At 41.8% G+C, this 120745-nt stretch overlaps 12 protein-coding genes, 1 long non-coding RNA gene, 3 other non-coding genes and 5 pseudogenes across 22 annotated transcripts; 16 read left to right on the forward strand and 5 right to left on the reverse strand.

Moving 5' to 3' along the window:
- Nucleotides 1–10442: 10442 nt before the first annotated feature.
- Nucleotides 10443–14582, forward strand: LOC115666103 (calmodulin-binding transcription activator 3-like; annotated as a pseudogene).
- A 593-nt stretch (nt 14583–15175) lies between these two features.
- On the reverse strand, nt 15176–16551 carry LOC115663801 (putative F-box protein At1g65770). Its single transcript, XM_030585773.2, has one exon. It carries the CDS (start codon nt 16455–16457, stop codon nt 15303–15305), a length of 1155 nt encoding a protein of 384 aa, XP_030441633.2. The 5' UTR covers nt 16458–16551; the 3' UTR covers nt 15176–15302.
- Nucleotides 16552–20090: 3539 nt separating this feature from the next.
- On the reverse strand, nt 20091–21553 carry LOC115663804 (uncharacterized). The gene is made up of 3 exons (XM_030585775.2): nt 21312–21553; nt 20758–21022; nt 20091–20578 (listed from the first exon to the last, which is right to left on the reverse strand). Exons 1-3 carry the CDS (start codon nt 21433–21435, stop codon nt 20359–20361), a joined length of 609 nt encoding a protein of 202 aa, XP_030441635.1. The 5' UTR covers nt 21436–21553; the 3' UTR covers nt 20091–20358.
- Nucleotides 21554–28619: 7066 nt separating this feature from the next.
- Nucleotides 28620–29777, forward strand: LOC115663803 (putative F-box protein At1g65770). Its single transcript, XM_030585774.2, has one exon. The coding sequence runs from the start codon at nt 28620–28622 to the stop codon at nt 29775–29777; it is 1158 nt and encodes a 385-aa protein (XP_030441634.2).
- Nucleotides 29778–30758: 981 nt separating this feature from the next.
- Nucleotides 30759–30911, forward strand: LOC115663806 (U4 spliceosomal RNA). The gene has a single exon (XR_004003494.2). It is a non-coding gene; the product is annotated as a U4 spliceosomal RNA (small nuclear RNA).
- A 1709-nt stretch (nt 30912–32620) lies between these two features.
- Nucleotides 32621–32772, forward strand: LOC115669172 (U4 spliceosomal RNA). The gene has a single exon (XR_004004309.2). It is a non-coding gene; the product is annotated as a U4 spliceosomal RNA (small nuclear RNA).
- A 303-nt stretch (nt 32773–33075) lies between these two features.
- LOC115668067 (thiol-disulfide oxidoreductase LTO1-like) lies at nt 33076–36233 on the reverse strand. Of its 3 annotated transcripts, none has more exons than XM_056320705.1 (7): nt 35946–36150; nt 35554–35845; nt 34737–34993; nt 34527–34639; nt 34118–34265; nt 33627–33764; nt 33076–33411 (listed from the first exon to the last, which is right to left on the reverse strand). In XM_056320705.1, exons 1-7 carry the CDS (start codon nt 36051–36053, stop codon nt 33331–33333), a joined length of 1137 nt encoding a protein of 378 aa, XP_056176680.1. In that variant the 5' UTR covers nt 36054–36150; the 3' UTR covers nt 33076–33330. The 3 variants fall into 3 exon arrangements, with proteins under 3 accessions (XP_056176680.1, XP_056176679.1, XP_056176681.1); XM_056320704.1 differs by having other exon boundaries at nt 34118–34268; nt 35946–36148; XM_056320706.1 differs by lacking the exon at nt 33076–33411 and having other exon boundaries at nt 33699–33800; nt 34118–34268; nt 35946–36233.
- Nucleotides 36234–39086: 2853 nt separating this feature from the next.
- On the forward strand, nt 39087–39277 carry LOC130140688 (U2 spliceosomal RNA). Its single transcript, XR_008818667.1, has one exon. It is a non-coding gene; the product is annotated as a U2 spliceosomal RNA (small nuclear RNA).
- A 1184-nt stretch (nt 39278–40461) lies between these two features.
- On the reverse strand, nt 40462–43308 carry LOC115683706 (serine/arginine-rich splicing factor SR45a). Its single transcript, XM_056320648.1, has 8 exons — nt 43162–43308; nt 43033–43052; nt 42284–42400; nt 42142–42165; nt 41935–42031; nt 41692–41841; nt 41027–41096; nt 40462–40936 (listed from the first exon to the last, which is right to left on the reverse strand). Exons 1-8 carry the CDS (start codon nt 43162–43164, stop codon nt 40683–40685), a joined length of 735 nt encoding a protein of 244 aa, XP_056176623.1. The 5' UTR covers nt 43165–43308; the 3' UTR covers nt 40462–40682.
- Nucleotides 43309–45396: 2088 nt separating this feature from the next.
- On the forward strand, nt 45397–47410 carry LOC115683742 (pentatricopeptide repeat-containing protein CRR2, chloroplastic-like). Its single transcript, XM_030608344.2, has one exon. It carries the CDS (start codon nt 45675–45677, stop codon nt 47250–47252), a length of 1578 nt encoding a protein of 525 aa, XP_030464204.1. The 5' UTR covers nt 45397–45674; the 3' UTR covers nt 47253–47410.
- A 258-nt stretch (nt 47411–47668) lies between these two features.
- Nucleotides 47669–52663, forward strand: LOC130140588 (uncharacterized). Of its 2 annotated transcripts, none has more exons than XM_056320267.1 (3): nt 47669–49852; nt 50004–50208; nt 52195–52663. In XM_056320267.1, the coding sequence occupies exons 1-3, from the start codon at nt 49618–49620 to the stop codon at nt 52445–52447; spliced, it is 693 nt and encodes a 230-aa protein (XP_056176242.1). In that variant the 5' UTR covers nt 47669–49617; the 3' UTR covers nt 52448–52663. The 2 variants fall into 2 exon arrangements, with proteins under 2 accessions (XP_056176242.1, XP_056176243.1); XM_056320268.1 differs by having other exon boundaries at nt 47670–49852; nt 52149–52663.
- Nucleotides 52664–58689: 6026 nt separating this feature from the next.
- LOC130140671 (uncharacterized) lies at nt 58690–59996 on the forward strand. Its single transcript, XR_008818644.1, has 2 exons — nt 58690–59378; nt 59501–59996. It is a non-coding gene; the product is annotated as an uncharacterized LOC130140671 (long non-coding RNA).
- Nucleotides 59997–60911: 915 nt separating this feature from the next.
- Nucleotides 60912–61600, forward strand: LOC115683606 (uncharacterized). Its single transcript, XM_030608153.2, has one exon. It carries the CDS (start codon nt 61019–61021, stop codon nt 61397–61399), a length of 381 nt encoding a protein of 126 aa, XP_030464013.1. The 5' UTR covers nt 60912–61018; the 3' UTR covers nt 61400–61600.
- A 2675-nt stretch (nt 61601–64275) lies between these two features.
- Nucleotides 64276–68273, forward strand: LOC115683715 (probable prolyl 4-hydroxylase 10). Its single transcript, XM_030608305.2, has 8 exons — nt 64276–64762; nt 64863–64947; nt 65555–65652; nt 65772–65869; nt 66625–66754; nt 66860–67047; nt 67262–67350; nt 67987–68273. The coding sequence occupies exons 1-7, from the start codon at nt 64545–64547 to the stop codon at nt 67333–67335; spliced, it is 891 nt and encodes a 296-aa protein (XP_030464165.1). The 5' UTR covers nt 64276–64544; the 3' UTR covers nt 67336–67350; nt 67987–68273.
- Nucleotides 68274–68398: 125 nt separating this feature from the next.
- LOC115683716 (aconitate hydratase, cytoplasmic-like) lies at nt 68399–75732 on the reverse strand (annotated as a pseudogene).
- Nucleotides 75733–81110: 5378 nt separating this feature from the next.
- Nucleotides 81111–83359, forward strand: LOC115683740 (NEP1-interacting protein-like 1). Of its 2 annotated transcripts, none has more exons than XM_056320694.1 (6): nt 81111–81438; nt 81559–81751; nt 82237–82415; nt 82531–82614; nt 82712–82885; nt 83010–83359. In XM_056320694.1, exons 1-6 carry the CDS (start codon nt 81433–81435, stop codon nt 83130–83132), a joined length of 759 nt encoding a protein of 252 aa, XP_056176669.1. In that variant the 5' UTR covers nt 81111–81432; the 3' UTR covers nt 83133–83359. The 2 variants fall into 2 exon arrangements, with proteins under 2 accessions (XP_056176669.1, XP_030464201.1); XM_030608341.2 differs by having other exon boundaries at nt 81114–81438; nt 81540–81751.
- Nucleotides 83360–86661: 3302 nt separating this feature from the next.
- Nucleotides 86662–88583, forward strand: LOC115683651 (aspartyl protease family protein 1-like; annotated as a pseudogene).
- Nucleotides 88584–91988: 3405 nt separating this feature from the next.
- Nucleotides 91989–96675, forward strand: LOC115683680 (aspartyl protease family protein 1-like). Of its 2 annotated transcripts, XM_030608248.2 has the most exons (10): nt 91990–92552; nt 93093–93228; nt 93935–94170; nt 94509–94733; nt 94876–95011; nt 95099–95172; nt 95248–95347; nt 95453–95510; nt 96119–96190; nt 96267–96675. In XM_030608248.2, exons 1-10 carry the CDS (start codon nt 92212–92214, stop codon nt 96479–96481), a joined length of 1593 nt encoding a protein of 530 aa, XP_030464108.1. In that variant the 5' UTR covers nt 91990–92211; the 3' UTR covers nt 96482–96675. The 2 variants fall into 2 exon arrangements, with proteins under 2 accessions (XP_056176404.1, XP_030464108.1); XM_056320429.1 differs by having other exon boundaries at nt 91989–92552; nt 94876–95172.
- Nucleotides 96676–97653: 978 nt separating this feature from the next.
- On the forward strand, nt 97654–108085 carry LOC115683681 (peroxidase 64-like). Of its 2 annotated transcripts, none has more exons than XM_030608250.2 (4): nt 97654–97920; nt 98024–98212; nt 98730–98892; nt 107455–108085. In XM_030608250.2, the coding sequence occupies exons 1-4, from the start codon at nt 97717–97719 to the stop codon at nt 107853–107855; spliced, it is 957 nt and encodes a 318-aa protein (XP_030464110.1). In that variant the 5' UTR covers nt 97654–97716; the 3' UTR covers nt 107856–108085. The 2 variants fall into 2 exon arrangements, with proteins under 2 accessions (XP_030464110.1, XP_030464111.1); XM_030608251.2 differs by lacking the exon at nt 107455–108085 and adding an exon at nt 99023–99655 and having other exon boundaries at nt 97662–97920.
- Nucleotides 108086–111293: 3208 nt separating this feature from the next.
- LOC115683652 (la-related protein 1C-like) lies at nt 111294–114970 on the forward strand (annotated as a pseudogene).
- A 2289-nt stretch (nt 114971–117259) lies between these two features.
- Nucleotides 117260–118488, forward strand: LOC115683654 (GDP-mannose 4,6 dehydratase 2-like; annotated as a pseudogene).
- Nucleotides 118489–120745: the final 2257 nt, after the last annotated feature.

The raw sequence follows: 120745 nt of genomic DNA on the forward strand, positions 1-120745 counted from the left end.
CATGCAAATATAGTTAAATTTCATGGATTGATGCTGAAGCAGAACCACATGTATCTTGCTGTAGAGCCTTGCGTGTGCAGCCTCCATGATTTAATTCAGGCTTATTTTGATCCAAGTGGATTCCCTCATGATCCATCATTGAGTGATGAATACAAAGTAAAGTTGGAATATCTCCAGAAGAATGTCATCCCCTTGCCTGATTTGTGGACTAATGATGGTTATCCCACGAGTGATTTCAAGAATTTGATGAGGTAATTTTTTATATACTGATTCTTGATCTACTAATTAATCTCCCCTAATCTTCCATCTTTTACCTCCCACCCAAACAGCTCAGCCTCCTTTCTCCTTCGGGGGATCTTAAGCCATGTCTGAAGATTTCAAGCAAAGGAGGCGTCCGAAAAGAAGCCGAACTGACGAGTTTGGTACATTTTTCCATAGTGTGGGAAACATATTTCGGTATCCCGAGAATCCCGCGGATATAGAGACTACATTTCAAGATATGGGAAGTGCAATTAATCATATTGGGAAGGCAATTATTGCTATGGGGTGTGGTCCTACGGGCATTGTAGGGTCTGGTGGTTGAATTTCAAGGTCTCTCCCGATCGAATTCTGAGTATATGATAGCGTGATAATTGCTAAAGGAAGTAATGGGAACTTGTTTTTGGTTGGCATGCATGATGGTAAAGATGTGGTGGTGAAAAGATTGGCAAGAAGTCATGCTGATATTGACCAAGACATTGTGACTTCAATAAAAGCTTTGGGACAAGCAAATATAGTTAAATTTCATGTATTGATGCTGAAACAGAACTACATGTATCTTGCTGTAGAGCTTTGCGTGTGCAGTTTTCATGATTTAATTCAGGCTTATTTAGATCCAAGTGCATTCCCTCATGATCCACCATTTAGTGATGAATATAAAGTAAAGTTGGAATATCTCGAGAAGAATGTCATCCCCTTGCTCGATTTGTGGAATAATGATGGTTATCCCACGAGTGATTTCAAGAATTTGATGAGGTAATTTTTTATACACTGATTCTTGATCTACTAATTAATCTTCCCTAATCTTCCACCTTTTACCTCCCACCCGAATAGCTCTGCCTCCTCTCTCCCTCGGGCGATCTTAAGCCATATCTGAAGATTTCAAGGAGGGGATGCGTCCGAAAAAAAGCCGAACTGACGAGTTAGGTACGTTTTTCCATAGTGTGGGAAACATATTTTGGTATCCCGAGAATCCCGCGGAAATAGAGACTACATTTCAAGATATAGGAAGTGCAATTAATCATATTGGGAAGGCAATTATTGCTATTTGGTGTAATCCTCCCGATATTGTAGGGTCTAGTGGTGGAATTTCAAGGTCTCTCCCAATCGAATTCCGAGCATATGATAGTGTGATAATTGCTCAAGGAAGTAATGGTAACTTGTTTTTGGGTGGCATGCATGATGGTAAAGATGTGGTGGTGAAAAAATTGGCAAGAAGTCATGCTGATATTATCCAAGACATTCCGACTTCAATAAAAGCTTTGGGACATGCAAATAAAATTAAATTTCATGGATTGATGCTGAAGCAGAACTACATGTATCTTGCTGTAGAGCCTTGCGTGTGCAGCCTCCATGATTTAATTCAGGCTTATTTAGATCCAAGTGGATTCCCTCATTATCCACCATTGAGTGATGAATACAAAGTAAAGTTGGAATATCTCCAGAAGAATGTCATCCCCTTGCTCGATTTGTGGACTAATGATGGTTATCCCACGAGTGATTTGAAGAATTTGATGAGGTAATTTTTTATACACTGATTCTTGATCTACTAATTAATCTTCCCTAATCTTCCACCTTTTACCTCTCACCCGAACAGCTCCGCCTCCTCTCTCCCTCGGGCGATCTTAAGCCATGTCTGAAGATTTCAAGCAAGGGAGGCGTCCGAAAAGAAGCCGAACTGACGAGTTTGGTACATTTTTCCATAGTGTGGGAAACATATTTCGGTATCCCGAGAATCCCGCGGATAGAGAGACTACATTTCTAGATATGAAAAGTGCAATTAATCATATTGGGAAGGCAATTATTGCTATGGGGTGTGGTCCTCCGGGCATTGTAGGGTCTAGTTGTGCAATTTTAAGGTCTCTCCCGATCGAATTCCGAGTATATGATAGCGTGATAATTGCTCAAGGAAGTAATGGGAACTTGTTTTTGGGTGGCATGCATGATGGTAAAGATGTGGTGGTGATAAGATTGGCAAGAAGTCATGCTGATATTAGCCAAGACATTCCGACTTCAATAAAAGCTTTGGAACATGCAAATATAGTTAAATTTCATGGATTGATGCTGAAGCAGAACTACATGTATCTTGCTGTAGAGCCTTGCGTGTGCAGCCTCCATGATTTAATTCAGGCTTATTTTGATCCAAGTGGATTCCCTCATGATCCACCATTGAGTGATGAATACAAAGTAAAGTTGGAATATCTCTAGAAGAATGTCATCCCCTTGCCTGATTTGTGGACTAATGATGGTTATCCCACGAGTGATTTCAAGAATTTGATGAGGTAATTTTTTATATATTGATTCTTGATCTACTAATTAATCTCCCCTAATCTTCCATCTTTTACCTCCCACCCAAACAGCTCAGCCTCCTTTCTCCTTCGGGGGATCTTAAGCCATGTCTGAAGATTTCAAGCAAAGGAGGCGTCCGAAAAGAAGCCGAACTGACGAGTTTGGTACATTTTTCCATAGTGTGGGAAACATATTTCGGTATCCCGAGAATCCCGCGGATATAGAGACTACATTTCAAGATATGGGAAGTGCAATTAATCATATTGGGAAGGCAATTATTGCTATGGGGTGTGGTCCTACGGGCATTGTAGGGTCTGGTGGTTGAATTTCAAGGTCTCTCCCGATCGAATTCTGAGTATATGATAGCGTGATAATTGCTAAAGGAAGTAATGGGAACTTGTTTTTGGTTGGCATCCATGATGGTAAAGATGTGGTGGTGAAAAGATTGGCAAGAAGTCATGCTGATATTGACCAAGACATTGTGACTTCAATAAAAGCTTTGGGACAAGCAAATATAGTTAAATTTCATGTATTGATGCTGAAGCAGAACTACATGTATCTTGCTATAGAGCCTTGCGTGTGCAGCCTCCATGATTTAATTCATGCTTATTTAGATCCAAGTGCATTCCCTCATGATCCACCGTTGAGTGATGAATACGAAGTAAAGTTGGAATATCTCGAGAAGAATGTCATCCCCTTGCTCGATTTGTGGACTAATGATGGTTATCCCACGAGTGATTTGAAGAATTTGATGAGGTAATTTTTTATACACTGATCTTTATCTACTAATTAATCTTTCCTAATCTTCCACCTTTTACCTCCCACCCGAACAGCTCCGCCTCCTCTCTCCCTCGGGCGATCTTAAGCCATGTCTGAAGATTTCAAGCAAGGGAGAAGTCCGAAAAGAAGCCGAACTGACGAGTTTGGTACATTTTTCCATAGTGTGGGAAACATATTTCGGTATCCCGAGAATCCCGCGGATATAGAGACTACATTTCAAGATATGGGAAGTGCAATTAATCATATTAGGAAGGCAATTATTGCTATGAGGTGTGGTCCTCCGAGCATTGTAGGGTCTGGTAGTGGAATTTTAAGGTCTCTCCCGATCGAATTCTGAATATATAATAGCGTGATAATTGCTAAAGGAAGTAATGGGAACTTGTTTTTGGGTGGCATGCATGATGGTAAAGATGTGGTGGTGAAAAGATTGGCGAGAAGTCATGCTGATATTGGCCAAGACATTCCGACTTCAATAAAAGCTTTGGGACATGCAAATATTGTTAAATTTCATGGATTGATGCTGAAGCAGAACTACATGTATCTTGCTGTAGAGCCTTGCGTGTGCAGCCTCCATGATTTAATTCAGGCTTATTTAGATCCAAGTGCATTCCCTCATGATCCACCATTGAGTGATGAATACAAAGTAAAGTTAGAATATCTCCAGAAGAATGTTATCCCTTTGCTCGATTTGTGGACTAATGATGGTTATCCCACGAGTGATTTGAAGAATTTGATGGATAATTTTTTATATACTGATTCTTGATCTACTAATTAATCTTCCCTAATCTTCCACCTTTTACCTCCCACCCGAATAGCTCCGCCTCCTCTCTCCTTCGAGCGATCTTAAGCCTTGTCCGAAGATTTCAAGCAAGGGAGGCATCCGAAAAGAAGCCGAACAGACGAGTTAGGTACGTTTTTCCATAATGTGGGAAACATATTTCGGTATCCCGAGAATCCCGCGAATATAGAGACTACATTTCAAGATATGGGAAGTGCAATTAATTATATTGGGAAGGCAATTATTGCTATGGGGTGTGGTCTTCCGGGCATTGTAGGGTCTGGTGTTGGAATTTCAAGGTCTCTCCCGATCGAATTCCGAGTATATGATAACGTGATAATTGCTAAAGGAAGTAATGGGAACTTGTTTTTGGTTGGCATGCATGATGGTAAAGATGTGGTGGTGAAAAGATTGGCAAGAAGTCATGCTGATATTGACCATGACATTCCGACTTCAATAAAAGCTTTGGGACATGCAAATATAGTTAAATTTCATGGATTGATGCTGAAGCAGAACTACGTGTATCTTGTTGTAGAGCCTTGCATGTGCAGCCTCCATGATTTAATTCAGGCTTATTTAGATCCAAGTGCATTCTCTCATGATCCACAATTGAGTGATGAATACAAAGTAAAGTTGGAATATCTCTAGCAGAATGTCATCCCCTTGCTCGATTTGTGGACTAGTGATGGTTATCCCACGAGTGATTTGAAGAATTTGATGAGGTAATTTTTTATATATTGATTCTTGATCTACTAATTAATCTTCCCTAATCTTCCACATTTTACCTCCCACCCGAACAGCTCTGCCTCCTCTCTCCCTCGGGCGATCTTAAGCCATTTATGAAGATTTCAAGCAAGGGAGGCGTCCGAAAAGAAGCCGAACTGACGAGTTAGGTGCGTTTTTTCATAGTGTGGGAAACATATTTCGGTATCCAGAGAATCCCGCGGATATAGAGACTACATTTCAAGATATGGGAAGTGTAATTAATCATATTGGGAAGGCAATTATTGCTGTGAGGTGTGGTCCTCCGAGCATTGTAGGGTCTGGTGGTGAAATTTCAAGGTCTCTCCCGATCGAATTTCGTGTATATGATAGCGTGATAATTGCTAAAGGAAATAATGGGAACTTGTTTTTGGGCGGCATGCATGATGGTAAAGCTTTGGTGGTGAAAAGATTGGCAAGAAGTCATGCCGATATTGACCAAGACATTCCTACTTTACTAAAAGCTTTGGGACATGCAAATATAGTTAAATTTCATGGATTGATGCTGAAGTAGAACTACATGTATCTTGTTGTAGAGCCTTGCATGTGCAGCCTCCATGATTTAATTCAGGCTTATTTAGATCCAAGTGCATTCCCTCATGATCCACCATTGTGTGATGAATACAAAGTAAAGTTGGAATATCTCCATAAGAATGTCATCCCTTGCGCGATTTGTGGACTAATGATGGTTATCCCACGAGTGATTTGAAGAATTTGATGAGGTAATTTTTTATACACTGATTCTTGATCTACTAATTAATCTTCCCTAATCTTCCACCTTTTACCTCCCACCCGAACAGCTTCGCCTCCTCTCTCCCTCGGGCGATCTTAAGCCATGTCTGAAGAATTCAAGCAAGGGAGGCGTCCGAAAAGAAGCCGAACTGACGAGTTAGGTACGTTTTTCCTTAGCGTGGGAAACATATTTTGGTATCCCGAGAATCCCGCGGATATAGAGACTACATTTCAAGATATGGGAAGTGCAATTAATCATATTGGGAAGGCAATTATTGCTATGGGGTGTGGTCCTCCGGGCATTGTAGGGTCTAGTTGTGGAATTTCAAGGTCTCTCCCGATCGAATTCCGAGTATATGATAGCGTGATAATTGCTCAAGGAAGTAATGGGAACTTGTTTTTGGGTGGCATGCATGATGGTAAAGATGTGGTGGTGATAAGATTGGCAAGAAGTCATGCTGATATTAGCCAAGACATTCCGACTTCAATAAAAGCTTTGGAACATGCAAATATAGTTAAATTTCATGGATTGATGCTGAAGCAGAACTACATGTATCTTGCTGTAGAGTCTTGCGTGTGCAGCCTCCATGATTTAATTCAGGCTTATTTAGATCCAAGTGGATTCCCTCATGATCCACTATTGAGTGATGAATACAAAGTAAAGTTGGAATATCTCGAGAAGAATGTTATCTCCTGGCTCGATTTGTGGACTAATGGTGGTTATCCCACGAGTAATTTGAAGAATTTGATGAGATAATTTTTTATACACTGATTCTTGATCTACTAATTAATCTTACCTAATCTTCCACCTTTTACCTCCCACCCGAATAGCTCCGCCTCCTCTCTCCTTCGGGCGATCTTAAGCCTTGTCTGAAGATTTCCAGCAAGGGAGGCATCCGAAAAGAAGCCGAACTAACGAGTTAGGTACGTTTTTCCATAGTGTGGGAAACATATTTCGGTATCCCGAGAATCCCGCGGATATAGAGACTACATTTCAAGATATGAGAAGTGCAATTAATCATATTGGGAAGGCAATTATTGCTATGGGGTGTGAACCTCCGGGCATTGTAGGGTCTGGTGTTGGAATTTCAAGGTCTCTCCCGATCGAATTCCGAGTATATGATAGCGTGATAATTGCTAAAGGAAGTAATGGGAATTTGTTTTTGGGTGGTACGCATGATGGTAAAGATGTGGTGGTGAAAAGATTGGCAAGAAGTCATGCTGATATTGACCAAGACATTCCGACTTCAATAAAAGCTTTGGGACATGCAAATATAGTTAAATTTCATGGATTGATGCTAAAGCAGAACTACGTGTATCTTGCTGTAGAACCTTGCGTGTGCATCCTCTATGATTTAATTCAGGCTTATTTAGATCCAAGTGCATTCCCTCATGATCCACAATTGAGTGATGAATACAAAGTAAAGTTGGAATATCTCCAGCAGAATGTCATCCCCTTGCTCGATTTGCGGATTAATGATGGTTATCCCACGAGTGATTTGAAGAATTTGATGAGGCAATTTTTTATATATTGATTCTTGATCTACTAATTAATCTTCCCTAATCTTCCACATTTTACCTCCCACCCAAACTGATCTGCCTCATCTCTCCCTCGGGCGATCTTAAGCCATTTATGAAGATTTCAAGCAAGGGAGGCGTCCGAAAAGAAGCCGAACTGACGAGTTAGGTGCGTTTTTCCATAGTGTGGGAAATATATTTCGGTATCCAGAGAACCCCGCAGATTTAGAGACTACATTTCAAGATATGGGAAGTGTAATTAATCATATTGGGAAGGCAATTGTTGCTATGAGGTGTAGTCCTCTGAGCATTGTAGGGTCTGGTGGTGAAATTTCAAGGTCTCTCCCGATGGAATTTCGTGTATATGATAGCGTGATAATTGTTAAAGGAAATAATGGGAACTTGTTTTTGGGTGGCATGCATGATGGTAAAGATTTGGTGGTGAAAAGATTGGCAAGAAGTCATGCCGATATTGACCAAGACATTCCGACTTCAATAAAAGCTTTGGGACATGCAAATATAGTTAAATTTCATGGATTGATGCTGAAGTAGAACTACATATATCTTGTTGTAGAGCCTTGCATGTGCAGCCTCCATGATTTAATTCAGGCTTATTTAGATCCATGTGCATTCCCTCATGATCCACCATTGAGTGATGAATACAAAGTAAAGTTGGAATATCTCCAGAAGAATGTCATCCCCTTGGTCGATTTGTGGACTAATGATGGTTATCCCACGAGTGATTTGAAGAATTTGATGAGGTAATTTTTTGTACACTGATTCTTGATCTACTAATTAATCTTCCCTAATCTTCCACCTTTTACCTCCCACCTGAACAGCTCCGCCTCCTCTCTCCCTCGGGCGATCTTAAGCCATGTCTGAAGATTTCAAGCAAGGGAGGCGTCCGAAAAGAAGCCGAACTGACGAGTTAGGTACGTTTTTCCATAGCGTGGGAAACATATTATGGTATCCTGAGAATCCCGTGGATATAGAGACTACATTTCAAGATATGGGAAGTGCAATTAATCATATTGGGAAGGCAATTATTGCTATGGGGTGTGGTCCTCCGGGCATTGTAGGGTCTAGTGGTGGAATTTCAAGGTCTCTCCCGATCGAATTCCGAGTATATGATAACGTGATAATTGCTAAAGGAAGTAATGGGAACTTGTTTTTGGGTGGCATGCATGATGATAAAGATGTGGTGGTGAAAAGATTGGCAAGAAGTCATGCTGATATTGACCAAGACATTCCGACTTCAATAAAAGCTTTGGGACATGCAAATATAGTTAAATTTCATGAATTAATGCTGAAGCAGAACTACATGTATCTTGCTGTAGAGCCTTGCGTGTGCAGCCTCCATGATTTAATTAAGGCTTGTTTAGATCCAAGTGCATTCCCTGATGATCCACCATTGAGTGATGAATACAAAGTAAAGTTGGAATATCTCCAAAAGAATGTCATCTCCTTGCTTGATTTGTGGACTAATGATGGTTATCCCACATTTGATTTGAAGAATTTGATGAGGTAATATTTATGTTTTTGTCAAAATGGCACTCAAATAGTCAACTAGTTTTCCCATGAAGTCGTGGCTCCTCTACTATGTGCAGGGATGTGGTGTCGGGACTTGACGAATTGCATAGGAGGGATTTTACTCACGCAGACTTGAAACCACAAAATGTGATGCTTAATTTTAAGGAGTAACAAGCTAAGCTGTCAGACGTGGGCATTAAGAAATACCCTCGTGGTGATAGATCTTCAAATCTCGACACCGGTAAGTGCTTATGATAGCTTTATCTACACTTGATCTTCTTTTCCTCAAAGTGCATATAATCATCTTCAGATTTCTAATATTTTTACTGCTAGACCAATCACTTTTTTGTTGATCCATGTCTTTCTCTTTGGTTGTGGAACTCAGGATGGCAACCGCATGAACAGATTGGTCAAGTTGGGCCCCACGCAAAGCAGGTGGACTTATTCAGCTTAGGCTGTCTATTGTGTTATTGCATCCGCCGAGGACACCATCCATTTGGTGGAATTTTTTAAAGAGATGTCAAAATAAGAAGAACAGAGTGGACCTGTCCTTGTTGCAGCCTGAAGCCCGTGATCTTATTTCACAATTGCTAAACCGGGATCCTCAATTGAGGTAAGAGTGTCGTACTTGTGATGCATATGAATTAATTTCTTTGAGCATGTTGAGCAATAGTTCATTTTTTTGTAATTATTTTACCAATTGATTACTGTCAGGCCAGGAGCATTGCTGGTGCTTTCCCATACATTTTTTTGGAAATCAAGAAAGAGGCTGCAATTTCTTTGTGAATTCTCCAGTTGCATACAAAGGCATATTAAAGAGAATACCAATCCAAATCTTCTGAGACAATTGGAAAGCAAGCAGCAATTGATTTTTGCTCAGGATTGGATCTCCAAATTAGATCCTATATTGAAGGCTGACATAACCTCCTCCAAATATCACTATAAGTATCATCTTGTGAGAGACTTATTGCGAGTCATTCGCAATAAGGGGATCCACAATGATGAACTTCCACAAAAGTTTCTGGTACTCTCTCTGTGGAACTTTGTATATCTTGGATTTTGAACTTGTGGCTCATCTATTTTTTGCTTTAATGGCTTTTGCAGGAGCTTCTTTCCAAACCCTTTCGTGTGGAGCCAACTTTACGTGATCGTTTCGATCATTACATCTCTAAAACATTTCCAAGATTAGTTATGGAATCCTACAGCGTAGCGTGCCAATTCTGCTCTCAGGATAGATGGTTTCGGGAACTTGACGATTGACCCTTTTAGGTTTATCAGTGTTAATCAATATGGCACAAGGTCCCTACAAAAGGTTAGTATGTAGAAACAGAAGCAGCTGTACACACTGGGCTCCTGCTATGGATTCTTCATCTCTCCTATATCTATCTGTTTGAATGCTCAGAAAAGCCCCCATCATCAGCTACCAACATACACATTGGACTTGATAGGAAATACTATTTGGTGGTGTAAACCCTAACATGCTGGTCCTGGCCAATAGATCCAATTCATACTTTCATTGAGACAATTGTATACCCTACTTGGATCTTGCCACCTTAAAACCAAGAAATTGTTTACAACTTTCCAAGAGGTTTGTCTAAAACCTTGCCACGTCAACTTTCTCTTCTTCTAGAAGAGTAATGCATGTATTTCACTCATTTTGCATAAATCTCCGCAGACCTCTATGCTTTTCAGATTTCACTGTGTAAATATAGTCCTTCGAACGCTCCCAACTAGCTTAACTCTTGTTCCTTAACTCTTGTTCCAATTAATGGTGCTTTCATTATAAAAGAAATTATTTTTATTTTGTGGTTTACTGGAACACAAAATCACCGATAGCACAATTCTCTAGGGTACTGGCTACGTCTAATTTCTATAAGTTAGTATCATAATATCCTATCTGAGCAGAATTGCCAATTTAACTGCGTTAACCCTGTACAAGCAGTGTCTCTTTCGAAAATCAATTCTCTTGTTGCCACAAGAGTCTAGACTAATTGAGCTTCTGAATCATTAGAATCAATCAACAAGTTTCTACACTGTAAATGCAATTGTATCTAATATATTTTCTCTTGCTTTATGATGCTCACACTATTATGTGCACATTTTTCTCAGGGCAACAGGATGAACATCCATCGAATCAAAGAAACTGAAGAGACAATTTCCTTGTCCCGTGAAACTGAAGCTAACCATGAGATAAATAGTCATCTGTCTTCTAATTCTCACCAAAATAACTACCAAGTTCCTTCTCAAACAACGGATAGCTCTAGTCCTCAGGCATCGGAGTATGGGGACGCTGAATCAGGTTCATTTCTGTGTTATAGGCGTCTCCCAGTTCATCTATTTAATAACTGTCCCAGATGTTATTCCTTGAGTATCATGTGGTCGGAAGTGCTTCATAGACTGATTGTTCATTTTTTAAGTTGACTATCTCTTCTTGGTTGTTTTTATACTGTGCACAGCATACAGTAACCAGGCAAATTCCGGAATTCACTCTGTTGTTGACTTTCAAGAGGCTGGAATGCAAAATATTGACAGTGGACACTCTGATCCTTATTATCCGGCTTCATATTCGAGTAATCAGTGCATTCTTTTTCTTTGTATAATTTTTTCCCCTTGATTTGGTGGGCATTCATACTCAATTGCTTATAGGCTTCTTGAGCTTCTTATCTGTTCATTTGTTATCTTCTAACTTAACGTCACCAATCTTATGGTAGTATTCTCAACTTCCTGCAGATGATTATCAAGGAAACCTGTCTCTTAAACCCGGAAGGGATTTTCTCTCTCTTTCTTCAGCTGATATCACTAGAGAGTGTAATGTCGCTGGTTCAGCATTAGAGGCTCAGAAGCATCTTGATTTTACTTCTTGGGAGCAGGCATGTGAAAGTTGTACTTCTGGTGGCCAATCCAATCTTATTCAGCTGTCAGTTTCTTCTGCACAAACCGTTACCCCTTAAATCATGCCTAAACGGGAACATGATATACTAGCGGAGCTTTTCACAGATGGTATCTGTATGAAGCAGGAGATTGTGATCCGATTACAGGACCAAGAAGAATTGCAGGTACTTGAAGATAGCTATGTGAATTTGATCCTTCTTTTGTTAGAAAAATTTTTGCTCTAAGCATAGTGTTAATATCTATGCAATTTGCGTGCTCTATTTTGTTGGTCAGATGATATCTACAGAAGAAAACGAATTTTGAAATAGTTAAACCATGGAGCAAATTGCTTTTTAAAAGCTTTAGTTGGCTTTCTATTATGACGTATATAACCTTATTCATGAGATATCGAGGAACATCCTTGTTGGATTAGTAGTACCTAAATCATCTTTATCTGCTCTTGAATGGTTGTTATATTCTTTTGACCGGTTTTTCTCTTATGTAGCAGAGCTTAGAGTTTGCTTGATATTTGCATTAATGGAGCTTTTTAACCAGATTCTGAAGTCGATTTGTACCTTGTCTAAGTGGCCTGGGGACCCGAAGTTTTATGCAGACGTAGCCTTTGATCTTGCTTATAGTTACGTGGAGAAAGTTATGCTGTTGATTCAATAGTGTATTTTGGTGCCTTGCCAGGTACGTCTAACCAATAAAATTGCAGAGAGTGTAAGCACAGAAAATGGACATCAGACAAACTCATTCTTAGATGGCAATGTTGCATTAGAAGGAAAAGCCGGCTGCCCTCCTACAGGAAAACAGCCATTTGCCAATATCCTAGCAGAAGAAGGTTTGAAGAAGATTGACAGTTTCAACCGATGGATGAGTAAACAACTAGGGGATGTGAATGAGTTACTTGGTCAGTCTAGTACCGGAGCCTACTGGAGTGTCATTGTCAGTGACAGTGGTGTTGATTCGAGCGACTCTCAGGAGCATGAAAATAACTTTGTGCTCACTCCCTCTCTTTCCCAGGAACAACTATTTAGCATCATAGATTTTTCACCAAGTTGGACATACGCTGGTTCAGAAATGAAGGTGCTCTGACTGAAATTTCCACACTGTGCACTGCTAGCATTGTCATAGCTTTAGCACCTGTCAGAAGTTCTCTGTTGAATGGAGCAATACTTGCTTAGTTTTATACTTAAGTGATGCCACTACCTCTTTGTTTTGCTATGTGGTACACGTGCTAATCACCGGGAGGTTCTTGAGAAGTCAACAAGAAGCAGAACTATGCAAATGGTCTTGCATGTTTGGTGAGGTAGAAGTTCCAGCAGAGGTTATAGCAGATGGTGTTCTGCGTTGCCATGCTCCGGTGCACAAGGCTGGGAGGGTTCCCTTTTACATCACATGGTCCGATAGGGTGGCACGTAGTGAACTTCGTGAGTTTGAATTCCGTGTGAACAACTCTCAAGATTGCAGTATAGATGAGACTCTTTACAAGCGTTTTGCAAAGTTGCTGTGTGCAAACTCCCTGCGTCTCAGGAACAGTAATATTGGGGAAAACTGACAGTTGAGAAGTAAGATCTGCTCGTTGCTTAAAGACGATGATGCTCGTTGGGATCTTGTGTTGGAAAGTACTTCAGATGAGTTTTCTACAGAGAGAGTGAGAGAGGAGTTATTCCAAAAGCTACTCAAGGAGAAGTTATGCGAATGGCTCATAGAAAAGGCAGCTGAGGGCGGAAAAGGTGCCAGCGTATTGGATGAGGGTAGCCAAGGTGTGCTACATTTTGCGTCAGCTCTCGGCTATGATTGGGCCTTGCAACCAACAAGTATTGCTGGTGTAAGTGTAAATTTTCGGGATGCAAATGGATGGACTGCACTTCACTGGGCAGCATCTTTTGGCAGGTAAGCGCTTTTGGAATTTCGTACCTGGTTTTCTGAAGTGCTGTTTTCACCTCTAGAGCTTGCGGCGGCATGTATTAGGTTGCCTTTGATCCTAGACTGTCCTATTATTACTTTTCTATTACTGGGGAAATGTTGTCTATACATTGCTTTCACTTCTTTTGTATTGTTCATTTTCTTCAGGATGTAATTCAATTTAGAATCAAAATCATGAACGCTCAAATTTACTGTGATATTTTATTTTATGTTTTGTCTGTGATTTCAGTTGGATAGAAGAGTTACTCTTTTTTGGTAGTTTTGCGTACTCAAGAAAGAATCCCAGTGAAAGCAAAGGTTGCCTGGGCAAGGTTACACCATGTGATTATCTCACTGATTTTTCTCTTTTTTGTTAGACAGAAAACTAGATGCTTCTTTGACTAAATGGGCCCTCAGATCTTCATTCTTTATTTTTGTTTACGTTGCCAATAAACAGGTCTGGACTGAGATGTGGTCCGCCCTCAGTTGTAAACATTCAATAGATTCTGATTTAATTATTAGGAATGGAATTGGTTGACTATCAGTGGTTCACCTCAATATTGATTGTTTTGAGCTGCATAGGGAGGACCTAAAGTTCTTTTCGCGAATAACTTAATCGTTTGAACGTTCCAGTGAAAAGTTTGATCCTGTTATAGGCACTTGAATGTGTCGGTATCTTGTAATGATCTTGTAGAATGTTTTACGATGATGTTCCTGTAGTTATGCCTATTTTTTTTTTTTTAAATAAATACCATTTGATCATTGTGGTGTTAATGATGTCAGAGAGCGGACGGTTGCTTCCCTCATCTCTCTTGGTGCAGCACCTGGAGCATTAACTGATCCAACTCCCGCTCATACAACGGGCAGAACACCTGCAGATTTAGCTTCTGCCAATGGACACAAAGGAATTGCTGGTTATCTTGCTGAATCTGCTTTGGGAACTCACCTTCCATCCCTTAATCTGGACACCGCTGGAGGTGATGCCTCTCATGGTTCTGGAGGAAAAGCAGTACAAACAATTTCAGAAAGAAGTCCCACTCCAATCGGAGAAGGAGACTTGCCGAGCGGCCTTTCACTCAAAGATTCGTTGGCCGCTGTTTGCGACGCCACTCAAGCTGCTGCACGTATTCACCAAGTTTTTTTGTCTCATTAAAAATCACCAACTTTCATCGTAATCCCAAATCTGGCCCCGTTAACTTTCACCATTGTTTGAGAAAGAAGGTTATGGTGGTGAGTTTGGCGAATCTCGTCCATAGCGTCTGTCGACAGGCGGTGGTCAGCTTCAGATTACGTTTGACTTGTCAGTAAAGTGAAGAAAACAAACAGTTTTACCGTTATTCTTCAAATTGTGACTTAGAGAATAAGACAATGAATATTGATTTAAATCTAGTCAGCAAGCCACGTGGATTTATTGCTAATGTGGAATAGTCAAGATAGATAATCAATGGTTCTAAATCAATGGGGGCTAGATTTGAGATTTAAGTTAAAGTTAGTGTTTTTTTACGAGACAAAAAAAAATTGGGGCCAAAATTATCTCTTGACCTAAAGTTGGTGCTTTTTTACGGGACAAAAAAAAGTTTGGGCTAAAATTGTCCTTTGACCTAAAATTGGTGTTTTTTTATGGGATAAAAAAAAGTTCGCCAGAATTGTCCCTAGACCTAAAATTTGTGCTTTTTTTTGGAATTAACCCTCAAAATGACAACCTTGGCCTTCAATCACACTCCAATCCTCATCCCCATAAGGAAATTCAGCAAGTCAACAGAATATGGATTCTCAATATCTCACGAAGCGATTACAACTTCACTTTTCATTCATACTCGAAATCGAATTACAAACCCAATTCGGCTCGAAATCGAAACCGTTCCAGATCGAACTAGAAAACTGGCCAAATAGTTTTCGGATCCAGGGGGCATGGGCTGGGGCTGATCCAAGCCGGAGGCGGCCACAGGATCCTCAAGTAATCCGGCGAGAACGCCGCCCTCTTGATGCTATGGTCCTCCATGCAAAAGACATGAACTTTAGCACCATATAAATCATTCAACTCAGTGAAGTAAATGCAGTTCCCAATGCACCCACCAAACTCTTGCACAGACACTGTGAAGCAACTGTGATCACCCAGAAACAGGGCCACATCACCGAGGCTCCTCACTTCATCCCATTTGCCCCATTCTTGATCCAACCTATACACTCTAAACCTAACCGTCTCCTTGCCGACCTCCCGGTTATTCCGGTACCTCGTCACACCGCTCCCCTCAAGGTACCGGTCCACCACGTAGAGGTCGCCACCCGACTCCACCAGGTGCTTCCTGTCGCCACCGCCACACATGGGTGGCGAGAACTGCACGACCCGAAAAGACGGGTCGATCCACGACACGGTCCCAAGCCCATCCACAGCATAGAACTGCCCTTTGTAGATCATGACATCATCAAAATGACAACCTTGGCCTTCAATCACACTCCAATCCTCATCCCCATATCTCCAATACCCCAATTTCCCTCCTTCAAGAATCCCAACTACCGTACACTCCCCTGCATCGGCCCACGCCGAATCGGGGAACAAAGCTACCTTCGCCACACGGCGCAAATTGACCCCGTCATCGACCTCGACGGCGTACTCTTTAGCAACCTCAGTGACCCTGAAGTCCAAAGTGTTCAACACGTTAGGAAAGGAACCGGGCTTGTACTTGATGGGCTGCTTCGAGAGCGGACTCAGGAGGCGGAGCGGACGGTCCGGCTCCCCGGATTCTTCGAGCTTGACCAGCCAGCCAAAGGCCGGGCCGGATTCCTCCGGCGGCTGGAGGCGGTAGAGCGTGGACTGAGTGACGAAGGCGTGCTTTTGGCTCGGCCGGAGAGGGAGCTTCAGGGAGAACAGAGGAGGGTTGTTGTGGTGGGGGAGCGGAGGGATCAGGGAGCGCCAGGAAGAGCAGACGCTGCGGAATCGGCGGACGTCGGTGGGGGTGTCGAGCCGCTTCGCGATCATCCACCAGAGCTCCTTGGGGAGATCGGACCATGGGACTGTGTTCTCCATCTTGCAGGTAGAGACAGAGGACCAGGAACAGGGGCGGTGTAGGAGATGAGCAGTCGTGACTGGTGGCTTACTTTATTTTGCTTTCCGTTATATTATTATATAATAAGGAATAAGGGACTTTGTTGCTTATATGATAAAAATGAGTTGACTTTGACCGGGCTCGATCACCTTGCCATCGCCCATCGCCGCGACCACAGGACCCATCGGCACACGCGGCCGGCGCAGCCCCACCTCCGTCCGAGCGCCACCGTGTCGTCAGGGCAACCCAGCACCTCCCCTCCGACCAAGGACGACACCCAGGAGGTCACCCCGCGCTCATGACCGCCCCAGCCCCCATCTCTCCCTTCCACCACCTCCTCGCCGCGACAGCCCCTCCGCCAGGGTCGACTGGAGCCTCTGAACTCGAAAAAGGAGAAGGAAAATCAATTTATGTTTTACGTAGCTTGTCCATTTATTCAATTGATGAGACGACGGCTAGTTGTGGGATGTTGGGTTACGTCCTGCTCGAAATGCGATGCGTTTATTTTGTGAAAAATAATTATTTTAAAAAAATAATTATTTAAATCACTTATAAAAATAAATGAACAAAAATAAAAAAAAATTAAAAATTATTTATTTTTCGTGAAATAAAGAAAATCATAGCAAAGCTTTGTCTTTAAAGAAAGGGTTAATACCACAAAAAACACCAAACTGATATACCTGTGATAAATTTGCCCCAAACTATTTTTTTAACAATCAAAAACCCTACACTGCTACACTTGTGACAATTTTACCCTGAACTAATTTTTTTACCACAAAAAATCCCAAATTAGTACACCTGTGACAAATTTACCCCGAACTAATTTTTTTGACCACTAAAAACCCCAAACTAGTACATCTGTGACAAATTTACCTTCCGTTAGTTTCCGTTAAATTTTACTGTCAAATTGCTAAGTATGATGACACGTGATAGTTGACGGGTGTACCAGTTTGGGGTTTCACCCCTCTATTTGTCACAAGTTTACCAATTTGTGATTTTTCGTAATATTAATCCAATTTAACAGACACTAAAAGAGGGTAAATTTGTTACAAATGTACTAGTTTGGGATTTTTAGTGGTCAAAAAATTAGTTTATGGTAAAATTGTCACAGGTGTACTAGTTTTGAATTTTTGTGGTCAAAAAATTAGTTCAAGGTAATCAAAAAAATAGTTCGAGGTAAATTTATCACAGGTGTACCAGTTTGAGGTTTTTTGTTATCAAAAAATTAGTTCAGGGTAAAATTATTATAAGTGTACCAGTTTGGATCTCAACTTGATCCCCGAGTCTCACGAATTTTGGTGGGAAGTTTCCTCGGACTTTTGCGTCCCAAAGCAATGAGAACTCGACGAGCCAGAACGTGTCCCACATTGGTCTTCACGGATCAATTTGCTTCTATCAGGAACTAGATGTCTGTCTGGTCCGAGAATTGGGAGGGAAATTGCACCGTCGCCCCAGAGGCCACGATCGCAAGGGAAGCATGCACAAGGCGAACGCTCGGGCAACTTTACGTTGATCCACAAAATTGGTGAATTGGCAACTGATAACGCCCTCTCCATTTTCAGCCCTTTGAGCGTCCTGCCTTCCCCCATATGAGTGTGATCAGCTCCTCGTTCGAGTTTGTGCATGCAAAACCAGTGTAGCTTAATTTTCGGAAAAGTACCAAGAAGGTGGTAAACCTATTGCAATTTAGTCCCAAACATTTTAATTATGTCGATTTAGTCTTGAACTTTTTCACATTTTACCAATTGAATTCATCCGGCTAGTTTAAGTCGGAAATCGCTAACATGGACGCTAGCTGTCCTACTTGGTTTGACGGGCACTCACATTGACATTTTTCTTATAAATGTTTAATATTTTTTTGAAAATTTTTCTTTTTTCTCTTTTGTTTCCTTTACTCTTTTTTTTTTTTTTTTGTGTTTGGATTAAGGGCCAACGAGGGCGTCGTAGCCCTCCCCCAGATTTGGCAAGGGTCGCAACGCTTGTTGTGGTGGGTGAGGGCCCAGATGCCTTCGTTGACCAAAGTGAGGGCACGCTATCCCTCGCTTAAATCTAGCAAGGGCCACAAAGCCCTTGCCCAATGCTGGCAAAGGCATCTCGCCCCTCGCTTGTGGCCAACAAGGGTCAGCTGGCGACCCTAGCCAGACCTCAGTCCAAAAAAAGGGTAAAGAAAAAGACCAAAAAAACTATTAAAAAAATATCTACGTCGACGCCGATTATGTTACATAGGACGCTCGATGTCTACTCTAGCAATTTCTAAATTAAATTGGCAGTATAGACTTAATTGACAAAATTCAAAAAATATTTAGAACTGAATTAACATAATTGAAATATTTAGAGTTGAATTGATATAAATATAATAAGTGTATGATTTTTCTGCTCAAATCCTAGAGAAGCTTAGCATCGAGGACATTTTTAGTACTTTTCTTAGTACTTTGTCTCTCGATTTCTTTCGAAGTCTTGATGAGGTGAAGAATGCGGTGATGACAAGACATCATTAAAGGGAGGTTAAGGAAGGCCATGCGGTCATGTGCATGCACATGATAATTGATGAATCTTTTCCTTCTTCTCTTTTGTCTCGACTTCTTTGGAATTTTGTAAATTACCCACACGTAAAGGAAAGAAAGGCCAATTGATAAGGTCATAAATTTGACTTTTTTATCACTCCGTCGAATAATTTAGGTTTTATCTGACTAGGACACTAGCTTTGGATGCCGACAGGCTGTCCCCACCGTGACCCATTGATTGTCTCGTCCATGCAATCGTGACTCATGTTCAACCAATTATTGATCTAACCACACCTAATCCAAGTCCCACTAAACCCTAGCACGCAAAGCTCCTCTTCTCTACCTTTCTCCTCTTGACCCCCCCTTTGCCGCCACGCGCCGGACCGACCACCACCCCTCCTCTCCCGTCATCCCCGCCGGCAATATTGGCGCAGCACCGTTCAACCGGGCCACCATCGCTTGTCAACAGACTTTTCTAGGCATTTTTTCCCTATGCCGGTCTCGATGGCGCCTCACGTGCATTGAGTCTCGCGATCATGGAGGCACCATCAGCTCCTAATTTGGATATATCCTTATAAAAAATTGAGTTAATATAACGAAAAATCTCAAACTGATACATATGTAATAAATTTTCCCCAAACTAATTTTTTAACCATCAAAAATCTCAAACTGGTACATCTGTGATAAATTTACTTCACACTAATTTTTTGACCACAAAAAACTTCAAACCGGTATACTTGCGACAAATTTACCCTCTGTTAAATTGGATTAATATCACAAAAAATCACAAATTAGTAATTTTGTGTACCAATTTAGGGTTTTTTGCGTATTAATCCCAAGAAATTTGGGTAAAAAATGTTATTATCTATTCTAGCATGAGTAGACGCTATTGAAATTAAATGTCATCTTACGTGGACGTGCGCTTGACCAACACGGCCGTAGATAATCTGTCTCGGATAAGCCCGGATCAAGGCACTCACGACCTGCGGGGCTGTGGAGAATGAGAGGGGTAGCGTCCAATGAATACGAGTCCTGATTTTAATTATTAGAGGAAATAATTTGCGTGACGGATGCATCACGTGACAATAATATAACCGTAATATAACCGAGCCACTAATTAAAATGAAATTCATGACACGCGGGGAATAGTGGTTGCTCGATTACACTCCATTATCACCGTTGTGCGATGTAACGGTCACATAGAATATAATATAATTAGGGACATTGGAGATAAGGATGAGGGGTAAATGTAGAAGACCTGGTCTCCTCCTATAACCTTAGGAAACGGGATTGGGATTGGGATCGGGATCGGCTGAACTATTGTTATTATTACTTATGGAAATCTACCATTGTTTATTACGGCACGACACGATTACGATCACGAGATGCACCGCATGGAGTACATGGACACGGTCGAATCCGTGGCGGGCGCGCCGTGGACCCGAGCGTGGTCACTCTCCAAGCCGTAGTCCATCATCGGACGGCACTGCAGATCCTCGTCGTGCTCCTGCGCGAACTCCGGGATCTCGATCTCGCCCCTCCTCACGTGCTCCCACAGCAGGTCGAGCCGGCTCACGTAGTTCAGCTTCCCGTACAACCTGCCACGGGACAAACAGTAACCAACCCGTGTTAGGAGCTGCTGTGTCCCTTGTCTTTCCGTCTTTCGCTTAGCAGTCAAATTGTTCGTGTTTCATTCGAAAACGCAATGCAGATCGGATTCGAAACCGATTCGACGTCGACCGGACACGACCGTAATGCATTCCGATTCGTTACTCACCCGCCGGTGAAGAGAAGGCGGCCGAAGGTGGCGAAGAAGAGGCGGGCCTGGAGGCCGGGGTGGACGAAGTGGACGGTCTCGAGGTTGTCCTTGATCTGGGCGGGGATCGAGTCGTAGATGGACCGGAGGGCCGAGAACCCGGGGAAGTTGTCGCTCCTCTGGACTTCGCTGTGCACGTACACCACGCTGAATCGCTTCTTGCTCAGCCTCGGATAGATCTTCTCCTCCAGGTACTCGTTCAATACCTCGGCGCTCAGGAATCGAGCTGATGATCAACACCAACCAACATTACACCAGTTAAATCTCTCGCTCGCGCCTCGCAGAAACCGATCGTAATCAGTAAGCTTCCGGTAGCCCTTAGTTCTTGCGATTGAATTAACCATGACCTTCCATCGTTGCAAAGATCCAATTTCCTATCTAGATGTGAACAGTCTAGCGACAACTGAAGATGCATGCCATGAATCAAAGTTTTCCAGCGTTATGTTCGACGAGAAACAATCACATTCTCGGACTTCGTCAAGTGCCCGAACTAGACGACGGGTGGATCTTTTTACCTGGGAAGAACTTTCCGACGATGCGGAGGATCTTGCGGCCGCGCTTGTCCCGGCCCTTGATCTTGAAGACCTGGAGCTTCTCGATCAGCTGTTCTTGCTCGGCCCGAGACAGGACCACGCACATCTTTGCTTCTTCTCTTTGCTCGAACTGTGTGCTCTCTCGTCCGTGAAGTGGAGCTCAGTGCAAAGGCGAACGGTAAGTGAAACGGGCTGGTGCATTCATACGCGAGACGACAAGTGCGAGGGACGTGATTATGGAGAGAGGGAGGGAGAGGAGATGTCGGACGAGACAGGAATATGCGAAAGCATCTTCCGTTCCTGGGGGCCAGTGCGATCCGGTCGCTGTTGGTGGGATCTGCCGTCCTGTTCCGCGGCGCGATCTTGTTGATCGTCATTGGCCGAGTCAAGGTGGGGGCGCATCCTCGTCCATACCGTGCACCCCTTCTGCACGAAAGATGCGTCCACGTGAACGAACGAACGAACGATTATATACATACATACATATTACATACATATAGATATTTATAAAATAATTGAGGGGATAATCAAGACTTGTGCAATTTTATCATTATAATGTCGTAGTTTTAGGACTGATTGAAGTTGAGAAGGAAAGCAGAGATGGGGAGAAGGGTTTGCTAGTACATCACACTGATTCAAAATTCTAACTCGAGATTTTTTTTTTGTTGCTAAAGATCGACATATTTTAATACTCGAGATATTGTTTTATATTAATCCTGACAATAATCCTTTTTTTTTCTCTTAAATTTTAGAATTGTATTTGAGACATTTGTCCATCGAGAAATTAACTAGCCTATATCATGGAACATTTTCGAGCCGTGTAATCTCTATTCCACGCACGATATTCATTGCAAGTATCATGGATCAAAATTTGTATTAGATATCTCTTCCAATTATAAACAGTTGAAAGAGTTTATAAGATGTCGAGAGCGAACGAAGTTTCCGTGAAAATAACTCTGTTTTAAGAGCTTGTCCAACTAGTGTAGGCGCGCTCTCTCTCTCTCTCTCTCTGAACATCACATAGCATGGAGGAGGCGATGATGTCACCATTGGAGGCGGAGGTGGCTTCAACTTGCTGGTCCGAGGCGAAGATTCAAGGCCAGGGAGGTTGCGACGTCTGAATCTGCTCCTTGAGCCTCCCCCTGAGGAAGGGGGGAATTTTGTCTAAATCGGGTCCATCATGAGTCAAGTGATCTTGACCATCCAATGTGCGGGCTCTAGATCAAACTATTGGGATCAATAGGTCCATAATGGACCCGGAGTTCGCCCCAGCGAGTCATCCCTAGCAAACTTATTGAAATTTCGCGTAATTGAAACGGAGCATTGAATGTTAACCACATTTTTTTCATCCAAAGCGAGCTCGTGAAATTATCTCTTTGCATCTCTAGATCTAGCCAGGAGGGCTCCCTTCTCAGAGTAAACAAATTGCCTACTGAAAAATTCCCCTCTTCTCCTCTCGTTTTAGGATCTTTGATTTACATTTGCTTCAGTAGATAGCATGTTCTTTGATAAATTTGGACGACAAATGGGGAGTACTATCTTCATTTTACTTTTTATGCAAAGAGACGCGCTCGGGAGTTCAAGGAATTCCGAGGCAATCTCTTATATTTTCACAAAACCATGTTCAAAACTTACCTAAAATCATTTACAGTTAATACTTGTTGGCGCTCATGCAGGGCATCAGCATGTCTAGCACCAGCTTGAACTTTAAGAACTCCGGGAAAGAAAACAACCTAAAAAATGCCATGATCCTCCAAAACAATCACAAAAAACCCTACCTAATGCACCCGATATCGCGCAAATAGGAGAATTGTCTGGCAAAACCTCGAATTACCGAACATCCATAGAGAAAGTAGAGATCATCTCTTTTCTTTTCTTGTCCGACTGTCTCTTTAGCTAAGAGAACTTTCTCAATTTGTCATCCAAACTATCAAACTATATCTACTGAAGCAAAGGTAAATCAAAAATTTAAAACGAGAGTAGAAGATCGAATTTTTCGCAGGGGATTGTACGGCAGGATTTCCCAAGGAAAATTTATGTGCATGAAGGCATTTACTAATTCCCATATCCAATAGCGTGGCGCATATGATATTTGATGCTTAGTGAGCAACCAATTTTGAGGTTTTTAGGACACGATGAATTATTGCCACCAATTCGATCTTATGCACAAACCCAATTGACATGTATTTCAACGAGGCATGAACTATTCATTCTTGGTTACAAACCTATCCGAGGATTTCAATACAATGTTACTATTAGATCGCTTCTGTGTTGTACTCTTTTATTTGGCTTTGGACATCTTGCTTTGATTTCTAAAAGTCTTGTGATGGTTTCCTTTGTTTGTGGTCTTTCTTTCTTTCCTTTCCTTCTTTCCTCGCCGTTGCCGGCCTCCGGCAGTAGCAATTAAAAACATACGAAAGTTCTTTCCTAATTAGTACGCTGCGGCATCTCTTACTCTGCATTCGTATGATACGTCAATCTCACCTATCATGGCCAATACAGTTTGCGAAAAATCAAAGAAATGACATGTGAAAATATTTGAAACTGAAAACCGGATTTATAAACTTTTTTCGAAACAACATTTTTTTTTTGGTCACAACAGCATTGGGAAGTTCCATGTTGCTTCTAAAATATCTTTACTGAATTTTGAAAGCAAGTATTACAGTGGGTCTTCCTTTGCAGCTTTCTGGGACGTCAAAACATAAAAATTACATCTATCAGTTTAGCAACAAATGTGAGGGATCATCATCAGCAGTCCACAACTGAACATCTCGCATCCTAATCCTTAAAGATGATTGTTTCCTCTTTTGAACTGCAACTGACGGTGCATCATCAGCGAAGTAATGAAATCTGAAGAAGCTCAAAGTGCTTCAATCATATACTCCTTAACAACAAATCCGAATTCCTTGAAATAGGTAAAAGCCATGATTATGAACCACATTTGGAAGTGGTTTTCCGATTTCCTGGCATGATGCACCATCACAAGGAAAATTATTCCCCATCTTTTTAACCTCCCCATATTTTGAACCACACAAGGAGAGAAGATCCTTATTTATATAAGAACCCCTCTGATTACAATCGTTGATCTCCAACCTAATTTAAAGGTATAAATTGATGACAAGTGTCTAGAATACAAATATATTTTCCATTTTACCTCCGATGAATACTCTAGAATGCCCTTGTGTACATTCCCTATCTTACGCTCAACAAGGTTCTGGAGCACTCGAGAAAGATTCTTGGAAGATTTCAAGGCTCAATCGGCTGTCTTGGGTAACATTTAACCTTAAAACTTTTGGACCGTTACATATGCATGGTGAGCTTGGTGGTAGTTTTTCAATCAGGTCCTTGAAGGTAACCGTGCATCGTCTATCAGTCTCCATTCCATCTGCTTAATATGTCGTACATGCGATTTTTTTGGCTAAGCTGAATGGAGCATTATTTAGTGTCAATTCACTCCATTGATTGTTGAGATACATTGTGTTTCTTGGAAGGAATTGCAATAGAAAAGCTTCGATTGTATATTTCTTCTGTAATAACCACCATCAATCTCTTTTGAATTTTAGGACAAATTATACCGAATTCGTATTGGAGGGCATGCATTTGCCTGATGCTACTTTCTCTTCTGTTCTTTATTTGAGCAGCTTTGCCGAAACGGAACTACCATTTTTCAAAACCGAGATTACAATGCCATCGAGCACTTTTGCTGTTTCTCTTGCAAAGGCATTTGCACCCTATGGGTGCAAAGATGTATGGTGGCTTTTTGGTGCTCTCACTGTTTGGAACAAAAGCAGGTAATCGGTCCTCTTCAGTGTCTATTTAATCTGTCTTATCCTATGGAACCATGGAAACTGAGTGCGCATCTTCTTCAAGTTGATCTGACATAGAATCTGTGAAGTTTAGAATATAGGTTAGAACTAATAGTCTTTGCAAATTATAGAAGAGGATAAACTTTACAGAAACACGTACTGCCTCATTATTGGTTTGACTTTTGATTGGAACATAGAGAAGTAGAAGACAGGAGCTTCTCTTTGTTTGTTAGTGAACATACCGTTGTGACCGGTAGGGGTGATCAGTTCCCGGTCCAGTCCGATTCGGTCCGATCCGATTCCAAGGTGAAACTGGGAACCGGATTGGGAAGACCGATTCCCAATTTTGGGAATCAAGGACAGGACCGGTTGGTCCTAGGACCAAGAACCGGACCGCACCACCGGTCCGGTCCGGTCTAATAGAACCAGTCATTTTTTTATTTTTTTCCCATCACAACGAGAGAGAGTGACAAATCTCAACATACTAACGGAAACGATGATGAGTGAAGATTCATTGTGGTGCGACGATAAGGGGAAAGCATTGTACGTGGATTTAGTTCATATTTTGCTAATTTTTTTGAAAAAATAAAAAATAAAAAAAAGTATATGTAATCGATTCGGTCCGGTTGGTCCAGTCCGGTCCAGTTTCCCCTTGGAACCGGAAACCGGACTGCCCGAACATCGGTTCCACTTTTAGAAATCGGGAACTAGACCGACACTCCCGGGAACCGGATCAAACCGGGTGGTCTGTTTTGCACACCCCTAGTGGCCAGCTATGAACTTAGTCATAGCCGACACAATGCTAATGAAATTGTCGGTAAAGCAAAGATTACTCATTAACAGAGATTCGTGTTAACATGTTTGGGTGTGAGGCAGCAAAGACATTGGACTATGTGGAATGCTTTCGTGATTGATACAAGAAAGGAACTAAAATAGCCAAGCAATGAGCAAAAGTACACCACAAGTGTCATAACTTGTGTACGGCGATCACTTTGGTGCCATAACTTTTTTTCGGATCACTTTAGTGCCAAGTCGGAGGAAAAGAGATCACTTTAGTGCCAATTTGGCCGGAAATCCAACGTGGCATTTTTTATTAATTTTTGACGCTGACGTGGCTCGCCGAAGGCTGAGTCAGCGTGTACAGTCAGCATTTTTTATTTTAAATAAATTTTTCCGGCGTGTACAGTCAGCATTTTTAATTTTAAATATTTTTTTTCCTTTTTTTTTCTTCTTTCCTTTTTCTTTTCTTTTCTTTTTTTTCTTTTTTCCCCTCGCCGGCCAGCCACCGGCGAAGCCTGCGAAGGGCTGGGCGAGGGCGACCCTCGCCGGCGTCGGGCGAGGGTCGCCCACGCCCGACTCAGGCGAGGGCGACCCTCGCCCGCCCAGGCAAGGGCTTCCCTCGCCAGATTCGGCGAGGGCAGCCCTCGCTTGGGCCGGCGAGGGTCGCCTCGCCCAGATTTGGCGAGGCTGCCCGCGTCGGGCGAGGGTCGTCCACGCTCGACTCAGGCGAGGGCGACCCTCGCCCGCCCAGGCGAGGGCTTCCCTCGCCAGATCCGGCGAGGGCAGCCCTCACTTGGGCCGACGAGGGCCGGCCTCGCCTGTCGTCGGCGAGGGTCGCCTCGCCCAAATCTGGCGAGGCTGCCCCTCGCCGGCCATGGGCAAGGCCGCCCTCGCCCAGCCCTTCCCGGGCTTCGCCGGTGGCCGGCCGGCGAGGGGAAAAAAGAAAAAAAAGAAAAGAAAAGAAAAAGGAAAGAAGAAAAAAAATATTTAAAATTAAAAATGCTGACTGTACACGCTGGAAAAAATTATTTAAAATAAAAAATGCTGACTGTACACGCTGACTCAGCCTCCGGCGAGCCACGTCAGCGTCAAAAATTAATAAAAAATGCCACGTCGGATTTCCGGCCAAATTGGCACTAAAGTGATCTCTTTTCCTCCGACTTGGCACCAAAATGATTCGAAAAAAAGTAACGGCACCAAAGTGATCGTCGTACATAAATTATGGTACTTGTGGTGTACTTTTGCCCCAAGCAATGTGCTGATGTTGGTATAGAAGGCTTCCCTACATGGCTGATAAATGGTGAGGTATGGGGATTTCCTCATTTCAGGTGTTTTGGCTTGTCCTAGAGAGAGAATGGCTTTGTTCTTAGTCTGCTTTAATTCAGATACTCACCAGCATTTCTGGGCATTGCTTTTGTTTCTGTTATAGTTGATGATGGCATGATCCATCAATGATAAAATGCCGAAAGGGGCCAAAATTACCTTCTTTTAATTTGTTGCAAAGCATTGGGAGTTGATGCTTCTCTTCTGGGTAAAAAAAGATTTCTCGCCGAAGCGCATTCGGCAAGTTTTGAGCGGAGAGCAAGAATTGTCGGAGCTCACCCGGGCGTCTGGATTCGAATCTAACAAGCTTAGTGGACTTAGTTGAGATGCTTCATCACAGTGATCTGCATAACTTCCATTTTCCAAAACCGTTCGAGTATCAATTGTCATTTTAGATTATTAATGTCCCTATCGTTTTCTGTACAGATTTAATGCAATGTCTCCACGAGAGAATTGCACATTGTTCGGTCCATTGATATGTTCTTAAATTACATGTTGGACAAACATGAAGACAGCAATTTGACATTTGAGTTGGTGATGTGTCCACGAAGATGCCGCTAATCGTATGTGCTTTTGCCCAAACATTTCCGATTCCAAAATATGTTCCCGAACCAGTGCTCTAACTTAGCATAGATAAACTACTATATACCACATCAATTTTACTTACACGTGCATTTTAACATCTCCTATTAAATGGGGATGTCCAATCGGGATTTAGATATGCTATAAATGATAAGGTCTGTCTTGTCCAATCGGTACTGTAGGATTTGGATATGCCATAGATGGTAACCTCTGCCTTAAGCCGAAATTGCAGATTACTTAATGTTGATTTTGCTCTTTGGACGCAGAAAGCTAGATTAGGTGTTCTCGTCATCAACTTCTCACTAATGATAAGGTTAGCTATGATCTTTTTCCATCTTTGTTCGTCGAGCATATGTGAAAGATCATTTGGTTTTCTCAATTGGATTTCTTCATTAAGGATATTCTTGTGTTATATACATATTGCGGTGGCGAAGCTATATTTTCGCTTAATTTTCCATCCTTGTATTGCGTTTCGCTCTCGGTCAAACCAAATGTATTAAAGGTTCCAAAGAGTGTGGAGTGGCATCACCACTCTGAAGTCAAATAGGTGGCTGACAGGACTCCGATTGCGAATGAAAAAAAAAGTTACGTGGTCAAATCACATGAATAACGAAATGCAGAGGAAAAAAAACAACATTGCTGTCTAGCTACTTTGTCTGAAAATTTGCGGGGAAAATGTCGTTACAATTGAAAAGCACGGACCTATTTAATTGGGGTGGCAAACGGGTTGCCGTCTTGCAATCAAAATCTCAAACTCATTTGCCCTCGCGTCTCAATGCGATCACCAAAGCGTCTGGAGATGGAGAGATCAGTCCCGTGGTCGGAACTCCCAATGGAGTTGTGGTCGATGATTGGGAAAAAGCTCGACACCCGCGTGGACATCGATCAATTTCGCAGCGTCTGCTCACCGTGGCGTTCCTCCGTACCTCCAGTCTCAGAGTCCAAGCTCAGAATTGGAGGGACCTTGATCAATCAGTGCACGGTCTATCTTCTCGAGCTGCCACCAACATCTCCGAAGGACTCGCAGTGTCCTCCGTCTCGTGAGGGTTGGTTGATCAAGATCACAGAAGATAAGGACCTAAGTGGTCGAGGCCGGGTTCAGCTCTCCAATCTGCTCTCGAGCCGACCCATCTTGTTCAAAGGTGGGACCTTTCCTGAGGTTTTGTGTACTATGGATTATAGGGTCACTGAGATTTTTGTAGAACGTTATCTCATAGGCGAGAAAGGAGCGTGTTATCCTGGGGCCGCAAGGAAGGTGATCATGCTTCCGGATTCTCCATGGGCTGCTCTAGAGGAGACTTCGGTCGTCGGGATTTTCGGGAGAGGGAGATTGAAGTGTTGGAAACATGGGGACGAGGATTGGAATGCGATGGACAATCCGAATAGCCCATACGACGATCTCATTGCTTACAAAGGGCAGTTTTATGTTGTTGATAGGTTCGGCACCGTGTCATGGATCAATCCTTCTTTTAAGATGGTGCAGTTCTCACCTCCTGTTTGCGGTAACGGCAATGGCGGGGACTGGAAGCATCTGGTGGAGTCGGGTGGAGATCTCTACGTGGTGGATCGATATTGCAATGAGTTTAGTACATTCGGTAGGATTCGGGCAGGCGCTGTGAGAGAGGCTGCTGGTTTTAAGGTTTATCGGCTGAATCAAGAATGGGGAAAATGGGATGAGATAAGGAATCTCGGTGATGTTGCTCTCTTTCTGGGCGATCACAGTTGCTTCTCGGTGTCGGTGAAAGGATTCGGAGGATGCAAGGGGAACTGCATATATTTCACTGAGATTAACGCGACTCGAGGGGGAAAAGTTCAAGTCTTCAATATGGAGGATGGCAGCATCAAGAGGGCATCATATTCGCCTGATCACTTGAGGATCCTGTGGCCGCCCCCAGCTTGGATCACCCCAAATGGGTTCGACCTAAGTCCTTCCTCGCTCGAGGAGCCGCTATTCTAGTTAATTCAGAGGAGAGCTTCGTGATTTGGATGAGGTACAATGAGAAGTGGTCTGTAATAGCTTAGTTGAAGAGAGAGAGAGAGACGAATGAGTTTTATTCTTTTCAAACTTGCACCTGCATACAACCTTGATGATCACATACTTGTGTGCTCGTGAGCGCATGAGCATGTACCATTGCGCATGGATCACTGTTGAGTGTGAATGTGTGTGTTTGCGCGCGCTCACATGTTTGTTTTGCCTTCTGATAGAATGCCGTGTTATCTTGATGAATGAGTTGATGGATAATCATGTTTAATGGCGATGCTCGTGGATAGAGCCTGTTGCAGGATATATGCTGAAATGATAGTTGTTGCCTCTGTATCTCTTGCACTTCTCTACAGGAGAGTTCTCATGCAACCATGATCCAATACCGTGTCCATTATAATCAGATGGGTTCTCTTTCTTTTGTCATTTAAGCTGAGTTTTGAAGGGACAGTGCAGTCTGCCTGAGTTTGCCCAACTACTCTCTGCTCCCGTCATGCCATGTACCGTTACCGTCTTTGTCGACCTCATCCTGGTCAGTTCCAGGCACACACGTGAAAGCAGAATCGGGCGGAGATTTTCTGGTTATGGCATAGCGGACTGTGTCGAAAATCTTCTTCATCTCGTGCATATGCTTTCGAGCATCGTGAACATTGGATTTTCTAGAGGCAGCGCCTCACGTTTGACTTTCATCTTTTCCATAGCTTCGATTGGTTTTTTGGTCCTGATGGTGCCAACACAACCGTGTGAAGATTTAGCGGTGCTGTCAAGTTAGTAGCAGGAAAATGTCTGAAGAGAGAGAGGAGTGCAGGGAGTGGGTGATGACTTTGTGGTCAGCCTCAGCAGCCAGTAAGAAGTCTGGGTAGGAAGTGGCATGTAAATTGTCCCACATCAGACACGTAGGAACAAGGAAATGTCTAATCAGTTGTACAAGAGCAAGGTTTTCGTCAACGGCAAAGTATCTTTGCGCTTGGGGCAATGACGCAGCTAGTGAGGTACTAACCGAGGCGCGTCTATTGCTGGTTGAAAACTATTTCCAAACCCCCTCTTTGGCCTGAGTTTGAGCTCAGGCCATCGAGAATTTCTGGAAGGGCTCCCTATGGGGGTAAAGCCCTACAAATTTTAGTTCAAAGCTTGATCTTGGGCTGATATTTATATGTGATATCAGAAGATTTGTAGAGGTTGTTCTTACAGATCAGAATTGCAATTCTCGGACCTTCGTTTGTTCCAAACTGTGAGAGCACCGAAAGCAGCATTCAATTTTGCATCTTTAGAGTGCAAATGCCATGCAAGAGGATGCAAGAGAGACAGCAAAAGTGTCCTAAATTACAAATTAGGTAAATGTGTCCTAAAATTGAAAAGAGATTGATGGTGGTTATTACAAAAGAAATATACAAGCGAAGCTTTTCTATTGCAATTCCTTCCAAGAAACATAATGCATCTCAACAATCAGTGGAGTGAATTGACATTAAATTAATGCTCCATTCAATTTAGCCAAAAAATCGTGCATGTGACAGGAAAAATTGTCCAAAAAGTCCTAAATCTATTGTAAGATGGCCAATTCAGTCATAAACTTTTCAATTGTGCCAATTTAATCCTAATTTGTCAATGTAGTTTTAAAGCTTTTGACGATTTTCCAATTTAGCCCTAAATCTTTTAATAATTTGCCAATGGCACATTCGAAAGGTCTAAGAATAAATTGGCTACCATACAATAGATTTAGGACTAAATTGGCATAATCGAAAGGTTGAAGACTGAATTGGCCGCCGTACAATAGATTTATGACTTTTTGGACAATTATCCCTTAGAAATACAATCCCAAGTTCAGAGCTTCTTTATCTCTGTTTCTCTCTCTAGAGAATTCTTGTATGTGTTGAGAGTAAGGTTGATTGGGAAGAAATTCCTAAGGCCAGGAACACCCTCAAACCCCAAATCCCGTTATCCCAAGAACCCGGATAGGAGGGATAATCCTCTACAGATGTATTGTTTTGGCCAGCCCTGTCGAGAAATCTTTCCTCCAATGCCTAGCACAATAAATCACATCTGGTCTTAAGCCTCAACTAAACACAGCCTCATCGTTTAGATGTGCAAATATGGCCTGTAGTGTATGGAAATCAAAGAAGGCCCTTGTCTATTTTGGGGCTACCATTGCTCCTTTGCGGACCATTAACAGTCCACTAGTTCGGACAATATCCTCGCTAATCCATGCATCACTAGGCATGTTTGTTTTGTATGAGTGGATAATCATGTTCAGAACCTATCCTTTACACTTCTCTAAGGGAGGGTTCTCATGCAACCATGATACAATACGAGTCCATAATAATTAGATCTGCTGACAGTTCTCTTTCTTTTGTCAAATGTAGTAGTTTGCCCACTTACTCCATGCTCCCGCCATGCCATGTCTTGTTATCAGCCTTTCAACCTCAACCTAGTCAATTCCGAGTACATATGTGGAAGCAGAATAGATTTTCTAGTTATGTCGCAGTGGACTGTGTCAAAAATCTTCTTCATCATGTGCATATACTTTCGAGCATCGTGGACATTCAATTTTTATAAGGTTGTGCCTCACCTTGACTTTCATCTTTTGCATAGCTGTGATTGTTTTTCAATCCTGTGCCAACACAACGATATATGAAGATTTGTCGGTGTTGTCGAGTTAGTAGGAGAGAAATGTCTGAAGAGAGGAGTATAGAGTCGTGATGACTTGGTGCGTGAGCCTTAGCGCTAACGAGAAGCTAAGAAGGAGCCTCCCACATTGACTAGTAGGAACAAGCAAAGGCTAATTGGGTATACAAAAGCAGTGACTTTCTCATTGGTTAAGCATCTTTGCGCTTGGGGCAATGACGCAGCTAGTGAGGTACTAACCGAGGCGCGTCTATTGCTGGTTGAAAACTATTTCCAAACCCCCTCTTTGGCCTGAGTTTGAGCTCAGGCCATCGAGAATTTCTGGAAGGGCTCCCCATGGGGTAAAGCCCTACAATTTCTAGTTCCAAGATTAATGGCTTTTGAGCCTGCTTTTTGTTTTAGAAAAATTGGTATGAGATAATAAATTTGTCAAATTTCAGATATATTTGCAATATGAGGTGATAATTTTGTCAATTGTAGTTTTGACATAGGATGTTCTTACATATTAGAATTGTAATTCTGGGACCTTGGTTTGTAGGATTGCTATCTTATTGTCCAAATATATAATTATTTATCCACGCGGTATGTTGCATCAAAACATATCAATGGACGAACAATATACAATTCTCTCATGAGACATCGCACCAATATGTACAGAAAAAGATAGATACATTAGTAATCTAAAGTGCCGACAGATATTTCGAGATAATCGTTACAATTTCCCCATAACCCTATCCCCAATCCGAAAAAGAAAAAGAAAAAAGAAAAGGGCTTCTCTGGTGCTCAATGATTTGTAAAGCAACGAGTAAAAGAGTAAGTCCCATTTCAGACTATGTGTAATGTGTGCCAGTGTCGTACTTGAACGGCTTGGAAAATAGAAGTTATGCAGATCACAGCGATGAAGCATCTAACTAAGTCCACTAAGCTCGTTAGATTCAAATCCAGACGCCCGGGCAAGCTCTGACAATTCTTGTTCTCCACTCAAAACCTGCAATGAATGCGCTTCGGTGAGAACTCATTTTTTTCCCCAGACGAGAAGCATCGACTCCAATTGCTTTGCAGCAAGATAAAAGAAAGCAATCTTGGCCCCTTTCAGCATTTTGTAATTGAGTTAAAGCAGACTGGAAACAGTTTTTGACTAGGAACAAAGCCATTCTCTCTCTAGGACAAGCCAGAAAACCTGAAATGACGAAATCCCCATACCTCGCCATTTATCAGCCATGTAGGGAAGCCTTCTATTCCAACATCAGCACATTGCTTGGCTATTTTAGTTCCTTTCTTGTATCCATCAGGAAAGCATTCCACATAGTCCAATATCTTTGCTGCCTCACGTCCAAACATCTGAATGCAAATTGTTAATGAGTAAAGCTTGCTTCACTGAAAATTTCATTAACATTATGTCGGCTATGACTAAATTCATAGTTGGTCAACCACATGTTCACTAACAAACAAGAAGAAGCTCCTCTCTTCTACTTCTCTATGCTCCAATCACTGACAATTAGACAGAACATATTTCTGTAAAGTAAATCCTCTTCTATAAATTGCAAAAAGTATAGTTCTTACCTAGATTCCAAACTTCACACATACTGAGTGAGATCAATTTAAAGAAGATGTGCACTCAAGTTTCTCTAATGACCACACCACGGTACCATAGGATAAGACAGATTGAATGGATACTGAAGAGGACCAATTACCTGCTTTTGTTCCAAACAGTGAGAGCACCAAAAAGCACCGTACATTTTTGCACCTATAGAGTGCAAATGCCTTGCAAGAGAAACAGCAAAAGTGCTCGATGGTGTTGTAACCTCGGTTGCAAAAAATGGTATTTCCGTCCCCGCAAGGCTGCTCAAATAGAGAAAAGAAGAAAAAGTAGCATCAGGCGCATGCATGCCTTCCAGTACCAATTTGGTAAATGCGACTTCTAATTTCAAAAAATATGTGGTGGTTATTCCAGAAGAAATTCACAAGCGAAGCTTAACTCCTTCCAAGAAGCATAATATATCTCAACAATCAATGGAGTAAATAATGCTCCATTCAATTTAGCCAAAAAAATCGTATCTACGAAGCAGATGGACTGGAGACTAATGGACGATGTGTGGTTACCTTGAAGGGATTGATTGAGAAGTGCTATATGCAGTGCTCAGCGTAATTACCACCAAGCTCGCCATGCACAGCTGTAGTACCATCGTCTTTTGTATCTCCTCAAACCCAAAATCCTGAGTAGGCGATTGACAGAATCATTTGGTCTTATTCCATGAACCATCAACTTAATCGGTGGTACATGAAAGAAAATAGGAAATACAGTGAGCACACCTTTATGGTGATGAAGACTAGACTGAATGACAAGAAAGCCGACAATAGACAGTAAGAGCACGATGCTCCAGAGAATTTTGTGCTTAAAAGGTACAAGAAGTATGCACTAGCAGTTGCCATGGATGTTGTGATCCCAAGTAAAACCAAACGGCCATTAGATTCCCCAAGTCCAAAAGGCAAATCTTTTCCGCTCAACCTCAAACCAAGAGCAGCGACAGTTCCATATGCGATCATTCCAATCAACGGAAGAGGAATGCCTGTCAAGGCGAATATATCATGATCACAATCTGCTTTCCATACAATTCCACGAGACGATTTAGATGCATTCCTGGTATGCAGATTTATTTGTCTGAATGCACGAGAACGGATGCAGTCAGATTTTATCTAATTCAATAACTAAATCATAGCGCCAGCAAACCCAGTCGGGGGCATCAATGCGAAAGTTAAATCCCGTTCCCACATGCCAAAAGCCAGCACATATCAAGTCGAAGAAGTGATAGATGTAAGAGTGCTTCAACTTCACATTGCAAAATGATCATGAAGCCTAAGCAGCAAAAGCATATGCTAAACAGCGAAGAGATTCATCTAGTGCTCCCTTCTCTCAAATTTCCCGCTAAAATCGACAAGCAAGCAAAGCAAAGCAATTGGGAAAAGGGTTTTCTCTATGGTTCACACTTTGGACACTAAAGTCACATAAGTTTCTGGAAATCTACCGCACTTCATTGCAAGAAAATTAAGGAAAAAAACATAGGCTATTGATAAATTCAGCAGTAGATCGTTACTACACAGATCAAAAAGTGGAGACTGAGCAGAATACCAAAAACCGAAGCATAATCACTGTTGAGCACGTCGCCGCAGCTGCCGCCGCCGATGGGGCAAAACGCGTCTGAGTTCGTGAGCTTCAGATACGTCAAGTACGCAGTCTCGCAGAACCCTGCGCCCCCAATCCCCGCGCACAGCTTGTAAGTCAAGCCGCTCGACGACGATGAAGCAGCACCAGCATCTGCATCCGCATCCGCATCGGCATCGGCGGTAGCAGAAGACGGCAGCGACGACGCTCCGGCCTCCGGTTGCGGCTCCCGGCTCTCTCCGGACGACGAGGACTTCACCTGAACCACGAACAGCTCTGAGCTCCAACCTAAAAAAGAGAACAGCAATTGAAACTGGCGAGAATACGTGGAGGCGAAGGTCGTCGTCCCCGCTTCTCACCTTGAATTGAAGCGACCGGCGAGCGAAGGGAGGAGGAATCAGGCGAAGGGAGGCCGCGAGGTTGGAGAGGAACGGAGAAGACGGTGGCGCGTTGAGTAGACGCGCCATTGGCTGGCGTTTGTTCCCTCCCACCCTCCCTCCCTCCCCCTTCTGCGGCTTCTGCTGTTGCTCAGTTTCGGTTTACCAGAACCTTCGGCTGTGATGATTCCGGTTCGACTCACAAACACGGCTGCCGAATCGAACCGTGGGAGTCTAATCCGGTCGGTTCGGTTCGAGTACCGGTCCGACTTTGGATCCACTGTCCAACCTGACAAATTTTTCTACAAATTTGCGGAATGGTCTTCTTTGGCCATCGTTTTATAATTCGCGATGTTTTTTTTTATTTTTTGAACATAACAGAGGCTTATTATTTCATTTAACAATTAACCCCGTAGAATAAGAGGCATCAAAACACAGAATCTTCCATAGAGGGGGTGGTGAGTAAGAAACCCAATAACATGAAAGGGCCTAAACTCTTGAAACATTGACAACCCAATCTACTAACCTATTTAAATCTCGAGGACAGTAGGCTAACTCGAGACTCTCAAAAAGGGCCATGAAGCCTAAACATTCTGTGATAAGAGGCTCAACGTCCCGCGAGCAGAGAGAGGAATCTTGTAAGAAGCTTATCAAGGTGGAGCTATCAGTTTCTAGCACAAATTTCTGTCTAGATCGGCTAGCAAAGTGTCGAAGAGCGTGGAGACAAACAAGGGTTTCAGAGTGAAGGGCGGAGGACACTCGGATTGGTTGCACAACTCCTTCAATCAATCTCTCTTCAGAATCGCGACACACAAAAGCAAAAGCACTTTCCGTAGACCTCAAGAGATGTGGTCCATCGATGTTAATCTTCAGCGTCTCTGGCTGTGATGGTCTCCACCTCGAAGGTAAATCCTCCGATGCTCTCTCTCCCGCCTTGTTACTCCCGTTCCACTTCGCATAGTTGTAGTGCATGGCAAAGGCTGAGTCTACTATGCTTCTGGGACTAGGAATTTGCAATGTTTTTTTTTTTTTTTGGTAACCCGGGAACCCCCCGCACGGCCGACAGCCGGAGAGGTAAACCCGGGGTGACGCTAGCGCAGGACCCACCACCACGACGGAATTTGCAATGTTAGTGTTCACTATTTGGTAGAATTGTGTTTCCATGCGAACCGCACGTTATTTAGGCTGGTTTTGTTCGACAAAAAATATTTTCATTTGCATATAGATGATAAAAATGTTTTTTGTCAATTCATTTTTGTAGGAAGTAATTATCTTTAAAAAATTATTTTTTAAATTATTTATTTTTCAAGAAATCAATGGACCTTTAACGTAATAAAATATTGTCACACGTTAACCATCCACGAGGTATGCACTTATTTGACCTTGTCACAGCCAACTAGTGACAATTGACATGACATTTGTAATCCATCGTTCTTGAAGCCAACTTTTGTCCTATTTACGTGTATTGGATAAGATTTATTCATAGAATATCAGACATGGCAATTAAGGTACCTCTAGATGAGAGGCGTCATCATTTGAAGTTGACTTATCGCATTCAAATCAAGTGTTTAATCACTCATAAGGGTCCATTCTTCATTTCTTATTTACGTCATCTTAGAGAATGGCATACATTGTAAATACAGTCCATTGGGTCTTTTATTTTTACTAGACAATATATGATTTGAACGGCAAAATGTTTAGCTCAAGATGCCAACGAAGCATAAATTGCCCAGTCGTGACCGACGATCCCCCTAAGGTCAAGATAAATGGGGAAATCGTCTACGAAGTGTGTTTTGGGAACTACATAACAAGAGTTTTGGCCAGCAAAACCTCAGGAAAAGCACTGCAAACCCCTTTGAGGAATCTTTGCTTCGATGCCTTGCGCAGAAGCTTTGAGTGAAAGCAACGAACCACGACCAAATCACCTATGGGTCTCAAAAAGTCTCAACTACATACAGCACTACCGCCCATCCTCAGCCATAGCTTTAGGAAAATATAGTAGAAACCCACGAAAACGCCCTGTCAAATAGCACGAGTCCCACATAGTTCTGGTGGGCGAAGATGGGATCTAGCGTACGAGGGCAAAAGGGGGTTCGAAACAGGGGAAGAGGCATACCTTTCTCGGCCTTTTGGCTAAAATCAAGGGCCTGTTTGGTTTAACTTTGAAAATGCTATTTGGGGGAATGCAAATACCTTTGAGTGAAAGTCCATTGAGGAAATATAAATGGTGTTTGGTAAAAATATTTTGTCAAGCTATTTTGGCCAAAATATAGTGTTTGGTGAATTTTTTTTGCAAATGGACTTTGAGAATTATTTTATTTATTAAAAAAAAAAAACTAACCTACCCATCGCCGGAGCCGGCCGCCGGCGATGGCCTACGGCCGCCGGCGATGGCCTACGGCCACCGGCGAGATAGATCTGGCACCGGCGGCCGTTGCCCGAGGTCGGCCGACCCCCGGCGAGCCAGATCTGCCGCCGCCGGTGGTCACCCGAGGCCAGGCGACCCTCGGCGGGGGTCGCGCGACCTAGGCGACGGCCGCTTGGGTCACGCGACCCGAGCCGCCGCCTGGGGTCACACGACCCGGGACGGCGACGGCCGCTGGGGTCGCTCGACCCAGGCCGTCGACACCTGGAGTTGCGCGACCCAGGCGGCAACGGCCTGGGTCGAGCGACCCCAGTGACGGCATCAGCGACGGCCTGGGTCGAGCGACCCCAGGCGACCGTCGCCGCCTGGGTAGTTGCCCGATCCCAGGTGACCTCGTCGGCCCTTCTCCCTCGCCGGCTGCTTGGTGAAGAAGATGAACAGCTTCAAACCAAAAAAAAAAAAAAAAAGACGTGAACAGTAGCATTCGTGGAATGCTGAAAGCCCAAGGCTGGTCCGGACCAGCCTTGGGCTTTCAGCATTTGGAATGCTAGCATGAAAGCTAAACCAAACACCCCAGCATTTTGGGGGCGGCCGGCTGCCTGGTGAAGAAGATGAACAGCTTCAAACCAAAAAAAAAAAAAAAAGACGTGAACAGTAGCATTCGTGGAATGCTAGCATTGGCCAAATGCTAGCATGAAAGCTAAACCAAACACCCCAGCATTTTGGGAATGGGCTTTGAGTCTCGAAAGCCCCTTCCCAAAGCTGAACCAAACACCCCCCAAGTGCAGTATCTGTTCTTATTAATTTAATATATGATACGTGGGCCATCGGTTCACATGATATTAAATTAATTTTTCCAGGGAGAGGAGCTCATCACGGCAGCTTGCTGCTGGGGCCTCTTGCTCGTAGCCCATGCGTCACACTGCTGCACGGGCCTGGCGAACCCCTCCATTTCAGTCTCAAGCTTAGCCGTGCCTTGCATCTCTCGCCCTGATCTACTCGTGTACTTCTGTCTTTCTTCACTTTCTGAAAAACAAGAGAATGACACAAATATTGGATGATAAGCAGGATCGTGACAATTGATGTGCTTTCTTGGCACTCCTGGTGATACATTCAGCATCTTCCCCACCACTTAAGAACCAAAGCAAGAAAATGTGATTATGCCTCCGGAATACAAGGTGAAACAAACCACCAACGTAGACTACATTTGGTAATTGGGATGAAAGTCATAATGATATAGACTATGTTTGGATAGAATAAAACCGGATATAAAAGAAATATAACAGAATAAAAATTATCCCGGGTGGAGGTGAGATAAGAGTGAATAAAATTTCTTCTATGGATACTTGGATAGTATAAAAGCTATTTTCTTACCCTACCACAAACTCCCTCCTTAATTCTCTGATTCACGCAAAAGCTTCATGAAAGCAACAAGGGAATCGAACTCCCTCCGTAACTCTCCACTTCATGTCAAAATTTCAGAGACGGCGAAAGAGTCGACGCGCTAAAATTTTCAAAATCTCATCTCGATGTTAAATGCTTATTCTCACTTACTAATTCTGGTATTCTTTCGCTGAACTATCCTATCAATTTCGCCGTGCCCCATTTACATTTCTTGTCAGTCAATTCTATAGCCCAAGAATGCTATTAATGAACTCCTCTGTTGTTTGAGGTTTAGATTAATCATAAAAGATTCTTATCATTTCCGTACGTATATTTATATTGATATCGCAGTTCCTACCAAATTAACAGGATAGATAAATATCCAACAATATTACTACAATTCATCAATCGATAGAATATATCAAAATCCTTATATTTCACATCCTATTAATCCAGACTTGTAATCTAGACAACCAATCATAACCATAGTGTTCCTGCCTCAGAGGCATAGACCACAAAAGGATCATTTAAGGACCTTTTTAGTTTCGATTGCTAAAAAGGAAGAGCCTTCCAATACTCGGGGTAGACAATCCCAAACATAGCTCATATCCAATTAATAAGCATTAGAAAACACCACAATCTTGCTATTGACACCAGGACATCATGATATGGCCCGTCTTCAACAGCTGTGGTAACTGGCATGCAAAATAGGCCCTCGTGCTTCAACAAAAAGAATTTGGAAACACCAAATTATCGCAAAACATCATGCCACACACTTCATAAAGCAAAATACAACTTCATATTACAGATCATCGATCAACAAGTTCTAAAGTACGACGCATGAGCATAACAAAGAGATATGAAGAGTAACTGTTTCGTACACCTCTAGAAGACACCCCAGTAACAAGTCACACCTAGTCCAACCAAAATATCCCTTGCCAATTGGTCACACTTTTTCCTAAGAAGAACAATCACCTAGAACCACGAGGAGAATAGATAGGTGACCTTGATCTGTCCCTCCTTGACCTTCCACCGTAAGGTGAGCGCCTGGGAGAATAATCACGACCACCTCGAAATGGTGAGCGCCTTGGGGATCTACGGTACCCATAATCATCCCGGCCACCGCGATACCTACCACGGTCACCACCCCGGTCACCGCCCCGATCACCGCCCCGATCACCGCCCCGGTCACCACCACGGTCACCACCACGGTCACCACGATAGCCTGTTTGCAATGCAAGAGTACAAATTTGTCTCAGAACCTTCAAAAGATACCTATCGCCATTGTCAGAAAAATGGGAAGCAAAATCCTCACCATGGTCCCTAGTGCTCTTCAATCCAAGATATTGCCCAGGAGTTGGAGTCCGCGGTCGCTTCCTCCGTGACTGAAATAAACAATGCATTACCAATGGAAAGTACCCAACTAAAGAAAATAAAGCCATCATTCAAAAGGTTGGCCATCCAAATCACTTCTGCTACAAGCTCCGTTGCCAATTTCAATCACCACATAAACATGAAGAAAGTATATCCTTCTAGATAGTCTATCCAAAGGACAAGAAAAAAAAAAATCTCAAATTGTGTGAAAGAAGTTAACAGGAATAAAAGGAAACAAAAACCACACACTTAAGATTAGTTTTCCAACAAATGGATGCCGGATATGAGATACCATATAATCCTGACTAGAAAGTTGTTGCTAATGTCCGTTGATTAGTTGAGAGTTGAAAGTGAATGCTGAGGTTGTATGGTTGTTGCAATATAGTTGCTATGTTTAGTTGATCAGATGCTTTTGAAAAGCTGTTAAAGCCGGCCATTGATCAAGCTGTTTCACTTAAGTTGACATGGATGAACTCATCATCTTTGGTTGCTGCCAACATAGCTGACGCAAAGTCTTCTGAATGTATCCAGAAAACCTCCAAGTTTAGAAGAAAGCTAGGTAATAAAAAATCTCACTACTTGCCAAGATCTGTAATATCACATTACCTTCTCAACAGTGATGTACCTTCCTTCTAAGACAGACTGATTCAGATACTTGACGCAACGGTTAGCATCCTCAACAGAGTCCATGGTAACAAATGCAAAACCACGGGAGATGCGTGTGCGAGGCTCCACCACAAGGAAGCAAGAAGCAACCTAAAATTCAAAGTCAACTCAGCACCTAATGCCAAACAGGAAAACAATGTTCACAAACATGTGAAATACGAACAGTCCAATGAAGCTACTGACCTTCCCCTCTTTCGAAAAGTGGTCTTCTAGCTCCCTCTCGGTGACCCTAGTGGACAAACCGGTCACATAAAGTGCATTTCCAGGATTGTTATCGTCCCTGAATATAAATTTCACAAAAGTGGATAAGTGAAAGCGGCAGCAAAAGACAGACTAAAGCAAGCAAGATCATTGTCGAAAGAATATACGGAATGAAGTGCTAACACTAACCTGCCATGACTTCTGGATCTTGATCTGGATCAGAATATACCGGCATACCACACAAACAGAAAACCAGATTTCAGTCTATGAAAGTACCAGTGAGCAGAAACTCATAACACCATAAACTAATAAATTCAAACCCTTCAAATACCTGCCACGGCTCCTGGACTGTGACCTCGGCCGGTGCTTGGACCAGGACGGGGACCTAGACCTGGATCTGGACCTAGACCTTGACTGCTCTCTCCAAGGTGAGGGGGATCTTGAATACCTAATTAACATGCGAATATGGAGTCAACAATTCAAAGCAAGCAAATATGTATTGCTCCCATGTTGTGGATCAAATCATTATTTGCCCAAACCACGACAAATGCACATTGCCCTAGTAGCAAAAAAGATATTACCACTATAAGGTCCTACTCCTCATTATTAATATATGATGGAAGCAAGACTAAATAGAGCAAACACACGCATTTTTTCCAGACCAGTTGGTGTTTAAATCGCTAGAGATATAACCTGCTTTTGATGAGATGGGCTTGCCTTAATACATTTCAAGTCATCTAGGGACTGAAGCATTAACAGGAAGACCAGACACCTGAATTTTATCATTCAAACAATGAACTCTAGCAACTTAAACACCATGTAAACACGAAAAGGCCAATAAAGCCACACATGCTAATTTCTCGACGCGGACATCGACACGAAGTCGCATCCCACAGTCGCCCTCGCCCGAGCATCAGTTCACAAACGAAATACATAATCTACCCATTCCCTCGCTCGCGCAATTCCTGACCTAGATCATGCTAATTGGACGCCGCTTTTGCGAGCACGGCGCCATCAAGGCATTAAATTCGTCGGCAAAACAAAGAACGAAAACAAAAATCGGAAGGATCGAAGGCTTACTTCTTGCGAGGAGAATCCGCCTGCAAAGAATCAAAGGAAAGAAAAGCAAAAGCCACTCAGTCACTCGCAGATCCCACATACAAGATCGACAAAACACACAGAGAGAAAGAGAGGGAGAGAGAGAGTTGCCATTATCGAGCAAGGAAGCCGGAGCAAGCGAGGCCGAAGCGCGAGATGAGGTCTGCAAGAGCGAAAACTTCCTCCGGAAGATGCAAAATCTAGGGTTTGCAGAGTGGGAAGGAAGGAGGGAGACGACTCGACCGAGACGGAGCAGTATTTATATGCGCGTGACTTTTTTTGGGTCGGGTCGAGTGCTCCGCGATTTGACAGGATCCGGCTCGGTTGGTCCGACCGGTTTCGGTCCCCCTCCGCCCCAAAAACCGGGGAAACGTGGGCAAAGTATTTTTCAGCTCGAGCCTACCCTTAATTCATAAAGTTTTAACTTAAATTTTTACACTTTTCTTATAAAAAACGAATGACACCAAAGCGCTTTTACTTGCAAAGCAAAAATGACCGTATTGATAGTCTAGCAAGTAGCAACTTCCTCTTTTTTTTTTCGATAACTGCAGCACAACCTTAAAGACCTGAATATTGAAAGTTTCATGAAACACCTCTCAATTCTCGTGGACTGGTCAAATACAAGCCTATAACATATATATATAGATAATTTCGCTCCAAAATAATTTACGTACAATATGTAAGATTTAAATTAGTGACCTTCGATCCTTAAATTGAAAATTTTGTCCCAAGCGCCCAACAAGTTATGCCAACTCGGAAAGGTTACAATCGAGCAACTTCCAAATGTAAAAAAGCCAGAAAAACTAGTAATTGAATGATAAATGCTACATTAATTGAGAGTCAAGAATGTACAAGGCTTGTAAATCGGGTCTCATGCCATTTCCTTAGGGATAATGACACAAACAGTCCTTAAATTTTGACTCAATATGTAATTTGATCCCTAAACTTTTAATTTGTTCAATGAAGGATTACATTGAATATTATCATATAGTTCGTGGATTAAATTGAACATGTACCAAAAGTCCAGAGACGACATTGAATAAATTAAAAGTTCAGGAACTATATTGAACAAATTAAAAGTTCAGAGCCAAATTGCACATTGAGCCAAAGTTGAGGGACTGTTTGTGTCATTTTTTCCTTCCCTTATAAGGGCACGCTTCAAATCATAAATATTTTTATGGCAAAAAAAAATCATAGATATTTGAGGCCAAAGGACAATATCGCGTGAAAAGACCCATATAAAACCTGACCTTAATAGCTAGTTGTGACTCATGAGCTGGGTCTCATCCCCTATCTCTTCCGAAAGCTCTTTTTCTTGGACAAAACTTGAGGCTGATGGGTCAAATCGAACAATTTCTCATTGAAACACACATTGTTTGGTAACCAAGGGTGCGGGTTAGCAAGTCGGTTACCAGACACTGTGCGAAGCATAAACCAACCAGCAGGAGCCAAAGCTCCTCACTCGTCACTCAAGGTGTAGGTAGCTACTATACTACCTCCCCGACGGTAACCAGCCAAAGCTAACGTGGAGTCTACCTTCCCTACATGAAGGCTCCCTAAATTTTCTCTCAATATTTTTCTTATTGGGAGAAAAGGAATACGGAGAGAACTTATGGAGAAATCCCTCCGTCATATCGAGGAATTCCTTCTCCTGTCTCCACTTGAGCCTTTTTAGATCTTGCTCACGATCAACACGGACATAACTAAACTAGATAAAAAATACTAAATAGTATGTGGGGTACGTTCACTGTAAATTTCCGCCAAAATAGAAGCAATCTATGTAAGAAAGATAAATGCATCAAACACTCTTTATTTCGGCGACAATACAAAGGCACAACAATGATACAAATCTAAATGCATTCGGTTGCTAACTCGTTGACTTTAAGCTCCTTCACTCTTCACATGCATTGCTCGGGAAAAGTATCGGAAAAATGCAAAATCTATTGCATTGGTGTCAATTTAGTCATAATTATTTTTTTGTGCAAATTTAGTCATAAACCTTTTGATCTAATGTCAATTCAGTCATTCCGGTTGATTTTAGCAGAATATTGCTGACGTAGATATCGGCCGGCCTACATGCCAGCCTACATGCCATTGTAGGCGCCGACGTGGACAACTTTTAATATTTTTTGAATTTTCTTTTCTTTTCTTTTCTTTTATTCTCCCTCCCGCTGATCACCGGACCTTAGCGACCAGCTAGAGGCTAGTGCCGGCTCGCCGGCCATTCATTTTCGTGAATGGAGCCGTATTTACTTTCTCCTCGTTATAATATTATTTACGAAATAAGAAACATTTAATTAAAATAAATTACGTACGCTATTATTCACATACTTGGCGGAGGAATGGGTGTAACAACAGTGAATCCTCATTTTCCGTTCAACCAAGGCTCACGCAGAGTCTTCCAAATCCCGACCCCTCGCCCATGCGAGTGGGACTTTCATCGTTCGTGATCTCTTCGGTCACCTTTCAGACGCGAGATTGGCGGGTGCTTTCGGCCTCGGCGTTCGCGAATGGAGCCACAGCACCAGAGAGAGTTGCACACATTGTGTGAAAGCCTTCTCATTCATCAAGAAGAACGCGCGGAATGCTGAAAGAGAGTGGCCTGTGATGTTCCATCGAGACCCATGCATCTGCTGGGCCCACGAGGAAGGCTAAAGCACCCGTTCGTCTCCGCTGCAACGTGGAAAGCGATCAGATTCTACTTCAAAGGGAGTGCATTCAAAGGCATCCAGAACAGAGACTCGTATGATTATACATACCTGTTGGAACGTTGCAGAAGCAGCTCCTGCCTCAAAAGGATACACGCCCAGATCGTAATCGGGGGATTTGAGCAGAACCCATTTCTCGCAGCGAAGCTGGTCGGGGCCTATGGCGACCGCGGTGTGCCGAACATGGGCGACGCGCGTAAGGTGTTCGATAAATTATCGGACAGAGATGTTTTCTTGTGGAATGTGATGATCCGGGGTTATGCGAACTCGGGTCCTTTCGAGGAAGCATTGAACGTGTACTACCGCATGCGGTTAAGCTGCGTCTCTGCTAACAGATACACGTTTCCATTTGTGCTGAAGGCTTGCGGTGCCATGAAATGTACGAAGAGAGGTAAAGTCATTCATGCCCACGTCGTGAAGTTGGCGTTTAACTTGGATTTATATGTTGGGAATGCTCTTTTGGCGTTTTATGCCAAGTGCGGGGCGATTGAAATGTCTAGAGTAGTGTTTGGTGAAATCCCTAGGAAGGACATTGTCAGCTGGAATTCCATGGTTTCTGGTTATACTTCAAATGGATATGCTGGTGAAGCAATAAAGCTTTTTCGTGCAATGGTGCAAGAGCACAATTTAGTGCCTGATGACGCAACTCTTGTTGGAATTCTACCTGCATGTGCTCAAGCAGCGGCAATACACTTAGGTTTTTGGATTCATGCTTACATCATGAAGTCAGGTATGGAAGTAAATGCTTTTCTCGCTAGTGGGCTCATTTCAATCTATGGAAATTGCGGGCATGTTAAAATTGCAAGAGATGTTTTTGATCGAGTGTGCGACAAGAATATTGTTGTATGGAATGCGATGATCAGATGCTATGGAATGCATGGTTACTCAGATGAGGCACTCGACACGTTTTCAAAAGTCATAGAGCTCGGCCTGTGCCCTGATGGATTGATGTTCTTGTGTGTATTATCTACTTGTAGTCATGCAGGACTCGTCTCAAAAGGGTGGGAAATTTTTCACAGTATGAAAGCATATGGAATTCAAAAAACCGAGGAGCACTATGCTTGCTTGGTTGATCTTTTGGGCCGGGCCAGCTTACTTGACGAAGCGGCCAGACTCATAGAAACTATGCCCATTCCTGCAGGGAAACATGTGTATGGTGCCCTGCTTGGTGCTTCTAGGGTGCATAATAATATAGAACTTGCAGAAAAAGCGGCGGAGAAATTGTTTGTGCTGGACCCTGATAATGCTGGCCGGTACATACTACTAGCAAAGATGTATGAAGATGCAGGGCGTTGGCAGGACGTTGCCAGAGCAAGGAAGCTGCTGAAAGAGAAGGAGATTAGGAAGCCAATTGGTTGTAGTTCTGTCGAGATCGAGAGCATTCACCACACTTTTGGAGTGCAGGATGAGTCCCACCCATATGCGCAGGAGATATTTGAAACTCTCAAGAGTTTGGAGGGAATGGAAGACAAAGAATTAGTTATGATCACTTGAATGTAATTAGACGGAAAAATGAGGCTTACCGATGTTCTAAGATCAAGAGACAATCACTTTGAACCACTTTTCATGTTCAATAATTCAATGAGCAAAGACAAAGTAGATGTCTTGTTTCAATCATACATGGTTAAAAGGATTGGTTTGTCACTTTCACCGTCGTTGCTATGCATATGCGTGATACAGTCGAGACCCATTTTAACAAATGACTTGGTTCCTTGATTAGAGGTTTAGTTCGATATCTTCTTCTTTAGCTTTTAGTTTTGTCATCTTTAGTTGGAAAACATTTAATCCTTCTTGCTGTCTGATGGTTAATATGGGTCAAGATCAAGCCATTGCACAATAATTGACTGTGCTCTTGAGGATTACAAAACTTCAACTTCCTTTTGTAATTTCTCACCAAACTAGGCAAAATAGTAAAAGATGGGCAAAAGTGTCTGCTGGTTTTACATATTGGTCAAGATCAAGCTATTCCACATTAATGGACTCTACTGTTGAGGATTACAGAACTTCAACTTCCTCTTGGAAATTTCATGCCAAAAACTAAGCAAAATAGTAAAGGATGGGCAGTAGAATCTCATTTCAGACCTTTGCATGTCCTCTGTGCACCTGTATCACAATCCAAACTTTGGAATTTTAGATATGACCGACAAAAAATAGACACGAGCACCATCATGTCCAATTCCGTGTTGACCTCATCAGCACATACCCTTGGATTTTGCTCAAATACTACTTGTGTTGATTCCTCTGCTTTATGTTATCGTATGTTTATGAGGTCTTTTGACTTTTGATCCAGTCTTTCTTCTTGGTCTTAATTTTTTGGATCCAGTCTTTCTTCTAGACCTTTGGTCCACAAAATTTCCCAACTGATTTGCTTTACTTCACCCACCTCGTTTTGGACACACTGCGATTGATCTCATCAACCTTACCGTATTATTTAATATCAGTAAATTTGATCCATTATTTGCCCCACTGAAGTTGAGGACTTCAGTTGGGCTGAGGGTGACTCGTGAACTGTTTATAACTGTCCTTCCAATCGCATGCTTTTGACAAAGAATTTTGAAGTCCTCAACGGTTCATGAGTCACCTCAGCAGATTATGTTTTGACAGGTTCTTGCATCCTGTATCAGTTATGACGCATTAAAGAAATTATCAGAGCTTTGTCAGTTTTCTAAGCTCTGGTCTGTCCCTCATGTTTCTATTTTTATTGTTTTATAGGAAAAGAAATGATAGGCAGAAATTTGCAAAGCATCCACTGAAGATAGTGCATTCCTCCTGGGTACTTCGGAGAAATGTATTTCCGCAACAGTTATTTTTGTTCATCACTCCTTTCTTGGCTGGAAGCCCTGCCAAAAATATTTCTTTGAGACAGTTTCAAGTTCTGACATATTCCTAACTCCCTCATTGAACGTATTGCATCGCACCAAATCTCTTATTTATTTGTCGTTTAAATGGTCATGGGACTTCCAATTTTTATACTGAATATAAGAACCTCACATGGCGAAATCTAAGTGGAATATAATATTCATAGTTAACTCATTCAAAGCTTCTTTTATATTGCCGGATCAATGTTTGTTAGAGTGTCTAACTCACATGTCATGACTTCCTCTGGATATTTTACTTCTGATTTCAATTATATACTTTGTGAGCTTGAATTTTTGCTTGACTATAGAAGCTTGATCACTTGTTCACCGGCGAACCAAGCTGTGATCAAATCCTAGTTAGCTCTGAGGACAATTAAAGAGGAGAGCTTTTCTAATTTCTGCAACGGTTGGATTATGTGCATGGACTAATTTTTTTACACTTTAGTTCGCAATGGGATTGAGACCCTAAGAGATGCGTCAAGATGCTGGTTGCAGCTGATATTGAGTTTTACGCCATTTCACTCTGTAAAAAGCATGGCCAAAATAAACTTTTTATTCCATTTCACTCTGTGAAAAGCTTGGCTGAAATAAAAATTTTATGCTGCTAATTTTCGGGTGCATTGTTTTGGTGGTAACTTTTAAGCTACACTTTTCAGCAAAAAAGAAAAATGCTAAGCTATATAATTACGAACGCGTCATGCTATTCTAGTTAAAAAAAAAATGTTTGGACAGTGCTAATATGTATAACTAAATAAAAAGCATGTTATGTGCACCTCTTGAGATGATCATACTGGACACTTAATTGCGCTTTCTTGCAAATTCTTGTAAAAATATAATGTTAACCAGTGTACATATGGTGATGAAGTCCTGATTCACTGAATCATCTAACAGATTTACAGCCGAAGTGGTGGTGGAGGAGCTGTGGTTCTTCTCTTCCACAAGTTTATCTCTTTTTTGGGCTCTAGTACCATTTCATTTCTGCCAAGCACAATGGGTGCAGAATGCGGTATGATCTTCTTCTTCACCCCTTCTATTTCTTCGTCATCCGAACAATCTGGAACCACTGCTGCACCGTGATCCCTCCAGTCGAAGTTGGTCAGTGCACCGCGTCCACTTGCAAATTTCTTCACATTGGCCAGGGAGGGCATTTTCTCCAGACCCAAAGGCTTACTATTGTCAGCAACATCAGATTTTTGCCCCCGTTTTGCCACCTTGAAGAGCTGAAATTTTGTAGATGTGTGACTATTTTTCTTTACCTCTTTGGGACGTTTTTCTTCCCACCTGGTTTCTCCCGTCGGAGGCAAGTCCTGCCTGCTGAGCCTGCTTAACCTCGTCTTTTTCTTCTTGTTCTTCACTTGACCTATGCACGAAACTATTGGGGAGCCAGGTTCCCGGGCGTCAAAGCTTCCATTCTTCAGTCTTCTTCTTGCATCCTTCGGGATTATGGACGCAGCAGGAACCGAGAGCGCTTTCCCGGGAGTGGCCTTTCTGGGACTGATCGGCGGGCTCTGGAAGGTAACTGCTGGCGCCGTTTTTGGCAGAAACTTGAGCAGCATGCCTTTCAGTTTCGATGGCTTCCCCTTCTCCATTATGTTTGCACTATTGGTCAGGCAATTTTACGGTTCTGGAATCCTTAATTTTTGTTCTAGACAGAGTACATATACATATATATAGAACGCGGTAGGAGGTGTAACGACAACAAGAGAGCTAAGGCTTTAGGAAGTGGCAGAATGAGTCAGTTGACCTTTTCATTAAGTAGGCATAACAGAGGAAATAGAAAATCGGAGTGGTTGACAGAATAATGATTCCTTCAGGCAAATGAACATTTCTTTGGCCGGCCAGAATTGAGTAACGGGTCTTCACCAATCATTGTGGGTGGGGGTACATGAGAATTGACCTGGCCTTCTTTATGATGATTGTGTCTGCATTAGATAAGAAATCAGCAGACCGTGCTCGTTCAGGTCCCGGTTAAAACCGAGTCGTGAAGCGAGAAAGCATGCTTTGTTGGAGACCAATCACTCAGTTACCCATGCTTAGCTTGGAGGTAGAATCGAACCAGAAAAAATCTCGCCGCACCACGCTCCACTCATTCGAATCTAGAGCGAATGATGGTCATTTGAATCTAGAGCGAATGATGATTTGGGATGATCACTTTCTACACACTTGTTGCCACGGCCATGGGCTCTCAAAGTGTCATTTCCGCGTGCATTAGTTGCGTCCAGCTTAGTATGTCATTTCAACCCCATCATCGTATAGCCGGATTGTCATAGTCTCTTGGAGAATTCGATGCTGCACTAGCATCGGATGTTTTCTATTGTTTCACGATCTAAGAGCAATCCCAAATGTGAAACCAGGAGAGATTCTGTTTCCTTATTCTTTGACATCATTCATTCGTATCCGATACTACAGGCCAAGAATCTCTCATTGGACGTTTAGACAAGCCAGCCGTCTGTGTTTTGTAATATTCTGTATATGCAAAGCTTCAGTTTGCGGAATCCGTCATATTGGAGGCCGTCCCTCAAGTAAAAGCCTTTTTGCTTACTTTTTCATTTGAATTTTGCTCTGTCAATGTCGTTTCGTCCATTCCTTTCCCACCAAAAGCATAGTCCCAAACTGGGTCCTTGCTTGGCGGCCGGGGTTTGATGTCCAAGCTTGCCGGGTAGGGCCGGCCGGGCCGGGATTCGACCCCAAATTACAAATTGCAAACGAATCCATCATGTTTGACTCACTCACATGGGTGTTTGTTCATGACTTACCTGATCCGTGGTGCGAGTGAAATATTTCGTGAGGTCGAGGTATAATTATATATCCTGCCATAACAAAATGATTAATCTTTATACCATCGGAATAACATACACATGATATCAAGAACCCGCTAATTGTATCATCTCTAACTAAGATTTGGCGCCAGCTCTCATTCCAAGATTTAAGTTCGGGATGATTCAGTTCGTATTATGAATTAGGGCGATTGAATATTTTAATAGTTGAAGTATCTGACAAGCTTATATTTTAGGGAAAATGACACAAATAATCCATGAACTTTGGTCCAATGTAGTTATATTGAACATTTTCATATTGTTCAGGGACTAAATTGAACATGTACCAAAAGTTCAGGGACCACATTGAACAAATTAAAAGTTCGGGGAGCACATTGAACATTAGGCTAAACTTTAGGGACTACATTGAACAAATTAAAAGTTTAAGGATCAAATTGCATATTGGGCCAAAGTTCAGGGGCTTTTTGTGTCATTATCCCCACATTTTATTAAAAATATAAAAACCGGTTCATAAAATCAGTTTAAATTAAAAGCAAATGGGTGTTTTCATGGGAAAAATTACATTTGACCGGTTAAATAAGTATATCACATCCCTCTGCCAATTAATTTTTTCGCATTTCGACATTATTCCAATTTCTAGATGGTCGCGACAGCGTCGTAAATGACTTTACGTGTGCCGAAGACGAAAGGCAATTCGATCTCCCCCGAAGTCAACGCATACGCATTCTTCATTTCTTCTTCTTCTTTGTGATCAGTTCTTCATCATCGTCGTCTTCAATGCCGTCGATCTACACATGCAAGGAATGTGGGCCCAACCTCCACCTCAGCACCCTCCACCTCTACCCGCCGGACTTCTGCTTCGAGGCCGAGAACAAGGACTCCCTCTCCTTCTCCTCCGTCGACGCCTCCAAGTTCCGGTTCGAGAAGGAGGACAAGATCAGGCCCTTCTTCGAGACACTCAACCACTGAGGCATCCAGTGGAGGCGGACCACAATCATTTGCAACCCCTGCGGCCGCATCATCGGTAACGTCTACAACGATGGGCTTCCAATGACAGACAGTCCGGGGCAATTCCACATGGGGCCGAGTCTGGTGATCCCTAGGGCTCCGAGATATAGGTTTAAGAACAAAGCTCTTTTGAAATAGTTTGTTATCATAAGAGAGGTAACTCTTGGTTAAGAAAAGATGCGACTCTTGGTTATGAAAATAGGCGACTCTTGTTATGAAAAAAGGTTACTAGTGGTTATGAAAGGAAGTTATAAGGGTAATGATGGTTGGGGATAAGGTATTATTTCCGAGAGATGTATTAACTAGTTATCTGTGAATAGATACCAAATCACACATAACCAGAACTGTTCATATCAACAACTTCTTCTTCGAAACTTTATTTTCTTCTCTTTTCATACACATAACTTTGACAACGCATTCAAGATAAAATTTCAAGAGAGAAATTGAATAATTGTTGAACTCTTTTCTCTACAGTTTTGGTGTATATCCTAGAGGCATATTTGTTTCAAACCTAATAGCAACAATAGTGGGAGCAAATAATACTTTAAGAACAGTGTTCATCATTACGCATCAAAGCATCAAATATCCATCACTACAGCTCTATCTTCCATATACATAGGGACTCATCGCCCACCATCCTACATATATGGATCACGACGACAAAGTGATGCATCGAACCGATTCAATAGAGGATGTATAATTTTAGATATCCGGGAAGTAAATTCTCTAATACTAATAATTACGAATATGATTATCGACTGCAATTTTTTCCTAAACCACAACACCGGTTATAACAAGGTAAGAGCATAAGCCCGATGTAGTCCTGTGATTTTTGTGTTCGAATTTCCTGGACAGACACCGAGAGGTCGAGCATAAGCCGCAAAACTCGTACGTCATTTAGGGGTCAATTTGGACCTTTGTCGTGTGTACATTGCGTAGCAAAATGTAAGAGTCATGACACTTGTGGTCCATCTATTCAAGGAATGCATAGCAAAACGGCTAATTTAGTATAGTCAAAAAATAAATAAGATAAAATAAAATGATTGTAGAGCCTCCAAATGGGGACGTTCGGGAGCTAACTCAATTTAATTAATGTTATTCCAAAGCAGCTAAATCGAAGTTTAGGATGAAGATATGGAACATGACGACGTCTTATACAATGAGAAATTAGGACAACTGAGCCAATTCTCGTGGGATATAGGATTTGGCAAATTGGTCCCTCTCTCTTTATTTATATATTTAACTATTTAATTTTTTTGTGACTTTTAACATTGCTTAACTTCAAGAAAATGGAAAAGAAAAAAACTAAAGGTTAATATCACAAAAAATCTTCAAGTGGTACATTCGTTGTCACATTTATCTCAAACTAATTTATGTGTCACAAAAAACCTCAAATTAGTTTTTTGTGTCTCAAAACATCTCAAACTAGTACATCCGTATCACATTTACCCTAAACTGATTTTCATGTCACAAAAGATCTCAAAGTTTGGAGTAAACGTGGCACGGGTGTACCGGTTTGAAGTAAATGCGGCATGGATGTACCTATTTAAGATTTTCTGTGAAACGAAATTTAGTTTGAAATAAATGTGGCACATGTATATCCTTTTTGAGTTTTTTATGACCCGAAAATCAGTTCGGAGTAAACGTTGCACGAGCGTATCGTTTTCATATTTTTTTATGGTATTAACGCAAAAATTAATAGACTAAGGTTCATGTATTCTCAAATAGGCATAATTATGTTGCCAAAATAGGAGGGCCCTAATGTTTGGGCCTTAGTCATTGGGGAAGGCGTGACATCTTTCGTTTAATGCGTTGTTGGACCCGCGTGAAATTACTATATGTGGGCTTTGCACTAACTATAAGGTCCATAGATATTAATCTAAGTAGTTTTTCAACTTCTAATTCCCCGTAACTTAAATATTACATTAGTGCCAACACGCGCTATAATGCTCACTAGCTAAGTGATAAGTTCCGCGCATGCATCAATCCAATAAGCATTTTGTATAAATTTTTTTTGAAATAAAAAATAACGAGGAAAGAATAGAAAAAATACTCACAATTTTAATTATATAAATGTTGACATGTTAATCCACATGAAACTTTTTTACCTTTTGAAATATAAATAATGTTCTAGATTTTGAGGAGAAAATAGAAAAGATTACACTAAATCTTAAAAGCAAACAAAAGATATAATATAACTACTGCAAACGGGCTCTAAATGTCCGAATTTCCGAATATGTTTTATGGACATTTACGTAGTGTTTTTGCTCCACAAAACAGCCCAAAAAAGAGAAAAACAAAAAACGAGAGATACTTACCATGGAGTGTGTGTACGTGATTTGCATGCAGGAACAGTTTGTGTTGGCCGGCCCGTATGGCTCGGCCGAGCGCCTTAGGATCACCATAGCGAGATATTAACGGTACGGTAAAAGGATGGATAGAATTTGTGCACCTGTTTTGGATTCCATCGGCCTGGATGCGGAAATGACGATGAACCGGTGCCGTAGGTCTTCTCCCCTGTCACCCCCGAAGCCCCGGCGCTATGAGACCGCCTCAGCCAACCTCAGCCAACTCACGGGAGCTTTAGGTGAGTTTGAGAGCGTTTGAGAGAGATTGGAGAGAGTTAGGTGCAGAGGAGGGACCTGCAGCTCTATTTATAGAGTTTCCAGCCAGGCCCTCTCATAACGGGCCGGGCCGAACTCGGCCCACACAAGCCGGGCCTATATCTGACCAATTAAGAAACCTTATATCCAAACTTATTAGACCAGACCCGTAAGCGGGTAATAACAATCTCAATTAATGTAACCCACATTAGGAAAACGTTACAGTTTGAACTACAGATGTTGGAAATACGTGATTGCGGAGGAGATGCCAAAGAGCGGGACTACTTTCTGTTAACTGTGATTTTGCCTTGATCAGCTTCGTGTCTCGCTCAGGAAAATCCTCGCGTAAGAGCTCTCAACAAGTCACTCTCGGCTTTCACTGCGCCTGCCATGGACATCCCGACAAGAGCTGACCGCTTCATCTGAAACACGACGTTGAACACACCCAGCTTCAACCCCTCTCCCTCTCTCTCGCAGACCCAGTTGGCGTGTCGAATTCGATCGTGGGTGATCTTTCAGAAATGTGATCCAACATGCGTTTCAACTGTTTTCTGTCGAGTTCTTGAGACAAATTAAGCACGTCCCGTCGTGTGATTAACGAGTTCTTTCTTTAATTTGCTTTTTGCTAAGCCCAGTTCCTAATTGCTATCATCTCTCGTTGAGTTAACACATTGCAACAATGCTATACTTCTTGTTCGTGTATATGGTGGGCTACAATTTGATTTTTGTAATTATTTACCAAGATTCAATAGTTAATTATTCTTGATTGCTGACGGTAAGGATAGATGATCCAAATAACGAATTTACTAAGGAATTGTATGGCAAGAAGCCATTAATCTTATTGGGAGATGGGACAAACACATAGAGCTTAATCTAAAGTGTAAATGTGAAGTCTAAGGACTTATTGCGAATGTTGAGAAACAAGTGGACTCACAAGCATCAACAGCCATGTGATGCTTGTGTGAACTTTGTATTTGTATTTGTATTAAGATATTCCCAAGTCAATATTAGGTCAATATTGTAAGGCAGTCGCTGTCCAATCCAGCTCCGAGGGTTTAGCGGCACTTCCAAATCTCTTGATGGAGTGACACAAAATAACTTAGCAGGGATCTTTGATGTGGGTGATCATTAGTTCGTGTGATCGAATTCATTGTATAGATGACTTATACAAATGATCAATTGGTTTGAAAAGGCACAAAGTCGGGAGCATTTACAGTGAAAAGTGGTTACAATAAATTGTGTGAAACAGAGTCAAAGGCACCAGCGTCTTCAAGCCTCCTCTTCTTTCCACCCTCCTCGTAAATTGTGGAAGCAGATATGGGATATGCAGACCAGTTCAAAAATTAAAATATTCCTATGGAGTCTATGTCAGAATGCGATTTATGGAAAAGGAAGAGTATACCTGAACCAATTTGCTCGCTCTGCAAACAAGAAGTGGTAACGTCGGAACATACTCTGTCCCTGGACAAGACAAATCTGCTTAGACCCATCGCTGAACCTGCAAATCACAAGGGTGGGTTTAACTAGTATAGACACATGGTTACTAAAACTCACGGAGACAGTAGCAACATCACCGTCGCTTGAGCACGTAGCAACCAGTCTTATGGTTTCATCTTTAGACGACAATCTCCAGACCCGAGAAGCACTCTAGAGGAAGTAAAGGTCGAGCGAACCAATTTCAGTAAGTGAAACACAAACAGCAAACCCACGGAGCAGAGTAGCTGAAACCAACCTCAGATCTGGGACTCCACCGAGAACGGGAGCTCCGAGGGTTAACATAAGATGGGTCGTTCGAGGAAGGAGCTCCGGATGGAGCGATCGCTTCCATATGCCGCGACTGCACGGGAAGCATTGTTGACGGTTTTGCGAAAACGGTGAAGGCTGCCTCTGCGTTTCACGCCGAAACCCTAGCCCTAAACGAAGCTCTGAAGTATCTGCCGGAGAGGAAACACGGACTGTGCTGAAGAACAATGAAGAAAGTGGTTTGGATAGAACAAGATCAAGTCCGGCGGGAAGGGAGGCCGCTTATCAGCGATTGTCGTGATCTGACTTATAGGCTCTGCTTTGTAATGAGGCCCACTTATGGGCCCCTTTGATTTTCAGTAGTTTGCGAATAAAAGCTCTTTCCGACAAAAAAAGAAAATCTCACGAACTGGTTAAATACAAACATGTAACATACATATAAGATAATTTCGACCCAAAACAATCTACATATGATTTGTGAGATTTGAACCAGCAACCTTCCATACTTAAGTTGAAAAAAATTTGCCGACGCACCCGACATATCATGCCAACGCTGAAACGTTGCAACCTTGCAAACCGGGGGGCCAACGGTTGCCAGAGCAAGGAAGCTGCTCAAAGAGAAGGAGATAAGGAAGCCAATTGGTAGTAGTTCGGTTGAGATCGAGAGCATTATTCACCACACTTTTTGGAGTTCAGGACGAGTGCCGCCCATATGCGCAGGAGATCTTTGAAACTCTCAAGAGTTTGGAGGGAATGGAAGATGAAGAATTAGTTATGACTTGAATGTAATTAGACGGAAAGATGAGGCTTACCGATGTTCTAAGATCAAGAGACAATCACTTCAACCCATTTTTCATGTTCGAGTTCAATGAGCAAAGACAGAGCAGAGTACATGGTGTCTTTGTTTCAATCATACATGGTTAAAAGGATTGGCTTGTCACTTTCACCGTCGCTGCTATGCATAGGCGTGATACAGTGGAGACCCATTTTAACAAATGACTTGGTTCCTTGATTAGAGGTTTAGTTCGATATCTTCTTCTTTGGCTTTTATTTTGTCATCTTTAGTTGGCAAACATTTAATCCTTCTTGCTGTCTGATGGTTTTACACATGGGTCAAGATCAAGCCATTGCACAATAATTGACTGTGCTCTTGAGGATTACAGAACTTCAACTTCCTTTGGTAATTTCTTACCAAACTAGGCAAAATAGTAAAAGATGGGCAAAAGTGTCTGCTGGTTTTACATATTGGTCAAGATCAAGCTATTCCACATTAATGGACTTTGCTGTTGAGGATTACAGAACTTACAACTTCCTATCTGTAATTTCATGTCAAAAACTAAGCAAAATAGTAAAGGATGGGCAAAAGAATCTCATTTCAGACATTTGCATTTCCTCTGCGCACCTGTATCACGATCCAAACTTCGGAATTTTAGATTTGACCAACAAAAAATAGACACAAGCACCGTCATGTCCAACTCCCTGTTGTCCTCATCAGCATATACCCTTGGATTTTGCTCAACTATTACTTGTGTTGGTTCCTCTGTTTTACGTTATCGTTTATTTATGAGGTCTTTTGACTTTTGATCCAGTCTTTCCTCTTGGTCTTCATCCTTTGGTCAACAAAATTTCTGCCGAACTATTTTGCTTTACTTCACCCACTACGTTTTGGACTCACTGTGATTAATCTCATCAACCTTACCCTTATTATTTAATATCATTAGATTTGATCCGTTATTTGCCTAACTGAAGTTGAGGACATCAAAATTCTTCGTCAAAAGCATGTGTTTGGACAGGGCTAATGCGTATAACTAAATAAAAAGCATGTTATGTGCACCTGTTAAGGTGATCATACTAGACACTTAATTGAACTTTCTTGCAAATTCTTGTACAAATATAATGATTAATCAGTATACATATGGTGATATAGTCCAGATTCACTGAATCATCTAACAGATTTACAGCCGAAGTGGTGGTGGAGGAGCCATGGTTCTTCGCTTCCACAGGTTTCTCTTTGTGGGGCTCTAGTACCATTTCATTTCTGCCAAGCACAATGGGTGCAGAATGGGGTATAATCTTCTTCTTCACCCCTTCTATCTCTTCGTCAACCAAACAATCTGGAACCACTGCTGCACCGCGATCCCTCCAGTTGAAGTTGGTCAGTGCACTGCGTCCACTTGCAAATTTCTTCACATTTGCCAGGGAGGGCACTTTCTCCAGACCCAAAGGCGTTATTTGCCCGTGTTTTGCCTTCTTGAAGAGCTGAAATTTTGGAGATGAATGACTATTTTTCTTTACGTCTTTGGGACGTTTTTCTTCCAGTCTGGTTTCTTCTGTCGGAGGCAAGTCCTGCCTGTTGCGCCTGCTTAGCCTTGTTCTTTTCCTCTTCTTCTCCACTTGTCCTATGCACGAAACTATTGGGGAGCCAGGTTCCCGGGTGTCAAAGCTTCCATTCTTCAGTCTTCTTTTAGCATCCTTCAGGATTATCGACACAGCAGGAACCGAGAGCACTTTCCCGGGAGTGCCCTTTTTGGGACTGATCGGCGGGCTCTGGAAGGTAACTGCAGGCGCCGTTTTAGGCAGAAACTAGAGCAACATGCCTTTCAGTTTCCCTGGCTTCCCCTTCTCCATCAGGTTTGCACTATTGGTCAGGCAATTTTATGGTTCTGGAATCCTTAATTCTTGTTCTTTGCATTAAGTAGGCATAGCAGAAAAGGAGAAAATTGGAGTGGTTGACAGAATAATGATTCCTTCAGGTAAATGAACTTTCTTTTAGCCGGCCAGAATTGAGTAACGGGTCTTCACCAATCATTGTGGGTGGGGTACATGAGGATTCAGCTGGCTTTCTTTATGATGATTGTGTCTGAAATTAGATAAGAAATAAGCAGACCGTGCTCGTTCAGGTCCCGGTTAAAACCTAGTCATGAAGCGAGAAGGCATGCTTCCTTGGAGACCGAATCACTCAGTTACCCATGCTTAGCTTGGAGGTAGAAGCGAAACAGAACAAATCTCACTGGACCACGCTTCACTCATTCGAATCTAGAGCAAATGATGGTCGTTCGAATCTAGAGCAGACATCGATTGGGGATGATTACTTTCTCCATACTTGTTGCCACGGCCATTCTTTAGGAACTCTCGTGGTGTCGGGTCGCGTTTCAACCCCATTGTCATATTAGTCGGACTGTCGTAGTCTCTTGGAGAATTCGATGCTGCACTAGCATGAATGTTTTTTCTATCGTTTCGCGATCTAAAGACTCGAAGCAACCACAAATGTGAAACCAGGAGAGATTCTGTCTCCTTGTTCTTTGACATCATTCGTATCCAATTCTACAGGCCAACAATCTCACGTTGGACGTATAGACAAGCCAGCCGTCTGTTTTTGTAATACTTCGTATATGCAATCTGGAGTTTGGGGAATCCGTCATATCATAAGCCGTCCCTCAAGTGAAGGTCGTTTTGCTCACTTTTCTCATTCGAAGTTTGCTCTCTCGATGTCCGTTCTTCCTTTCCTTTCCCACCAAAAGCAGAGTCCCCAAGCTTTTATCATTCGAATTTGGGGAACCTGGGTTTGTTGTCCAAGCTTGTCGGGCCGGTCCATGTAAGGACCTCATCTCCAAATTTCAGAACGCAAACGAATTACATGTTCGACTCACCTTTGCCCATGACTTACCTGATCTGTGGTACACTCACCTAAGTCGAGCTCATTATCACCCGAAAAGATATATTTTCTACTGTAACAAAGTGAATATTTTATATACCATCGGAATTAACACACGCATGATATTGAGAGCCCGCTAATCGTACTGCCTCTAATTTGAGATCTCACGTCGGCTCTCATTTCAAAATTCGAGTTCGGGATAGTTCAACTCGCATTATAAATCGGGACAATCAAATATTTTAGCAGCGATCGGAACGTCCAACAAGCTTACATTTTATTATAAATATAAAGATGAGCTTGCGAAATCGGTTTTCAATTAAAAAGCGAATGGGTATTTTCACGAGAAAATTAATTAATTATTTTTTTTCGCAGTGCGACAATATTCGAATTTCTAGATGGTCGCGACGGCGTCGTTTAATGGATGGACGATTTCGATAAGAATCGTCTGTTATAAACAGGTCGGCCCCAAACGACTTTACGCGCCGAAGACAATAAGGCAATTCGATCTCCTTCTTCCCCGAAGTCAAACGCATACGCGTTTCTTCATTTCTTCTTCTTCTTCTTCTTCTTCTTCGTGATCAGTTCTTCATCTTCATCTTCATCTTCATCGTCTTCAATGGCGTCGATCTACACCTGCAAGGAGTGCGGGGCCAACCTCAACCTTAGCAGCGGCCACCTCTACCCGCCGGACTTCTACTTCGAGGCCGGGAACAAGGACTCCCTCTCCTTCTCCTCCGTCGACGCCTCCAAGTTCCGGTTCGAGAAGGAGGACAAGATCAGGCCCTTCTTCGAGACCCTCAACTACTGGGGCATCCAGCGGACGCGGACCAAGATCATCTGCAACCCCTGCGGCCGCGTCGTCGGCCACGTCTACGACGACGGGCCCCCGATGACGGACAGCCCGGGGCAGCTCCACATGGGGCCGAGCCAGGTCATCCCTAGGGCTCCGAGGTATCGGTTTAAGAACAAGGCTCTGCATGTGACTTCCCAGACTTGAAGAGAGTTCCCGAGTGTTCTTCTTTGGGGTGAAGGGTTAGGGCTTCGATGTTTTTGTTGTTCTGGTATACGTTTGATAGCGTGGATTGGCTGATTGTGTTATATGTGGATTATGATAGTCTCAGAGAAGTGGAATGTGTTGAACGGAGTACCCTGCGTTGCTGTTGTTCTAGACTTGCTCAATGAAATCATGAATTAAGTTTATGATTCAGTGCAGTTTCGCTATCTGATTTCCGCTTTTGCTTTACCCGGGATCGGTTTAGATTCTTATCTTATGGTTAGGAGGCTTGGTGGGTGAAATGTATGCTTTTTAATTCGGTGGAGTTTCGCTATCTGATTTCCACTTTTGCTTTACCTGGGATCGGTTTAGATTCTTATCTTGCTGTGGGGAAGCATGGTGGGTGAAATGTATGCTTTCTAATATTTCATATGTTCTACTTGTGATAGAAATCCATTCTAAAGTGAGCTACCTGGGGCACTGTTGTACCATTATAACCAGTGAATTGCCAAAAATAGTTTGGAGCCTGGGCTAATGTTTGTCCCTCATTTCTCTATACAAGATTGTATATTGTTTGATTTCTGCGGGAGGTCTTTGGACCATCTCATAGATTGGCTATGAGAAATAAGATCGCATAGAACTGAAGAAAAACAAGCCCTGTATTCTGTTGCATCTCGTGCTTGACTTGTTCTAGGATGTACGGTTGATTTGTGGAGAAGGGACTGTTGCGAAGTAATGGGATATTGGGAACTGATTCTATATAAGTTAGCGGGAGTGTTGAATGTGGTTCTGAGTACCTGTCGAGGGCTTAGGTGCTTGACGACATGTTAATTGGAATCTTCAAATCATGCTTTCTATTTTTCTTATTCCTTTCACCTGTTTTTTTCTGTTGATGCGTAACATGTAAAGAGGATCCTTGTCCCTGAGCCTACTTATTGGCTAAGGCCAGCTGCTGTTGTTGTTACATTTTCCAATCCCATATAATATATTGAATGATCATGTATTTTCCTGCATTGCTATCCATGCTTAACCTCAATATTGTTCCATTATTGATGTTGACTTTCAAGTTACTGTCAAATACTACCCAATGCCGATGCATCATCTTACTTCACTGTACCTATTCCTTGCTTTGGCAAAGATCTATTAAGGCCAATGAAGTCACCCAACGTAGCTTGTCTTGGCCAAAATAAAAAAACAATGTAGAGCAGTTAATACAGTTTATCTCAGAGTGCTGAAGCAGATATGATGAATTTAATTCAAGTAATTACAATGTTCAGCTCTGCTTTTCATCTTAGCTTCTTGTGTGCTTAATCAATTGAAACCATGGTTTGATTCACAAGACTTCTTGTGTACTTGTTACTAATTGATCTGAGCAAATGACAGTGCTGTGAAATGGTAATTTACTGTTCATTCTTCAAATCCTGTCAAATTCCTCATGCTTTCTGCGGCATATCTATCTGAATGGCCTTTGCACAGCGGTAAGCAGTCTTTTTGTCTTGGTCCGTTTCATCTCCTCACTATCTCTCATTGGCCCCTTTTAGACTGTAACAAAGTCTGAAAATGTACAATCGTTACTTTTCTCTAACTTGAGACACATGGATGTCATTACGAGCCTTTCGGTCCCAGGAGATGAGGTGGTGATGTTGGGAAAAAGAGAAGTGCTTTTGACTGCTACAACAAATTGAATGATAGTCGAGAGCTGATCGGGGCAAAATGATCGGTATATGTAAACCCATTTTCTGCGTTGTGGTCTTTTTTTAAGTTCTGATGGCTGATGTAAAGCAACCAGCTCTATCAGTTTTCCGAGATCCGTCTGCAACTGCAAGTCTCTTTGCTCTCCGGGCTGTGGTTGCATCACCAATGTCTTCTGATTTCCTTATTAACTTGTGGCATGTTAACAAAAGGTTTAGCAATGAGCACCGAGCAGATGTCCTATTATTAATGACTTTCCGGAGAAAAAAGATTTAATTGTTGGCTTTGAGAACTCTGCTAGGCCGTAGACTTTACTGGGGGGAAACTGAAAGATCCGGGGCTTGTTAAAAGTTCTACAGAAATGAAACGTGTACTGTGCGCGCTTGGCGTTTGGTTGGGCACTTCAAGACTTAAGTACGGTTCCTATCCTCAAAGAAGTCGGCGTAGTTATCCTCCATTCTCAGATGAGCAACAAGCAGGGGACTATGTTTCATGTTTTTGAGCTTTCGGTTGTTCATATCATCATAGCGAATAAACATTCCTCTCTGTAACTGTTCTGCTTGATGAGACTTGTGATTGCATGAAGCTCACTGGGGAAGAGTACCAGGATGGATAAGAATTCCAGCAGTTAGATGGGAGAGGAAATCCAATGCTAGATCATGTGAACTTTCTTTGGTTTGAATTTTTGCATGAATGGTAAATAATCAAATCTCTCTTGAACATTCCTGGGGGAAGCGTCTTCCTCTGTTATAAGTACGACACACAGTTCAATTATTATTGTTGACTTTTTCTTACCTTGTCCTTTTTCCGTTTTTGAGTTAGGCAGGCGTAGAAGTAGATTGGGGATGATGTGCTAGCAATCAAGTACCCAAACCCTCTTTGCTACGAGCTTATCAGGAAAAGGCCCCTCCCTATGAATGGGACCATCATTGGATCCAATTTGGAGGAATGGGATCTCTATACATGAGATTCGACGGTTTACGCTTGCAAAGGAAAAGCCGTTCTACGCAAATCTAGAAAATCACGAATTTCACATAACACGATAATGTTATGCGAATCGATCATAACTTTAATTCGGGATAAAAAGACAAAATAACTCCAGTTATTCACGGGATTACCAAACATGTTATACCTATCCAAATGTTATCAATCACATCTTGATGATTCTTCTAAATATAAAATGGAGTCCAGCACGACCATCTCTTCCATGAACAGTAGTTACCGACATGGAAACATTAAAAAACGAACCTTTGTCCGCGTAGAAGCTTCAAAACATCAACGAGTCGCTGCCTTTGCCATGCCCGGTGCCACCACCTCTCTGCACATCGCTGCAATAAAAAATTTCGGATAAAAAGCCGCGCATTCAAGTCTTCGATTCCCAGATCTCGCTCCATCTCTCTCTCTCTCTCTCTCCCCCTACCGGAATCGAGCTTGGCATTCTCGCGAATTGACTGCAATGGCGAAACAGAGGACCTCGCGATTCCCGGCTCGCAAGTCGTCGGCGTCGGCGTCGTCCTCGACCCTGATCCTCACGCTGCTCGTCATGTTCTCCTTCGTCGTGCTGATCCTCCTCGCCCTCGGGATCCTCTCGATGCCCGGCTCCTCCTCCTCCTCCCTCGGCGGCAGGCCGAAAGCGAACGATCTGGCCTCGATCGTGAGGAACACCGTCGACAGGTGGGATTGTTGTTTAGATTTTCGATTGCGTTGTGGTGTGGTGTGGTGTGCGGCGGAATGTGAATTGAGTGGAGTCGGATTGGTTTCCGTGGCGTTGCAGGAGTAAGGAGGACGAAGGGCGAGGGGAGCAGTGGGTGGAGGTCATATCGTGGGAGCCTCGAGCTTTTGTATATCACAACTTTTTGGTGAGTCTTTGTTTATCTAGTCGCTGCTGGAAATGTCTCTTTTTTCTTCTTCTTGAGGGGTCTGGATTGCGATTTGGTTGCATCAGCATGAGAGTTTCGATGGCTTAATGAAGTCTAGATGTATAGTAACTCTGGTAGAATTAATTTTTCGGCTGAAAGTTTCTTTTTTTTGTAGCATGCCGTTTAGGTGAAATGTGCATTGGCATAATCGTTTATTTGGTTTCTTGAATCTCTTGATCGCTGTGAGCAATCGCGGATGCATCGTGACGGAATGCTATGCGATTCTTAAAAATTTCTCTTTCACTAGTTCAGTGGAATACTAAAAGGACGCTACTTTCCCAGGGAAAAAGACACTAAGGACAAATATTTTAGACAGAACTTAAGAGTTCTTGATCATGGGTCATTCGACCCATGATTCAGTGCTTTCCCCATTTTGTGCTCCGGGTTTTGGTGTGCTTGATGATCAATTAAAATACCTTAAGCTACTTTTTCCACCGCAAACTGCCTTCATGTGTTTTAATTGGCAGTAAATTTTCATTTTTATTGAGGTCTATGACTGTGAAGTCCATTCGCACATCATGACTCTACACCCTTTGCCTGTTTGCAGTCTAAGGAAGAATGTGAATACCTCATTGAACTTGCAACGCCTCATATGGAGAAGTCAACTGTGGTAGATAGTGAAACTGGCAAGAGTAGAGATAGCAGGTATGCACCCGAAATTTTCCATTTTCAATGGCGAATGAACGAAATTTGAATCTCCAAGTGCCGCGAGTTTGAATTATTAGCTATACTTAATCATAAGAAGCTTGTACTTCCTCATATAGGGTACGTACGAGTTCCGGAACATTTCTGGCGAGAGGACGCGATAAAATAATTAGAGACATCGAGAAAAGAATTGCAGATTACACCTTCATACCTGTAGGTAAGAGGCTGAGCTGAATTAAGGTTTTGCACTGGTGGATATCCATTTTCAATATTTTTCTCGGCTGCCCTTACCAAGTTTCAGAGTGTTATTTTTTACGTGTTCTGTTGCCGCTTCTTCCTTGCTCCTTGTTCTAGCTTTATAAAGATATGCTTTTGTGGAATAGCAGGAGTAATTTAGTACAGTAAGCTCCTGAATTTAGGTACAGGCCAAAAATAAAGCCCCTTGGCAACTTTCCCAAGAATTACAGATGTGGGGGGGGGGAATATGTCTATCTAATTGAAGGATCATACTAGCTCCTGACGATTACCAACATTGGGTGTTTCTTACAAAACAAAAAAAAGAAAAAGAAAAAAAAATGAAGAAGAATTAAGGTAGCACTTGTATGTTTGTGTATATAGAACTCTTGTAGAACATGTGAGTTTTGCACGAGAGTTTAGATTAAATTTAGAGTTATTTCTCAGCCTTGTTAGAGCATTGTTTTAGAGTTTTAGAGGAGTTTGCACCTGTGAAATATTATGAGTAGCTGTTGTTTGTGTACATAGAGATACATGTGGAGAAATTTTGAGACTAAACAGTTTGAACCTACAAACATGTTTGTTTTACAGTTACCAAGGAGATTTGTTGATATTTGTTATGAAGTAGATGACTAGATGTTACTATAACATTCCTTTTTGTCACTCTATGCCTCCTTAAATATCTTTTGGACTATATCTAGATTTAAGCTTTAATGATTAGACAATTCCAAAATCCAGAGAATGGAGAAGGACTTCAAGTTCTGCACTATGAAGTTGGTCAGAAGTATGAGCCACACTTCGATTACTTCCTTGATGAATATAATACCAAGAATGGTGGTCAGCGCATGGCCACACTTCTTATGTACCTGTAAGTAGATTGTTTGCATCTACTGTATTGTGATCCCGAGATCTTCCTGGCTGTCTAGGTCAATATTTCATGATCCTTTACTTTTCTGTTTGCTCTATGGTACAGTTCAGATGTTGAGGAAGGAGGTGAGACAGTCTTTCCTGCTGCCAAAGGGAATTTTAGTTCTGTTCCTTGGTGGAATGAGCTATCTGATTGTGGGAAGAAGGGTTTATCCGTTAAACCAAAGATGGGGGATGCCTTGCTCTTCTGGAGCATGAGACCTGATGCCACATTGGATGAATCTAGTTTGCACGGTCAGTTGTAACTCTTGCTGATCAGGTTGTAAGAATGATTTCATCACCCATGAAGATAATGCTGGCATTAGAAGAAGGCTCTTCTCCTGTACTTTTGCATGCCTCTATTTAAAATCTAAAAGCTGGAATGCATGGAGATTTCCCAAAGTTATATTTTCCAAACCTGGCACCGTTGAATGCTGAATGAGAGAAGCTCTTGTCCCTTTGCTTTCAGGTGGTTGCCCTGTGATTAAGGGTAATAAGTGGTCATCTACCAAATGGATGCGTGTCCACGAGTACAAAGTCTGAATTATTATACGGAAGGTGAGTTCTCCACTTATCATGGATGCACCTTTTTATTAACATTGTTACATAAGCGTATTGTCCAGCAGAAAAAAACTGGTGAATGTAAAAGCATTTAAGTCTTTTTCCAGTGTATCCTGACACATGGCAGTCATAAGATGTTGCCTTTGTTTCATTGCATTCTGTGAACCCGAGTCTTTCACATTTCGAGATTCGCGGGTTTCTGGCAAATTCTTGTCTTATCTGATTGGACAAGTGTTCGATCTTGACTTTTCAACCTTCGGGCTTAATATTGGCCAGGCATATGAAAGAAGTTTCTGATACGGAATGTTCTTCGGGTCAATTTCCTTTTTTCTTTCACTACAAAGAAGACTGAAAACTGATCATTTCAGGAAGCTGATGATTGAATTCCACCCATTGCTTCCTCTGGTTTCTTAGCATTTTAAAGATACCCTGATGATGGCAAACTTTTTTGTGTCCTATTGTTATATATCCTTTCACCTACAGAAGGGACTACTTTTGGTCCTTAATGCACAACTGATCACTTTGACCGCTACAGTACATTGTCCTATACTTGTATGTTCTAATGAAGTTCGTGAAGTGATGCTGTTATCATACTGGAAAGTCTAAGATGAATCATCATTCCTTTTGTTTCAGATCCACTTATAGTCCTCTGCGAGCAGACAATCCTTCCATGTTGTAGATCTTGGTTCATTGCTTTTGTGCTGACTGCTGAGTAAATTTCTTGTTGTAACTTCAGATAGAGCTGTAGAAAAGACACAACAGGAAGATAAGTTACATTTCCTTTTTCTTGTTAAATTAAAATTTTCCCTTTGGAAGGAACTGTAGTGCTTGAGATGCTGACGAGAACGATCGAGATGCCAAATTCGAGGTTGTATTCTTTCTTCTTTTGTATCCATGAGCACCTGTGTCAACTTTACTCAGTTTGACGGTATTAACCTTGTCTTTACCTGGACTCTGCAAGTTTCTTTGCCCTGCTCGAATGCATGGGACATTCACATGGAACAAAAGTACGTTGTACATAGAATACTCATTTTGTCCTACTTTAATCATGTCTGATTCCATAAAACATGTACCAATTTGCATGTGCCTCTCTTTGTGCCCTTGATACTTGCTGTTCTGTCAAATCACATAAATTTGGTCACTTCCACTTCCCATGGAATCGTGAATAGCCTTAATAAGCACAAGAAACTCCTTTGTGATCGTCTCTCTTTAGGCTAAATATCACTCTCAGGCTTAGTTCAAGATCGATGGATGTTTATTCCATGTCTTACACACATCGTATTTGATTCCCAAGTCTAATACATGCACATGTCAAATTTCCAGTTTCCGTAACATGGGGGCTATCACTCTCTGTGCTTATCCTTGACTAAGGTCCGGATGACATATTGCAGCATACCACCGTGATCAAAATAAGCCAGCTCCACCTGCACAAGCCATGGGTGGATTCAACATATTAGAATTTAGATTCAGTAAAGATGAATGGCTGAAGTATAATCTGAGATGTCCAGTTACCTCAGTGTCGAAGCGCACTGTACACGTAAATGACTTGCCGTTGCCCGTCACAACTTTCACATCTTGATCAGGTTTCAATTCACTCGCTCTGTTTGGAAGGTCAATCGTGTATATTTCATGGCCATCCAGCCCGAGAGTCTCGGCGTCCTCTCCAGGTTTGAAACAGAGCGGGATAATTCCCATTCCAACTAGATTACTCCGGTGAATTTGCTCGAAGCTCTTTGCTATGGCCGCTTTGACCCCCTAAATTTTTGGTTGTTGCAAGGGTACGAGTGGTAACAGCAAAAGCATATAATCAGAAAAAGGAGTCCTCTGAAAATATACGTACCAGTAACATCGGACCCTTGGCGGCTCCATCCCGGGAACTCCCTATACCGTACTCAGAACCAGCCAAAACAATAGTGTCCTGGCCCTCATTCTTGTATCTCTGAGAAATAAGTTACAAAATACAAAGTAAAGCTGTCAAAAAAGAGAGTTAACAGCTCAGAATATGGTTATACTTATTAACAACATTGATTTGGCTTGACTTAGAACAGACAAATAGCATCCTCAAATGTATAATAGTGCACGTAAGTGCTTGAGGAAGGTTTTGGAGACTTTCTTAGGAACATTTTGTTAAAATATATTTTGAGTTTGAGTTTGTTAAGGCTGCGCATGGCAATCATTCTGTGCCCGGGAACAGATTCTGGTCAGAAATGATTCTTTTTGATTCTGTGCCCGGGAACTGATTCTGAGCATTTGAAGGCGTTTGGTAACGGCCCAAAATTTCTATTCCTGAAATAGTAAAAGAACAGAAATGCGTTTGGTAACGGCATAAAATTTCTTTTTATTAATAATATTTTAATAACATTTTAAATATTTTAATATTTCTTTCTTTTCTTTTTTTCTTCTCCTCCTTCTTGGCCATGGCCGGTAAAATATTTTTTAGTTAATAATACTTTTATTAAAAATAAATTTTTTATTTTTTTTACCATGGCCGGTAAAAATTTTTCTTATAAATAATTTTTTATTAATAATTTTTTTAAAAATATTTTACTAAAAATATTTTTATTGAAAATATTTTTTTCTTTTTTTTTCGCCATGGCCTGGTCGCTGGCCATGGCCGGTAAAATATTTTTTTTATAAATTTTTTTTATTAATAATATTTTAAATAAAAAATATTTTTATTGAAATTTTTTTTTTGCCATGGCCAAGTCGCTGGCCATGGCCGGTAAAATATTTTTTTATAAATAATTTTTTTATTAATAATATTTTAAATAAAAAATATTTTTATTGAAAATATTTTTTTTATTTTTTTTCGCCATGGCCGGTATGGCCGGTAAAAATTTTTTTTATTAATAATATTTTTTTTTATTTTTTTCGCCATGGCCTGGTCGCTGGCCATGGCCGGTAATATTTTTTTATTAAAATATTTTAATCTCGCCAGATACGGCGAGGGTGACCCTCGCGCCGAACATTAGAAGCTATATTAAAGACCAAGAAAAAGAAGAAGAAAAAAAAAACTGATTCTCATTTTTGTTTCCAGAATCAAGAAACTACTTTTTTTTTTATTCTTGATTCTGCTCCAAAACTGATTCTAGGCACAAATTTGCAAGAATTTGTGCCCAGAATAAAAAAATTAAACAAACGGATTTCTATTCCCAAACTGATTTTGGGAACAAAAAAATAGAATCAAACACTATTTGGCAAGTTACCATGCACAGCCTACATGAATCTCAACCGACGAGAATGTGTGAACTCGGCCACGTGCGAGTCAAAAATTGGCGTATGAGAATTGTTGGCCGAGATTTCAACAAGCGTGAAGAAAATTTAATTACGCGTGAATATGTTGCCTTCTCCAAGTCAAAATGATCCTGCATGTTGGATTCTTTTGCATGCTGAATTTATTGCCGCAGAAGGACATTCTAATGTTCGTACAGAAGAAGGGACTCACATATATATTATATATATTTAGTTGTGGAGTCAGTGGTTTGAATAATTAATGAATGGTGTGGTTTTCTTTTGCCGCTTTCCATTAACTCTCTTCAGAGCAGCCGCACAAAAGGGAAAGAATTGGTGGAGCTCCCGTGTTACTTTCTATTGTTTTTCATCCCACTGAAGAAGACTTTCTCGCGCTACAATAAATGATGGGAGGCTTCTTTTAGGACGTGCAATCGGATCGGATTTACTCGAAAATGGGATCGGTCCATCCGAAAAATAAATTCAAAAATCGATTTTCGTTTGAACCGGTTCAAGAACCGGTTCCATTTTTTGGGAACCGGTTAGAACTGACCCGGTTTTCGATTCCAAGTGAAAATCCAACCGGACCGATTTTAGAATCGATTTTATATGGAGGTTCCACTTGCAATTTTATATGGCCAGAATTCAAAACATTATATCAGGAAGGATGAGAGAAGTAATCATTATCTGCGGATAATATAACTTAAGGGCTTGTAAGCATTATAGAGAGCAATTTCCTTTTTCTTAAAATTTTTGTTTTGTAACGAATAAACTACTTATCCAATTGGAACCTATACTGTTTTATCACGTCCATTAAATTATTGAGACTAAGATAATCTGCTTTTGTATGAATACTTAAGATTGTTTGCACAATCAAACCTATAACCTTTGATTTGAGTTACAAGTTTTCCTATTTGCTAACCGGAAAAAATGAAACCAAAAAAAGGAAAAAAAAAGTAGGTTCTCGGGTAGATCCTGGAACCGGACCGAAAAAATAGGTTAGGTTCCAAAACAGGTCCAGGGTCAACAGGGTAAGTTTTAGGTTCCAAAAACTATGTTATGAATCGGTTATAACAAGATTGGTTTCAGGTTCCAGGTCTAGGACTGACCCACCCTGGAACCGATCACCCCTAGCTTCTTTTGGTTATAAATGGAAGAGTTCTCTGAACGTTGAATGTGTGTCCTTGAGCACCGAGACTGCACTGAGGAGTTGGGCAGAGAGTTCTTGTGAGGGTTTGTTTGTTGTAATTATACCCGAGTGATTTAGCCAGTTAAATTCTTGTTAGTATAATTTGTATAATTCCTTGAGTGAGATTTCACTAGGAATTGTGAGGGGCTAAACACTGAGTGAGCTATTGGGTGTAATTAGGGGTTGGGAAACAATGAGAGTATGTTTGAGTGCTTAAGTGATTGTAATCTCTGTTGTATCGCTTGTTTCTATAATGGAATTCCGTGCTACTCTCCTCGTGGACGTAGGTTTCGATATTTGGATCGAACCACATAAATTCGGTGTCGGATTTCCTTTCCTTCATTCTGACTATTTTACCAGATTCGCTTGGCTATTATTCACGACACATTTCAAGAACCCCCCTCAGCTTGACCCGTATAGCTCATACAATTAGTCAACTGATTTCCCTGCGGAGTCCCAGGTAATCAAAGCATTTATCAGTTCAAGCTGCAGAAGTTAATAGATTTATGCAATTGAAAAGTTACCATAGCAGCATCGAACACGTGCATCTTTTCCCCACTGGGGATGTGGATCGTCCAAGGCCCGACCTCTCCTTCCATGAGCTTGTTGACAATTCGGATATTGGCGAAAGTGCGCCTCGCCATCACCCCGTAATTGCCACGGCGACTCCCATAAGAGTTGAAGTCTCTCCTGTCGACCCCGTGTTCCAACAGGTACTTAGCAGCAGGACTGTCTTTGTGGATGCTACCGGATGGCGATATGTGGTCGGTCGTGACGCTGTCTCCAAAATAGAGCAAGCAATGTGCGTCCTTCACGCTGCGGGAGCCCGGAGGTGTCATTGTCATATCGTCAAAGAAAGGTGGCTTAAGAACGTAAGTCGACGCCGAGTCCCCCGCGTAAAGAGTTCCAGAAGGTACATGTAATCCATTCCACAGAGGATTTCCTTCAGTTATTGCATCATACGTGGTTTTGAACATATCTGGAAGCACATTCGACTGCACAGCCTGCAATACAGCGGAACCGATATATTAAGTTATCTCTTATATTGCCAATTCCGGAGGAAAGACTTGAGTCACACTTCACGTTCACGGTTTATCAATTAGGCCGGTTGCTCACATTTGCTATTTCTTCATTTGTCGGCCAAATGTCCTTCAAAAATACACTTCTTCCGTCTTTTCCGTGCCCACAGGGTTCTGTCTCAAGATCAATGTCAACCTGCCGAACAAAAATCATCTTCAGGATACAACGGCCAGTTAGCCACTGGATTATCAAGTGCGACAGACCATGTGCCGAAGTAAGAGGAATCGAACCAGCAAAATACATACAGTGCCGGCAAGAGCGTAGGCCACCACAAGGGCGGGAGAAGCTAGATAATTAGCCCGCGTAAGGGGATGCACGCGGCCCTCGAAATTCCTGTTCCCAGAGAGTACAGCCGCTGCTACAATATCTGGTCGTTGGAGACCAACAACTGGCTCTCTTCAGAAGGATTTTCCAGGACATACTTGGTGAAGAAATAGTATGAAACCAGGAGAAGGAATGAGCAGAGAGATCACCGTTATCAGTAACAGCAGATGCAACAGCCTCATGGAGATCTCCCGAGTTCCCAATGCATGTGGTGCATCTGTAGCCGACCGTGTAAAAGCCCAACTGATCCAAGTACTTCTGCAAGCCACTGCGGCAAGGAGCCTTAAGTTAAGTGTATAATTAACCGAGAAACTTGGGAGACGATTCGCAGATTGAAGTACATGCACCTCTTTTTCAGATATTTGGTTACTACTCCCGAACCAGGAGCAAGACTGGTCTTAATCCATGGTTTGACCTGCCAGAAGATTCTAGTTAGAAAACCAACTGATTTGTTTTAATACTCTGAGCAAATGGTTTATCATAGTAACCTTCTATATGTAAAATCACTCAAGGACCTCTAAATAAGAAAGGCAATTTCCTCTTCCGAAATTTTAAAGAAAAGAGGGAAAGCTAGATAAGAACAACATCTAACCTCTAATCCTAATTCACAGGCCTTTTTAGCAAGAAAAGCAGCCCCAAGCATTACTCTAGGATTCGAGGTATTAGTACAACTGGTAATGGCTGCTATGACAACATCACCATGCCTAAGCTTTTCTCGAGTTCCGTTGAACGTGAACTCTGCAACCTTGCTCTGGGATTCCACTGGTATAGCAAATCCCTGAAAGATATACTCTGAAGTTGGCCAACTTAGCTTGAGATGAAATGAAATATGAAAGACCAAAGCATATTTTCAACATTTGATATATCGATATTTGACATCACAGAATTCTTCCCAAAGAGGACTTTGCTGCTGCCCGATGGTGACGTTCTTGGAAAAACCCGAGAGGCCTTAGTACCACTGAACATGCTAACTATGTGGTATAGCGGTTGTAATAACCCAAAGATTGGTATAAGAGCATGAAAAAGAGCACCCTAAATCCTACTTTATTGTTCAAGCATGCACGCCAGTCCGCTTTCATTTCTTTCAAGAGAACTCGATCATGTTGCCTGAAACAAACCTAATTCTCACAAGAAGAAGACAGATACGAAATATGCACTTATTCATTTCATGAACATTCATCGGATTGTACCTCTTTGACCCTGATAAAGAGGGTTCGACATCTTTAAGATCGAGCTCTAGATAAGAGGAGAAAACTTTCTCTGCCGGAGGCTTTGTTTATACAGAACTCCAGTCAGAAGTAGCCAATACTGACTAGTGTGGCACAATGAAATTGGATAAAAAGCTTTCTCGTTACCTCACCATAGTCCACAGACATGTTATTAGCCCGCAGATAAGACTCTATCATGGAAACCTACACAGTAAGCTCAGATATCACGATAAGGAAATACGGCTAAGGCTTCTCACACGGTAGTTTGGAAAGAACATACAGTTTCATCGCTTCTTCCAATCAACTTGAGGTACTGTAGAGTGACATGATCCACTGGAAAGAATCCCATGGTCGCGCCGTACTCAGAAGACATGTAGCCTATTGTGGCACGATCTGCCAACGACAGTTTACTCATGCCTTCTCCTATACAGTGGAGTGGCACTAATATTATCATGAAGGAAGAAAGTAAACATACCCAAAAAGGAAAAATTACACATTATTGGACTAGATAGCTAAATTGTATACCATAGAACTCCACAAATTTGCCAACAACATCGTGTTTCCACGGCATTTGTGTAACTGTCAACACCAAGTCAGTGGCCGTCACACCTTCTCACAGCTCTCCCAATAATCTAAATCCAACCACCCCCGGAAGAAGCATACTCATTGGTTGCATATTCAGTAGGCAGAGGTGGTTCAAGCAAAAGTAGGTGTAGCAATTACTAGTTAACTACTACTGTGAGGGTAGACATTTCAGCAAAAATCATCAACTTAGTGAGACTAATTGCATCTATTAAGGACTTCAAAAACAATCCTAGGAGAGCGGTGCAGGACTCTTTACCTGTCCAAGCATAGCAGCTTTGGCTTCTATTCCACCAACTCCCCAGCCAGCAACTCCCAACCGGTCTATCATGGTTGTATGGGAATCGGTACCGGTGACACTATCTGGGTATAGAATGCCATTGGTGTTAAACACGACTCTGCCAAGGTGTTCCAAATTAACCTACACATCAGATTTAACAAAGTCAATTTTTGTCTAGACAAAGTACATGCTAGAAAAGGAGTAAGATTAAATTGAGTCTCTAAGGGCTAGTGAGCTGAACACAGTGCACGGTACTTGTTGGTATAGCACATGACGAACTCTTTTTAGCAAAAAAAAAGCACATGATAAACTCCTTCTTTCTGACTCCTAGAAAATGCATGCACTATATTGTAACATCTGGTGGACAATCCCGCCTCCAGGCTGAAGAATAAGCATGTTATGGAAAGCAATGGCTCCCCACTTGAGAAAACCGAATCTTTCTTTGTTACGTTCGAACTCAAGTTCCATATTCGCTTGCACTGCATTTTCAGACCTTACCACATCAGCTTGAACTGAGTGGTCAATTACAAGATCTACCGGAACCTGCATAACATAAACTGTGCATCAGCTGTCTAAGTATCTACACGAAGACTCGAAGAGCTTGTCCTCTACATGTCCGATCATTAAAATCAGCCCGATCCTTATCCCCTTTTGGCTTTTGGGTTTCAAGGTGAGAAAATACACTGGTCTAGTGCGTGTACATTGCTTACCATCGGATTGATTTTTTCTGGGTCTCCTCCGAGGTTCTTGACGGCATCACGTATGGAAGCCAGATCAACAAGAGCAGGCACTCCTGTAAAATCCTGAGGAAAAAGATAACGGCCATCATAAAATGCGGTAACTAAAAAGTCTTGGGTAAAAGGTGCCTCAATTAATTTGTGAACAATGTTCACCTGAAGCAATACTCTTGCTGGCATGAAGAGAATTTCAACCCGCTTCGAAGAAGTATTCTCCCAATCAATGACTTTCTCAACATCCTCACGTTTGACCTGAAACTCATCGCAGTTTCTGATTGCCGATTCAAGGAGGACCTTAATAGATATTGGGAGCCTATCTGCATCGTCAAAACTAACTCTCCGTCAGCACCTAACCTAGCATACATGGGTCTTTGTTCGCAAGGTTACTATTTCAAAATATCGAAACTGTACAAAGCCCAAAAAGGAGACGAATTCAAGAGTCAGAACTTCCCATGGTTCTGATCTATTTAAGTGTGCTAATCAACAGAGCTAAGCAGATAATTCTGTACTTGACACAATACAATATGCATTGACATTTACAAACACGATGAAGAGTTTTTACAATGAAAAGGCGAGTGAATAACCGAAATCTGCACCCAGTTGGCCCGCTTGTCCTACCTTTCACGTAGCACGATTCCTCATCATTTGTTCTAATAATTGAAATATTTACGTAAAGAATGAAAAGACAAGACTCGCGACGTGATGAATAATGACAATGCCCAACAAAAGTTACAGAAAATTGTTGCTCCTGCTTGTTTATGACAGGAAAGTTGAAAGACTGTCATTTTGATCTTCATACAAACATCGATACTATACAACTCAGCAGCAACTAAAACATGCATAAAATCAGAAGAAAAAGTGGGACTTGACCTATTCGAGGGTCGTCGAGAGCTGGCAAAGCATAGTACTTGCCAAACTCACCACCGTCAGGCTTCTCAAGCGTCCTCAATATGCTTTTCTTGAATGGATTCTCACTCCCTGCATCAAATAAAAGAAAGAACTCGTTAATCACACGACAGGACGTGCTCAATTCGTCTCAAGAACTCGACAGAAAACAGTTGAAACGCATGTTGGATCGCATTTCTAAAAGATTACCCATCATCGAATTCGATACACCAACTGGGTCTGCGAGAGAGAGGGAGAGAGAGGGAGGTTGAAGCTGGGTGTGTTCAACGTCGTGATTCAGATGAAGCAGTGAGCTCTTGTCGTAATGTCCATGGCAGGCGCAGTGAAAGCCGAGAGGGACTTGTTGAGAGCTCTTACGCGAGGATTTTCCTGAGCGAGACACGAAGCTGATCATGACGAAATCACAGTTAACAGAGAGTAGTCCGCTCTTTGGCATCTCCTCCGCAGTCACGTATTTCCAACATCTGTAGTTCAAACTGTTCCTGCATGCAAATCACATACAAGCACTACATGATAAGCATCTTTCGTTTTTTGTTTTCCTCTTTCTTTTTGGCTGTTTTGTGGAGCAAAAACACTACGTAAATGGCCACAAAACATGTTCGAGAATTATGATATTTAGAGCCCCGTTTACAGTTGTTTCATTTTATCTTTTGTTTGCTTTTAAGAAGTAAAAAGAATAACCTTTTTTTCTATTATTTTCTCCGCAAATTTTTAATTTCAAAATAAAAAAAAAATCACATAGATTTACGTGTCAACATTTATATAATAAAATTACGGGCTTTTCGGATAAATAAAAGTTAACAATACTGCGCAGCAAAATGTATAAAAAATAAAAAGTAAAAGTCGTTGCAAACACAGGTATGACTGATTAACTAGCAAACAGTGATTATAGAAAAAAAAAAACAGAAAAGCAAACATATACTAATTTAGTACAATGTTTAAGTTAGGGCGTTGAAGAAGTCCAAAAATCACTCGGCTATTATATCTGTGGACCTTATAGTTAGAGAAAAGTCCACACACATATACTAATTTCATATGGACCCATGACCAGCCCATTAAATGAAAGAAGTCAGACATACCTTCCGCTAATGGCTAAGGCCCAAACATTAAGGCCATCCTATTTTAAAAATATCATTATGCCCATTTGAGAATGGCTTCGAGAGAAATGTCGTGGAGAACACGAAATTTCTAGGAAAATAGGATGGATTGTAGTATTAGAGCGTCTCCTGTTAATTTTGTCTGTGTTGCAAGAAGTTTGAGAGGGTAAAACTTTATAAATGTAAATTTCATCACTCCGACAACTTTTTTGGTCAATGTTTCTTTTGATTCCGCATAATTTTTTCGAGTGGATCGTGGCCGAGGAGTGATCATGGATCGAGGCTGAGGATCATGGATCATCATGGTCATGGAATGATCAGGGCTCACATGGATGGCAAAATCTGACCTGCGTCCGAAAATCGCCGCTAGTTTCTTTAAAATTATCAGTATCAGGAGGCTGCTGTAATTCCATACGAAAGCAAGAGCGCGTGGGTCAAGTCCCATTTTCTAATAATGAACCTCAACTGGCCCTAATGTAGATAATTTCAAAGAACTTAGTGGAGATTTCGAGATACGGGAGCAGAGTTGGGACCATAATGAAAGTTTGTAATTTTTTTTAAGCAAAATAAGTTCGGAACAAAATTGAATCTGGACCTGAAGTTAGGGACTTTTCGGAGAATTTAAGCCATTCGAGAATTCTTAAACCTTTCCTTCAATCTCTTTCTGTTTCTTTTCCGTGAAGATAAGCAACGCCAAAAGTCACAAAAAAAAAAACAAATCAATTGTATAAATGAAGAGAAACCTATTTCCTGCGAGGATTTGCTCAGTGGTCGTACTTTCTCATCGTACAAGACACCCTCATGTCCTATATTCTCATCCTAAAATGCCTCCGATTTTTACTGCTCATAAATAACATTAATTAAAATGAGTGAGCTTCGCCCCCCATGCCGGGCTCCACAATCTTTCTATTTATTTGTTTGTTTATTTATTGCATTGTACCAAACTACTCGTGCCGCTATGCAATCTTTTAAATCGATGGTCATGACTGTCACGGCTCTCACGACAAAAAAAAAAAACAAATAGATCTTAAGATGCGTTCGTCTCGCAAAAAATGAGTAATTTAATGATTGCTTATATTGTTTAGAAAAATAGCTGACGGAAATTATTTTCATCATCGATAACAATACATGCGTACATATTTTTGCGGGCGATGAAAAAAATTTCCATTCATTTATTTTTCTACACGATGTAAGCGATCATTTTTTTAAAAATATTTTCCAAATCACTCATTTTCCTCGAAACGAACGCACCCTTAGATGACGTCCGAGTTCCGTGGCCTATGTGCTCCACTCTCGGTGTTCGTTCAGCAAATTCGACACGAACATCGCGGGACTACATCGGGGTCGTTTTCTTGCCTTATTACAACCCGTACTAGAGAATTTACAACCCGGGTATCAAATAATACACGCCCTCTAATGGATGGATGGGGTCGATGCATTGCTGTGTCGTCGTGATCCATATATGCAGGGTGGTGGGCGATGTGTCCCCACGCAAACGACGTGTTCTTTAAGCCATTCGCGATATTCTATTGTTCGATGGTGACGATTCAAAGGGATGGTTATGTCCGACATCGTGTTCAATCAATGTGAACACTTCACCAAATCTCTTTCTTTAATCAGTAGCCTTCGAGAAGAATGATCAAGAGGATAAGGTCGAAAACGCAAAGATCGGTGCATGCGCATGCTCACCAGGTTCTATGTATAGATATGCTCACGTGGCAAACATTCAATCAAAGTAAAGTTATTTTTAGAGATTCGATACTTTTATGGGTTAATACTACGAAAAATCTCAGATTGATATATTCGTGATAAATTTACCTCAAATTAATTTTTTGACCACAAAAATAACCCCAAACTAGCATATATGCGACAAATTTACCTCGAATTATTTTTTTTATCACAAAAAACCCTAAATTGGCACATTTATGATAAATTTACCCTCCGTTAAATTGAATTAATATCATGAAAAATCATAAACTGGTACACATGTGACAAACGAAGGGTAAAATCTCAAATTAGTACACCCATCAACTGCCATGTGTCATCCAATTCAGAAATTTGACGGTAAAATTTAACAGAAATCAACGGACGGTAAAATTGTGATAGGTGTACCAGTTTAAAGTTTTTGATAGTCAAAGAATTAATTTTGGGTAAATTTGTCACATATATGCTAGTTTGGGATTTTTCGTGGTATTAACCCTACTTTTGATTATAAAAATTTGGCACATCGTCGTGCCAAATTAGCATTTGATACTCGTATTATGTTTCTATTAAAGCGGCGTCGGCGAGTTAACTCGTTAATTTTATTGTACTAATAAACATATTGTACCGATTGTAATATGTCTTGTAAAGTTGGGATCTTTCTTCGCATTTCTTAATTTTGGCTTTATGTCTCACCCTATATCGCAAGCCCTAGAGGTCATTTTTTTGAAACCGATACGCAAATTTTGGTTGACCACATTATAGCTCCGACGGTTTGGATGAAAGTTTGGTTATATTGATTGATTACTGTTGAAATTATGGGCAAGGTTTGAAAGATTTTCAAATATGCAGTAGGCCTTTTAGGAAAGTTGGCCCAAGTCGAATTCTAGAAGGGACCCCGCAACCAAATTTCAAAAGGGTGCTAATCAGTGACGGATTTGCGAAAACTCAGGAGGCAGAATGCAATTCAATCCTATCGTGGGACGGATTTGCTCTCTGTAAAGGGTGCTAATCAGTGACGCGACAAGCACGTGTCGGGAGCTCCGGTCGAAAAGAAAAGACGGCCGGAGTCAATGCCAGGGGCCAATTGCACCCGACATTAAGACAGTCGGGGAAGCGATTCGTAACAAGTACCGAAAATTCGGGGAGCAAAATGGAATTCACGAGGCCGAAGGCAAGGGAAGATACTTTCCAACGGGGGTTGAAGAACCCAAAATCAAAACTTTGTGTGGACCGCATGAAATTGGATACAAGAAGATATGGATTGGCCGTAGGCGGACGTCAAAAAGCAGGTACAACCAGCATCGCTTTGCTTGGTCCAAACCGAGAAGAGAACAGGAAGAAGGGGGGGGGCCAAACGAAACGAAACGAAAACACGTCGACAAAAGCTTTCGTTTTTCCCTTTGTCCCATCTGGGAGACGACAACGAGTGACACCGACGTAGTCAAGATCCATCGGCTGTTTCGCTCCGTTCGTGCCCAATTCGTGCTCCAATCAGCGTGCGCGTCGGATCTTTCCTAGGAAGTTTCTTCTTCTTCTTCTTCTTCTTCTTCTTCCCCTTCTTTCTCCCTCGTGTTTCTTGGATTCATCACGAGGGGAGAGGGAGAGAGAGAGAGAGAGAGAGAGAGGTGGGAGTTGTTTGAAAAACAGTTCTTGGAAGAAAACGGGTGGAGAGGGAGAGAGGGAGAGAGGGTCCACAAAGGAACCAAAACCAGAAAAGAAGAAAGAGAGACATGTCTTGTTAATGCGGGTAGGTGGATGCGGTCTCTTTTCGTTGTCTCTCTTGAGGGGCTTTAAGCGTGCCCATCTCGTCTTAACCCCCTGTGTCTATAAAGACGCTTTCATGTGAAGGCTCCGACCCCTCTGATAGATCACGAGCGCACCCATTAGTGTTTGGCGAGGAAAGATGGAGTTTTACGAGCACCCATCGCCTCGGTTCGGTCTGCCATCGGGTTTCGTAGCCGCGGGTCTCGTCGAGAGGGTCTGGGAGATGTGCAGCGTGGCGGTTTCTGCGATTCTGGGCAACGTCGTCTCCGCGATCTTCACGTTTTTCTTCGCGGTTGGTGAGTTCGTTTCTCTTGAATTTGTTGTTCTGTGTCGTCTTCTTTTATGGTCCCCTTGTTTCCATCGAAGCATTCTTGATTTTTGCTATTTGTTCATGTATTGGCGGGCCAATGGCTGTATCTTCCCCCACCCCTTACAGTGAGCTTATCTGACTATTTCGTCTGTTCTCTGTAATTTTGGGATGAGGTGTTTCTTGTGCAAGTTCTTTTTGTGTGTATTTCTGATGTAAATCAACGACGGCTGGATTGATAAGGGACATTTGTGATCTTAATACATGATAGTTTGGCTGAGTCTGGTTCATGTTGTAAGGGGAATAGAAAAGAGTTTGTCACAAATGAGAAGTGCTTGGAGGGTTTGAACGAAGCTTGATGCATTTGAGTACGAGTGGCTTCGATGAATTCGAAACATGACGCGATGACGATTCTGTTTTTTTTTTTTTTACCATTTTTTACACTAAAAAGGATGGAAAACCCTGTTGCTGCAGTGGGTACCTTACTTGGAGCTATGACCGGAGCTTTGATCGGCCAAGAGACGGAGAGCGGATTCATTCGAGGTGCCGCAGTTGGAGCCATTTCCGGGGCTGTCTTCTCTATTGAAGTCTTTGAGTATTCCCTTCTTCTCTGGCAATCAGATGAATCTGGTGTGAGGTGTCTTCTCTATTTGGTGCGTCACTTAGCTTCATACTCGGATTAAAGATACGATCGGGCTATACCATTTAGTTTCGTCCTCAAACAGATTTCACTGACCATCATTTATCCTTGCCTCCTCCCAATCGCAGATCGACGTCATTGCAAGCCTTTTAAGTGGCAGACTTGTTCGCGAGCGCATTGGCCCTGCCATGCTGAGTGCCGTACAAAGTCAGGTACCTCGGATGAGATTTACAATTAGCGGTAACTAATTAAATTGCTAGCCCGAGGATAATGAAACCTGTACTCATTATGTCAACGAATTTGATTCAGATGAGTGCTGTGGAACCAAGATTTGAGGAGTTTCAGAATATTTTTGACACCGGCAGCAACGGGGCAAGAGGTTTGCCTGGAGATTCGGTCGAAAAGATACCCAAAATTACGATTACTAATGATAATAATGTCGATTCTTCTGGGGAGAAAGTCTCTTGTTCAGTGTGCCTTCAGGTATATCTCATTAGTCTTATAAGTAGGGGCTTTTGCTTTTGGCCGTGAAATAGATAGAATTAGAAGGGCCATAAATCACAAGGAACTCATCAAACTTGACTCTGCTTGTGATATGCAATTCCAGGACTTTCAGCTTGGAGAGACGGTTCGGTGCTTGCCTCAATGTCGTCACATGTTTCACCTACCTTGCATCGATAAATGGCTCATCAGACATGGCTCTTGCCCATTGTGCCGAAGGGATCTCTAATTTTGTAAATTCTATAACAAGAAAAGAGTTGCTAATCTACATCTTCCATGCTGCTTGTTTTCAGTGCTTGTTTTTATTTGACCCTTTTTTAAGCGGGGCAGTGCATAGGTCCGAGTTTTGTAGAGTTGCTCTGGTAATGTCAGCATACTATATACCCTGACCAGTAGATGGTTTTGTATGACTCTTATGTACAGAATTTTTGATCTCCTACTTTGATTCTCTTGGTATGCGAAGATCTCCCTATCCTCATAACTGAGAAAATCTTGAACTGAAATATGAACCTCCAAGGGGTGGATAGTGAGCCGGCGGTGCATGAAATTTTAGGTATCTGCTTTATGATGTAGCTTTGCGTGTTGAGATTCATTACCCGTGCACTTTGAAATGTTCAATCTAGAGGCTCGTTGGAATTACTCCGTGTAACAAGAGTTATGGTGCATAAGCTTTTGTTCATTTATTTCTGGAACATCGGTATTGAACAAACCAGCTTTTCGGCTCTCTGCAACAGAGGCGCTGCTTCTGAGATGGTTTTGGTTGGCTTTTCCAAGAAGCAACGAATCAAGTATGTATGCAACATTGTGCAAGGCTTAAACGGCGTGAAATGAAAATTAGAAGGCGGGAGCAAAAGATCATTTGGCCGTCAAAGAACCCCGTGGTGTCGTGTTAATTTGACCACCAGAGTTACCTCGGAGCACATTTTGCCACCATCAAAGTATAGCATGTGAATATGAACTGAAGAAAACTTGCCCATTTTCTTCCTCTTGGAAGGTGCTCCCAATTTGCTAAAAAAATCGTTGAGACCTGATCGAAGCAATGAAACCAAACCCTCAGCCATATTATGTCGACGGAATAGAGAGGCCTTGGATCGCTGGATCTCCGTCCGCGACACCCCTGAGTCGTCAAGCAGATTACTGGAGCTGGCAAACGCAAGAGATGCTGGATCTCCGTCCGCGACACCCCTGAGTCGTCAAGCAGATTACTGGAGCTGGCAAACGCAAGAGATACAGGCGGAGAGGGTGAGGCGGAGGCGTGGTGCCCCAGTTTGCTTGGGCATTTTTCCTTTCCATTCAAACCAGTGCTGTGTAATTTTTGGGTCCGGATTAGGGGTGAGCGTTCTTGAGTGCTGTTGGTCCCTGTATTTGGACAAATTGATACGATGTATAAAGTCGAATTTCGACTCCTTTAAACGAATGTGTGCTGTTTTTCTTTCTTGCTTCCCTAAGCAAGCAATCCCAATCGCATGTAAATAGCCATTTCTAGTGAAGCGATATTGGATGTTCGGTGACATTTAGGAGTTCCCTCTGCCTGGGGACATTGTTTATTTGTCTTCTTCTTCGTAGTTGTTTTGTCCGGTCAAATCATCGGTAGGTGCAATGCGGTGAATGTGAATGTTCTGGGGGTTTGGTTCGTTAAAAGTCCGACTGGGTTATGTTTTACTACTTGTTTGTCTTTTTACAAAAAGAGTGTTGCTTGCATCCATCCACGTACGCATGGACCGTCCTTTGTGATGCTGTGCCTGTTGTTTGTCTGGGAAATTAAATATTTGTTTCTTTTGTCTGCTTAGAACAGCCACTTGGGTAGGGTACGATATATATATATATATATGTATATATATATATATATATATATATATATATATATATGTATATATATATATATATGTATATATTCCGATTGATTTTGAAGTTGGACATGAACATTCGCAACTGTTCTGTTATCGCTACCGTTGAACGTGCCATTGGTCTTTTGAAACTCCATATTTTTGAAGTTTTTCCTTTGGTTAGCCTTGCTTTCAATCGATGCAGAGTTTTGATTGAGTTTCTGGTCTGAGGTTCGCTATAATTCCCTCTATGAAATACGAGGTGTGATTTCCTATTGGCCACTTAAATCTTTTGGCAGGGATAATCTTTTCATTTTCCAGCTGATGCTCCAGTCCCACGTGAACCGAAAAAAGAAACACCGGTTGTTTAAGAAGAAGCAGGTCGCTCTTGATGTTGCAACCTGCAGGAAAATTGAACCAAATTTGTACAGCATGTTCTTCTTGTTTTATATTTTTTACCATTTTGGCTTGTATAATATTGATCATTTTTGTTCCTCACACGGATACCGGGTTTAGTACAGATGAGGTGTGACGATCCACGGTATAAATCTGCGATTTATTTTAGAATTTTTTTTTATGAGGTCGATGTCCCGTTGCACCCTTCATGGGACCTTTTAGTGTTTATGTACAGTATATCATCGGATTTTCAAATTAATGTTCCGGGAAGATCTGAATTTCATGGAGGGGCCACAATCCTAGAAGTGTTTGCTGTACTGAACACTGAACACCAGTGCAGCAGAGACTAGTCCTCGTCATGGCCATGCCCATGACCGTTGAGCCACCCCGCTCAGGCAGTTCTTTAATCAGCCCTATCCACCACCACCATTAATATCCAGCTTTTGCACACACTTTCCTCTCATGAAAGAACGACGAAGGAAGAAACTGGTAACACTTTAACCCAGAGAATCAAAACCCCCGACTGATCTTGCTCAACTCTTGCCGCGCAATAACGTGACTAACAATCTGCCGTCAAAAGTCGGTCATATCTTCACATGAGCTTGTACACGTTCAACAGAGGGGCGTGTATACAACTGTGGACGCTGATCCAGCACCTTTAATCAAATTCAGTCTCCACCGCGACGGAATTTGGAGGCCTCCAAGTAGGTGTTGCTAGCAGATTCACTGAAGCAGACACATCACTACTCGATACATAGTATCATTCCACTTATAGAATAGAAAAAGGTAGCACCGAGACAAGGCGTTGGTCAAACAAAATTCGATCTTTGGTTGTCCTTGATAGGACCTCGACCCGCCTACTCGTGTCTTGTATGGATATGCTGGGAGAGGTGCTCCTAAGTGTGTATACAAGTAAATCGACACAATAGGTCCTAAGAGTGCATTGGCGCTGCCACATTGATGCAAGGAGTAATGTTCATTCACGAATGAACATTACCATAATGCCAAAGGAATGTTGTTTCTAAGAGATCCTAAGAACATGCCGCAAATCAAGTCAATTGATATTGGAAGGTGCAATCACGATGATTGTTTTGTCGACGGCATTTCATCATAAACTCCAGAAAACTTTTGCTTCAAATATTGATCTAGCGTGGACAAGGATCGCTAAACAGATTCAGAAAAACGGGGGAAAATCACCTTTTACAACTGGTGGTTTGAGTGGAATTAAACCTCTGTATCTTGTGTTTGTTAAATCACGCTTCAAGTCTAGCAGTTTTTAATGCTTTAGCCAATTGCACTACTCCATCGGCAAGAATCATATAAAGAGGGAAAGAGAAAAAACCCCGCCTTTTTCCAACTTCCCCAACTGTCAACTCGAAAATAGGAAGTTCCTCACTCTCCCTCTCTCTCTCTCTCTCTATTGCCACTTCTTTCTCTCTTCTATTATACTACAGAAACTCAAGCTTGGGTTCAACTTCTCTCAAGAACTGAGTACTTTCTTTTTACCCACCTTAATTTACTCAGGTTCTCCTAACAATGACACCTTCGTCATTTACATGTATGATCATCATCATCATCATCCTTCTGTTCTCCTCTGGGAGTTCCGGGGCTGCAATGGCCGCATCTTCAGCTTCAAGATGCATCACCAATTCTCTGAGCCGGTCAAGCAATGGTCCCAGTCAACCGGAAAGCTTTATCCGGCAGGTGGTTGGCCTAGGAAAGGGAGTCATGAGTACTATGCCGAACTAGCGCACCATGATCGGGCACTTCACAGGCGCAGTTCATCGGGTGCCGATTCGGTGCTGGCATTTTCCACTGGCAACTCAACTTTGAAGATCAGCTCCTTGGGATTGTATGTTATCCTCAAAGATGGTTATTTGTTCCAACATTAAATAAGACAATTTGTTCAGTCATATTTGAGTCCTCAGTTGGATTCTTGGAGAGAACTCATCTTTAGCATATTAAATTAATACTTTCATTGAATTTGTTTGCTCGCGTGTTTTTGGCCCATCAACTTGTTCAACTTTTTCAAAAGGTAATATTATCTGCATCGAATTTCTTTCTTTGATTTAATCAGCAAAATTGTTGGAACATTCGACTTCTCATACGAAGGACTTCTATCATAATTCATAATAGGCATGCTCTCTTGGGCTTCTGGAAAGAATTGGTTTAGAGTATTAGCTGGTGCAAGAGGATTTTGTTTTCTGGCACTTGAATTGAACTGTTTCTTGAAAGAGGATAGAGATCATTTCCCCGTACATACTTGCTAAGTATGTTGTTTTCTGGGTATCTTTGGCGGCTACCTGCAGTCTGCATTACACGACAGTGCAACTTGGTTCTCCGGGAGTGAAATTCCTGGTGGCGCTTGACATTGGCAGCGACCTTTTCTGGGTTCCATGTGATTGCTATAGATGTGCGTCTATTGAAGGCACAGCTTATGCATCCGTATGCCGGTCTCATTCTTGTGTCCTCTTAATCTTTGGATCATCTGATCTTTTCCCTGAGCGTGGGGTCCATCTAACAGAAAACAGAAAGACGTTTCTTTCAACAGCAAATTTGATTGGATTCGGAAGTCAGCAAATGACTGAATGTACTTCTTTTCTCTTAATCAAGGAAATCTAGGAACATTATGGCACTAATGTCCCCGTGGTTATAAGAACAACTATGTTCAAAGCTCCAAGTGCATGAGTGTGGGGGATACAATTCTTTAGTTAACTGGTGTAGCTATCAGTCCCTTGTATCATTATAACCTCAACATGAATTACAATTTTTTGATCCAGGCTATAATCTCAGCACTTACAACCCTTCGGTATCATCGACAAGCAAAATGGTGACTTGCAACAACAGTCTTTGCACATGGCGTGGCGATTGTGTCAGAGCATTCAGCAGTTGCCCATATTCCGTGTCCTATATATCGGCTGAAACTTCGAGTTCTGGAGTTTTGGTAGAGGATGTCCTACATTTAATCGCAGGAGACGAAAGCCATGAACACGTTGAGCCTGAGGCATACATAACATTCGGGTAAGTTCTTGAACATCACATCTTTGATCTTCACAGCCTCTGAATTCATTCAATCAACATCACTATAACAGATTATGCTATTGGGAGTTCGCAATCATATTTGCCTTCCTTATTTGCATAAGGTATATCTCGATATCAGTTTCAATTAGCAATGTATATGCAGTTGTGGACAGGTGCAGAGTGGTTCTTTCCCGGATATTGCAGCTCCCAATGGATTACTCGGCCTCGGTATGGGGAAGATATCGGTTCCTGGCATTTGTCGAGGGAGGGCTATATAGCAGACTCGTTCTCGATGTGTTTCGGGCACGATGGGGTTGGAAGGATCAATTTTGGGGATAAAGGTAGTCCTGACCAGGATGAGACCTCGTTTAATCCTAACCTGTCAAAGTAAGTGGTAACTTCTCAGCATGATAAGAGTTCTTTTTCCATAAGAAGAAACTTATCCTGCAACTCATGTCCATAAACTACTTTGCAGACCGAGCTATAATGTCATGGTGGCTCAAATTTAGATAGCAGAGACGCGACTCGGTGTGAACATCACCGCTCTGTTCAATTCCAGAACCTCCTTCACGTGCTTGACCGATCAGACTTATACCAGGCTGTGTAAGCTACATTATTTGATGCAGAACTGCATCGCTTCCTAAATGACTAGGTCGTGTCTCTGTTTGGTTGATGTTGTCGTTTCTGTTGCAGTTTCACTCACAAGTACAAGATAAGTGGCACCTTCATGAATCGAGAATCCCTTACTAGCGTTGTTATCATTTGAGCTGATGTTTTTCGGATTCCTGGAGACAATGTCAGTTTAATATCATTACAGTTATGTACTGAAAGCTAGTTAATTTGTGGTGATGGACAGTCCCAGTGGCAACGCCAACTTCGTACCAAGCATGAGTTTAACTATGAAAGGAAGCGACCAATTTGCTGTCCATGATCCTACAATTGTCATCTCTACTCGGTTAGCGAGCTTGATTATGCAAATGATTTCACAGATGTCTTACGTTCTATGAAGCGTAACTAACTCACATGACAGTTCAATTCTTTCCCGCTGTTTCGCAGGAGAAACTCTTTGTACTGCCTCGCCATTGTCAAGGATGAAGAAGTGAACATAATCGGCCGTAAGACTCGCGATCTCCATCCAATCTTACACTATCGTTTGGCAGGTCTAATGAATACTCATGAACAACTGAATTGTTTGTGCGGGACTCGGGAGTATCTAAATCCCAGATTCATGCTTATACAATCTACACACTTCATTCGATTTTTATAGGAATGAACCCGTTTTTCTACCGCAACTCCTTTCTTTTTCCAGAGAATTTCATGACGGGCAACCGAGTCGTGTTCGACCGCGAAAGGCTCGTTCCGGGGCGGAAGATATGCAACTGTCCGTGCTCTTCGATCCCCCGACCCACTTAACATTCCAGTCCTCTCTGATCTAGAGAGCCAAACTAATCACAACCGCATCATTGATTTCCAAACTCTAATGCAGGCTCCGACACGGAGGATCCTAGCGAACTCATCGGGAAGTAAGACACGGGAGGAGACGACGCCTCCCGAACGACCCCGGACGTGACGGGAGCGACAAAGACGGACCATCAGCATCCACACGCGTCATTAGGCTACCTCCTCACGTTGCTCGTGCTCCGTGCCTTGGCCGTTCTTGGGTCCACTCATTCGCAGAACAATCAGCCCACGCTCAAACAGAGCCTCGTGCCACATTCCTATTCCGCGATCATGCGACATCGAAGATTTGATCAAATTACTTACAGCCCCTGTCCATACGTAACTTCATCTCAGTTTCGTCCTCGCCGAGGTCAGAACTAGCCAGCGCAAACCTTGGACTTCGCACGCTGCGGTCGCCCGTCATCAACGGGAGACTTTTCGTATCAGGCGCGTAATCTGACGAAGCTTCCCCTCGCCGGCCAATATCGCTAGAGACGATGATGCCACCCTTTCACATTGGTCAACTAATCACGGCGGGCGAAGAAAGAAGGCCCCCTACATCTTCGGTCAAACGCCTCCATCTCCGCCAAGAGATTAGGCAACGAAACATGGTGATCCTTGATTCATGAATTCGGCAATTCTCTGAAATTGCAATGGCAAGAAATGTAATTAAATATCAAAAGATTCGTGGTCCTTTTTGTAAAAACGGGATTTTCTGAGCACCAGAAGTGCGGGAAAAAAAAAATGGCCTCATTCCCTTGGACAAAAAAAATCCCGATCTTGAACACACTTTACTTGCAAATCTGTCCCTTGTTAACGCTCCATCCAGAAAATCGTCACCAGATTTTTCGAAATTATCGATACCGGGAGGAGGCTGCTGCTGTCCGATACGAAAGTGCGGGGCCCTTTTTCCGTTGCTAATTGATTTTTTCGGCCCGAAATGGGCTAATTTGTCAGCCCCCTTTCATTATCTCCGTTTGACTTGGACGAATTGAAATCATCAAAGAAAAAAGGAGCCAAAAGTTCTTTCAATTTGGTCTCCGCCAAATTGATGGGGGGGCTGATTAGCACCTCCAAAGAAGAAGCAGCAAAGTCGTCCACGATTCACGCACCGTGGACCGGCTTCGGATTCCGCGTGTTCGGACTTTCTTTTTCTCATTTTCAACTCAATAAATTCATAGGGTATTCCTCTTTTTCAAACTTGTTACCAACTACTTATATTTAATCGCATATCGATTTAATAACGCGTTCCCGACGGCCAGAGCTCTAAACAACGAGACGATGATCCGCGTCGTGCCTAGGTACATGATGGAGGCGTATGTGCAATATTAGTTGAACTAGTTGCTACACTTCCCCACACAATATACTAAGGTTTCTTCTTCTGTTTTGTATGCGACGATCGTATGAAACATGGGTCGGAAAATTTGAGAAAGTAACTTAGGGAGGTCAGGACCTTATGGTACAAATCGAACGGCTAGGATCTTGCCACTTGTCCGCGCCTCGTTTTCTTTTCTTGTGGGTAACGCTAATGTTCTAGAACGTCAACGGCCGCCCGACAGCAACTTCCCAACGCCCTCCTCCTCCTCCTCCCTAGTCCGCCGTTGACGATGATGTCCCATTTGCATTTCCAATCCTTACTTTTTCTAATTTTTGCACTTTTGGTCACCATTCTTAAGTTTCAACTTTTCAAATTAAGCCCGAAAAATGGACCATCGGACTCCTTTCAAGTTATCGCCATCATATTACACTCTTCATTTTAATGAGCTTGCATGATCAAAGTTCGAATCAAGCTCGAGTCTTGAAAAATGGAGCTTCGCCTGGGCTCGACGAGAGATTCGAGCGAGAGCTCGAACGATGCGTCCGGCTCGGCTCGGCTCGGCTCGGCTCGATCCGGTTCGATTCGCTACGACACATCCGTTGCCATTCCAGATTATACTTATATTTAAATACGTGAAAAATATGAAACATTAATAAGTCATAAAATGAAAACTTATATTAGTGATTCCAAATTATACACTCATCATCTAGAGCCATGGAATATCGCAAGATCACGCGAAGACATAGACAAAGAAAAAACACAAAAAACTTATTCAAGGTTTCAGGTTCGAGGTTCTACCTATATTAAAACCTGGAACGTACCCGTCGAAACAGGTTCCTCAATTTTTAAAACTTAGAACTTACCTTGCATATCTTGAAATCTGGAACCTAGCAAGTTCTATCCTGGAATCATGCTCACTTCTACCTCTCGCGGTGCCGGTGCAGGAAAATTGGGAAGCAATCTTTTTTGGGGGTGGGAAATGGGAAGACCGGTGAAGATGGAGGGCCAAAGTGCAAAAAAACACGCAATTTTCAAATTCGAGTCGTGCATTCGTATGGAATTGCGCGACCGTGGGTCCTTCACCTTCAACCTTCCCCCGCCACCAAACAATCGCGTTCCCATCTCTCTCCATCTCTTCCTGAGATGGACTTTTGCGTAGAAGTGTGTCTTTGACTAACATGGCAAGGTCATGTAGCTCAGCTCCCCCTCTCTCCTTCCCCCATTCAGTTCGCCTGGCCATTTCCCCACCATTTCCGGGACCTCCCCAACCATCGCCCTCCTCTCCCCTCCCCTTCCCCTCCTGATCCATGGCGATGCCGCCGCCGCCCCCCGCCGCCGCCGCCCGCCCCGCCTTCCTGGCCGCGGCGCTCGTCACGCTGGCGGTGGCCCTGGCATCGATGCCGCGGGGCTGCCGCGGGTTCGCGACGTTCGGGTTCGACGTGCACCACCGGTTCTCGGACCCCGTGAAGGGAGTGCTGGAGGTGGACCGGCTGCCCGAGAAGGGGAGCGTGGAGTACTACAGGGTCATGGCGATGCGGGACCGTGCCGTCCACGGCCGTCGGCTCGCGTCGTCGTCGTCGTCCGGTAATCAGACGGTTCTGACTTTCTCCGGCGGCAACGAGACGTTTCTGTCACCTACTCTTGGATAGTACGTATTGTGTTCTCTCCCCACTCGTCCTGTTTTTGGTTCGATCTCCAGTTCTCCATTTTTTTTTGTTAAGTGCGATTGCTTCTGGAGATATTGTGGTTGGATTACTTGGAATTTGCTAGTGAAATGATGAAACATGACAGAAGCACGGATTTTGCTTGTTCCACTTTAACAGTTTCAACTTGTACGATTCAAGAAAGCTGTGACAGCTCGATCATCGAATCCCTACGTATAAGGCTGACCATCTCAATTAGTTACTTTGTATGCATGATCTGTGATTGCTTTCCTCTTCCAGCTGTGGCTCGTCTTTTGTTTCATTTACTTTTCTGCCATACCCTGTGCCAGCTGAATTTCTCCTCCTTTCTTTTTTTCAATTATTTTCGGCTTCGAAACGGAATTTCCCCCGAATTATTATTCTTGTTTTGATATTGCACGATGTCTTCTGGTTATTGACAACCGAAGAAGGCAGAACTCTTCGAAATTTTGCTCGAGTGGATCCGCATAATTTGATAAGTGCTACTTTGTTTCTGGGCCTTTCAGTTTGCACTACGCCAATGTTTCTGTCGGGACCCCGAGTTTATCCTATTTGGTGGCTCTAGACACCGGCAGCGATCTGTTCTGGTTACCTTGTGACTGCAAAAGTTGCATACGGAGCCTAAAGACATCATCTGGACAGGTATCCTTCTGGATAGGAATGCTCCGTTTTTTCTGTCGCTCATTACAAAAGTCCAAGCTTCAATTGCTATCTCGGGTGCGTGCATTAGGGTAGTTCTAGTAACTCCAGATGCAATGCATAGACTAGTGTCATGGAGAAGTTAATATGGTGAATAATTGTTGACATCTCGGGCTGTTGATTGACAAGTTTGAATGAGAGAGAGAGAGAGAGAGAATAATACGGATAGAAGTATTATATACAACTTACCATGACTACCATGGCGATAGAGTTTGAGGTGGGTTTTTGCATAAAGAATTTAGGCATGGTTCCGTGAAGCCATTTAATCATGTGATATCCAGTTCCAGAATTAAGACAGGGACTTGGGAGTTGAAAAACCACATTGTCGATGGTGCCCTTACGTGTGTGATTATAAAAAAAATGGGCAAGATAACAAACTAAAATCCTTTTGACAGAGGTAAAATCTGAAAATTGTACAATATTTCAACATTTATATCTGCATCCATTATGTTCAGGTGTATCCATGAGAGCTTATTATTTTCCCTCTATTATGGCATGAAAACTTTAGCTACTTAAGGAAAGACTTTCTCACAAATGGAAGGAAGAGACAAGAAAAATAATTAAAGTTGGCCTCTCTATGTTGTGTCCTTCGTCTAAGAGAGATCACTAGAATTAACAGGTTGCTCTCGTTAATCTTCTTGTCAACCAGACAATACAATTCAACATTTACAGCCCTAATGCATCATCAACAAGTACAGAAGTACCCTGCAACAGTACAATATGCGGACAACAGTCGCAATGCTCTTCGGCACTTAGCAGTTGTGACTATCAGGTTAATTATCTTTCTAATGGTACCTCGACTACTGGGATTTTGGTGGAAGATGTGTTGCATTTGACGACAGACGAGGATCATTCAAAGGCTGTCGATGCTAAAATCACATTTGGGTAAGTATACTGTCTTCCAGCACCATTTGAGCGAATTAGGGGAACCAACTCAAGAAATTTTTGTTGCAGTATGATTACAGAAGAAATACTAGTGACCAACTTGCCCTTGCTGGTGCTTGTTGCAAGGTTTCATAGGACAGGCTGTGAACATTGACATTTTCTATCTGTCTGGAAGAGTGTAGTTGTTGCTTTTGCTTTGGATCTATTTAAGCCAAAAATTGAGGAGAAGAAGTTTAAAAATATATTACTGTTGGTTTAGCATTACTTTTTTAATGCTTTTACTAGGTTCCCAGTAGTCAGAAGTTCAGTAGCTGAGCTAGATATGCTTGATTTTGCAGTTGTGGTCAGATTCAAACTGGTTCTTTCTTAAATGGTGCTGCGCCAAATGGTCTCTTTGGGCTGGGCATGAGTAACATATCTGTTCCTAGCATCTTGGCTGAAGAAGGGCTCACTTCAAATTCATTTTCAATGTGCTTTGGACCTGATGGAATTGGAAGAATTAGTTTTGGAGACAAAGGCAGCTCAGACCAAGGAGAGACACCATTCAACCTTAGGCAATCACAGTAAGCTTCTTTGTGGGAAGAAAAGTAATCTTGTTGGATTGCCTAGATTAATGTTGCCAACTCATGGCATGGGGTTGCAGCATTTCTCTTCTATCCTTTCTTGGCCAATTCTAATGATTCTTCTCCCTGTAACTTTTACCAGTCCAACTTACAACATTACCCTTACTCAAATAAATGTGGGAGGAACTGCTCAAGATGCCGAATTTAGTGCAATTTTTGACTCTGGTACCTCATTCACATATTTGAACGACCCAGCTTACTCGTTCATTGGGGAGACTGTAAGTTCTTTACTTCTCTATTTCAGACTACCACATGGACATACCTACCTCTCTATAGCATGTTTACAGAGTACATGTTTTGCGCAGTTCAATTCCTTGGCCAAAGAAAAGCGACATTCTTCAGACTCCAGTATTCCATTTGAATACTGTTATGATTTGAGGTTAGCGCGTCTATGGACAGACTTGTATACAATGAATTTCTTTCCTTGTGATGCTGAACTCAAATCTATGTGCAGCCCAAACCAGAGTAGCTTTGAAACTGCAACATTGAATATGACCATGAAAGGTGGAGATCAGTTTTATGTCACCAATCCCATAGAAATAGTATCTGTTGAGGTACTTTCAAAAGTTAGACCGTCAAGTTTCCTCTCGATCTCTGTATGTTTTTTCCTGTAAAATACATGCTAACTGGTTTTTTTTTTTTTTTTTTTTTATCTTCAGGACTCCTACGTATATTGTCTTGCTCTAGTCAAAAGTGGAGATGTAAATATAATCGGACGTGAGTATCTGGTCATCAGAAATATTTGTATTGCTTATTTCCATGAAAAGTTGTCCCCCTCTTCTAGTTCTCTATGTTACTCAGAGTGCATCGTTGTGCTTCTTCTGCTATTTCGCAGTCAGTTTTCACCCTTCACCCTCCCGCAGATTTGCCCTCTCTTATGCTAACAGATCAAAGAAATCACTGCAGATTTCTCTTTCATGTCTTATCAACTACAAGCTTGCCAAGGCTTACTAGGATAGGCTGGATTTAAATACTGATAAAACCCGTGCTGTATTAAGTTCTTCCCTGAAGCGAATAAAATCAATGCTACATTAAGCTCTTTCCTGTGGAATAACCAACTTGTTTGCTGCATGCACAAAAGCACAGCTGCAACCCCACTCTGTTTTTCTAGGAACGTTTAGTCCAACTCTAAAATCTAGATGAAAAAAAGGTTTGGCATAGTGTTCACGGTGTGGCTTCTTCCTGCTGTCAGTCATTTTTCCTTGGAATTGATATGATTGGAACTTTTGAAATATTAATTGTGAGGACTCGGATTTATTGCTTCCGGTGCTTGTCTATCTTGTCATTAAGTATTCATCTTCTTTTTTTCCCTTTTATTTTGTCAGAGAACTTCATGACAGGTTATCGCATAGTTTTTGATCGAGAGAGAATGGTGCTTGGCTGGAAGTCATCCAACTGTGAGTAGAACACAAGCTGTACTGAATTTGCTTGCTGTCAGTCGTCAGAGTGCTTACATTGTATTTCATTTCGCAGGTTATAATGCAACAGATTCCAGCATATTACCAACCAGCCCAACAAATTCTAGCTCAGCCCCTCCTGCTGTCGCTGTCAATCCACAGGATACTTCAGGCAGTGGGAATAATACCGTAGCAGGCAGTCCGTCCTCTATGTCAAACCGTTCTCGACATCTGATTCCTTTTATCTATACATTCATGATAATTCTTTTCCCAATTTTGGCTATTGTTTGATCCTTTTTCCCCATTTCGATTACTTCTCATCCCTTGTATCATGTATATTGATATTAGGCATTTGTTTAGGCGATGCGTCATTATTGAGAGATACATATTCGCTCCCTATTGGGTTCATTGGCATACTTATGAGGAACATGTCACTGTAAATATTTCTTGATTGCTGATTATACGACTTCGATTTTTTATGTTCATAGCCTTTTTCCTCAAGCTGGCAACCTACATTATGAGTATACTTTTTCTCCGATTAACCCAATGCATTCAACTAAAGATGCATTCAACTTTCAGGCGACAAGTTGAAAGCATCCGCGAGTCATGTCAGTCTATTGGAATGACGTCTTACAATATGAAAAAACCTTATACCAAGAGCCAAAATGCTGGCACTGTACCGGAGGGCACTGAATTCTCTAGAGAATGCCCAACAGGCAACAGTCAAATTTACAGCAGAAACCCCACCAGCTAAAAAAGGATCCGACCATCCTAACTAACAAAGTTGAAACTTGGAAATTAAGCTTTTATCAAAGCTATTGCACCGTTGATTTGCCCATCCTAACCACCTCAGAACAGAAAACGATTTTCTACTCTGAAGGTCCCATGCTAAAAGACACAAATTTCAAATGGCCCAGCCACCAGAAGAAGAAGAAGAAGAAGAAGAAGAAGAATCGCAAGAGCTTATTAGATTTCATATGACTCCTAGTGTAAGCATATGTTGGTCACAACTTCATTAATCATTGATCAGACAAGATTCGTCAGTCCTGTCCAGAACATACATGCAAACTGTCCTTCAATGTCCCTTGTACTGAGTGGCTCAATGCTCGCAAAAAGTTAAATCTGGGACTTACCATTGAAATTCACTTTTTGACTGAGATCTTATAAACCTTGGCCCACTAATTACCAAAAACCATCATAAACTTCATGTTAAAGAAAAGTAAGGTAATGGCATATCGTAGTCAGCATTCTCATCTGGACTCTATGCGAGGAAAATGTACTTAGCAGACCTATAGTTGGTAGTGCTGCTGAAACACGTGGAACGTCTTGTAGTCCCAAGGTTGCTTCCAAATCACTACTTCATTATCAAGATTCTTGCTAAAAACACCCACCTTAGGTGGCTACCGTCATATCGCTGTCTGTAGTTTCAACTAAATCTTCCTTTTTCGGACTATTTATATCCATTCAAAGTGCAAATTACCTTCAAAGCTTGACAGAACTTGGTGAAGTTGAGAAGTGTACTAGGCATGGCCATGGGTGTTGCACTCTTCAGCTCGATTCTTGTACTTTCATTTGTCTCTCCAATCTATTCACTAAGTTCCAATTACTACGACAAGACCTGTCCCAATGCTGAGTTGATCATCGCAAATGCTGTCAAGAATGCAGCAATGAAGGACAAAACCGTACCAGCCGCTCTCCTGCGGATGCATTTTCACGACTGTTTCATAAGGGTAAGCAAACATGTCGATAGTTGTTCTTTCTGTTCAGAGTTCCTGCACAGAGCTTCCTTGTTATCAGAAATCAACTAAAAGTGCTATTAGTGGCCTAATGCAGGGTTGCGACGCGTCGGTGCTTTTAAACTCCAAAGGAAGCAACAAAGCGGAAAAGGACGGGCCTCCTAATGTCTCTCTGCATGCATTTTATGTAATCGACAATGCTAAAAAGGACTTGGAAGATTTTTGCCCTGGTGTGGTTTCATGTGCGGACATCTTGGCACTAGCTGCCAGAGATTCCGTCATACTGGTAAAATCATCTCCTCGTCCACTTCAGTTACGTGTATATCCCGATTCTTCACGACCGACCAGTCGCTCCATCATAGCTTGTCGCTGAGGTTATCCCGAAAATCAACCCTAACCCAGTTAAAGCCTAAACGCTAATATCTTGGAAACATCATAGGGTCAAGTGTAGGATTACTGTCCAATCCCGAGCTTAGTACGCAATGTCTTGGACAGTCCTGGCACAAGTCTCGATCCTGGAAAATATTTTGCCATATCATAGTTCTATCCAACAGATACCAGACAGGACCGTGTTAAGCTACCGACTATAAAGACTGTATGCTTGCGCTGCAAGTATTTGGATAGACATACGTATTTACTCAATACGTGCATGGATAGGGTCAATGACTGGATCAATGACCACTGAGCAGATCCCTTCCTCTAATAGCAGTTTTACCGTAATTTCTCAACAAGAAACTTTTCTTCTGTACAGCATATTGCCTATCTGATTGTGATTTTCTTCATTTCTGATGCTTTAAAAAAAGTCCGGAGGTCCGACCTGGGATGTGCCCAAGGGAAGGAAGGATGGAAGAACATCAAAGGCCAGCGAGTCGACACAACTCCCAGCACCAGTTTTCAACATTTCTCAGCTCCAGCAGAGCTTCTCCCAGAGAGGTCTCTCTATGGAAGATCTTGTGGCTCTTTCGGGTAAGGCAAATGATCAAACAGACCAATCTATAACAGTGTTTCATCGACAAATTCACTCAGCCAGATTTAGTCATTTGTTTTTGTTTTTTTACTATTGATGATTCTGATCTCAACTTCTATCCACTTGAAGGAGGCCACACGCTAGGATTCTCCCACTGCTCCTCATTCGCAGGCAGGATCCGCAACTTCAACGCCACGCACGATGTCGACCCATCGATGCACCCGTCCCTCGCAGCGAGCCTGAGGGGCGTGTGCCCGAGCAATAACAAGCCAAAGAACGCGGGGACCACCATGGACCCTTCCTCGACCACCTTCGACAACACCTACTTCAAGCTGATCCTCCAGGGGAAGGGCCTGTTCTCCTCGGACCAGGCGCTCCTGGCGGTGCCCAAGACGAAGGGTCTAGTCGAGAAGTTCGCGGGCTCGCACGAGGAATTCGTCGACGCGTTTGTCAAGTCCATGATCAAGATGAGCAGCATCACAGGCGGAGAGGAGGTTAGGAAGGACTGCAGGGTAGTGAATTAAGGGTTTGGATCATATGCCACATGATCTGGATAATCATATTTCTCTGTTAAGATAAAGGCGAAGAGCTAGCTTAAGAATATGTAGAAGATTTAGCTGGATCAATGACTGTATTTGTTGGAAATGTACGCCTGAAGATTAGAGGGCCTAAAGTTTTAGAGAAAGTGGGAGAGTATGCTTCCTTATGTACGATGAACTAGATCAATAAAAGCTTATCAGTCGATCTTCTTAAGCCCTACAACTTCATTCTGATGGCAAATAACATTACTGGCGTGCAGTTCATGTCAAGAAAATGGAAGATGGGATCGAGTCTTTTCCATCTTTGTTCATGGACTCAAACGGAGCCAACCCATAATACAGTCCTTTCATCTGCATTCATGTCATTGCTTAGCAACAAGGCCAAAACCTGCAGCTTAAAAAGCTCATTGCTGGGTTGGATTCAGCTCGGGATTACCCTGTATGAAATGTTCCTGCATGGTCCAAAATTAGTCTACCAAAATCAAGTAAAGATCATCTTATATTGGACAAAGAGAAGGATCGAAGCCGTTAATCTGTTTGAAATTCGAGTTTCAGGAAAAATTCATACCTTCTTGAAGTTTGAAAAGCTTGATTTTTATACCTATGCGCCATAAGAATGACTTGACCTTGTTTCTAAAACTACAAACTTGGAGTTTGGTTGAAAGGAACGGGCTTCCCATTTTCCTTTGGGTTAATACCACCAAAAACCCCAAACTGGTACACGTGTGACAATTTTACCCCGAACTTTTTTTTTTACCACCAAAAACCCCAAACTGGTACACCTGTGATAATTTTACCCCGAACATACCACAAAAAACCCCAAACTGGTACACATGTGACAATTTTACCCTAAACTAAAATTTTAATATTATTTTTTTATTTTTTCGAATTTTTATTAATTTTTTTGTTTTTTCTTTTCTTTTTTTTTTCTTCATCTTCAACCTCTGGCCGGTCGCCGGACCGGCGACCGGCCAGAGGCGAAAGCCGGCGAGGTCAGCCCCGCCGGCTGCTGGCGAGGCTCAACCTCACCGGCGCGGGCGAGGGTGGCCCTCGCCCGACTCAGGCGAGGGTTGCCCTCGTCGGATCTGGTGAGGGCTGTCCTCACTCGCCTAGGTGAGGTCGGCCCTCGCCCGACTCAGGTGAGGGTCGCCCTCGCCTAGGCGGGCGAGGACAGCTCTCGCCCGACGCCGAAGAGGGCCGCCCTCGCCCGACGGCCCTCACCGGATCCGGCAAGGGCGGCCCTTGCGGCGTCGGGCGAGGCGTCCTCGCCGGCCTCAGCGAGGGTGACCCTCCCGAGTCGGGCGAGGGCTGTCCTCGCCCGACTCAAGCGAGGGTTGCCCTCGCCCGCCCAGGCGAGGGCTGCCCTCGCCCGACGCCGGCGAGGGCGGCCCTCGCCAGCAGCTGGCGATAGTCATAGCCACGGTTCGGAACCGGTGGTTCCAATTCGTAGCCATGTATGAACCGGAACCGCCCCTGGCAGTTTCGATTCCGGGCCGGTTCCGGTTCATAATTTAAAATTTTTAAAAATAAATTATGAAATAAAAAAATAATGAATTATGAAATAATGAATTATTCAATATAAATTGTAATCAAAATGTAAATGACAATCAAATTTTGGGACAAAAAGAGAGAAAGAGGGGGCTTGAACTTAATAAATTATCATTAAGCGCCTTACAATTCGTTACAATGATCTATAAAAAAAAAAGGAGCATAATATATATGCCCTAAAATGACCCCAAAACCTAAGCCTATCCGAACCCCCGCATTCCGTGCGCAGAGTCACATGTCGTCGGATTATACTTCGGTTTCCCTAAGCTTACGTGGGCATGCCCAGTATGAGAAATAAGGGTCCCCGAAATATTTGCCAACTCTAACAGTTCTTTTACCCTCACTCGTCGCTACCCGTTCCGGTAGCGGTACGGTACCGGTGATATCTCCATCGTTAAAGAATTCGGATTCATTATTCTAATCTATCTCTTGTTGTCGGTATTGAGCCTTCGTCCAATCATCGACACAAGCTTGAGCCTCCACTGATTCTGAAGCTAATCTTGAACGATGTTCGTCCAAAATATTACCTCCAGCACTGAATGCTTGTTCGACCGCAACTGTGGAACAAGGGGTTGTAAAAATTTGTTTTGCAATAAGAGAAAGGATTGGGTATTGGCTTACGTACCTCTTCCACCAATCCAAAATTAAAAAACCTGTACTACCTTCGAATTCAGTAAACTCAAAAGAAACGATTAGATAAATCTCTAGTTCAGAAATATTTCCTATTACTCCCTTTTGTTTTTTTTGTCTGTGTAATAAAAGTTGGTACCCTCTACTAATTTTACCTGTATTCTCACTTTGTGTCTCGGTAGATTGAGAATATCCAATATCACCTAAATTATATTTAGTATAAAATTCATTAGATAATTCTATTACTACGTTTTTAACCTCACTTAGTATGGTTGTAACATTTACCGTATCATAAAGTAAACATTGATAATACATATGCAAATAATCACTTAAACCATCTAATTTGCAACGCGGATCAAAACACAAGCAACTAAATAAATAATGAGAATTTCGCTATAATAATGTAGCCACTTCATTTTCATTGTTACATAGTATGTTGTAATTCAACATCATTTTCATATTTCTCAAAAACTCCGACAATATTAATATACTCTACTAAAAATAAATGCGTAGTAGGATAATAAACACCGGACAAAGCATAAGTTGCATCATTAAAAACCTTTAAAATATCTAAAAAAAATTTTCAAATACCCCACTCTTGTGGGTATAAATTAATCTGAGGTATATTATTAGAAATGAATGCACATAATAAATCTTTATATTCATAAGATTCACTAAGCAAGTGGAAAGTAGAATTCCAACGAGTTGAAACATCTCTTGGAAATCTTTTTGGCTTTTTGTCATTTTCTCTATAAAATCTACCCCATTCTTTCATTTTTTGAGGATGTTTCCATAAAAATTGAATCGCCGTTTTTATTGGTTCAAGAAAAATATCAAGAGTTTTCAAACCATCTTGTACACATAAATTTAAAACATGACAAGCACATCTAACGTGAAAAAATTTTCCGCCAAAAGCGGGTTTACAAATATTTTCTAAATCGGCAATTGAAGCGGTATTTGCCGCGACATTTTTAAAACCAATTGAAAAAATTTTGTTAAGCAAATAATATTCTTCTAAAATTTGCCTAATTATTCTATAAATATTATTTGCCGTATGCTTACCATCAAAAACTCTAAGGCTGCGCATGGCAACCATTCTGTGCCCGGGAACAGATTCTGGTCAGAAATGATTCTTTTTTATTCTGTGCCCGGGAACTGATTCTGAGCATTTGAAGACGTTTGGTAACGGCCCAAAATTCTGTACCCGGGAACAGAAATGCGTTTGGTAACGGCATAAAAATTCTTTTTATTAATAATATTTTAATAACATTTTAAATATTTTAATATTTCTTTCTTTTCTTTTTTTCTTCTCCTCCTTCTTGGCCATGGCCGGTAAAATATTTTTTAATTAATAATACTTTTATTAAAAATAAATTTTTTATTTTTTTTGCCATGGCAGGTAAAAAATTTTCTTATAAATAATTTTTTTATTAATACTTTTTTTTAAAATATTTTACTAAAAAAATATTTTTTTTCTTTTTTTTTCGCCATACCTAGTCGCTGGCCATGGCCGATAAAATATTTTTTTATAAATATTTTTTTATTAATAATATTTTAATAAAAAAAAATTTATTGAAAATAAATTTTTTTATTTTTTTCACCATGGCCTGATCGCTGGCCATGGCCGGTAAAAATTTTTTTATTAATAATATTTTTTTTATTTTTTTCGCCATGGCCTGTAAATTTTTTTTTATTAATAATATTTTTATATTTTTTTCGCCATGGCCTGGTTGCTGGCCATGGCCGGTAAAAATTTTTTTTAATAATAATTTTTTATTAAAATATTTTAATCTCGCCATATACTGCGAGGGTGGTCCTCACGCCGGACATTAGAAGCTACATTAAAAACCAAGAAAAAGAAGAAGAAAAAAAAATTGATTCTCATTTTTGTTCCCAGAATCAAGAAGCTACTTTTTTTTTATTCTTGATTCTGCTCCAAAACTGATTATGGGCACAAATTTGCAAGAATTTGTGCAAATTTGTGCCCAGAATCAAAAAAATAAACAAACGGATTTCTGTTCCCAAACTGATTCTGGGAACAAAAGAACAGAATCAAATACTATTTGGCAAGTTGTCATGCGCAGCCTAAATGCAATAACTCTTTTTTTAATACTCCAATCGTCACCTATCCAATGACATGTTATGCCCATGTAAGAATGAATTTACCAATCATCACTCCAAATATCACTACCTATATACACGCATCCATTAAATTGCATAAAAAAGTTTTGTAATCTTTTTTTTCCATTTTTGTAAAGATCTTTAATTACTTATTTAAGTGAATTTCTAGGAACACGTTTTGCTTGTGGAGCACATGCTTTTTGTACAAATTGATTAAAACCAAATCTTTCTCCAAAATTAAATGATAAATGCTCAACGGAAACAAATTTACCTAATTCTTCCTTATAAGTTTTTTCATTAAAACGAAATAAAGGGGAAGTGTTAGGATTGACGTACCCGGAAATTTGTTGTTGCCTGATATCGATTCCCGCTTGGGTTAGATGTTTGCTCCTAAGATGTCGTTTGAATGTTCCATATCCTTATCCAACTGTATATTTATAGATTTTCCCACAATGTTTACAAATTATATCATACCTTTTTTTATCAATATCAAACATTTCCATTTTCGTGAAGTGATCCCAAATGTCATATGTAAGTTCCCGCTCCGCCTCCTTTGTTGTAGATATTTTGGCAGGAGGATGAAGACTTTCTTGCGTCGGGACGCGCTCCACATCGGGAAAAATGTTGATTTCATCATCTTGAAAATCTGCATAATCACAAGGATCAAAAGAATGATGGGATTCCGTCATGATATTCTTACCTTTGCCAGTTGACACTCGACTTCCACTTGCCATTTTTCGAGTGGATCGAGAGAATTGAGCGGATTGATTGGGAGAATTAAGAGAGAATTGCGCGGATTGAGAAAATTGAGAGAATTTAAGAGAATTTGAGAGAATTTAGAGTATCGAGAAAATTTGAGAGAAGAGAATTTGAGAGAATTTGAGAGAATTAAGAGAATTTGAGAGAATTTATAAGAAAAAAATGAGAAGAAAATTTAGGATAAAAAAAAAAGCTAGATAACCGTTGCAATTTGCAACGGTTATCTTTTTATTTTTTTTATTTTTTATTTTATTTTTTATTTTTGCCCGTTGCCAAGGCTGCCCTGGCAACGGGCCGCAACAGGGCCTGCAGACATGTAGGCCCTGCTGTAGGTTTTTTTTTTAATTAATTTATTTAAATTTTTTAATTTTTTTTTGGAACCGGAACCGGGCTCGTAGGCCACGGGCCGGTTCTGGTTTTGAACCGCGGGCCCGGTCAACGGGCGGGTTCCGATTTTGAACCGCGGGCCCGGGTTTGACCGGGCCGGTTCCGAGCCGAAACCGGCCCATGGCCATGACTAGCCAGCGAGGCCGACCTCACCGGCCAGAGGTTGAAGATGAAGAAAAAAAAACAAAAAAATTAATAAAAATTTGAAAAAATAAAAAATAATATTAAAATTTTAGTTCAGGGTAAAATTGTCACATGTGTACTAGTTTGGGGTTTTTTGTGGTATGTTCATGGTAAAATTGTCACAAATATACCAGTTTGGGGTTTTTTTTTGTATGTTCGGGGTAAAATTATCACAGGTGTACCAGTTTGGGGTTTTTGGTGGTAAAAAAAAAAGTTCGGGGTAAAATTATCACACGCGTACCAGTTTGAGGTTTTTTGTGGTAAAAAAAAAGTTCGGAGTAAAATTGTCACACGCGTACCAGTTTGAGGTTTTTTGTGGTAAAAAAAAGTTTGGAGTAAAATTGTCACACGCGTACCAGTTTGGGATTTTTGGTGGTATTAACCCTAATTTTTTTCATTTCAACTAATAACTTTTGAATCTAAGTTTGGTTTTTCATCAAATACAAGCTAAACATCTATTTACAATGACTTGACCTTGTTTCTAAAGCTACGAACTTGGAGTTTGGTTGAAAGGAACGGGCTTCCCATTTTCCTTTTTTAACCAAAAAGTTATTAAAAAAAATTGCATAGACAATATTAATTGCTATTAATAATTAATTAGTATTAGATAAAACATTAATGATCTATTTTGGAATTGGCCTAATATCCTAAAAAACCTCCAACTTTAACTTCAGTACCAATTGTACCCTAATTTTTTTTCTGTTTCTTAAAAAAACCCCTAACTTTAGGTCTAGTTCCAATTATATGCTAAACTTTTTTTGTCTCGTAAAAAAACCTTAGCTTTAAGTTCAGTTTTAATTTTACTCTAATTTTTCTGTCTCGTAAAAAAATCACCAACTTTTACTTTGGGTCCAAAATTTTGCCGTTAACCCTCCATCCAAAGTTGCCCTTAGTGATCTTACGTGACATTTTCACGTCATTGCTCTACTTTTTACCCCAAATTTCATATCCATTCAGCAGTCCTTTGGAGATGGATTTCTATATTGGCCCAAACAACATCTTCTTGGATATGAAATTTTGGTAAAAACTAGAGCAATCAGGGTTGGATTTTATCAATTGCTCTTACTTTTAAGAGAGTTTTCCTTCCATCTCGCTTGGGATTTTTCGATTTTGCGCTTGATCTTCAATCTCTCATGCTTGGGAGAGTTCTGTCTCTCACGGTCAGAGAGCTCGACCTCGAGACACTCGAATAACTTGTGATTAGGAGTTTTCCATCTTTCAGTTGTCAACGAAAAATTTTGAACAGAGTTAACGGGAGCAGATTTGTGACTCAAGTAAAAATTAGTTATTTTTTATGAGACGGAATAAATTTTAGGATAAAATTGGAACTGGACGGAAGAATTTGGACATGACCTAAAGTCGGGAGTTTTCCGTGGGACCAAAAAAACCTTAAAGTAGAATTTGGGTATTTTTATGGGACAAAAAAAATTATGGTAAAATTTGGACTAAATCCAAAGTTGGGCTTTTTTTTTTTTTGGTAGATAAAGGTACAAAACTAAATAATTTAACGTCTAAAGTCTACTATTCCAACTTTATCACTAAACAAAACATGAGATAATTCGCTAGGAGGTTGCAAGTAGAATGTAGGATACGTTTATTTCACTGAAAACGTAACGTTTTTTGAAAATATTTTTCGGAAAATCATTTTCCAGAAAAATAGTTAGTTTTTCTTTATTTGGTGATACGTGATCGAAAACATTTTCAGGCGTTTGGATCTCATTTGGAAAATGATTTCAATCCCATGATTTTATCTCGTGCAAAAAAAAAACTAATTTTTTAATATTTTATTTTTAAAACAAAAAAGGAAAAAGAAAAAGAATAAAAGAAAAGAATAAAATATTAAAAAAATTCAAGGGAAGCAATTCCGGAAAGTGTTTTCACCTTGTTAGATTAGGGAATTCACTTTCCTAATTTTATACATGAATGTTTTCCTTGAACGGAAAGTGTTTCCCGTTGACTTATCATTTTCGGCGAATAAACGATTGAAAGTCCGGAAAATGAATTCCCAAAAAACACTTTTTCCAAAACAAACGCACCCGTAGTGTCCAATCGCTTCTCGATTCCAATATTAGCAAGAAGATCAGTAGGTCTATTGCCTTTCCGAAAGTTATGCGTGGGGATTTTTTTTTTTAATGTATTAGGCCATTATTTTATCGAGGAGCCTTCATCGGACGGTTCACAATGCACCGCACTTGCCGTAACATGGTAAAATCCGGTCCTCGAGGAGCACCCCATCCCCATCTCCGGAGTTCTCACCGACTTCACCATATTGACCATAATGACCTTCCCAATATATGACAGTGTTTCGTCGACAAATTCACTCCGCCAGATTTAGTCATTTGTTTTTGTTTTTTACTGGTGATGATTCTGATCTCGACTTCTATCCACTTGTAGGGGGCCACACGCTAGGATTCTCCCACTGCTCCTCCTTCGTGGGCAGGATCCGCAGCTTCAACGCCGCGCACGACGTCGACCCATCGATGCACCCCCGTCCCCTCGCAGCGAGCCTGAGGGGCGTGTGCCCGAGCAATAACAGGCCGAAGAACTCGGGGACCACCATGGACCCTTCCTCGACCACCTTCGACAACACGTACTACAAGCTGATCCTCGAGGGGAAGGGCCTGTTCTCCTCGGACCAGGCGCTCATCCTGGCGGTGCCCAAGACGAAGGGTCTGGTCGAGAAGTTCGCGGGCTCGCACCAGGAATTCGCTGACGCTTTTGTCAAGTCCATGATCAAGATGAGCAGCATCACAGGCGGACGGGAGGTTAGGAAGGACTGCAGGGTCGTGAATTAAGGGTTTGGATCATTCGCTACATGATCTGAATAATCATATTTCTCTGTTAAGATCAAGGCCAAGCGCCAGCTTAAGCATATGTATAAGATTTAGTTGAATCAGTGCCTGTGTTTGTTGGAAACATACGGTAGGAGATTAAAGGGCCTAAGAGTTCAAGAGAAAGTAGGAGAGTATACTTTCTTATGTACGATGAACTAGATCAATAAAAGCTTAGCAGTCAATCTTCTTAAGCACTATAACTTCATTCTGATGGCAAATAACACATCTAGCTTGAAGTTCATGGCAAGAAAATTGGAAGGTGGGATCAAGTCTTTTCATCTGGTTATGTCTAAAGGGATAATGACGCAAATAATCTCTGAACTTTAACCCAATATGTAATATGATTTCCGAACTTTTAATTTGTTCAATGTGGTCCCTAAACTTTTAATTTGCTCAGTGTGATCCCTGAATTTTTTGTACATGTTCAGTTTGGTCCCTAAATCATATGAAACTTTTTAATATTGTCTTTCCATTAATTTAAGTTTAGGGACATTATTGAACATTTTCATATAGTCCGAGGACTAAATCGAATACGTACCAAAAGTCCATGAACCACATTGAATAATTTAAAAGTTCGGGGACGACATTGTACATTAAGCTAAAGTTCATGGATCACACTGAACAAATTAAAAGTTCATTGATCATATTATATATTGGGTCAAAATTCAATAATCATTTGTGTCATTTTTCCATGACCAAACAGAGCTGTCTCGAGAGAGAGAGAGAGAGAGAGAGAGAGAGAGAGAGAGAGTAGAAACTATAGCACGATGTGAATATACTCGAGCAAAGCCACACCACAGCACAGTCATCTCATCTGCATCAAGTCGTCTGTATTGACTTTAACTTTATTCTTTTCGATTCTCTTTTTACTTTCTTTTCTGGAATGATCCACTCCAACAATTAACCCAATTAGGTCACTGCTTAGCTCATCGATGCCTGAATAAGACAGACATTCGATCGGTCTTCGACACGTCACCAAATTATTGTCCTTGTTTCGGAAGGAAGCGTTATCCAGCAGAGATCCCGCAAACAAGTGCCTTTTGCTTCGCGAAAATTTGTTGATCTGAAAAGTATTTTTCCTTAAAATTATTGTCTATAACGCTTAGCTAAATTGATCTGAAAATCTTGTCGTAACGATTTAATATTCTCGGCTACTTTAATTTTTGTAAGGAATACACGTGGACTAGTTTAGAGAAATGTTCTCCAAATTATTGATTTTCTGCGAACGGGCATGTCGGGAAACACTTAAATTAAGCGTGCTAATAACGATAGTCAAATCTTATTGATGAGCTATTTTAACTCCATAGTGTTGAACACTGACTTGTTTTCTTCCACCCTCAGATTTTTCTCCACCAACGCCAGGAAGGTACCATCCACTTACTACAGTTGATCACATTAACTTTGACATGACTCTAAAATTGGCTTTTATAATTATCTCGCAAGCCCGCGTGTACAAAAATACTGAGAAAATTACCCAATCGGTCCTGAAATTATTGTACATATGCCAATTCGATCCTAAACTTCTTAATTTTGCCAATTCAACCCTAAACATTCCTCCAGTCATTTGCCGGCCGTCCTTCTCCGGCGATGCAACAATATCCCCCAAAACACATGTCGACGATGCGAGGCCACTTATATAATTAACTTGAGATTTGTTGGGGCATTTCGAATTATTCCCCTTATTACAAAGGCATCTGTATTTTCCTCTCTTTTTCCCCCCTTCATCTTATTTTCAAGCGAGTTCGATTCGACCCATACCACACGACTGCTCCACCTGCCCACGCTGACCATCAGTGAGTCGAGTCGAGTCAAGTCATCCTTAAATCTCCGCGATACGTTCTCGAAAAGAACGCACATACTAATTCGAACACATCGAGCTTTGCCCCTTTTCTTACCCAAAAAAAAAAATCAGTACTTTTTCTAGTTTCGCATTTTCCGGAAATTGCACCGTAACTTCAATAATTGACATCTAGAATTTCCTACCCTTTCCTAGAAATTTATATTCTTTTTTTTTTTCCCGTAACTCTTTTCTTTGTCTGTTTGTTTTTGGGCGATGGGCAAACAAAACGTGTAGAAACGAAAGACCGTAAGAACTTTGGGCGACAATTTCGCTGCCCAATCGAGTCGCAGCCTTTTTTAGCCCGTCCCGTTGACGACCGCATCATCCCCGCCGGTCTCGGTCAACGGCCATTTCCCCGTTATCCGTTTCACACACAGTACACACACACCCGAGGTCCGCCCGTCGGGTGTTGTGGCATGGACGGCGATGACGACGGAGTCGCGAGGCGTGGTGGTCGCGCGCGCTTCGGGTCATCTTTTTTTTTTTTTTTTTAAAGTTGTGGCTCGTTTTTAATTTCCGCGTGGAATCGACTTGTTACGGTTTGGCTTTGTATGGATGCCTTTGCTTCCTTCGTTAAAAGAAGGGTCGAATAAATTTACATAGGTGTTCCACCACCCTTATCTATAACAGACCATATATATATGGATTTGAAAAAAAATAATAATAATAAGCCGTAACCAAAAAGATAAGGTCCAAAGATTTAAAGTTAAATTAGGAAAATGATTTTCGTGAAAATAATAATTTTAGATTTATGGTGCATTTATTTTGCGAAAATTCAATAATCTAAAAAGAAATTAATTTTGATCTTTTATATTGCTTAAAAAATGGGTAAATAAAAAATGTTAATGCTAATAGCAAAAACCTATGCCTAAACAGTTTTGTTGATAAAAAAAAATACACTTCTATTAATTCATTTACCCGAGTGACATAAAAAATTATTCAATAGTGTTCATTTATTTTATTGTGGCTTATATCAAGAAGATAATGAGATCCAAATCAGCCAAAAATAATGAGTGCTAACTTCTTATAATTATATAACAGTGTGGATTACGCAAAATGGGCACTATCCGTTTGAGAAAGGATATCCATCCGATATCAAAAGAATATATATATATATATATATATATATATATATATATATATATTAAATAACTGTCCATCTATCCATAAGATAAATTTCAACTATTCAAATTTCGACTTACCTAGATTTGCTTTTAATGTACATCCTGTCGCATTTATTCGAAAAACTCTCTATATTTTCAATGATAATATATGCAAAAATATATATACATACACAGATACATATATATACATACATTAATATATATATTGTCTCGGTTTTTTTTTTAAGTTTTAACAAAAAGAAAAATTAGAGCTGACTCGGAATCGGACTCTTGAGAAGGAAGGTCGCAATCCTATTCCTACACGAATTCCTTCCAACGTTGCAAGTTCTTTTGTATAAAGCCGACGCGGCGCCTTTCTCTCTCCTCCTCCTCCTCCCCGTCGTCGCCACCTCCCTCCCTCCCTCCCCTCCCCTCCCTTCCCTCCTCCGCCCCTCCCCTCCCCTCCCCTCCGCCGCGAGAAGAGTGGTCCCCGCCTCCAGCCGCCGATGGCCGCGATCGCGCCCCCGCCCCCGCCCTCCCCGCCCCCCGCGGCGGAGGCCGAGAGATCGGACGGCCCGGGCGAGCCCAACGGCAATGCTGCGGGGGGCGCCCCCTCCCCCGCGCGGAGCAAGCCGGCCGGCGGAGAGGCCGGGGGCGGCCTGCTCGGGCCGGGCGCGTGGCCCGCCCTCCCCCGGCGCCACCCGCTAGGGCTTCCGCTCCTTCCTCGTCGAGGTCGTCGCCGGATTCCCCCGCGCCGATGACTTAGCTGATGGGTTGTCGGAACTCTCCGTATCGGAGGTGACTTTTTCTTCCTTCTCTTTTTTGGGCTTTTCGATTTTCTGCTCGTTGCTCCGTTTGGTTCCGCGGGACGAGTTTTGCGTATCAATCTGGACACGATGGCGATCTTCTTTCGCTACTGGGATTATTACTGGAGAGTGTTGGGAGCGTGATGCGATGTGTATTGGATTTCTGCTGTGTGTTCGTTCAGATATGCCTCTGGAATTGTAGATCTTCTGCTTCTTAAAATAGAGCGTGAAGTGAACATATAATTGAATGCATAGGAGCAGAATGATGGGGAGTTGGGATGGATCGGAAAAGGTGCAGTTTTTCTTTTTTCTTCTCTTTTTTTTTCTTTCTTTCCTTTCTTGAACTGCTTTAATATAAGCATAGCCAAAGTTGCAAACTTTTTCCTGAATTTTCTGTTAAATTCGCTGAGTGCTGAGGGAGAGAGAACGATGGAGGTAGAGTGTTGTTTCGTCTCAATTCTAGCAATGTGTAATTATGGAAACAAATTTCCGTGTGTATGTAGGCGACTGAATCTGTACTTTAGAGAAGAGATGGACATAAGTTTAGTTTATGAGGTCCGGGATTATTTTCCCTTTTCTGTCTCTGGTTTTGTTGATCAGTTGTGTCTGTTTATTCGGGTGGGTGTAGCTTTTGTCATGTTTTTCTGTCTGGTTTATTTTAGTTAATTTTCTGCCTTTTTTTCCTATAGGGAACTGAAACCAATGAAGTCGAGACTCCAAACCACATAACGCCATCAAACCGCCAAAGATCAACTAGGCGTAATGGCGGTTTTGACTCTCAACAAACTAGCCCAGCTTGGAGGAATGGGCATCAGCAGCCGCGGAGCTCTTCTTTCAGATACCGTAGCGGTGGGCAACATGTACGTGCTGCTGGTTTTCACCAGCAAATGGTGAGGCACGACCAACAGCGAGGAAATCGAGAGTGGCCTTCTCGTCAAGTTGGAGGATTTGGTCCCAGGTTCATGAGGCCGGTGCCGCCACCCCCAGTCCCTTTCCCTTTTCTTCATCCTTATCATCCAGTAATCCCACCACAGGCGTTTCCATTGGGTAACCTCTTAGCCTATCCTCCTGGTAAAGCCAAATTGACTGTCCATCTCCTCTCTGCTAAATTGCTACATGTTTGGTTATTGATATCTCAATAATTTGTCAGAGATGGCGCCTCATTTTTTCCCGCCTCTACCCCCGGATATACAAGCCGGCAGCCCCTTTCCAGTGCTGCCTCCTCTAGCTGTCTATTCTCCATTGCATTTTGAGATATTGAGGCAGATTGAGTATTATTTCAGGTATTTATATATCTCTCTTTCATCATTCTTGCTTGAACTGCAATTTTCCTTTCTGACATTCTGACTCTATCTGTCATTCAATTCGCTCTTGCAGTAAGGAGAATTTAATAAAAGATCTCCACTTTCGGAAGGAATGGAATGGACAGGGCTGGGTCCACATTTCAATAATAGCATCGTTTAAGAAGGTGAGTTTATTTTGGGTTGATTTAGTTGATGGCGCAGTTCTATACTGCTTTTTTAGCTGAGTGTGGTCTTACATTGCTGTTAGATTTAATTTTATATATAGGTATCTAACGCATGGAGAAGCACATTGTTCATCGTGTTGCTCTGTTATGGTTTTTCTGCAATTTTTTGTGTTTATAGACTTTCGATTTTTCAGATTTATGTGTTGGCAGATCGTAGGGGAACATAAGTATCTACATATTTAACAACAAAGAGCTTGACACCTTTGTGTGCGCACATGTGCTTGAGTGTGCATTCTGATAGTACAGTACGAAGTTATTGTCTGGATCTTTGAAGCTGTAGTTAAGTATAAAGTCTTTTGGTGAAGCAGAAGTTAGTTCTTTCTTAATTTCTAAATACACACTTGAGTTAACAATTGAGATTGGGAAAGGAGACGTTTCGATATTGTCAATCAACTTTTGTCTAGTCAGATTCAGGTATCAGTAGAGCAACTCCATATGGTTCAAAAATTATCCCCTGGCACGGAAGTTACATTTTTACTCTATGCTCCAACCACATATTCAGTTTTAAAACTCTTTTCTCGTGTTCAATTGCATTTTACACTCCCAATCTTCACTTGATCTTAGCCACAGGATGTGATAATGTTGTGAAGTCGAGTGCAAAACTGAATCATATTTGTGAATGCATGAATTGCCGGGTTCTTCCACATGACGTTCTGTTCCCAATACGTGAGTCAATAAACAGTATGTTCTGTGCGCTTTTATGCAGGTTTCAAGTATGACGAGAGATATTAATCTTATTTTAGATGCCATACGAACTTCAACCATGTTGGAAATACAGGTATAATTTAGTAACCCTCCATGCATGAGCTGAGTCTAAATTAAGTATGTACATTATATATAATTCTGTTTCGTTACACGCTGTATTAGTTAATTGTGGATTCTTCTTTATTGATTTGGTTGTACTTTAGGGCGAAATGGTTAGGAAGCGAGATGACTGGGAGAAATGGCTTGTTCCTAAGGACTTCATGGTCTCCAGCGATACAAGCCCTCCAGTCCAGTAGATACACTGGGCATTCAGAAAATCATCTCTCGGTGATTTGGGCTACTGACCATCGCCGTGCTTGTAACATGCCATATCGTTTCTTGATGCTTTTGTGGATAGATCCTCGTTGTGTGTAAAGACTAGCCAGATGGAAGCCAGTCGGGTCATCATCTTGTTAGATCCGTTTCACTGTATTTTGGCCGAAAAAGGGAGTGCACTGTAATGTGAGAGACCTCAGACTGACAACCTTGCCCGAAGGGTATGGAACATACATTCTTGTTAAGCACACAAACAAAGGAAAATTAGAAAAGGAATAACAAGGCTTATGAATTGCGGATCAATAGCCGATGGAAGGCATAGCTGGTCGAGCTGATTGCACGAGTGATGAGACATGCATCAGGATAATGCTTGTTGAAGTTGATGTGTCATCTTGGGACCTAGTTTTCGCCCCTCGGATGGTTATTTTTGCTCAATCTTTGAGGCGATGCTGAAGATACAATGCCAAAAGATGCAAGAAAGTGAACACTGGATGATACATGCTTTTTCACAAGAAAAGGAGGGAAGGAGCAGTTCTAGTTGATGCTGCAACTGGCCACACGACTGCTCTGTCTTTGATCACGCCATGCCCTGTCAACTCGAATTTGTCTTTGTCATTCCAATATGTTCTTTAGATGTACTCATCTTTGCCCCATCTTGATATTTGCCTGCTCAGAAGTTGTCTCCGAATAGAGTCATAGGCAGTCATGCCTTTCTTTAATGAAATGTACATATAATCGAACCTGATTTTGTCGTTTTCATGTTTATACGCATTCATATATTCTGGGTGTCGACTAGTTAATGTTCTAGCCGATGTGAGTTGCAGTGTCTTTATTTCCTCGTTTGAAATGTTTCCATGTAAGATTATCAACTCACTTGGTGTCTGCTGGTATCACTGCTCTGATAATGGGGCAACATACAGGGATGAAATCTTGTCAAAACGAAATGTTTTGATTTAGAGACAGGGTGGCCTTTTCTCATGAAACATTCAGTACATGAACCTGAGCAGAATCGAGGACTTTATTCATGTCTTTGCTTAGCAACCAGGCCCAAATCTGCAGCCGAAAAAGCTCATTGTTCGGCTTGATTCAGCTCGGGATTACCCTGAATGAAAATGTTCTTGCTTAGTCCAAAATTAGTCAACCAAAATCAAGTAAAGATCATCTTATATTGGAGAAAGAGAACGATCAAAGCTGTGAATCTGTTTGAAATTCGAATTTAGGAAAAATGCATGCCTTCGTGAAGTTTGGAAAGCTTGATTTCTATATATATTCACGGTAAGAAAAAGAGCATGGGTTGCGCAACTATATATATTTCGTTTCGACTAATAACTTTCGAATCTAAGTTTGGTTTTTCATCAAATACAAGCTAAACATCTATTTAAAATGACTTGACCTTGTTTCTAGAACTACAAACTTGGAGTTTTTTATCTCTTATGTTACGTTTGGTTGAAAGGAACCATTTCCTTTTTTAACCAAGACAATATTAATTGTTATTAATTATTAATTAGTATTAGATAATAAAATTAATTATCTATTTTGAAATCCACCTGATACCCTAAAAAACCTCAAACTTTAGCTTTGGTCCGAATTGTACATTAAACTTTCTTCTGTCTCATAAAAACCCCCAGCTTCCTTTGTCTCATAAAAAAAAATCACAATTTTAGGTTTAGTTCCAATTTTACTCTAATTTTTGTTGTCTCATAAGAAAATCACAAACTTTTACTTTTAATCCCAAATCTACCCCGTTAACCCTCTGTCCAAAGTCGCCCTTAATGATCTTACGTGACATTTTCACGTCATTGCTCTACTTTTTCCCCCAAATTTCATATCCAAGAAATAGTCTTTTGGAGATGGATTTCTACATCAGCTCAGATAACATCTTATTGGATATGAAATTTGGGTAAAAACTAGAGCAATTAAGGTTGAATTTTAATATTTTATCAATTGCACTTACTCTTAAGAGGGTTTTCCTTCCATCTTGCACGTGATCTTCGATTTTGCTTTCAGTCTTCAATCTCCCATGCTCGGGAGTATTCCATCTCTCGCGGTGAGAGAGCTCGCCTTTGAGACACTCGAATAACTCGTGCTTAAAAGTTTTCCATCTCTCGGTTGTCAACAAAAAATTTTGAACAAAAGGTTAACGGGGGTGGATTTGTATTTATTTTTTATGAGACAGAAACAATTTTAGGGTAGAATTGGGATTAGACAATAGAATTATGACATGACCTAAAGTTTGGAGTATTTCATAAGATAAAAAAAAGTTTAGAGTTGAATTGGGACCGGACCTAAAGTTTGGATTTTTTATGGAACAAAAAAAAACTTAGGATAAAAATTAGGACTAAGCTTAAAGTCAGAGTTTTTTTTGGGGTTTTAGGCCGTTATTTTACGAGGTGCCTTCATCGGACGGTTCACAATGCATCGTACTCGCTGTCGCACGGTAAATCCGGTCCTCGAGGAGCACCAGATCCCCATCTCCGGAGTTTTCACCGACTTCTCCATGTTGACCATACTGTCCTTCCAATACCCACGTGGCGCAATATCATTAGTCAGTTTAAAAAAAGAGCACATATTTGTTCCTCTATCACCTCTTAAAAATCAAAATCTCCCCCAAAAACTCCCATGCATCGCCCCCTCTACATCTCCTCAAAACCCTAGACCCGTCTCGCCATTTGAACTAGGGGTGATCGGTTCCCGATCCGATCCAATCCAAGAACCGAGAACTGAACCGGGAGGACCGGTTCCCAATTTCTAGGGCTGGGGATCGGACTGGCTAGTCCCGGGACCGTGGACCGGACCAGTTCCAATGGGACCAATTACTTATTGGTAAAGACCAGAGGAAATTGAGGAAATTAGATTAGGCTTTATATTTTTTTTCAAAAATTTTAAAAAGTAATTAAATATATATGTGAAAAAATTAGAAACATATATATTTACCGGTCCGGTCGGTCCGGTTCCCACCCTAGAACCAGGAATTGGTTCCATTTTTAAGAACCGGAAACCGGACCGATATTCCCTAGAACCGGACCAAACCGGTTGATCCGGTCCGGTCCCGGTTCGGGCAGTCCATCTTGCTCACTCCTAATCCGAACGCGACGATGGCGATCCGAAATGGCACGCCCCAATCCAGATCCGGAGCCAACATCGAAGCCCCGCCGCCACAGCACCACCGCAAGGTGGCCCTGATCGCTGGCATTACCGGCCAGGACGGGTCGTACCTCACCGAGTTCTTGCTCGACAGAGGGTACGAGGTCCACGGCCTGATCCATCGCTCCTCCAACTTCAACACCGGACGAGTCAACCCCATCGACGTCGACACCCACAAGGCCCGGACGATGAAGCTTCACTGCGCCGATCTCACCAACGCGTCCTCCCTCCGCCGCTGCATCGACACGATCTCCCCCGACGAGGTCTACAACCTCGCCGCCCACTCCGACGTGGCGGTCTCTTTCCCCGCCGATGCCGTCGCCACGATCACGGTCGCCCTCCGGCTCCTCATGGCCGTGCGCTCTCACGTCTCCGCTACTGGCCGCAGCCACATCCGTTACTGCCAGGCTGGGTCTTCGGAGATGTTCGAGACGAAGTCTGACGAACCTGGGGAGTGGAACAGCAGGAGAGGACGGGACCCGCTGCCGCTGTCCGAGAAATCCCCGTTCCACCCGCGGTCCACGTGCGGCGCGTCCCAGTGCGCCGCCTACTGGAACGCCATGCACTACCGCGAGGCCAACGGGCAGTTCGCGTGCAACGGGATCCTGTTCAACCACCAGTCCCCGAGGCAGGGCGAGAACTCCGTGACCCGGAAGATCACGAGGGCTGTGGGGCGGATCAAGATCGGGCTGCAGAGGGAGCTGTTGTTGGCGGATCTGGAGAATGTGGACGACTACCGCGACTGGGGGTTCGCTGGGGACTACGTGGAGGCGATGTGGTTGATGCTGCAGCAAGAAAAACGGGATCGGTTGAGTGAGTCGACCTGCATTGCAATGGCCATGTGGTGATCGAGGGGTGGGGTATGTCATACCGGCGGAGGTCGACTACTTGAAGGGAGATGCAAGTAAGGCCAGGAAGGTGTTGGGTTGGAAGCCCAAGGTTGGGTTTGAGAAGTTGACGAAGATGATGGTTGGCGAGGACATTGAATTGGCTAAGTTTGAGAAGGTTCTTGTTGATGCTGGGTACATGGATGCTCAGCAACAGCCCTGAGTATTCGGTACTTCTCATCTCTTGCTGCTCTGTTTCTTAACCCTGTGCTCTCTTTTAGTTTTTTAATAGAAGATCGGCTGGATGCAAGTACATATTTTGTTTTTTTCGAGGTTTAAAGGGTTTGAGATGTTCTTGGGATGAAGCATGAGTTCTTCACCAGTTAAGGGTGCGCATGAATACCATTCTGTGCCCGGGAACTATTTCTGAACAGAAATAATTTTTTTTTATTCTGTGCCCGGAAACAATTTCTGAATATTTGAAAGCATTTGATAAACTGACCAAAATTTCTATTCCTAAAGTAGAAAAGAACAGAAATGCATTTGGTAACTACACAAAATTTCTGTTCCCAAATAATATTTTGATAATATTTTGAATTATTTAATTTTTTTTTTCTTTCTACCAATTTTCTTCTTTGGCCATGGCCTGTCGTCGGCGATCGGCGGCCGTCGACCGGCCACAACCCAGGGCCGGCGAGGGCGAGGGTTGGACCCTCGCCGCCTGGGCGAGGCCTAGCCTCGCCGTCTCTGGGCGAGGCCGCCTCACCTGATCTGCGAGGGTCCAGCCCTCGCCCTCGCCTCCGCCGGCGAGGGCAACCCTCACCTCCACCGCCGGCCGGCGAGGGCCGTGACGCCCTCGCCGGCCCTGGGCTATGGCCGGTCGCCAGCCACCAGCCCAGCCCAGGGAAGAACAACACAAAAATAAAAAAAGAAAAAAACGAAAAAGAAGAAAAAAACCTGATTCTCAAAATTGTGCCGAGAAACAATAAGCAACTTTTTTTTACTTCTTGTTTCTCTTCCAAAACTGTTTCTCGGCACAAATTTTTGCAAAAATGTGCCCGGGAACAAAAAGTTTACCAAACGCATTTCTGTTCCCAAACTATTTCTGGGAACAAAAGAACAGAAATTTTCACTGTTTGGCACGTTGCCAAACGGGCCCTAAATGTCTAATCTTTGTCGAGTAGACCAATGAGCTCGAATGTCTGTTGGATGCGTTGCAACTGACCCTATTCATTCGCTTTCAATTGGTACATTTTCTTGTTCAAAGTTCGGATGAGCTTCGGATGACCTGGAAGCCTGTGTGTGTTTACTTTCACTTGCTCTGACAATGGTGCAGCATACAGTGATGAAAATCTGTGGAAACGAAATGTTTTGGATCAAGAGACAAGGTGTGGCTTTTTCTCATGAAACATTCGGTCCATAAACCTGGGCAGAATCGAGGGCTTCATTCATGTCACTGCTTTAGCAACAAGGCCCAAATGTGCAGCTCGGGATTAGCCTGAATGAAATGTTCCTGCTTAGTCCAAAATTAGTCTTACCAAAATCAAGTAAAGATCGTCTTATATTGGACAAATAGAAGGATCGAAGCCGTGAATCTGTTTGAAATTTGAATTTAGGAAAAAATCAGACCTTTCGTGAAGTTTGGAAAGCTTGATTTTTATTCATATTCACTGTAAGGATAAGAGATATGGTTCGCGCAACTATATATATTTCATTTCAACTATGACTTTTGAATCTAAGTTTTGGTTTTTCGTTAAATACAAGCTAAACATCTATTTAAAATGGCATGACCTTGTTTCTAGAGCTATAAATATGTTATGTTTGGTTGAAAGGAACGGGCTTTCCATTTTGGATTGCCCATTCCTTTCCTTTTTTTCACCAAAAATTTATTAAGTAAATTGCCACGACAATATTAATTAGTATTAGTTAAAATGAAAAGAAAATTACAAAGACAATATAGATATAAGTTATTACTAAATAATTAGATTTTTTAATAAATGAATAGTGTGATTAATATTAGATATTTAATTGATTAATAATAATTTGTTAATAATTAAAAATTCTATTTAAGAAGTTATTACATCATCCAATTACTTAGAGTTTAAACGGTTAGTCTAAAGTAATTAATAATTATGACTAATATTTAAGAAACGTCGATTTTATATCATTATTTTATGGATAATAATTAATAATTAATTAATTATGAATCATTAAAAATTATGAATTACTCTTAACGAATATCAATTATTTTACTAATAATGTGAGTACAATACAATTAAATTTATTAAAAATGCTCATTCAATCCTAATTTCAGAAAAGTTTTTGCTTACAGCCAAACACAAAAGTTCTCATTGCATTGCATTGCATTCCCCCGATTTATCAAACAGAGGTATTAGAATCATTGCTGCGTTTCGTTCCCCTTCCATTCTCTAATTCCGTTCCATACCGCCAAAAAAAAAACAGTTGCTCTAAGACTCGAAATTCGAGACAAGTGAGTCCGTTTTACAGAAAATAAATGATTTACAATTTTCTTTCCTAAACGCAGTTCTTTGTATCGTTTAAACAAAGGATAATGATACAATT

Source organism: Syzygium oleosum, unplaced genomic scaffold (assembly GCF_021117445.2).
Source record: "Syzygium oleosum isolate NSW1041296 unplaced genomic scaffold, Sole_v2.1 Sole_v2.20, whole genome shotgun sequence".
Lineage (NCBI taxonomy): Eukaryota > Viridiplantae > Streptophyta > Magnoliopsida > Myrtales > Myrtaceae > Syzygium > Syzygium oleosum.

Bases quoted from the DNA above. Each gene is read 5' to 3' on its own strand.
- LOC115683680 (XM_056320429.1), top strand. From the start codon at position 92,212: ATGGCGATGCCGCCGCCGCCCCCCGCCGCCGCCGCCCGCCCCGCCTTC. The intron at 95,511-96,118 runs GTGAGTATCTGG...TTATTTTGTCAG, and splicing joins AGATGTAAATATAATCGGAC to AGAACTTCATGACAGGTTAT. The intron at 96,191-96,266 runs GTGAGTAGAACA...TTCATTTCGCAG, and splicing joins TGGCTGGAAGTCATCCAACT to GTTATAATGCAACAGATTCC.
- LOC115663803 (XM_030585774.2), top strand. From the start codon at position 28,620: ATGGAGAGATCAGTCCCGTGGTCGGAACTCCCAATGGAGTTGTGGTCG.
- LOC115683706 (XM_056320648.1), bottom strand. The intron at 42,401-43,032 runs GTAAGCCTTCGA...CATGTTAATTAG, and splicing joins GCGGATTCTCCTCGCAAGAA to GTATTCAAGATCCCCCTCAC. The intron at 42,032-42,141 runs GTTAGTGTTAGC...ATTTATATTCAG, and splicing joins AGATCCAGAAGTCATGGCAG to GGACGATAACAATCCTGGAA.
- LOC115683740 (XM_056320694.1), top strand. The intron at 81,752-82,236 runs GTGAGTTCGTTT...CTGTTGCTGCAG, and splicing joins CACGTTTTTCTTCGCGGTTG to TGGGTACCTTACTTGGAGCT. The intron at 82,886-83,009 runs GTATATCTCATT...ATGCAATTCCAG, and splicing joins CTTGTTCAGTGTGCCTTCAG to GACTTTCAGCTTGGAGAGAC.
- LOC115683606 (XM_030608153.2), top strand. From the start codon at position 61,019: ATGGCGTCGATCTACACCTGCAAGGAGTGCGGGGCCAACCTCAACCTT.
- LOC115668067 (XM_056320704.1), bottom strand. From the start codon at position 36,053: ATGGCGCGTCTACTCAACGCGCCACCGTCTTCTCCGTTCCTCTCCAAC. The intron at 34,994-35,553 runs GTATTCTGCTCA...TCGCCTTGACAG, and splicing joins TGATTATGCTTCGGTTTTTG to GCATTCCTCTTCCGTTGATT. The intron at 34,269-34,526 runs GTAACCACACAT...TCTCTATTTGAG, and splicing joins TCTCAATCAATCCCTTCAAG to CAGCCTTGCGGGGACGGAAA.
- LOC115683742 (XM_030608344.2), top strand. From the start codon at position 45,675: ATGCATCTGCTGGGCCCACGAGGAAGGCTAAAGCACCCGTTCGTCTCC.
- LOC115663804 (XM_030585775.2), bottom strand. From the start codon at position 21,435: ATGTGCGTGGTCCTGTCTCGGGCCGAGCAAGAACAGCTGATCGAGAAG. The intron at 21,023-21,311 runs GTAAAAAGATCC...GTTGATCATCAG, and splicing joins CGTCGGAAAGTTCTTCCCAG to CTCGATTCCTGAGCGCCGAG. The intron at 20,579-20,757 runs GTGAGTAACGAA...GTCCCGTGGCAG, and splicing joins CGCCTTCTCTTCACCGGCGG to GTTGTACGGGAAGCTGAACT.
- LOC115683715 (XM_030608305.2), top strand. From the start codon at position 64,545: ATGGCGAAACAGAGGACCTCGCGATTCCCGGCTCGCAAGTCGTCGGCG. The intron at 65,653-65,771 runs GTATGCACCCGA...TTCCTCATATAG, and splicing joins GGCAAGAGTAGAGATAGCAG to GGTACGTACGAGTTCCGGAA. The intron at 66,755-66,859 runs GTAAGTAGATTG...TCTATGGTACAG, and splicing joins GCCACACTTCTTATGTACCT to TTCAGATGTTGAGGAAGGAG.
- LOC115663801 (XM_030585773.2), bottom strand. From the start codon at position 16,457: ATGGAGAACACAGTCCCATGGTCCGATCTCCCCAAGGAGCTCTGGTGG.
- LOC130140588 (XM_056320267.1), top strand. From the start codon at position 49,618: ATGCGGTATGATCTTCTTCTTCACCCCTTCTATTTCTTCGTCATCCGA. The intron at 49,853-50,003 runs GTGTGACTATTT...TTGGGGAGCCAG, and splicing joins AGAGCTGAAATTTTGTAGAT to GTTCCCGGGCGTCAAAGCTT. The intron at 50,209-52,194 runs GTTTGCACTATT...TACACATGCAAG, and splicing joins GGCTTCCCCTTCTCCATTAT to GAATGTGGGCCCAACCTCCA.
- LOC115683681 (XM_030608250.2), top strand. From the start codon at position 97,717: ATGGCCATGGGTGTTGCACTCTTCAGCTCGATTCTTGTACTTTCATTT. The intron at 97,921-98,023 runs GTAAGCAAACAT...GGCCTAATGCAG, and splicing joins TTCACGACTGTTTCATAAGG to GGTTGCGACGCGTCGGTGCT. The intron at 98,893-107,454 runs GTAAGGCAAATG...ATCCACTTGTAG, and splicing joins AGATCTTGTGGCTCTTTCGG to GGGGCCACACGCTAGGATTC.